General features: G+C 47.4%; 1 protein-coding gene, 1 non-coding gene and 1 pseudogene across 2 annotated transcripts; all 3 read right to left on the bottom strand.

Moving 5' to 3' along the window:
• Positions 1-39,685: 39,685 nt before the first annotated feature.
• LOC120969480 (uncharacterized) lies at positions 39,686-41,471 on the bottom strand. The gene is made up of 5 exons (XM_040396708.2): positions 41,179-41,471; positions 40,897-40,999; positions 40,556-40,788; positions 40,383-40,439; positions 39,686-40,129 (listed from the first exon to the last, which is right to left on the bottom strand). The coding sequence occupies exons 1-5, from the start codon at positions 41,281-41,283 to the stop codon at positions 39,983-39,985; spliced, it is 645 nt and encodes a 214-aa protein (XP_040252642.2). The 5' UTR covers positions 41,284-41,471; the 3' UTR covers positions 39,686-39,982.
• Positions 41,472-52,229: 10,758 nt separating this feature from the next.
• LOC109770343 (putative disease resistance protein RGA1) lies at positions 52,230-119,730 on the bottom strand (annotated as a pseudogene).
• Positions 111,008-111,146, bottom strand: LOC120970111 (small nucleolar RNA Z247). Its single transcript, XR_005764857.1, has one exon. It is a non-coding gene; the product is annotated as a small nucleolar RNA Z247 (small nucleolar RNA).
• Positions 119,731-144,179: the final 24,449 nt, after the last annotated feature.

Genomic DNA, 144,179 nt, shown 5'->3' with positions numbered 1-144,179 from the left:
ACAATAAATATATGGCAAGATATTTTAGCAACTAATCGGCCTTGGCATGCCATCTCAGCTAAGCAGATTGAGTGCAGAACAGGGCAAGGAAGCTTCTTAAGCAGAGCATATTGACAGTAAACTACTTCGGCAAACAGTGAGATTAACAGCTTCTATCAGCTAACATTCAGCGCTACACCGACATGAACGGGGCCTCAGTCTAGAATGCGTGTACCGTGGGAGACGCCGACCGCTGTGCGTCTCCACACGAACGTCGCCAGCGGTGGCGGCGCTGACCGCCGTGCGCCTCCACAATAACATAGCCAGAGGTGGCGGCGCGGCTAGAGGACGGCAGTCTACGAGAGCGTACTGTGGGAGTGAGAGGATCGCCGAACCGGGGCACCGACGTATCGGCGTGGCGAGGAGGGCAGCTTTGGCGGAGCAAATTGAGTGGAGGGGGACAGGGGGGAGGGGGTTTGGGGAATTTTATTGGCTAGTTGGCCGAAGGGCGGTTGAATCGGATTTGGGGGGAATTTTTGGGTGTGGGGGGGGGAGGATTTTCGCGCGGTGGGCAGGGGGAGTTTGGCGCATGGTCAGTTTCTCCAAGTGCAGTCCCACGTGTCAGTGAAGAGGCAAGCCAAAGCGCGTTCCGTTTGCATGAGCCATGTGCAGGACCGAACGTGTGTGGGGTGCAATGCGACCGCGACAGGAGTGTTGTGAGTGTACCGCCTTTTTTCCTTTTAAACTAGGTGCTTCGCCCCCTAAAAAAATTGTTGCTTCGTGCGATCCATCGGTACTACTACTAGTAATCTGGTAATCCCGACTAAAACGGCGCGGCCGGGTCTTTTCCCGCGCGATATGCTGGGAGGTTGGCTTAGTTGGGTTTTTTAGGACGAGTAATGCTACACCTACGTAATCCCAGTTACATAAGTAACGTAATGTGAAACATGTGAGCTGTTGATTGTATATTGGGGGGAGGGAGGGGCCCACCACCATGAAAATAAGGGGAGGAGAGAGAGAGGCAATTTACGTTAACCCTTTCGTAGGTTCCCGTAGATGTAGAAAGATGTGAAATGCGTGAATGTGTAGTGGACGTACTATTGGAGTGCCTAAGATAATTTGTGTATGTATAGACCCTATGTGTTTATTTTACTTCGCATGTTAGATTTGTCTCGGTTCAATAAAAAGCAGAGTTGGTGATGATGGTGTGCCTGTCATCCTGCAATATAGGCCGTCCGATCTATATCTAACGGATAGGAAGGAAACTATGACAATTTACCCGCACTCCTCTCCACATTTGCAGATAAGGCTTTCCCTCGTTCAGCCTTTTCTCCCACAAGATCTTGATCTTCCGTGCAACGCACGGGCATCTTGCTAGTACTCCTACAATATGTATATTATTGTGAAAGTTCATATACACCGGCCGAGATTAATGCAAACATGGCAGATTTTCATTGCATTTCGAACTTTTATAGGACAGAAAAATAAAAGAAACCCGACCCTAAACCTATTCTACGGCGGCGACCGATGTCCTCCATCTGCGATCTCTATGTACGGGGGCGGGGTTCAAGACCCGTGAAGTGAAGGTGCGGCCTCCGGGGAGGAAGAGTAGACCACGGGATACGGACCGGCCAGTTGGCACACCATGCCCTGCCGCCTCCCATGCCCTACTCATCCTCGGAGGAGTCCCCGACCTCGGCGGTGCCGGACGTTGGACGGCGGCAAGTAGGACGCATGGCTGACGGTGCTCCCGTCGTCGGCCGCCAGCGTGGCCACCGCTTGTGCAGTCGCGTCCGCGTCCGGCTACGCCACTATTGCGTCGCGAGAGGCGACTTGAGCGAGGGTGGCGACCTCGAGCTTCATCCCCGAAGACAAGCTCTCCCGCAGAGCGTTCGCACTTGCGGTCATGGCGGATGTGGTGCCAGGTAGGAGGACGATGCTCTATGGTGTGGAGGTTAGCTGGGCGTTGCCGCTTTAAGTAGTGCATTCCGGTGAGGCCAAGCGTCCGGGTGCGTCATTAAGTCGCCGGAGTTGGTTCCTCGGGCATCGAGCCTCTTAACGACGACATACGAACAGACGGCATGAATGCGGGCAGCTGGCGCCGGCTGGGAACGCACCGCGCGACGGCGCGAGGGACGAGGGTTTTGGTGTGCCAGGGTAGTCAGCTGCGGTCGTGGCAACGTTGGAGATGCCCTTTGCTCACATGCGATCCCCGCATGTCATTGAAAAAGCAAGACGACCCGGCATGGTCTCAGGTCCAAAGGATGCATTTGGCCGCGCTACACCACTCCGCGGACGCGTCGCGGCACCCCGTGCATCCTCGACGAGCCAGGTGTTGGGGTGTGTTTGGATTGTGGCCAAAGTGCACCTTACCAAAATTTTGGTTATGACCCAAAGATTGGTCTTTGTTTGGATGGTTGCCATTTTTTTGGCATGCCAATGAACTCTAGCCAACTCTAGTTCATTTTTCTTGCCAATGTCGGCCAAATCATGGGCAACCAATACCTCAACCAAAATTTTGGTCATGACCCAAAGATTGGTCTTTGTTTGGATGGTTGCCATTTCTTTGGCATGCCAATGAAATCTAGCCAACTCTAGTTCATTTTTCTTGCCAATGTCGGCCAAATCATGGGCAACCAATACCTCAACCAAAATTTTGGCTACCCAATGCTTTGATGGGGCAACCTTGGGCACAAACCAAACATATCGTTGGTCGTGCCACAGCACTAACGCCACCCTCGGCACACTGAAACCGACCGTGTCTAGCGATGATATGAGCATGTCACTCACCGCGGTCGCCATGTCCAGAGGCAGTGCTAGAGCTGCGCCCCGTTGTTGGCCCCAACGACCCACATGAACAGTTGTCTGTGGCGAGGAGGTCATGGGCCAGCTCCTCCATTGGACTAGTCTGCGCTACGTCGTCCCGACGGGTGTGCCCCACATGTCGGTTTCCCTGTTTTCCCGGCCATATTCGAGCGTCAGTGCTCCATGTTGCGCATTAGGCCTTTCACTATGTAGGCTAAGCGAGACAACTTATTGTTATTTGAGCCGGTCAAGTATAATCATGTGGCGTTTGCTTATTTCTCATTCCTCTCCAACCCTCTTCTCCATCGATCATGTCGCCCTCCAGTCGAGTCCATCCTCCCGCATGCCTCATTTGAACATTCCGCCGAGTATCATTCGCATGTACCCACCCTATTCCTCTTTCAATAGATCTCCGGACCCCGAGATGAAATCGAGAGGGAACGAGTGGGGGCACGTGATACCTAAGGCGGATTCAAAATTTTGAACCGGTGATCATAGCATCCGCAAATCATATATAAAGGGTATTCAATCTTCGTTTCATTTTTGAACGTACAATATACTCCCCCAATCCTTTCTAGTTTACATATAAGTTTTATGTGTAGTCAAAGTATCTCTACTTTGATCAAAAAGGTATCAACATTCAACAACGCCCAATCAATATTGTTAGATTCATACGTACTCCTAGATTTGTACTCGAGATGGTTTCCAATTTGACTATTGACAAGATTAATAGTACATGAGATGTATAATGTCAAAATTATATCATTGAAAACTCCTTTCACATACGAATTTGACCGTATGCTTTGTGTAAGTTGCATGTCATATATTATTACTCTAACATTTGGTCAAAGTTAGCCTCGAAAAACGCATTAGACCCTGTATGCTTTGTGTAAGTTGCATGTCATATATTATTACTCTAACATTTGTGTAAGTTGCATGTCTTATATTATTACTCTAACATTTGGTCAAAGTAGTATAGTGGAAGTGGATCCTCTGACGTAGGTATCCCTGCCTTACCCTCCCTTTCGGTCACTTACTGGCGGACCCCATGCTTGCTAGGCCCCGCATGTCAGTTACTCAATGGGTTCGGCCACGTCAGGGGATCCTCATCCGTAGTATACTCCCTCTGTTTTTATTTACTCCGCATAAAACGGAGGGAGTGGTGGTATAATAAATGACGCGGGCGGGGGAGGGGGAGGGACGTCGATTTGCTCTCAAGTGCGGTCCCACAAGCGAGCGAAAACGGAAGATGAAGCACGTTCCATTCGGTGAGCAACGTGGAGGGTCTAGCGTGCCGGGCTGCAACGCAAACGCGACAAGAGCGATGTACAGTCAAAACCGATTGACCGGTCGTCACCGGAACCACTATTCACACCAGAACCTTCGCTGCTCGGCCTACGCCAGCCACTGCCCTAAAACCACACCAAATCACCAGCCCATTCCCCCACCTTTCGATCCCCTAGCCCGCATCAAGTGTCCCCTAGTTCGCCGGAAAGCCAAGGTGCACCGCAAGATCACTTACTACAAGATGCTGATGCCGGAGCGCCGCGCAGAAATCGCGGCGGCGGTCGGTGCCACGGACCTCCGTTCCCGAGCGCGCTTTGCGGCGGGCCAATCCCCGAGTTCTCTGGAGCCAAACTACGAGGAGGAGGAAGCCGATCCAATGTTCATAGCGGAGGTCGTGGCGCAGAAGGTCCCCGATGGGTATGAGACGATGGACGTCGACTTCGTACCGGCGTCCGAGTCCCCCATGGTGCAGGCGGACCAGCGGTTCAACATGTCGGTACTAAAGGAGGACCGAGAGGCAGAGGCTCAACTCGACGCGGAGCACGCGCATGCCGCTGCCATCGAGGCTCTCCTGCAGGCGGAACCAGATGTCGTGGATGTGAACCGGGCGGCGGAGGCTCAACTTGAGGCGGAGCGCGCGGATGCCGCTACCATCGAGGCCCTCCTGCAGACGGAACTGGACGTCCTGGACTTGAACCAGGCGGCAGAGGCTCAACTCGACGCAGAGCGCGCGGATGCCGCTCTCATCGACGCCCTCCTGCAGGTGGAACCGGACGTCCTGGACTTGAACCGGGCGGCGGAGGCTCGACTCAACGCGGAGCGCGCGGATGCCGCTGCCATCGAGGCCCTCCTGCAGGCGGAACCGGACGTCCTCGACTTGAACCGGGCTGTGCTCTCGTCCGTGCAGAGCGCCCGCACGCTCTGCTTGAACGAGTAGCTGGAGGCCGAGGACAACCACGGTGCGGAGACACACATCGGCAGCGACGGCTGGTTCGCGCCGGCAGCCAAAGACGACGAGGCGGTCTCTTTCCGCGAGCAGTGATAGTTTTTCTTTATGTTGTTGTTTTTATGGATCTTTTGCTGTGTAAAAACATATATTTGTTATGCAAGTCGCCTGACTTGGGTCAGTCTACCATTTCAGGCGGTTGGATGAATATCCTACGTCTCCTACCCCTTCTTTCCTTCTTCCTCACCTCTTCTTCTTCCCCAACAGACCACCGCACGGGCCTTACGGATACTCCCCAACATGCGGTTGGATAAACATGCTCTATGAACGAAAATTATGTGTCAGCGATAGGATGGCTGAGTTTGGTTTGTTCACATGCGACAGCACGTGTCAGTGAGGGTGCGTTCCCTTGGTTGGGTTTGCGGCGTGCAGGAGCGACTGTGTGAGGGTGCGGTGCGACCGCGGCGTGCAGGAGCGACCGTGTGAGGGTGCGGTGCGACCGCGACAGCTGTGCACAAGTGTACCTCCTTCTCATTTTGAAAACTTTAGGCAAGATTGGCAAAAATGTTTGGCGAAGTTTGGCTATGCAAGGCCTAGACCCAAACAGGATAAGTACGTACGTACTAGGAGTACTAGTGTTAAAAAAGAAAGGCGGGGTTCTCCTTCGCGGGATTTAATCGATACAAATCCTCATTTCACGTGTCAATTAATGCGTATTTTTTTCTCCAAAGACCAAAGAGCTAACCATCTCACTCCTCATCGCTTGATTAATGCAGCGCCATGCAAACCAACCTTCTCACTTCCGCATGCATGCAGGGGATATTAATGTCCTTGGTTGCTAACCCCATCAATTTTGCCTCGATTAGTGTTAGTGGCCCTTTGCAAATTGTAGTTTTGATATACTGGCCTTGTGTACAAAAAATGGAGGTAGTAACTATATTTGACTTCCTTCCCCATTGCGGTGACATCGACGATATCATTTTTTTGGTGGTTTGGCGAAGTGCGTTCGACGGAGAACACCATTGAGGGAGACCATGGTAAGTCGTTCGCAAGTGCCGCCTGCAAGCCGAGACAAGCGCCTTATTTGCATACAGGAAGTCCTTTACTAGTACTACTAGGAGTACTAGTGCGGTGAGATGGTTTCTCGAAGAAGACGATGGAGAAGCGGAGTCAGCGAAGAGTGAAATGATGGTTGCTTCGTCCGTGCTTTTGTGATTTGACGCCTCACTGCTTTGTGATTTGTGATAGAAGGGACAGGGGAGTAGACTCTGTGCTCTAAACTGTACTACATGCGTCCAAGCATGGGAGAAAGAGGAGAGACGTTGCATTTTTCTATTCCTTCAATCAATCAATTAGGGAGCTTCGGTTCCATCTTTTTGGCTTTGGCAACACCGTCCACAATGGTTCCCATGATGCCAAAAGCTATTTTCACATTTGGCTACACATTGTGGATGCCCTTAACCGTACCACTTTGGTTTTGCTCCTGTGTGCTATCTATACAAATCTCAATTATATTGATCTAAAAAATTATAGAATCAAGATTAGTAAAAAGGAGGTGATTTTGCCGCGCGGATGGTGGGGGAGGTTTCTTATTTGAGCAATGCTACATCCACCTAATGGTTTACGTAAACTTACGAACTGATGTGATGTGGGACTATTTGATTGGATTAAAGGAGAGGATTAGGCCCACCCCACCTGAAAATCAGGGGGGCGTATATAGATTAGATGGAAAGTATATGTAGCAGCTACGTAGCCCTTTGTAAGTCTAGGATTAGGCTTCTTATTTTCGAAGGATGTTGTCCTGGCGGTTTGCTAACATGCGGTCCCACGTGTCAGTGCTTTACCAAGCCGATCCGCGTCCCACATGAGGCAGAACAACGGCAGAAGCAACACGTGGTTAAGTTGAAGAAGATGAGGGAGAAGCGGATTCAGCAATGAGTGAAATGATGTGATGGTTGCTTCGTCCCTCCAACTTAACTGCAGGAAAGGTGTAGCTTTGTGATTTGACGCCTCATTACTCATTACTACGCCGGCGCCATGACTGGGGTGCTTCACCCCGGCTGCTCTGCACTGTATTCCGGTATGGCACGTGGACCCGGTAGCTTGATGTCCCACATGTCAGCGAAAGGGACTAGAAGATTTATGAAAGCGAGCGCTCCACTCTTACGACGGAGGAGTAGACGACACGACGGCCCAGTGAACTGTCACTTGTAGTACTGTATAGTACTATAGTTTTGCAGTTTCGCACGATCCATCGATACAAACCCGATTAAACAGGAAAGGGCGGGATTTTTCCCGCGCGGTAGATGATACTGGCCATACATTTCAAAGGCAATTTTAATGTATGAAAACTGAATAATTATAAGTAACAATCTGATATCTAGTAAAACTAAAAACACATATGATTTATTGTGTTAGAGTGTAGTAGTAGTGCTGTATTGCATAGTTGTTAGATGTAACATGCGAGAACGTGTAGAGATGTAGTTTTGGAGGGCCTACAGAGAGAAAAGCGTAATACGGTCACCGAACTTCAGAATAAGCTGATTACGGTCACTATATACGTTTTGCGGTGATTATATGGTCACTTGCTCACAGTTCAGCATCGGATTGCACTCTGTTGACCGGCCAAATAGTCTGCGTGGCGCCATGTTGACTAGTTAAATTGACCACGTTCCTTGTGGGTCCCACCTGTCAGTTCGCATAGGCAAAAGGTCAGATAAACAAAAATTTACGCAGGCGCGACAAGGCTCCAACCCGTGCGCGGGAATCACCTGGTTGTGTATGTGTCTATCAGGGCCTGATGTGTGCGCATGCACGTGTAGGATGAGCACTTGAGCGTGAGAGTGTGTGTTGGTCGTGTGGTGTACTGGTGTGTGCATGCATGCGTGCGTGTGAGTTTTGCGTGCGTGCGTGTGAGTGTTGTGTGCGTGCGTGGCTGCGTGTGTACGTGTGAGTGTTGCGTGCGTGCGTGGGTGCATGTGTTTTGTGTGAGTGTTGCGTGGATGCAGTTCGTGTGCATGCGTGCGTGTGTGTGTATAATCACCACACCAGCTCCTGTGTGTTAAAACAGACGGCTCAGCATACCAATACAAGGCCACCTTGTCCGCTGTGCCCGCGGTCATGACTTCGAACCACCGTCCAAATATTTTTTTGTCGTTTGTTTTCATTCTTACTAGCAAGATGCACATGCGTTGCACGTAACATCAAGATGCATTTGTATGACTTGTTTATCTTGTGAGAGAAAAGGATGAACGAGGGAAGGCATTATTTGCAAATGTGGAGAGGTGTATGGGTACCTTTTTGCAAAATTGCCATAGTTTCTTTCCTATCCGTCAGATATAAATCGGACGGCCTATATTGCAGGATGGCAGGCACACCATCATCACAAACTCTGTTTTTTATAAGAGTGTATTTTATGTATTTTATAAGAGTGTAGATGTAGAGTAGATACAAGTCGACAGGTGGGTACGATGGTAGTGAGATAAATGTGATGCAACACTAGAGGTGCCACGTGGAGCGTTTAACTGGTCAACTAGTCATGTCATGAGCAAATACAGAGTTGTACGGTGAGCCCGTGACTGTATAATAACCACTAAACATAAATGGTGATCGTAATGAGTGGATTCTAAAGTCCAATGTACGTATAGTGCTTTCGCTTCTAATACAATGATCGTCATTGCATATATTGCGAGAGAAAGATGAAACATGCGTGAATTTTCTGGGGGCTTACTTTTAGAGGACTTGGAGATAGTTTTGTGTGCATACGTGAAAGGGGCGTACAGGGGGGGGTATGCGATGGAGAGAGAGATGCTCTTCGTTTCTCTTTATTATGACTAACTTTGTATATAGTATAAAAATATACAAATTCACAGTGTGGAATAATATCATTGTGGGCACCATGGAATGCAAATTAGCGTTCGTACTCCTCCATATAACTTTGTAATGTTGTATATATGTAGAAACTCTAAAATAATTTTTTGGCCACACTTTATTCAAAAGGAATGTTGTATGCGAAATAAACGTGAAGAGAGGGCTTTTTAGATCAATGGGGTACGTGATGTAACATGTGGGAATGTGTAGTTGATGCATTTGGCAGGGCCTAGAGAGGTATGTGTGTGTATTACGTATTCGAGAGAGGCATGGATAGAGGGGCCGACGGGGGGGCGTGGGAGAGATAGCATGAGAAATGAGAGTGGTCTAGAGAGAGAGAGACGAATATGACGTCACGACAAGAGATTCCATTCCCTTGAGTGTGTATATGCAAGGGGGGAGGGAATAGAGGCACCAGGAGAAATTTTCTGTGTGTGTGGTGTTTGTGTTGGTATGTGTGGGTGTGAGAAGATAATCAGACGTGGGGGCAGAGGGTGTATCACCGCGTGAGGTCCGGTGGGTCGAGGTGAGGCCCTTCGTTCGGTTCCGTCCTGCGCCACATTGGTCGGCCCGTGACGCATTTAGGAAGACCCATGGATGACTAGTCGTACAAGACAAAGATAGCAGAATTGTGAAGGACTCTGTGTCCACTGACAAAGCCGGCTAGGATTTGTAACCCTAGGTTCTCGGACTAAGGTAACCCCTTTATCTCTGATATTACTATTCATCCAACCTAACTTTAAGGGGCATCCTACAGAATGCTCTGCTAGAATCGTACTTGTCGATTAGGAAGAGAGGTGTGAGACAATGCGTGAGAGACAGGCATAAACATAATGTGCGTACATGAGACACGTAGGCAGGTCCATGTATATAGAAAGGGTCGATGAGGATTGTGCGTGTGTATGTTTGCGAGAGGAAGAGTGCTTGTGATAAAGGTTAGTGAAAACAGTTATAAATGGTTACGAGAGGGAGGGAGGGTTATATCTAGAGCATGTGTGCGAGAAAGACACCTCGGGAGAGAGTGTGTGAGCATGTGTGATAGACCACCGATGGAGAGTGAAACTACACGTAAAAGACTGCTCTACACATTGATTAAACATATAAATTGTATCCAAATATTAGGATGGGATCATGATATTTGTAATTCGCGTAAGGAGCGGTCATCGATCCATCAGACATCTAGATTCTATCGAATTTGAGCATGTCTATGTTATTATTCGACACAATTGATCAACATAGTTAGTATTTTGAACTCCAGACAATGCATCGCTTTAGCAATCGAATATAAACGTGAGTATAGTTCATGTTGTGTGTGTAAAGCACATTATACATACGAAAGTTACACAATGGACATTATAAATAGCTACCTATGAACTAGCATACATTTGAATTCAACTTAAGGTGGTTTAAATAAATCGAATTCAACATGAAGTCCATTCAATTATTTGAATTTGATATCATGGCATTTGTAAACCATACCTAAATTATGGGGGCACCAATCTTTGCTCTGATTTTGTACATAATAGCATATGTAGTTGTGTACAAAATAGATTCAAATTTAGCTCCTCCATTCCAAAATGATCGTAGTTATAGGATTTTCAAGTGTCAAAATTTCAAAACGACGCAGATAATTTAATGAGGTTTTCAAACATACAAGGTCAAATATAACGTTGTCTATTTAGGTCAATCCTCATAGTTCAAGAGTACTCTAAACGTGAATGCTTGTGTTTCAAAATTTCGAACGAAGCACCAAAAGAGCCTCTACTCGCCCGAAACCGCGTGAGACCAATGCTTGGTAGTACAAGGAAATTACTTTTCTAATAACTCTGACCCGTGAAACCTACCGGCCCGACGTCCAAAGGTCTAAACCGGGGTAGGTTTGTAGCCTCATCTAGACGCCACGCAACCGCATCCGAAAAACATTCATACACAATGGCCGCCTAAGCACACATGCGCATGGCCGAAATCGCTCCCGCCCACTATTTGGGACACCTGGGATTACCATCCTACCCCCGACCCGCAGTAGGTCCAAAATTTAAGAGGGGGGCAAAGTTTGTAATTTCCCAAATTTCAAACAAGCGCGTCCCAGACCGAAACATGGTTCCCCCCACCCGTCCGATTCCCCATTCGTACTTCGTGGGCGCCAAAACTGCCTCTCCACCAGCCGCGAAACCCCGGCGTCCTCCGTCCGCCACCCCATCCCACCCATCAACCGCCGCCCTCCTCCATCACTCCGGAGCCGATACCCCGACGTCGTCGTCCACCGCAACCTCAACCGCAACGCCCTCCACGGCTAGTAGTTGAAGCCGAGGCCGAGCCGTCCGTACCCGAGCCAGTTCAACCACGCCGTCCTGCGCCTCACCGCTGCCGCTCCAACTTCGCCACCCTCCACCGCACCGGAGATGTTCCTGCTACGCCGTCCTTCGCTGCCTCGAATCTGCTTCCCCTCCGCCGACATACAGCCACGACAACACAGTCAACAATTTGGCCATGGGTTCGTCCAAGCCTGCGCCCTCCAGAACATCGGTTTCCTTGGTAAAAAGAAGAAGATCGGCGCGACATGTGGAGGTGACCACACCGGCAACCAAAAAGGTACTCCTCTTCCCTTATTCGTGCAAATCTTACGTCTCTGCTTGCACGGTATTCATCCCACAGAAGACACTAGTTGACCGCTTCTTCTTGATACTAGATGTTCCTAGTAACTCGCGATGCACAAGGTTTCTCCTCATATACTATTTCAACTTAGCTAGAGGTCCGTCGCCCCCCTGAATTTCAATTTCTGGCCAGTTGATTCCCAATTAACGGAAGCATTCCCCGGCGTCACAGGCGCTAGTACATCTATTACGCCGGGGAAGCAGCGCCTTGGTGTTTATCTTAGGGGCGTGTGCAGCCTAGAGCTACTAGCGCCCGATCTGGAGGTCGGCCGTGATTAAAGGGATGGCCTAGGGGCGCTGCCAAGCACGGCGATGGTGTGAGGTCGATGGGAGGGCGGGGCGGCGGAGGCAGGGGTCTGGGCCGGTGGTCGCTAGCGGTTCGAGAAAGATCGTCAACAATGACTAGCGGGAGGTAGACGAAGGCCATCTGCCCGTTCCTTATAGATCGGACGGTTCATTAGAAAATCGACTGACCTATTTATTTTCAATCGACTGTTATCTTAGATACGACCACATGTGGTGGTGTGCTGGAGGAGTACCTGCATTTCCTGTGCTCATATATTACAAAATCATACAGAGTAGAATCTAATTTTGTTTGCCATGCAATGTTGTAGAGCTATCATATGTCTCCTGTCATTTTTTTCAGCCACCTGCTATCTGCTACTTTTACAGTGCACTAGTTCTGCACACACTTCACCCTTACTCTCACTATTGTGTTTCTATGCAAGGGTATTTCAGACTCTGCTGCCATGAGAGAAGCCAAAAAGAAAAGAGAGAAGTCACTCCAGCTTCGTATGCGGGTAGGCAAGACACGTTACAGCGCTATAAATGGTGCAGTGTCAGCAGATGGAGACGGTAAACGTAGCTCTGGAGTTGATGACCTCGCTCGCAATGAACCACCATCCCAGGTGCTTGCTTTAACTTCGCGGTGTCATATGTGGTTGCATGTTCCATATGGTGTCTAGCTTGTATTCGAAAGGCCGAAGTCGGTAAGATAAGGAAAGATATTTTTTACATGAACCACCATCCCGTGAGCACCAGAAGACAAATAGCTAGTCAGGGCACTGGCCGAGCCAGTGACAAGCCCAGCAAAGATAGGCATCACCTGGAAGCCAACTAAAAAGCTGTGATGGTGGCGAAGCAGCCCGCCTCCCACCAGGCTCTCAGGTCCTATATGATCATGCTCACCACTCTAGTCGGATGTCTAGCTTGTATTGGTTCCAATTTGGTTAAATTGCATCTGCTTAGCTTACACATTATACCTTTGAATATGACATACCTTTCTGTTTTTGGTACATACTAGTACATCTGTGTATTAACCATGTTCTTATATCAAACTAATGTTCTTGTGTATCCCTCATCAATCACTTATGATGAGGCAGGCAGGCAAGGGGACTACTCCTCATTTAAAGAATGCAGCGTCAGCCTCCCGACATGATTCTCAAGAAACAGAAATGCTAAATGAAGATAGTGAACGTAGCTCTGTAGTTGATTATAGCATTTCCCCAACACTAGCATCGCAGGTGCTTGCTCTAACTTGGCAGCGTGATATGTGGTTGCATGTTGCATATGGTGTCTAGATTGTAATTCTTCCAATCTGGTTAAACTGCATGTGCTAGTCTGCTTAGCTTATACATTATACCTATTAATGTGACATGCCTTCCTGTATTTAGTACATAGTACATCTGTCTATTAAGCATGTCCTTACATAAAACTATTGTTTTTTGTATCCCGCATCAATCAACACGATGAGACACCTTTAGTATATGCAGTGCGATATTAGTTGCATCTTTCATATGATTTATAGCATGCGCTGCTTCTAATTTGTTGAAATTCCATTTATGATGGGACGCTTTTAACTTGGCAGAGTCATATTGGTTGCATCTTTCATGTGGTGTCTAGCTTGCATTGCTTCTTATTTGCTGGACTGGTTTCTGCTTAGTTTACACAAACAGTTGTGAACATGCCATGCCGTCCTGTTTTTCGTACATATTCCATCCTAGTATCATGTGTTTGCCTTACATCAAAGTAGTGATTGTCAGTATCATGCATGAATGAGTTCTGAAGAGAGAATTTTATTGCTTTTTCTTGTCGGTTTACTTGACAATTCAAAATCAATAAAGCGGAAGGAAGTTAGCAAGGCAGCGGATAAAGGTGCTCCTTCCGAACGGAGGGCCTCTACAGTTTCTACTCCTCCACACCCCCAAGATGATTTCCAAGACAACACATGCATAGACACTCAACAAAGCTGTGTTTATGATGAGCACGTCTCCCCTAGTGCAGCATCACCGGTGCTCCCTCTAACTTGGCACTATTATATGTGGTTGCATGTTATGTGTGATTTCTAGCTTGTATTGCTTCTAATTTTGTTGAATTCCATCTGCTTACTTTACACATTATACTTGAATAAGACACGTGTTCCTGTTTCTAGAACATACAATATATGTCTATCACACCATGTTCTTACATCAAATTACTACTGTTGTGTAACCTGCAACAATCACTTATCATAAGACACGTTTGACTTCGGAGTGTGATATAGGTTACATCTCACATTCTTTTCTAGCTTGTACTACTAATTTGTTGAAATGGCACTTATGACGAGACAGTTTTAACTTGGTAGAGTGATATTCGTTGCATCTTTCATATGGTGTCTAGCTTTCATTGCTTCTAATTTGTTGAAATGCCTTCTCCTTAGTTTACACATCATAAGTTGTGAATATGCAATGCTATGAATATGCAATGGCACTAATGACGAGAGACCTCTAACATGGTAGTGTGATGTTGTTTGCATCTTGCATATGATTTATTTCTTGTACTGCTTCACATTTTTTTAAACGCCATTTATGATGAGACACTGTTAACTTGGCAGAGCGATATTTGTAGCATCTTTCATATGGTGTCTACCTTCCATTGCATTGCTTCTAATTTGGTGAAATGTCTTCTTCTTAGTTTACACATCATAGTTCTGGTTATCTCTTCTGTCCTGTTTTTCATACATATTACATCCTCCTATCATGTGCTTGTCTAACATCAAAGTTCAGTTCATCTGCATCACACATCAATTTGTTCTGAAGAACTGAATTGTTATTCATTTTTCTTGTCTGCTTGACTTAACATGGCACAGAGAAAGAGGAAGAAACACAGAATGGCAGGGAATGAGAAGCGGATGAATCCTGCAGATTCTGCTGGTACTGATGGTGCAATAGAAGGTCAAAGTCTAGCGGAAAATTCTACAAACACGGCATCCCATGCTACACGAGTTGCAAAAAAGCCAAACAGAAACAAATAGCTGCCACCAAACAAGCAGAGACAACCCTAGTTCTTGCAACACCTACCACAGTACTACCAGCTGCACGACTTACTCGTGCGTCAACTGAGCTAGCAGCACGTTCCCAAGCTCCCTTGCCACCTGACACTACTTCCCAAGCACACTTGACACAAGACAAGTTGGCAATATCAGATGAACCTTGTGAGCTTCAACAGCAAGAAGGTAGTTGCTGGAGTCAAGTTACAGTTGCATGCTTCTTTATATGTAGTCTCACAGTTTGATGTACACTAACACTTCCTATGTTCGTTGTTGGACTAGCACCTAGGCGCAAGAGGAAACAAACATCAGGGATAATGCTCGATAGGTTAACTAAATCTAGAGGAGGAAGAATGGAGATCCGTTTTGAGGCAGGTTTAAAAAGGCCACGTGATGCTACAGAGTCAGCCAAGTTAGTATCAGAGGCAGCGGTTGCCATTAGGTGTCATGTACGTATCCCCCCAACATGGATTCAGTACAGGAATGACAAAGACGAAACCCAGTTCAACACCTTCCTCGACCATTTATCTGTAACTATGGTTATGTATGGAAACTAGTAATATCGTCTTGCTCTGTCCCATACTTTCTAGGTTGCTAATAATGAGACTCCCATAATTTTCAACAGATGAGGTTCAAGTTGGATAGCCAAGATGATGCAACCAGACAAGCTTGCACCCATGTTTTCAAGTCTGCTCTGCGACAGTATCGGTATAACTTGAGGAAAACTCACTTTGAAGGCAAGGCTAACAGTGAACTTTCCCAAACATCTCCAGTGGAAAATATATCGGATGAAGACTGGAGGGGCCTTGTTAAACACTGGTCTGATCCGAAGTATCAGGTACATTATATATATGTGATCAAATAACATGTTGAAGTCCTATTTACGCATGTGCCACACAAATCTATCTTCTTGTAGGTGAACTGTTCAAAGAACAAGGCCAACCGTACGAAAGTGAAATTCCAACAGACGACAGGATCTCGTAGCTATATTGCACACTGCGAGGCTCTTGTAATTAGCTGTTGTTTCACTCTTTTCGTTGTACCATATTATCAAATCTATATTGACTTGTTCGAAATGCAGAGGAAAGCCCGCAAGGACCAAAAAGTACCTGAACCAAATGTTGTGGAAATCTTCAAGGACTGTCACGCCAGCAAGAAGAAGGGCATGACTACACCAGTCAAAGCCGCTGTTGTAAGTACTTAATCCTCATGCCTTTTAACTACTACTTACTCTGTGCCTTGAACTGCATGGTTTGCAGCCAATATCTATTACTCTTTTCAATTTTATACACAATTGTCTTAGCGTATCATTGCACCTTACAAGGTTTAAAAGAGAGGAGTGACGTTCCTTTGATCTTGACCCGTAATCTAGTTTCGTGCTGGACTTGCCCACACAACGTTACAATTGCATGTTTGTCTGTTCTCAGTTGTTTTGTGATATGAATGATGTCATACTATACTTACCGTATTATAAACTTCGTCTCTTTATCCTTAGCCCTCAATACAATGTGAAGAAATAGACAATACATTAGTGATGGTACATGGTCATATGTTTGGAACCTGGTTTTATTATGTACTTTGCAATAAAATACAACTAATATTTTACATGGGTTCACCAGAATAAGTTATGTATATAGACCAATGCTATTTTGTTTGGTTTTGCTGCCTCCTTAATATCTTCTGTTCTGGTACTACTAATGTAAAACCTCAACTTTTCAGCGAGCTATGGAAAAATGGTGGAACCGCCACCTTCTGAAGGTGGCGAGGCAACTATAACCGCAATGTCAGCTCTTGCTGCAGTGGGTCAGTACCTGTCCACTAACGGTGCTAAAAGCACGTTCCTGCGTAATACTGGGTTGGTTGTTAAGGCAATATCGTCCAAACTGCCTCATGATCAAGATATGCAAGCTCAAAGCAATGTTGTATCTGCACTCCAGACACAAGTCCATTCCCTAATAGAGACCCTTTGTGAAATAAGGAGAAACATTGCTCAATGTCGTCAAGATATGCATGGTTTTGAAACCAGACTATCAGACATTTGCTATGTTGTTCAGGAGCCTAGAGGAAATGAAGGCGAGGGTTATGGTGCTCCATCGGACAATACAGCATGAAAACGTAACAGTCAGGTCAAATGAACTGAGCTTCTGAACTTCTGGTGGTGCATTTATCTGCTAGACTGTTAAGTTTTATGCCAACCTTCCTTTTGTTATATAGTTGTAATTTGCTTTGGTGCGATATAAAATTTATTCTTAACGTGCAGCCACCGGCTGAAGAAAACAGCAAGCCATTTTTGTATAGTGTAGGGTGTTCCCTATATTTGCACTGGTGGCGATCCTTGATGCCGAGTGGATGTAATCTGTGCAATCGTCTTAATAGCCTAGCGTTAGTTTCGGCCTTATTTATTTCCTAGTCTTCTTTTTCCCTGGTTTGCTAGTGGCCGCAACTACCACGGGCCATATACGGGCCGTAGGATCCATGGGTCTCCTACGGGCCGTCAATAAATGGGCCTGTAATCGGTGGGCCTCGGGCCGTCGGATAAATGGGTCTACATGGGCCGTAATCGGGCGTAATTGGTATCGGCCCAGCACGGTAACAGGCCGTTAACAGGCCGCAGGACAGCAAAGGCTTAATTCTGTCACAGGCATAACGGGTTGTTAATGGGCCAGAATATAGGACGGGCTGGAAACGGCGCAACGGGTTAACAGGCCAGAAACGGGCCGACTCTTGCCATGGGCCGAATTTGGCCCATTAGGGTAACAGGCCAGTAACGGGCGGACTCTTGCCATGGGCCGAATTTGGCCCATTAGGGGAACAGGCTAGTAACGGGCCGACTCTTGCCATGTGCCGAATTTGGCCCATTAGGGGAACAGGCCAGTAACGGGCTGGAAGTAATCGAGGGCCAAAAAGGAGCCCAAGAACGTATGGGCCGTCAATAGGCCGAAAGCTAACACGGGCTGGAAACGGCCCATGTAAATCACGGGCCGTTAACGGGTTTAAAGAAAATTAATGTTCATTATGGGCTAGAGTCACCGTGGGCCTGTAAAGGGCCGAAAGATACGAAGGCCTCATCTGGGACGAAAGACGTCGTGGGCCATACATGGGCCGAAAGTGAAATGGGCTGGTGTTATATTCGACGGCCCACATGACATTGTTGGGCCGATTTCCTTTAGGGCCTAACGGGCCGTGAGTTAACGGGCCGTAAAATGGGCTATTTGCGAAGAGACCGTTAACAGGCCTTTCATGGGCCAGCCCGTTAACTTTTGACCAAGTCAAACGGGCCGGCTTTGTAAGCAAAATGGGCCAGTGGTGGGCCGTGGCACGTGTCGACATATCATAGGCGCCTATCTGACCCACTGACGAGCTGACACGTGTTTCGTCCGGCCAATAAGAATTTTACGCGTGGAAATTTCCCATTGGTCGGGGCTGTTAACGGGTTATCGGATCCAAAACCCGACCCGATAGCTTAACGGCGTTCCGTTACTGTGGATGCCACGTGTCGGTCACCCTTGACGAAAGCACTTCTGTGACGCGCGATTTACCGTCATCGAAGTGGACACTTCCGTGATGATAATTTTGGTAATGTCATGGAACACTTCTACGACAGCACACGTATGACTATCTTGATTCTGTCATAAAATCGTCATGGATGTACATGCAAGACAAAAAACGCGACCTACTGTGACAAACACGTATCATCACGGAAGTGTTTTTTTGTAGTGTACAAAACTACTACTGTTACTTTTGCCACTGTTACCGTTACTTCCATACTATTTTGCTACTAAATACTTTGTTGCAGGTATTAAGTTATGCAGGTGTGCTGAATTGACAACTCAATTGCTAATACTTGAGAATATTCTTTGGTTCCCCTTGTGTTGAATCAATAAATTTGGGTTGAATACTCTACCCTCGAAAACTGTTGCGATCCCCTATACTTGTGGGTTATCACGTTGCTCCATTGGTCGCTCGGGCCTCGCTGCCCGGGCGCCGGCGCTGCTTTGGCAGCCCAGGTGCTGACAAGCTCGTCTGCACGACGTCCCATGCCGTCCGTCGTCGCCGACCTCATCTCGGACTCCGCTGCCACCCCGCCTCCACCGAGCGGCGTCCCCTACCTTGCGCGCGATCGGCTTGATCACCTGCTCACCGCCGTGATCCGCCTCATCTACGCCACGCGGCCGACTTGGCCCGTCGGTTACACGCGCCTCCGCAGGTCCCGTGAAGATCGTCCCAGAGTTCAGCGCGCCCCTCCACCGATCGAGGAACGGGCTGCCGTTGCGTCGCCCCGACGGGCCATAGCGCCGCCGCCCCGTGGTTCTCCTTGCGGCTGCATCGACTCGTGCGTCGCGGCTGCGTTGCTCCTTCGGGTCATAGTGCCGCAATACGCGGTCCCCGCCGCTGCCCTGTGGCCGTCCCCGCGGTTGCACCGACCCGCGCTCCGCCGCTGCACCGGTCCCTTTAGACTGTAGCATCGCGGCCCGCGGTCCCCCCCCCCCCCCCCCCCGCCGCCCCGAGGTCTTCCTGCCGTTGCCCTGACCTGCCCGCCGCCGCTGCGTCGCCCCTTCGGACCGTAGCATCGCGGCCCGCGGTCTGCTCCGCCGTCACCGCGCGTCGACCTCCCGTGGTATGTGTCTCGCCGTCTTCCTTGGCGCGGGAACGCTATCGTCCGCGCCGGTCTTCGTCACGCTGTCAGGGTTCTTCGCCTACTTCGAGCACCGCCGCCGCACTCCTAACCTAGCCGTCGCGGCTCTTCTTTGGCCGCCGCCGCCGCTACCTTTGTAGCTGCCGTCGCCGCCCATCCACCCTGTTCGTCTTCGTCCAGCACCAGCCTGTCGCTAGCGTCGCCGTCATCTATCCCGACCACTTTGTCTACTCCAACCACCGTTGGTGACATCGGCCCCGGGCCGATGGACGCCGCAATCGTCGCCCAGTTCTTCTCTGCTGGCCCCTTCGACTTCGTCGACATGGCGTACATCTCGTGCAGGTCCCTCATCTATGCATGCCCGGTGCTGACAACACCGATGCGTGCCTTCGTCACGACGTGTTCCCGGGCTTGGCAAGCCTGGTGTGGCGCTTTGTCAATTTCGTCTTCGTCCGTCAAGGCATGCTCGGTGCTAGCAACATCGCCCGTGCCTTCGTCTACGACGTGCCCCCGGGTTTGGCACACCCGACGCGACGCATCGTCAACACCATTTTCTCCCCGGCGCAACACTACTTCGACACCACTGCGCCCATGCCTAACTCGGCGCCCCCTTGCGCCCGCAGCTCCACGGCAATTTCCTCGACACCGGCTACCCCGACTCGACATCGACCACGACATTCTTCGCCCGGCTACCTCGACCACGGCTATACCACCCACGCTCTCGGCTACATCGACAAACGGCACAAAGGGCTATCGCCTGCTTGAGCATCCTTGTCGGTTTCCACTCCAGCCACGACTCTGCGATGCATCGACCGTTACGACTGTGGGAGGGTGTGTCCGTCGGCTTGCCTTCGAATTCTTCTCCAGTCTCACCGTCTGCATCGCTACCGTTGTGACTGCGGGGGGTGTTGAGTATAAGGATTATTAGGAAGTATATGATAGATTAGGATTTATTCCACCTTGCCTTGTACTCCAAGATGACCTTGTACTCCTATATATATGCCCATAAGGCTCAAGCAATACAACAACTATTCCACCAATCCCTCTCTGCCTTCTAACACTCTTGTATGGTTGTATTTATACAGTATATGTTTTTTCCTTCACAAACTCTGCCACGCCTAAAAGCTATTTCTGCCTTTGCCACTGCAACATACAGTAGAACATTTGAGATGTAGACTCATTTCATAATTTAATTCACACCCGTGCAGGCCTCACACCCGTGTAGGATTCTTCCGGGAAGATACATCGACGACCCATGACGACAGAGAACCTTGTGAGCATGCGTGTGTGTGTTTGGAGATGTGGACTCACCTTAAATCAACGAGCTGCATCCACACATAAGCACGTGTATAGCCAAGAAAAAATATGATTAAGTAACACCAAGCACGAGAGGATTAGTTCAGTTCGTAATGCTGGGTTGCACGTGTGACGTGACACCAGTACGGCTCCTCATCTGCTTTTGAGTCTTTATTGATGTGACACAAGAGACAAGATCTAATTCTACAAGAATGTCTCCTGCATACCGAGTAATGAGCGAATCAGGGTGCGGTCCATGCAACATAGAACATTTGAGATGTGGACTCATTTCATAATTTCATTCCCTATACTAAACATCTACGGCCACACATATCAAATCCGACACCCTATATGTCCACGACACGCACGGATGTGTCTACGGATAGTGACCGGCCACATCTTAATTTTTTGCTTTCACATTCGCGTACCTCATATTCTGTGCCCTAAGTCTATACTACACATGCAACGTGAAACTAAACTATGTATATAATCAACGAAGAAGACGGACATTCAACGAAACGGACAAAGAAATCGACATGAAATGAACGTACAAAATCCATATAATCCACATACATCAACCGAAAGAGCCCATAGTTCAGCCGACAGACAAGTTCTAAACTAAAATTACTAAGAACGGAAATAAACGCAGAGAGGCCGAGTTTCACCACTTCCTCGTCGACCCTTTGCCCTTTCGGTCACCGGCGTTGCTGTGGGCGTTTGTATAGGCGTCGGAGGCAGGAGGAGGGTCGTCGAACCCGCCGGTGACGTCGGAGGAGCAGTAGGAGTCGATAAAGCCAGCCATCCTCTGGACGCCGCGGTCCTGTTGCCTCTTGAGCTTCGCCGCTCTCACTGCCTCTGCTGCCCTCTCCACCGCCTAGCAAGCCAACTTCTCCAAACCCAGTTGGAGCGCCTTTGCGTTTTCCTGACGGAGCCGGCAGGCATCCGTCTCCTCCGTCGTCAATGAACTGCGATAGACAGCTGCGAGGAGCTGCTGCTCCTCATCGGGCACCACCGGCAACCTGCGACAGGGGGGAAGGACTGTGTGGCTGCCTTCGATGCCATAACCCTCTGTCTAGCCCACTGCCTCTCGCAGTAGGCAGCGCGTGCCTCTGATTCGGGTGTGCGCGTCCACGGCGCTGACAGAGTGGGCACTAGAACCCGCCACTGCCCTTGAGGAGCAGCAACCGGGGGGTGGGAAGGGAGGCGGGCCAGCGGCACAAAGTAGATTGACCGCGTGGAGCTGTGCGCAGTGCAGGACGGGCTAGCTCCGGCGTTAGCGCTGCGACAGCGGGCGACAGGGGATGGAGCAGAATCGAAGCTTCCACTCGTGTCCACCCACGAGCGCTGCAACGATGCAGAGGGCCAGCTCCTCCTCATCGCCCTCTGCCTCACGGAGGAAGGCATCCCACTCATCGTCGGATCCTTCAGAGGGGTTGCCGGTGCTAGACATGGTGGACGGAGATCGAGACGGGAACATATTGGGAAGAGGGGTGAAAAGAGATGGAGAGCGGAGCGACAGTGAAGCGAGCTAGGGTTTGCTCTGGGTAGGGATTTCGTGGGGACAGAGTGGGGTCGTGGTGGGCCAACGTGGGCCGGGCTGATGTGGTGGACGCGCCCGGGCGTGCCCGGAACTCGCCATATTAGCTCTAGAATTTGGCTGGATAAGGGGTGCCGGACAACCCAGGCGTTTGGTGTCGGTTTGAGACACCCACTGTGTCGGCTTTTGTTGACCGATCAGTGACCGGTCTGTCCGCCGGGGCGTCTAGGGTTGGTATGAGATGCCCGGTTGTAGATGATGATACGTGTTGGTTATGTAAATAAAAATCTATAGCTATATTTTATTGTATATTTAATTCTTTTTGAAGAACAAACTATCCCATAACGCACAGCTACATGCATATATCTCAATTTTTATAACACAACACAACCCATGTCCTATTCTATAACATCTCCTCTCACTGAATACACGCCGCCAGAGAGCCCGAAATATAGTCAGGAAAATGCGAACAACAATGACACGTCTAGAACTTTAACTCTGATGGGCTGGGAATACCGTTGTCCTCCTAACCATCCAACCACACATTGGTTCGCTCTCCTGTTATTGGGGAACGTAGTAATTTCAAAAAAATTCCTACGCACACACAAGATCATGGTGATGCATAGCAACGAGAGGGGAGAGTGTCGTCCACGTACCCTCGTAGACCGTTAAGCGGAAGCGTTATGACAACGCGGTTGATGTAGTCGTACATCTTCACGATCGACCGATCCTCAGTACCGAACGTACGGCACCACCACGTTCAGCACACGTTCAGCTCGTGACGTCCCGCGAACTCACGATCCAGTAAAGCTCGAGGGAGAGTTTTGTCAGCATGACGGCGTGGTGACGATGTTGATGAAGCTACCGTCGCAGGGCTTCGCCTAAGCACCACTATGATATGACCGAGGTGGATTATGGTGGAGGGGGGCACCGCACACGGTTGGTAGAGATCAATGATCAACTTGTGTGTCTTGGGGTGCCCCCCCCCCGCCCCGTATATAAAGGAGATAGGGGGGAGGCGGCAGGCCAAGGAGGAGGGCGCGCCAAAGGGGGAGTCCTACTCCCACCGGGAGTAGGACTCCTCCTTTCCTAGTAGGAGTAGGAGAATGGGGAAGGAGGAGAGAGGGGGGAAGGAAAGGGGGGCGCCGCCCCCCCCCCCTCCTTGTCCAATTCGGACTAGAGGAGGAGGGGGCGCGCAGCCTGCCCTGGCCGCCCCTCCTCTTCTCCACTAAGGCCCAACAGGCCCATTACATTACCCGAGGGGTTCCGGTAATCCCCCGGTACTCCGGTATATGTCCGATACCTCCCAAAACACGTCCGGTGTCCGAACATAGTCGTCCATTATATCGATCTTTACATCTCGACCATTTCGAGACTCCTCGTCATGTCCGTGATCATATACGGGACTCCGAACTATCTTCGGTACATCAAAACACAAAAACTCATAATACTGATCGTCACAGAACTTTAAGCGTGCGGACCCTACGGGTTCGAGAACTAGGTAGACATGACCGAGACATGTCTCCGGTCAATAACCAATAGTGGAACCTGGATGCCCATATTGGTTCCTACATATTCTACGAAGATCTTTATCGGTCAAACCGCATAACAACTTACGTTGTTCCCTTTGTCATCGGTATGTTACTTGCTCGAGATTCTGTCGGTGGGAACGACACCTATGGGATCACTGGAATCCCTTCTACGGTCGGCGGGCGCGGGGTTGTGAGAAGAGCAAGTCCAGGAGCCAGCACAAGGATCGTTTACCCAGGTTCGGGCCGCGAGGATGCGTAAAACCCTAGTCTTGCTTTGGTGGATGTATTGAGTGTTCTTGAGCTTTCGAACTAGCTACGGTGGCTGTGTAGTTCCAAAAAGCCGAATCCCTCTCCCGGTCGCCTCGGGCCTCCTTTTATAGGAATAAGGGGTTGCCAAAGTGGCACACGGGAGGTGGAAAGGCCTACAGTGCGCGAGCTTATCGCACGGTATTATGGGACAAAGTGCATTAATTGCGCTACTTAGGTGTCCATTAGCTTTATCGGGGACGGGAACGAGGCCCGTCCCATCCGCCGCCGCTTCGCCTCACTTCGACATGTGCCCAGGCCAGCGATGCATGCAGCGCCATGTAGGCAGGCAGGCAGTTGAGGTGGCGTGGTGGTAGGGCCTTCATGAAGATCTGCATGCCACCACGCAGGTGCTTGCTGATTTGGCCTGGAAGCTGCATGTTGCCATGCAGGTGCCTGCACAGCTGGTGGGGCTGGCAGCTGCTTGTGAACGGCGGTGGAGCCTTGGCTGGTGCAGGATTGGCAGTGCCCTGCTGGCGCCCTCGGCAAGGCCCTTGCCGGGGGCCCGACAAGGGTCTTGCCGTGGTGTCGCAGTCATCCCTAGCAAGAGGCTTGCCGGGGGTCTTGTGGATTTCCTTGGCGAGGACCCCGCCGAGGGTTGTCGTCTTCTGATCCTCATTTGATCTCATATATCTATGGTCTTGACAAGATCTGCATGCCACCACGGAGGTGCCTCCCGAGCCCTGGTCCCAACGTAGTTGGTTGGGTTGGAACCCGTGGGCTCAAGGGTGGCTCGCTCTGTTGGTGTTGGACAAGTTTCCCCAGCAAGGCTCTTGCCAGGGCAGCGGAGGCCGCCCCGGCAAGGGTCCTGCCGGGGGAGTCCACCTTGCCCCATTTGCTCTTTGTGTTTCTGGCCTTGGCGTCGCCTCTGGTCGCCTTGTGCCTTCGGCTTCTCCCCGGCTTCCCTCCTTTGCCCAGCTAAGTGTGGCCGTTGCGCGCGGCTCTGACTGTCCGTGCATAAGTAAAGGGGTACAAAGGAGTGCCCCTACTTTAGTACACCGACAGGAGCCCCCGGGCCTGGGCCACACATAAGCGTGACACGTTGTTGGGCTAGGCCCATAACGGTGCGCGGGCAGTCGAGGCAAGATTTTACCGCAGTAATTTTTCGTCCGCTGCGCTTCCCCACGACCCGTGTTGATTGCGCGACGTGGAGGGGCGTGCGTGACGTGGGGGTCATGCGTGGGGCGGTTCCCGCATGCATGCGTCACATTGCAGTTAATGGGAAAAGAGGCGGCCCGCGCCTTCCCCGTAAAAAGGAATAACCGCGGGCACGCTGCTCATTTACCCTTCGTGCTTTCCCCAATCTCGGAACCGCCGTCCCCTTCTTCCTCCTTCTCAAGATCTTGCCTTCGCTCGCCGCCGCCGCGCCTTCGCCATGCTCCATTCCTCGCTTCCTGCAGCCGCCATGGCACCCAAAACCAGCAGAGGCAAGGGAGTGGCCAAGGACGCCGGGGAGAAGGAGCCGCCGGAGAGCGGGTTGGCGGTGCGGCGGACGCAGCACGCCTACTTCCCATCGACGGTTGACGCGGTCGAACTCCGGGACTACTTCAAGCACCTGTGGGGGTGCAAGACGGGAAGCGAGACGATGGGGCATCCGGCCACGCGCGTCATCCCCGCCGCCTTCGCTGAAGCCGGCCCGAATCGGTACCCGTTCTTCGTCGACTACTTTTCTTGCGGCCTCTGCCCCCCTTCTCTGATTTCTTCAGCGATATCATGCATACCTACGGCTTCCACCTTTTGGATTTCACTCCAAATGCCGTGGCGTGCATGGCTTTCTTTGTGCACCTCTGCGAGGGTTTCCCCGGGGTGCATCCCAACACAGCGCTCTTCCGCCACTATTTCTTCCCTCGCATCCAAAGGGGGGAGCCATTTCCGGTTGCGTCGCCTAGATCCCTAGGACCCAGGAGAAAGAGACGTATCCGGACGGCGGCCAGAAGGAGAGGTGGGAGGAGTGGCGAGGCTGATGGTGCTGGATTGAGGAGAAGGACCCACCAGCATTCTGCGAGGTTCGCCGGGCGCCGCCGGTCCGCAGAAGCGACTCGAGCGATGTCGATGTCAACGACAAGAAGCTCACGATCACCACCACCAGGATCCTTCGTCTCACCGAGGCCGGGCTCACCCTTGAGATGATCGGGGCGGATTTCATCCGCCGCTGAATCGCTCCGCTGAACAACAAGGGGAGGCCGGCCTGGCTCTTCACGAATGCCGCCGACATCATGATGCTCCGCCGCGGCCTGCACCACAACTTCACGGTGATGGGGCACGCCCACTTCTGCCAGCGGCTCTTTCAGCTCGACGTGAACCGCCATGGCGAGGTCGAGCGGTCCAGCAAGGCCACGAAGGCCGCTGCGAAGGCTGGCAAGGTCGCCAAGGGGCCCTTGTTCAAGCTGCCGGCGGGGGTGGTCCCGCTGTGCAACAATTCGCGTCGGAGCGACATCATCGCCATGATGCCGGAGTTCAACGCGCACGGCCTCATCCCAAATTACGACGAGCCACCGGAGGAGCAGGTGCAGGAGTTTCTCAACACCTAGGAGGAGAAGTACATCACCGCCGAGACGCGGCTCGTCCAGGACACCACCCAGGCGGAGCTGGAATACATCGCCGCCAGGGCGGTGGAGGTGGAGCTCACCAAGGAGGCCGGTAGCGCCGGCGGCGTGGAGGACAAGGCCGCGGCGGAAGCGGAGGAGAAGGAGCTCGCCCAGTGGGCGGAGGCCGCTGGGGAGGCCAACAGCGCCAGCACCGGGGCCCCTCATGTCGAAGATGTGGTCGACGAGTCGTCGGAGGAGGAGGCCGAGGCCGTCCACCCTCCGGCCATGGGGAGTGGGCGAGTCCTGCGGCGGGCCACCTCTGGCAAGCCGGTTCGGCCCGGTAGGGTTGTGCAGCCCCGGCAAGCCCAGGAGGCATCCGCGCGCCAAACGAGGGCCGCGGCTGCGAAGAAATCGGTGAGGACCGCGATGGCGATGAAGAAGGAAACTGCCTCTTCCTCGTCCAAGCGCCCTCGGACTCCATCGGCTTCCCCTCCTCCGGCAGATGTCGACACGGAGGTCTTCTTCGACTTCGGGTCCCTCAGCCCAAGGAGGAAGAGGAAGGCAGCAGAGGAGGAGGAGGAGGACGAGTAAGTATCTTGCTCCTTTTTGTCATCTCCGTCTCCTCAATCTCTGCCACTTGTCTTGACCAGTTCTTCTTCTTTGCAGGGATGCGGAGACACTGGCCCAGAGGGTGAAGAGGGCCAGGGCTTTTGGCGAGCGGCCAGCCCCCGGCCGATACTTCCGGCACACCGCTGGTGGTGTTGAGCAGCCCGGACAGCAGCCCCTGGCACAGCCCCCAGCGTAAGCTCATCACTCACCCCTCGTCGACGTGTGTTGGTGGTACGATCCTTCGGCGCTGACCTTGCCGTGGTTGCAGGAGGAGCCACAGAGGGCTACCCCCAACACGCTGCCCCCATCAACCACACCGCTCCAAGGGGCATCCCCGGAAAGGGCGCCAAGCACCGAGCCCATGCACACGGAGGAGGAGGAGGCGAACTCGGGCGCTGGTGGCTTCGCCTCGGCGCTAAATGTTGGCGGGGAGGGGACCTCTGCTTCTCAGCCCGGCACGGGTAAGTTACTCGCCTTCCGTCCCTGTTCTTTTTTCTGTTCTCTCTGAATCTTGATCTAGGCCTCGCCTCATCCCCTTCTCTGTATCTAGATTTCCCCTCGGTGGACCCAGAGGACATCGACACCGTCATCGAGGATGTCGCCAAGGATGCCGCGGCGGAGGCCAATAAGATTGCTGCCGAGGAGACCGCCAAGGGCGCTGCTGAGGACGCCGCCAAGGGGCCCGCCGGGGAGGCCGACAAGGCTACTGCCGAGGAGGCCGGCAAGGCCGCTGCCGAGGAGGAGGAGGTGGTTAATGACCAGCCTTCCTCCTCCGCTGCCTCTGGCTCCGGCAGGTATCTGAGGGTGGGTGACGACCTTTTCGTCCACCTTCCAGGGGCGTCGAGCTCCAGGGCGCCCGTCGAGGGAGAGGTGTTCGACGAGGAGGTGCTTGCCGCCGCCGGGCTCGAGGTTGTTGACGAGCTGAGCCTGGTGGCGACGGTTCTCAGGAAGAGCGGCTCCTCCAGGCGATGGGCGCCAATTTCCGGAAGCTCCAGGCGCTCCATCGCGCCCGCCTGGACAAGGCCAAATCCAGGATGGCAACGGTGGACAAGGCGGAGGCGGACCTCAAGGTGCGCATCGCCGAGACGCAGACTTGGTTCCGCCAGGCTTGTGAGGAGCTGAAGGTCGCCCAGGGTAAGCTGGCCAAGCGCGACGTGGAGCTCACCATGAAGCGGGCCGACATCGAGAAGGCCCAGGAGACGGCGGAGAGCTTGGCCGCCGCAGCCGAGGCCGCTCGGACTCACCACCAGGTCGCGCTAAACTCCCAGGAGGAGGACCTTGCCGCGCGTGAGGAGAAGCTTGCCGCAATGCTCCGCGGCAAGGATGAGGAGGTGGAGAAGCTCGTCGTGCAGCAGACCCAAGAGCTGGAGTAGAGGCACAAAGAGGCGCTCGATGCCTAGGCTCTGGTTCACGCCGGCAGGGTGAAGGAGCTGGAGGTGGAGCGGGACGAGCTGAAGGACCAGTCCCTGAAGTTGTCCACGGAGAAGGACACGCTCAACGGTGCCCTGACGGAGGCGCGGGGCACGGCCGTCAGCAGGGCCGGGGAGCTCTCCGAGGCCAACAACTCCATCAAAGACCTGAAGCTGAAGCTAGAGGGCCTTGAGGAGATGCTCTCAAAGGCCAGGGCTCGGGAGGAGACCCTGGCCAAGGATCTGGAGGCCGAGAAGCTGCAGCGGAAGAACGAAGCCGCCAACCACAAGGATTTGTGGATGACGAGAATCGCTGGATCGGCCACCTCGAGGACGTCGCCGGCAGGATCACCACGCAGCGGGCCACCATGGGTATGCCAAATGTGAGGTACGCCCCGGACCGCAGCACGACCTCCAATGCTAGGCTAACCCTATTCTTCGAGGGTGTCCTCGGGGCCCTGGAACAGCTCCATTCCAATCGGGCGGCCTCTCTGGCCGACGAGTCCCGGAGGCTTTGCCGGGGTGCCATGACCAAGGTCCTCACCAAGGTGGCGTACTGGAACCCCAACCTCGACTTCGACGCCGCGCTGGAGAGCTTGCCGGAGGGTGCTGACCTCACGGCGCTCAAGGAGCGTATCATGCCCATCGTCAGCTGCATCGACGGAATCGAGAGGGTGGAGGGCCAGCGCCGGGATTAGGCACCCCGTTCCTCATCACCGCTGCAGGTTCATGACCAAGACAATTTCTATCTTTAGTTAGAACCGCAGCAACAATGGATGTAATATAACTCTGCAGTACTTTTGATACGTCCACCCTACGTTAACCGGGTAGGCTTGCCGGCGCGTAAACCCAGGGCGACGTCTTGAGGACGGATCCCCAATGGCCTGCCGGGTGTGCTTGCCGCCGGGCGAACCACCTTGCCACCCCCAACGCGGCCGCTCGAACTGTCGAGCTTGACTCGAGTCAGAATCGAGAGCGTTGCCGATTGCGGAAGGCTACCCTGCCACTCTCGACGCTGCCGCTTGAGCTGTTGAGCGGACTCGAAACAGAACAAGGACGTTGCCAATCGCGGGAGGGCCCCTTTGCGTGCAGGTTTTCCATACAAAGAACAAGATCTCCGAGGGGAATAACCTTATATAAAAGGAAATATTTGAAGTTCGGCATGACTTAGCTTTCCTGTCGCCGTCGCTGTCCTACGTACTTGCAGGCGGCGCCATTCTCTTGGCCGTCTTCTCCTTTAGAACCCATGGCCACGAGGAACTGCTAAACTGGCTGCTAAATTAGATTCTCACAATCGCGCCAGGTAGATGTCGGTGGGAACGACACCTATGGGATCACTGGAATCCCTTCTACGGTCGGCGGGCGCGGGGTTGTGAGAAGAGCAGGTCCAGGAGCCAGCACAAGGATCGTTTACCCAGGTTCGGGCCGCAAGGATGCGTAAAACCCTAGTCCTGCTTTGCTGGATGTATTGAGTGTTCTTGAGCTTTCGAACTAGCTACGGTGGCTGTGTAGTTCCAAAAAGCCGAATCCCTCTCCCGGTCGCCTCGGGCCTCCTTTTATAGGAAAAAGGAGTTGCCACAGTGGCACACAGGAGGTGGAAAGGCCTACAGTGCGCGAGCTTATCGCACGGCATTACGGGACAAAGTGCATTAAATGCGCTACTTAGGTGTCCATTAGCTTTATCGAGGACGGGAACGAGGCCCGTCCCGTCCTTCGCCACTCCGCCTCGCTTCGACATGCGCCCAGGCCAGCGATGCATGCAGCGCCATGTAGGCAGGCAGGCAGCTGAGGTGGCGCGGTGGTAGGGCCTTCATGAAGATCTGCATGCCACCACACAGGTGCTTGCTGATTTGGCCTGGAAGCTGCATGTTGCCACGCAGGTGCCTGCCCAGCTGGTTGGGCTGGCAGCTGCATGCGAACGGCGGTGGAGCCTTGGCTGGTGCGGGATTGGCAGTGGCCCTGCTGGCGCCCTCGGCAAGGGCCTTGCCGGGGGCCCGGCAAGGGTCTTGCCGTGGTGTCGCAGTCGTCCCCGGAAAGAGGCTTGCCGGGGGTCTTGTGGATTTCCTTGGCGAGGACCCCGCCGAGGGTCATCGTCTTCTGATCCTCATCTGATCTCATATATCTATGGTCTTGACAAAGATCTGCATGCCACCACGGAGGTGCCTCCCGAGCCCTGGTCCCAACGTAGTTGGTTGGGTTGGAACCCGTGGGCTCAATGGTGGCTCGCTCTATTGGTGTTGGGCAAGTTGCCCCAGCAAGGCTCTTGTCGGGGCCGCGGAGGCCGCCCCGACAAGGGTCCTGTTGGGGGAGTCCACCTTGCCCCCTTTGCTCTTCGTGTTTCTGGCCTTGGCGTCGCCTCTGGTCGCCTTGTGCCTTCGGCTTCTCCCCGGCTTCCCTCCTTTGCCCAGCTAAGTGTGGCCATGGCGCGCGGCTCTGACTGTCCGTGCATAAGTAAAGAGGTACAAAGGAGGGCCCCTACTTTAGTACACCAACAGATTCGATCGTCGGTATCCCAATACCTAGCTCAATCTTGTTACCGGCAAGTCTCTTTACTCGTTCCGTAATGCATCATCCCGTAACTAACTCATTAGGCACATTGCTTGCAAGGCTTATAGTGATGTGCATTACCGAGAGGGCCCAGAGATACCTCTCCGACAAACGGAGTGACAAATCCGAATCTCGATCTATGCCAACTCAACAAGTACCATTGGAGACACCTGTAGAGCACCTTTATAATCACCCAATTACGTTGTGCCATTTGGTAGCAGACAAAGTGTTCCTCCGGTATTCGGGAGTTGCATAATCTCATAGTCATAGGAACATGTATAAGTCATGAAGAAAGCAATAGCAATATACTAAATGATCAAGTGCTAAGCTAACGGAATGGGTCAAGTCAATCACATCATTCTCTAATGATGTGATCCCATTAATCAAATGACAACTCATGTATATGGCTAGGAAACATAACCATCTTTGATTCAACGAGCTAGTCAAGTAGAGGCATACTAGTGACACTCTGTTTGTCTATGTATCCACACATGTACTAAGTTTCTGGTTAATACAATTCTAGCATGAATAATAAACATTTATCATGAAATAAGGAAATAAATAATAACTTTATTATTGCCTCTAGGGCATATTTCCTTCAGTCTCCCACTTGCACTAGAGTCAATAATCTAGTTCACATCACCATGTGATTTAACACCAATAGTTCACATCACCATGTGATTAACACCCATAGTTCACATCGCCATGTGACCAACACTCAAAGGGTTTACTAGAGTCAGTAATCTTAGTTCACATCGCCATGTGATTAACACCCAAAGAGTACTAAGGTGTGATCATGTTTTGCTTGTGAGAGAATTTTAGTCAACGGGTCTGCCACATTCAGAGCCGTATGTATTTTGCAAATTTCTATGTCAACAACGCTCTGCACGGAGCTACTCTAGCTAATTGCTCTCACTTTCAATATGTATCCAGATTGAGACTTAGAGTCATCTGGTTTAGTGTCAAAACTTGCATCGACGTAACCTTTTACGACGAACCTTTTGTCACCTCCATAATCGAGAAACATATCCTTATTCCACTAAGGATAATTTTGACCGCTGTCCAGTGATCTACTCCTAGATCACTATTGTACTCCCTTGCCAAACTCAGTGTAGGGTATACAATAAATCTGGTACACAGCATGGCATACTTTATAGAACCTATGGCTGAGACATAGGGAATGACTTTCATTCTCTTTCTATCTTCTGCCGTGGTCGGGCTTTGAGTCTTACTCAATTTCACACCTTACAGGCAAGAACTCCTTCTTTGACTATTCTATTATGAACTACTTCAAAAACTTGTCAAGATATGTACTCATTGAAAAAACTTATCAAGCGTCTTGATCTATCTCTATAGATCTTGATGCTCAATTTGTAAGCAACTTCACCGAGGTCTTTCTTTGAAAAACTCCTTTCAAATACCCCTTTATGCTTTCCAGAAAATTCTACATTATTTCCGATCAACAATATGTCATTCACATGTATTTATTAGAAATGCTGTAGTGCTCCCACTCACTTTGTTGTAAATACAGGCTTCACCGCAAGTCTGTATAAAACTATATGCTTTGATCAACTCATCAAAGCGTATATTCCAACTCCGAGATGCTTGAACCAGTCCATAGATGGATCGCTAGAGCTTGCTCATTTTGTTAGCACCTTTAGGATCGACAAAACCTTCTGGTTGCATCATATGCAACTCTTCTTTAAGAAATCTATTAAGGAATGTAGTTTTGACATCCATTTGCCAGATTTCATAAAATGTGGCATTTTGCTAACATGATTCGGACAGACTTAAGCATCGCTACGAGTGAGAAAATCTTATCGTAGTCAACACCTTGAACTTTGTCAAAACCTTTTTTGGACAAGTCTAGCTTTGTAGATAGTAACACTACTATCAGCGTCCGTCTTCCTCTTGAAGATCCATTTATTTTCTATGGATTGCCGATCATCGGGCAAGTCAATCAAAGTCCACACTTTGTTCTCATACATGGATCCCATCTCAGATTTCATGGCCTCAAGCCATTTCATGGAATCTGGGCTCATCATCGCTTCCTCATAGTTCGTAGGTTCGTCATGGTCAAGTAACATGAACTCTAGAATAGGATTACCATACCACTCTGGTACGGAACTTATTCTAGTTCACCTACCAGGTTCGGTAGTAACTTGATCCGAAGCTTCATGATCATCATCATTAACTTCCTCACTAATTGGTGTAAGCATCACTAGAACTGATTTCAGTGGTGAACTACTTTCAATTCAGGAGAAGGTACAATTACCATATCAAGTTCTACTTTCCTCCTACTCACTTCTTTCGAGAGAAACTCCTTTTCTAGAAAGGAGCCATTCTTAGCAACGAATATCTCCCTTCGGATCTGTGATAGAAGGTGTACCCAACAGTAACTTTTGGGTATCCTATGAAGACGCACTTCTCCGATTTGGGTTTGAGCTTATCAGGATGAAACTTTTCCACATAAGCATCGCAACCCCAAACTTTAAGAGACGACAGCTTAGGTTTGTTGCCAAACCATAGTTCATACGGTGTCATCTCAACGGATTTAGACGGTGCCCTATTTAACGTGAATGTAGCTGTCTCTAATGCATAACCCCAAAACGATAGTGGTAAATTGGTAACAGACATCATAAATTGCACTATATCCCATAAAGTACGGTTATGACGTTCGGACACACCATTACGCTGTGGTGTTCCAGGTGGCATGAGTTTGTGAAACTATTCCACATTGTTTTAATTGAAGACCAAACTCGTAACTCAAATATTCGCCTCTGCGATCAGATTGTAGAAACTTTATTTTCTTGTTACGATGATTTTCCACTTCACTCTGAAATTCTTTGAACTTTTCAAATGTTTCAGACTTATGTTTCTTCAAGTAGATATACCCATATCTGCTCAAATCACCTGTGAAGGTTAGAAAATAACGATGCCCGCCACGAGCCTCAACACTCATCGGACCTCATACATCAGTATGTATTATATCCAATAAGTCACTTGCTCGCTCCATTGTTCCGGAGATCAGAGTCTTAGTCATCTTTGCCCATGAGGCATGGTTCACAAGCATCAACTGATTCATAATCAAGTGATTCCAAAAGCCCATCAGCATGGATTTTCTTCATGCGCTTTACACAAATATGACCTAAACGGCAGTGCCACAAATAAGTTGCACTATCATTATTAACTTTGCATCTTTTGGCTTCAATATTATGAATATGTGTATCACTACGATCGAGATCCAACAAACCATTTTCATTGGGTGTATAACCATAGAAGGTTTTATTCATGTAAACAGAATAACAATTATTCTCTAACTTTAAATGAATAACCGTATTGCAATAAACATGATCAAATCATATTCTTGCTCAACGCAAACACCAAATAACATTTATTTAGGTTCAACACTAATCTCGAAAGTATAGGGAGTGTGCTATGATGATCATATCATTCTTGGAACTACTTCCAACACACATCGTCACTTCACCCTTAACTAGTATCTGTTCATTCTGGAACTTCCGTTTCAAGTTACTACTTTTAGCAACTGAACTAGTATCAAATACCGAGGAGTTGCTATAAACACTAGTAAAGTACACATCAATAACATGTATATCCAATATACCTTTGTTCACCTTGCCATCCTTCTTATCCGCCAAATACTTGGGGCAGTTCCGCTTCAAGTGACCAGTCACTTTGCAGTAGAAGCACTCAGTCTCAGGCTTAGGTCCAGACTTGGGTTTCTTCTCCTGAGCAGCAACTTGTTTGCTGTTCTTCTTGAAGTTCCCCTTCTTCTTCCCTTCACCCTTTTTCTTGAAACTGGTGGCCTTGTTGACCATCAACACTTGATGCTTTTCTTGATTTCTACCTTCGTCGATTTCAGCATCACGAAGAGCTTGGGAATTACTTTCGTCATCCCTTGCATATTATAGTTCATCACTAAGTTCTAGTAACTTGGTGACTAGAGAACTTTGTCAATTACTATCTTATCTGGAAGATTAACACCCACTTGATTCAAGCAATTGTAGTACTCAAACAATCTGAGCACATGCTCACTGGTTGAGCTATTCTCCTCCATCTTGTGGGCAAAGTATTGTCAGAGGTCTCATACCTCTAGACATGGGCATGAGTTTGAAATACCAATTTCAACTCTTGGAACATCTCATATGCTCTGTGGTGTTCAAAACATTTTTGAAGTCCCGGGTCTAAGCCGTAAAGTATGGTGCACTAAACTATCAAGTAGTCATCATATCGAGCTTTGCCAAACGTTCATAACGTCTGCATATGCTCCTGCAATAGGTCTGTCACCTAGCGGTGCATCAAGGACTTAATTCTTCTGTGTAGCAATGAGGATAATCCTCAGATCATGGACCAAGTCCGCATCATTGCTACTAACATTTTTCAACATAGTTTTTCTCTAGGAACATATCAAAATAAACTGGGAGCAACATCGCGAGCTATTGATCTACAACATAGTTATGCAAATACTATCAGGAATAAGTTCATGATAAATTAAAGTTCAATTTAATCATATTACTTAAGAACTCCCACTTAGATAGACATCCCTCTAGTCATCTAAATGATCACGTGATCCAAATCAACTAAACCATGTCCGATCATCACGTGAGATGGAGTAGTTTTCAATGGTGAACATCACTATGTTGATCATATCTACTATATGATTCACGTTCGACCTTTCGGTCTCAGTGTTCCGAGGCCATATCTGCATATGCTAGGCTCGTCAAGTTTAACCCGGGTACTCTGCGTGTGCAAAACTGGCTTACACCCATTGTATTTGAACGTAGAGCTTATCACACCCGATCATCACGTGGTGTCTCCGCACGAGGAACTTTCGCACGGTGCATACTCAGGAAGAACACTTATACCTTGAAATTTAGTGAGAGATCATCTTATAATGCTACCGTCAATCAAAGCAGAATAAGATGCATAAAGGATAAACATCACATGCAATCAATATAAGTGATATGATATGGCCATCATCATCTTGTGCCTTTGATCTCCATCTCCAAAGCACCTTCATGATCACCATTGTCACCGGCGCGACACCTTGATCTCCATCGTAGCATCATTGTCGACTCGCCAACTATTGCTTCTACGACAATTGCTACCGTTTAGTGATAAAGTAAAGAAATTACAGGGCGATTGCATTGCATACAATAAAGCGACAACCATATGGCTCCTGCGAGTTGCCGATAACTCTGTTACAAAACATGATCATCTCATACAATAAAATATAGCATCATGTCTTGACCATATCACATGACAACATGCCCTGCAAAAACAAGTTAGACGTCCTCTACTTTGTTGTTGCAAGTTTTATGTGGCTGCTACGGGCTGAGCAAGAACCGTTCTTACCTACGCATCAAAACCACAATGACAGTTCGTCAAGTTAGTGATGTTTTAACCTTCTCAAGGACCGGGCGTAGTCACACTCGGTTCAACTAAAGTTGGAGAAACTGACACCCGCCAGCCACCTGTGTGCAAAGCACGTCGGTAGAACCAGTCTCGCGTAAGCGTACGCGTAATGTCGGTCCGGGACGCTTCATCCAACAATACCATCGAACCAAAGTATGACATGCTGGTAAGCAGTATGACATGTATCGCCCACAACTCACTTATGTTCTACTCGTGCATATAGCATCTACGCATAAACCTGGCTTGGATGCCACTGTTGGGGAACGTAGTAATTTCAAAAAAATTCCTACGCACACACAAGATCATGGTGATGCATAGCAACAAGAGGGGAGAGTGTCGTCCACGTACCCTCGTAGACCGTTAAGCGGAAGCGTTATGACAACGCGGTTGATGTAGTCGTACGTCTTCACGATCGACCGATCCTCAGTACCGAACGTACGGCACCTCCGCGTTCAGCACACGTTCAGCTTGGTGATGTCCCGCGAACTCACGATCCAGTAGAGCTCGAGGGAGAGTTTTGTCAGCACGACGGCGTGGTGACGATGTTGATGAAGCTACCATCGCAGGGCTTCGCCTAAGCACCGCTACGATATGACCGAGGTGGATTATGGTGGAGGGGGCACCGCACACGGTTGGGAGAGATCAATGATCAACTTGTGTGTCTTGGGGTGCCCCCTGCCCCCGTATATAAAGGAGCTAGGGGGGAGGCGGCCGACCAAGGAGGAGGGTGCGCCAAGGGGGGAGTCCTACTCCCACCGGGAGTAGGACTCCTCCTTTCCTAGTAGGAGTAGGAGAAGGGGGAAGGGGGAGAGAGAGGGGAAGGAAAGGGGGGGCGCCGCCCCCCCCCTCCTTGTCCAATTCGGACTAGAGGGGGAGGGGCACGCGGCCTGCCCTGGCCGCTCCTCCTCTTCTCCACTAAGGCCCAACAGGCCCATTACATCCCCCGAGGGGTTCCGGTAACCCCCCCGGTACTCCGGTATATGTCTGATACCTCCCAAAACACTTCCGATGTCCGAACATAGTTGTCCAATATATCGATCTTTACGTCTCGACCATTTCGAGACTCCTCGTCATGTCCGTGATCATATCCGGGACTCCAAACTATCTTCGGTACATCAAAACACAAAAACTCATAATACCGATCGTCACAGAACTTTAAGCGTGCGGACCCTACGTGTTCGAGAACTATGTAGACATGACCGAGACATGTCTCCGGTCAATAACCAATAGCGGAACCTGGATGCTCATATTGGTTCCTACATATTCTACGAAGATCTTTATCGGTCAAACCGCATAACAACATACGTTGTTCCCTTTGTCATCGGTATGTTACTTGCCCGAGATTCGATCGTCGGTATCCCAATACCTAGCTCAATCTCGTTACCGGCAAGTCTCTTTACTCGTTCCGTAATGCATCATCCCGTAACTAACTCATTAGTCACATTGCTTGCAAGGCTTATAGTGATGTGCATTACCGAGAGGGCCCAGAGATACCTCTCCGACAAACGGAGTGACAAATCCTAATCTCGATCTATGCCAACTCAACAAGTACCATTGGAGACACCTGTAGAGCACCTTTATAATCACCCAGTTATGTTGTGACGTTTGGTAGTACATAAAGTGTTCCTCCAGTATTCGGGAGTTGCATAATCTCATAGTCATAGGAACATGTATAAGTCATGAAGAAAGCAATAGCAATATACTAAACGATCAATTGCTAAGCTAACAGAATGGGTCAAGTCAATCACATCATTCTCTAATGATGTGATCCCGTTAATCAAATGACAACTCATGTATATGGCTAGGAAACATAACCATCTTTGATTCAACGAGCTAGTCAAGTAGAGGCATACTAGTGACAATCTGTTTGTCTATGTATCCACATATGTACTAAGTTTCCGGTTAATACAATTCTAGCATGAATAATAAACATTTATCATGAAATAAGGAAATAAATATTATTGCCTCTAGGGCATATTTCCTTCATCTGTGACTATAAGGTTGAATCCAACTAACTATCTTTCCTCACCATGTAAACTTGCAACCTCATCGCAATTGAAATACAAGGTCCATGGACACCTCTTTTTTCTAGCTTCCCCTCATATTTGTGATGCGTTTTATCTACCTATTGTCTTATTCTATTGGTTTTGTCTTATAATGTAAATCTAGGGTTTATCTTTCCCTCCCTTATCCCTTGGTGGCTAGGGTAAACTTTCCCCTCCAGGCTTCGTCAGTGAGCCTATGGATTCGCTTCCCCTCTACCTGCCGCTCCGGCGGCTGGTGGCAGGGAGGGGAATCCAGGTGCCTCCACTCCGGTTAGTACTTTAGGTTAGGATTTTTAGTCCTCGCAGGTGCGGCGCTCAGGCGGATGGCGGCGCTTCTTCTTCGAGTTTATCTTCTGGGCTCCGATCCTCCTCGAGTTCGTCCATCTGGACGTAGTCGACGGAGCTCCGACATAGATTCCTCCCATCTTCTTGGGGCGGTGAGGTTAGCATATCTCGTCACACCGATTTGGTGTCAAGTGTTTCAGATCTATTCAAGGGTTCAACAACGATGACTGTGGCTCCAGGGAGCTGGTCCTTAGGGGCACGTGCATGTAGACTTCCCGTTCCCGGCTGTCATCGACAAGGGTCAAGCCGACTCTAGTAGGGGAGCGGCGACATCAGCACGGTGGCAGCTTGTTCTGTCAGTGGTTGTGGTCGTTCGGTGGTCTCAGAATCTCGATGTAATTTTATTATGTTTGGGATGCTTTGCACTTCAAGTGAACTTTGATAAAGAACTAGATCGTTTTTGCCAAAATAAATAAATTGTGACCATCATTCCTGTCCATAACATAAAACATTGGGAAATAGGAGTAACTTACAATAATTTCTGCATGTTGAACTTTCCTTTCTCTTTTTTTGTGTGGAGAAAAAATCTCTTTTGTTCTCACCTCAGAATGCCTATAAAAGGTCTCAAGGATTCTCAGTTTCTCACCCCAACGTGCGGGGGTATCTTCTAGTTTTCTTAGTAAGAAATCATTTACAAGGTGATCGTGTAACCTTTACAACAAGGTGAAGGAAAACTAAGAATGAAGCAGGAAGTTTGGAATCTGCTAGAGCACCGTCCACACAAAATTATTCAATACACAATTTCTACCTACGGTATATATGCAGGGACAAAGGCCAGGCCGGTTGCACATGCTTCTCTTGCTCTTCTTACATAATATATGCATATGCTTCCCAACTTCAAAAGAAATAACACATTCAGACGTTGCTAACTTAACTCATGTATACTTAATTACTTATTGACTCAACCATCATCTGGTTGTCATTTCCAGCCGGTTTGCTCCTTTCCCATGGTATTTCTTCATTTTGGACGTGAAAGCTGAATCGATAGCTAACCCTTGGACTTGTTGGATCAATTTTGTATCTAGGGGCAGGAACTTAGTCTTTTGTGCCTTTTCCTGCATCAAATTCAACACATGTGTGATGATCCAATATACTTGCAATTCGTCATGGAGCAACTATATAGAGAATACAACATAATTAATATTCCTTCCATTCCTAAATATAAGTCTTTATAGAAATTTCAATATGGACTACATACGGATTTATATAGACGTACTTTAGAGTGTAGAATTCATTCATTTTGCTCCGTATGTAGACCATATTAAAATCTCTAGAAAGACTTATATTTAGAAACGGAGGGAGTACAACCTTCCTTTTGGAGGTGCACGTGACTCCGCAAGCTCTCAAAAGATTCCTCCATTTGTCCTAAAACATGAAACACCATGTTATATGAATGAATATCTTCTTAGTCAACTTTGACATTCTCCTCCAACAACCTAATAAAAGCAATTTGAATACGTGTCCATAACATCCAAACATACCTTGAGATGTGTTGGGTCTCGGACTGACGATGAGAAGTAGTGACTCTTCATCACAGTCCATCGCCCAACACCATATGTCTCGACACCCTTAACCAGCTTCTTCACTTCTTCATGTGTCCAATGTTCGTTGTTTTTCCGACGGTGAAAATTTATGCCTCCGCTTCCTGAAGGAAATATCCTCCTCTTGCGAGGTCCTCGTGGGCCACGCCTCCAATTTTCCTTCACTGTGAGGTCTAAACACCAAATATGCGCACATTGGCTTGATTAGCTTGCCAATATACAAACTGAATCTATTCACATATGTAACTGGGACAGATAGGATGGAATAATTGACGTGGTACCTCCCAAGTATTGCCGGCGCCACTGCTCCCCTTCAGGCTCTTGTGCAAATTTGTTGATTTCCACGTCGTCAACGCCATACAGATAACTAAAATATTCTTCCACCTGTCATGAATAAAAACAAGTATATCTTGATTTCTATTTTTAGTGATGAGGATGCAGGATTGCAGATGGGTTGGACGGACGATGGGTTTAGTTAGTGCAATGTTCACTACTCTTGGTGTGTCTAGCATAAACATGTGAGAAGGGAACCAGCCGATCAAGAAAGGAAATGTGGGGAGTACCTGACTTGGAAGAGGAACAGTGACAGAAGATGCAGGCCAATCAAGAGGGTCGGCCAAGATGGGGGCCCAAATCTCCGCCTCGTCCGCGGGCTCCATTGCGTTCATGGCTCAGTGAGCAGCTGCCAGCCACAGGAGCCACCAGGAGCAATCTGCACCAGGACATGAGATGACCACAAAATCAGGAGCGAGGTCACTGTAATTAACCCTACTTACTCAGCAATGTACGGATGATTGTCACATCAATAATGGTTGGGTTCCACTTGGCTTTTGTTGGAGCTTTGACTCAAATCAAAGACGCAAAGTACGCACAACTTTTGAATCCAGTCTGCAGGCGAGACGGTCGCGGGTTTCAGAAATTATTTTGCGTTGCAAGTGGCCGTGTGTGTATATGCGCTAGTATAAAGATGAAGTGACTAGCTAGCTGATAGCCACGATTTTGTCTTGGAAATTGGAATGATCTACGTACATAGATCAGCTTTTCTTTCAATCGATTCCACGTCGCTATCACCTGTACAGATCGCGCCCGTGCTCTTTATTCGCGTCACTGTCGCCATTTATCCCGGCCGTCCTTTTGTTTCTAGCTTAGCTAGGATGATCTGACTTCATTTTCTGAAACAAGACTTTGACCATTGTGTTAAGATTAATTACGTACGTACATTCCAGTAGTGGTATTTATGTTTACGATTGATTTAGGTAGTCTGTGAAAAATCGATTGTACTTGCGTAAGAAGACGGTCATGACATGCACTCTAGCTGTATAATACAATAACACCTAAGGCTTAATTACTCGCAAAAAACACACCTAAGGCTTAATTACTAAAAATCGAAAGAAGTTTGGTACATTTTTTTTGTTATATAGAAGTATAACTAATACTTCTTTCGTCTCAAAATAAGTGTCTCAACTAGTTAAAAAAATTGATATTACCCTGCATAAGACGGAAGGAGTAATTTATTAGGTAAATTTATGATTCAAATTTGACTCAAAATACGAAAGAGTGTCACACAAGAAAGAAGGGAGGGAGTACTTATTTCATAACATACTTTAAAAACCCGGATAAAAGATGGACAAATGGGCAGCAAGGGAGTGAGCTGAGCTCTGCGTTTCACCTCTCCGTAGGTGGCCGAGACGGTGGCGGGACTCTGTAGCAAGTACTACTGCCAAGGAAGCGAAGTACAAGGCGGCGCCTTTGATCGAGCTTGCTGCTCTCCCAGCGCCTGCCAGCCCGATCAAGCGGGTGCCCTGCTGTTCAAGTGCTGAGGTAGCTATCTCTCCCGGCGAGCTCCTCCGGCGACCTACGGAGGCGGAAGGGTGAAACGGAGAGCTGTAAAATATCCATCGCCGGCGCAGCAGATATACACAGGCAATTAGCCTGCAGAACTGATCAAATAGCATGCATGCAGTATAAAATATAAATGTACGCGCCGCTGCTCTTTCATATGGTCGTTGATCGATCCAGCATTGTTGAGCCAGCTCCGATCAGTCGTCAACCCACGGCTCAGCTTGATCGCACAGAGAAGAACAGGGCAAGCTGCAGGGAGCGTATGAAGGAGGAGGTAGCCACACGCGGTTAGATGGAGGAGATGAAGAGTGTGTCAGCGGGGGCCCGGGCGGGTGCGTGCCTGTGCCTCTATATGCATGGTGCGCCCAAGCAACTTCCGGGAAGTATCCCCGTGTCCAAAATTGTGCCTATGCACAGTGGCTAGCTAGGAGCACTATGTCCGCCCTGAATCAGATATTACAGGACGACCTTTGTGTGCGTGTGTGTGGAGGACCTTTTCTGTGTGTGTGTGTGTGTGTGTGTGTGTGTGAGTGAATCATTTGGAAAAGTGTGTGTGTGTGTGTGAGACACACACACACACAAAATCTAATTCTACAAGAATATCTCCCACAGTACCAATGAGCGAGCCAACCATGCGGTCCATGCAACATAGAACGGCTGAGAACATGTACATCGGTCAAATATGAGCCCTCGTATGTCCGCGAACCCGCCCGGGCCCGCCCGATCACCCCTCACATTTTGTCCACCGCAACTATGTATCTCAGTCAACACCCACAAATCCATACAACTCATGCAGACACAAAATAACCAACATACTACTACGTACATAGATATGAACTACCCTACTAGTACTATTCGTCATTGGAGATGTAGACGGCGTCCATGCCAGTGGTGCCAAACGGACCGGCCTCCTACTTTTTGGCCGCCTCGTCCATGGCCGCAAAGTGTTCGTCGCGCCCCGCGGCCGTGTGGCAGAATAAGTGGCAGTTGGCCTCCACTTCGAGCTCCGACCAGATGGACTCAAGGATGGTGATGGGATTTGTTGCAAGAAAAACGAAACTTTCCTACGAGAGACATAATAAACCCAAGAATCAATCTACTAGATGCTAGCAACGACTGGGCAAAGATCTACATACCCTTGTAGAATATGCGCTTTTAATGATCTAAAGATCGTGGGTGTGATGTAATCATACTTTCGTCTGGTCAATCCGATGTAGCATGCCTTTGAATTGCACAACGTGCAGCTTGATGTCGTCTCCTCCTTCTTTGATCTAGCAAGCGAGGGGGGAGAGGTGCATGAGATCGACCTTGGCAGCACCACAGTGTGGTGGCGAAAGTATGCTGGAAATCCGGCAGAGATTCGCTAAGAACTGCGTGGATGAGTGGCATATGGAACGAGAGGGAGGCGGCCAGCAACCGGGTGTCAGGTCCTGCGGCGAGCCCCTCCTCTATTTATAGGCGTGGGGGATGAGGCTTGGCCCCTCCACCAAGCCTCTAGGGTCTGCGCACCAAAGGTGGAAAGAAATCTCCCCCTTCCTTCCCCATCGATCGTGATCCCTCATTTTAGGGATCTTGATCTTATCCCTTCGCACTAGTAGAAAACAGGGCTTTGGTTCGGCCAAAAAAGAGCATTAATCCCGGTTGCATTACGAACCGGGACTAATGTGAGCTAGTCCCGATTCGAGCGGCTAGGGCACCGTACATGCATTAGTCCCGGTTCAAATGGGACCTTTAGTCCCCGTTGGTGCCACGAACCGGGACTAAAGGGTGCGATGCCCATTAGTACCGGTTCGTGGCACCAACCGGTACTAAAGGTTAGACCTTTAGTCCCGGTTCGAGCCACCAACCGGTACTAATGGGGTTTGAGGCATTAGTACCGGTTCATGGCACGAACCGGTACTAAAGGTCCCATTTTCAAACTCTACCCCGCCCCCCGTGTGGATCGCCTTTTCAGTTTTGTAAAAAGCAAAAGGAAATGATAAAAATTTCAAAAAATTAAAATCCTTCCAGATGTAGTTATGTTACTACATGTACTAGTTACGAAAATTTAAAAACTTAAATTTGGACATGTTTTGCAAAAAGTGTAGGGAAAATGTAAAACGGCTATACCTTTTGCATACGATGTCAGAAAAAAAACGTATAATATATCAAAATGTTCCGCACGAAAATCCGCATCCGATTTGACCGCCTACGGCTTGTTTGCAAATTTTTAGAATCCTCAAATTCTAAAAGGAAAAAAAGTTATGCTCAATTTTTTTTTGAATTTTTGTTAAATCTGGTCAAACTACTTATTCAAGAAGTATTAGTGTTACTAAATAATTATTCAAGAATATTAGTGTTACTAAATAATTATTTCAGTTTTTTGAATTTTGGTCAAATCTAGTCAAACTGTGGTCAAACAATGGTCAAACTAATTATTCAAGAAATATTAGTGTTACTAAATAATTATTTCAGTTTTTTTGAATTTTGGTCAAATCTGGTCAAACTACTTATTCAAGAAATATTAGTGTTACTAAATAATTATTGTTTTTTAGAACAATAGTTTCAAACTCAAACAGTGAAATGTGTGACTTCATGCTCAAGCTAAATTCCTGAGGGTTAATAGGATTGACATCTTACTATTGTGAGGAAAACAACAAGTGCAGACTTGGAAACGAGGGAGAATAGAACCCGGAAGTTAAGCGTGCTTAGGCTGGAGTAGTGAGAGGATGGGTGACCGTCCGGGAAGTTAGATGATTTGGAATGATGAGGGGTGATTAGAGATTAGAGGTTAAATTGAGCAGTGATGAGGGGTGATTAGAGATTAGAGGTTAAAATAATTCAGAAATTTGAAATTCAAAAAAATTTCAAAAAAATCATAAAATTTCCTTTAATATCGGTTGGTGTACCAACCGAAACTAAAGGTGGACCTCCAGGCAGCGGCCACGTGGAGGGCCTTTAGTCCCGGTTCGTGTAAGAACCGGGACTAAAGGGGGAGGCTTTAGTAACGACCCTTTAGTACCGGTTCCAGAACCGGGACTAAAGGCCCTTTTTCTACTAGTGCCGGGATTTGATCCTATTCCTTTTAGGGGGAATTTTGGTGCACATGAACCAGAGGTGTGGCGTCTTGGTCCACCACCCACGTCCATGCGGGTCCCTCCACATAGGTGGGTCCCACTCCGGAACGTTTTAGAACCTTTCCGTTACAATACCAAAAAATCCAAACTTTTTCGGCAACCCTGAAAATACTTTCCATATATGTTTTCTTTGTCTCCGGACCATTCCGAAGCTCCTCGCGATGTCCGGGATCTCATCCGAGACTCCGAATCAAAATTTGACAACACCATCTTATTATCTCATCAAACCCTAGAGACACCAAACGTCAAGTGTGTGACCCTACGAGTTTGAGAATATGTGGACATGATCAAGACACCTCCCCGACCAATAACCAATAGTGGGACTATGGATGCCCATAGTGGTTCCCACATATTCCATGAAGATAGTTCATTGGTTGAACCACGATATCAAGGATTCAGAGAATCCCGTATACAATTCCCTTTATCTGGCAGTATGTTACTTGCCCGAAATTCGATCGTCGGTATCATCATACCCAGTTCAATCTCGTTACCAGCAAGTTCTCTTTACTCATTCTGTGATACAATTTTCCCGTGACCGGACACATTAGTCACATCCTTGCAAGCTACTTAGGATGTTGCATTACCGATAGGGCCCAGAGATATCTCTCTGTCACATGGAGTGACAAATCCCTTGATCCATGCAACCCAACTAGTACCTTCCAAGATACCTGAAGAGCACCTTTATGATCACCTAGTTACGAAGTGATGGTTGATGCCCACAAAGCATCCTTCCGGTACTAGGGAGTGGCATGATCTCATGGTCTAAGGAACAAATACTTGACATTAAGATAGTTGTAGCAATTTAAACTTAGTGACACGATCAAATGCTAAGCTTATGATTGAGTTTGTTCATCACATCATTCTCCTAATGATATGACCTCATTATTAAATGATAACTCATGTTCATGGTTAGGAAACTTTAACCAACTTTAATCAGCGAGCAAGTCGAGCGGAGGCTTACTAGGGACATAGTATTTGTTTCTGTATCCGCACATGTATTTGAGTTTTCGGTTCATACAAATATAACATAGAGAATAAACACTTATCAAGAATAAGGAAATATGATAGTAACAACTTTGTTATTGCCTCTAGGGCATATTTCCAACAGATGTGTTGTTGCTCAGCCGCCTCCTCCGCTTGGGCGACCTTGTACTCCGTCAACGCGTCGGCCATGGCGAATCCCGCAGCCAGAGACACCGGGCCCGCCTTGCCTGCGTCCTCCTCCTTCTCCGCATCTGGTGCCTGCTTCTGCGCCTCCTCCTCCTCTGACTCTAGCAATTTCGGAGGCAGCCCGGCTGCAAATGCGAGCTTTGCTCCTTTCCCGGATCTCCCCCAGCAGCTCCAACCGTTGCTCCGGGGTGAGCACGACATAAGTGGTTGGGTGTGTTTCGTACAATGACGTCCAATGGTTTCTCAAGGCAGTGCGGTTCTAGTCCTATTCAGTAGTCACAGTTGCCTCTTATTAGGTGTGGTGTCTCTTGTTTTTACGCTCGGTGTTGGATTGATAGCACTCGTGCCACTCGCTCGTATGCCCCTTTTTTTATCTGCTTGTATGAAGATTTTCTCGACACTTTGTATCGGTTCGTTTGTTTGGGCTTTATATACAAAGTTGGATGAAACCATGTTTCGGTAAATGAATGAACAATCCAAAACAATTTGGAAGTGTTCCAAGTTTTTCCTCCAGATACCATTTGGATGTGTGTGTCTCCACCTTGCTACGAGAACATGCAGATCAAATTTTGAATGCTCAACAGGAGAAAAAATATATAACTGAGACGGTGGAATCGATCATTCCCATAGCCAGAGCTCTTTGGTGCCGTTCCAACCCGTATGCTGCTTGCTTGCCATGGGTTAAACCAACTGTATTCATGCAATGTCCATGCACGGCCATTTGCATAATCAAAGCGTGAACAACATGTTACTAGGGTCTATAAATTGAGACATCAAGGCATGCATCGAGTACAGAGGACATGTTTGACGACACCTATGTGACGTTCATGTAGTAGTGCCAAAAGAAAAGAAATAAGTGTCTTATATGTGAGTTGAGACATTAGAGGAAAACTGATATGTTAAGTGAAACTCGACTGAGAGGTTAACCTTTGGCCTTCCAGGTTATGTGTGGACGATATCACCTCTGCTAACAAAAGTACCGATCTTCACTCTCTAAGGGCACCTACAACGCTAGGCGCTAATAGAAGGCGGCGCCAGTAAATACTTCCCGGTCAATCGGCAGTTGCGCTAGAAATCCCCGGCGTCAGGTGCCACAGGGACGCAATAGAAGAAATTCCATCGGCCGCTTGTTTATTCAAGCACAAGCCCAAGACAGGGAGCGGATGGCCTTCGTTGCCGATCGATAATTAGCGCCTCTAATTAGCCTCTGGCGTTGGAAGAGAAGGCGCTTAGATGACTTCTTTATTTTTTAATAATTATTTTTTCTTTCTAAGTGTCCATATAAGGGTCTTGCATTGTTGATGCTCTCATGTGTTTGATGTGATAAATGGGTTCTGGCAAGCGGAAGAGCAATGAGACAAGAATCAACATCAACAAGTTTATTAACATCCCTAAAAACAAGTTTATTAATATGTGATTGCCTTTAGCATTGGTAACTTCTAGTGAAAATCAAATTGTACAGAGCCACCACCTGTTCTCTTTTATGAAGATTTCGTTTCATTAACCTAGGCTATTGTCTCCCCATCATTAAGTTTTCAATTGGTCTCCACACTAGTCTGTCTCTATGCACACATCTTACGGCATCTCTAGGCCTCTATATGGTCTCTTATCTTTTAACTCCTCAAATTACTCCTCTAAATTTTAGCGGTTCCTAGCCGATCCCTTAAACTTAACTCCTTCAAAAAATGTAACACATATTCATGCAAATTTGATTCAAACTAGTAGAGTAAACTATATTAGTACAAAATTTTAAATGAAATCTAAACTAATTGCATAATTCTTTAAAAAAACTAGTCCTTCTCAACCATGATCTTCTTCCAATGCAGCTCGCCGTTGACGTCCTCGCCTTTGCAGCTGCCGTCAAATCCGAAGCCGTCGCTGGAGCAAAGGTCGATGACTGGCACACTGGATGACCCAGCTCTGTCGGTCTTCCCCAACTTGTACGGCTCGAACTGCCGGTGCTCCTCCTCGGCGTGCTCCGGATACAAGCAGTAGAGCTCCTCCATGTACTCCTTGTCGGCATGCTCTGCCTTGAGGCGCTCACGGGCCTCCCGGCCTTTCCACAACTCACGTGGGGAGGCCACTCGGTGGTCGATGGGGGACAAATCAGACACGGCGGCACCGAAGAGGAAGTTGAGCCGGGCCGACGCGCCATGGAGGCGCACCGGCTGGATGTCGTACGCCTGCTCTCCCTACGCTGCAAACCCGTAGAAGCCGATCCAGATGCGTGTGTGGGTTTCGAGGTCCGTGATGCCGGCCACCCACGTCCCTCACGACTGCTACCGCACGCCAAGGTACCTCCTCTATGACGTCGGCGGCGATGGCAGGCTGGGAACTGGGAGGAGGATGCGTCACTGCGGGAGGATCTGCCACGGCCTCGGGCTCTAGCGGTTGCATGTGGTGGTGTGGATCGACGCTTCTAATCGGTGGCGGGGACTTACGCCTCCCGCCACGGCCTCAGGCTCTAGACGGTTGCATGTGGTGGTGTGGATCGACGCTTCTAATCGGCAGCGGGGACTTACGCCGGCTGGATCCGGCCATATGGGCGACGGGACGACACCAGATTAGATGTATGGCGCGTTGACAGGATGCAGGGTGCTCAAGTAGGGATTGAGCAGCACCAGAATGGATCGAGCGGTGGGAGGGGAAACATTTTTAACTTAGAGGTGGGCGGCCGAGTATATTTAAGAGTTGGGGCGGACGCAGAGTAGAAATTTTACTCTTCTAATGCATATAAGAGACCGATTGGGTGCCGTTTAGAGGAGCAAAACCAGAATTTTACTTCTCTAATGCCTTGGGTATCGGTTAGAGATGCTTTTGGTCTAGTGAGCCGCGCCAAGGGTTTTCAAAGAGAAGGTGAATAGCATCCTAGTTTTCATTGAAAGTGATACAGTCCATGGCATTGGACTTCGATCAGATGTAGGTGATGGGGTCACACTACTAAAAAGGTGTTTGATTGGACTTTTATTTGGCTTTTGCACTTTGACTTAGAAGAAAAAAAACTTCTAAGTCAAAAGCCAAAGCCGAAAGCCCAACCAAAGACCCCCTAACTAAAGAAAGATAAATCATCCAATCATTTGGAGAGAGGAAGAACACAACCAAATACTCCATATTAGCGGCCCAAATCCGCCAAAGAATCACACCTGTACACAGATGCAAGAGAGAACAACTTCCCTAGATCTAGGTACCATAACCCAATGGCACAGGCGTCATTCGCCAACTTTAGTTACATTCAGATCAATGAGATCACCAGCAGAATCAGCCAGATGAATTGCTGATGGAAATTGTAAATAAAATTGCCAAACAGTATGTACGAAGTCGCTTAATATAATAAGAACTTAAGAAATGTACTTCATTTGATTTTGAAGAACCTGGAGAACATTTTCGAAGACCGTTGTAAATGTGTTGCTCTATCAACTTCCACAGAAACCAAATATAGAAGTTCCAGTCTTCTAGCAAATTCCTAGTCTCCTCGAAAAGATAGATATACACGCATAAAAGGATGACAGCTTGACAGTACACATCTGACAAAACCAGGGTGCGGTACTGTTGTCCTGTGTTGGAAAGCTATCGTTTCTGACTTGTGTTACGCCACTGAAGAAAAGAAAACGAGTGAGGAAAGTGATCGTCCACGGTGAAGTTGACGTCACCACGGAGAGAATGGACACTGCCGGCTCTACAATCCCCTTCTCTGAACACTATCTGCGCTTCTGAACCTGTGCGTGGTAAATCTGCAGCCCTATCAGCGCGTCGAGCTGAGAATTCCTCCAAATGTGTGCCTTGCCAACAACTGAAAACAGAGAATTTGCAGCGTAGATCGTGCCCATCCTCTTTGGGTTGACCTTCATGCTGGTCTTGTTCTTGGCTAGTAGAACCTGCAGAGGGACGGTTCGCCTAGAAGAAGCCCGGCTGTTTCCAGTGTAATGTGCCTGCATCCCAGCACCCCTCCATCAGCGACCGGTCCAAAAAGCTACACAAGTTGTAGCATAATAAAGTTATGAACATTCCACATAGTATAGGCTTTTTGGACTAAGAAGATCAGGTTTCTATCTATCATGAAAGTACAGCATATCAAATTTCAAAACCTTACAATGGTCTTTCTATATTTTACTTTTAGACTTTACAGGAGACACGTGTTTAACAATCTACAAATATCAAGTTCTATTTTCCATGACCCCACGAATCAGGTTCCACTATCTCATGGCATCGGCCACCTACTGCTGCTAACAGAGGCCAAATAAATGTGTGTAGCTTCCAGTGAGCGAAGTAACACCAAGAGGTAAAGAAACGAGAACCAAAAGAACATTACATGCTTACAACATTATTAAGTTGTTGGTTTCTTCTTTCTCGGCAATCGGGTTAGGTTTTCTTTTTGCAAGAAGAGGTGAGTTTCAGAGTTCAAACTCTTCGTTTATAAAGGTATATTCAACTAAGACATAACCATCTCGTTATTTTCTTGTTTCGTCTTGCGATTCCAAAAAGAAGATATCTACTACTAGCATCTAATAGCAAAATGTGCCACTAGGTAGTAAGTATTGAATTCATGCACCAGCCAACTCATCCAAAAGTCTGAACTGATGGTGGGAGGCGGGCAATATATTTCAACACTCCCCCTCACGTCTAGGCTATTTTAGTCCGTAGACGTGGGATCGATGTAGGCCGCAGAATCGTTTTATTTTAATACTGCGTTGGCAGGGTCTTGAACTCAAGACCTCTTGGCTCTAATACCATATTGAATTCATGCACCAGCCAACTCATCCAAAAGTCCGAACTGATGGAGGGAGGCGGGCAATATATTTCAACAGTAAGCATAACCATGAAATATATTAGCATTCACATATTAAGTAAGATATAAAAGAGAAAACATGCAGTGCAGCATTATATGTAAAAACTTCAGTAAAAGATGCATTGCTACTCAGCAAAGTTTGCATCTCCTAAAAGTGCAGTTTAGCATGGTTGTAATGTCATGTTGATTAGACGTTCAAACCAAAGTAGCGTGCATGATTGCACTTAGCTCACAGCCTTATCTAGGTTTACCATAGCTAGTTCAAATAAACAAAAATTTCTGTCCAATGATCCATGACAACCAGAAGTATCTATGACCAATGATTAAAATCGCGGGAGAAAGGATTTAGCGGAAGGCCTCCGATGCAGTGAAAGTGTAGCCTAATCAGCATGATCTACCACGATTCACAACGGCACTCAAATCACGGGGCAGATTCCCTGTAGAGGTCACACCGCCATCGCGCCCGTTGCGCATGTGATTTATAATTGTGGATATGACATAAGAAGTGAAACAAAACATAATTTCTACCTAAGGTATATACAGTTTTCATTTTTCTTCAAGTCCGCTTATGTAAAATTTAGGCTTTATCCAAACAAAAGCATCTGAGAAATTGGATTCGGGATAGTAAATGCCAACCGCTGAAGAATCACCACCTCACTTCTTTAATGGCCAACCTCTGAAGATTTACCACTTCACTTATTTAATGGTTCTCCCACTTGCATCCTGGAAGGGCGGCAAACTTATTATAATCTGGACCTTCCTTCCGCTGAAACTGCTCCTCCAGTGCTTGATGGCATCCAGAAAGGAAAAATGTTTCAAGTGATACAGGAAGACCACTCCGTGGCAGTGACATCAGCCTGGGGCACTGATCAATCGATAGACACCGAAGCGAATAAAAACCATCCAGATCAGGAAGCCACAATAAATTAGAACAATCAACAATCGACAGCTTCACAAGGGAAACAAGGTCACACAACTGTCGCAGAGATGATAGCCCGTCAAAAAAGCGTACTTCCAGCTCTTTCAGTGTTGTCTGATGGCCTGCTTTAGGCAGTTGCATAACTTGAGGGCACCCCAATAACTCTAGTTTCTGAAGACATGGCATGTCATCTAAATACGGCACGGATTTCAGCCCATAACAACAGAATATCTTCATCACTTCAAGGGACAATAGTGATTCTGATCCCTCAATGGATGATATCCAATGACAATTAGAAATGTTCAACTGTTTCAGCATCCTCAAGTGGTGCAGACTTACCGGTAGACCCGTTATCTCAAGAGAGCCACAGTCGAATAGACATATTCTTTCAAGAGATGAGAGGTTATTCAATAACTTGGAGAAAGAGGATGGTTGCAGGTAGCAATCCATTAGTACTAGGTCCTTAAGTGACAAAGTAAGCACAGGACATTCGTTCTCACCCAAGAGTGTGGTAATCACTAAGAAAGCATTCTGCTTATCAATGCCAAATATTTTCAACTTTTTGAGTGATTTCATATTGTGAAAGACTGTCGTGGGCATTTGTACCAAACTGGTAACATAGATGTCCATATATTCTATAGACACTAGGTGATGAGAGCGCAAGACATGGAAGGAGGTTGATACCACGTGACAAAATGATCTTGATAGTTCAAAACTGTCCATCTGAAGCTTAATATTGATTACTTCCTTGTCAAGTACAGCTATATGTCTGAGTGTACAAGGATGGGTGGGATATGCTCTTAACCGTGGACAGCCAGCTACAGAGAGATGTCTGAGATTCTGTAGCACTTTATCATCGTCCACAAGGCACCACTCCGGTTTGGGTAAGCGCTCTAGTAACAATGTTTGCAAAGAAGGGAATCCAGCATGGCCAAAGAACTCCTGACCGAGTGCTTTTATTTCTTCCATTCGCCGCACTTCAAGAGTACTGAGAAAGGGAAGGTCCCCTAAAGGTGGAAGGACCTCCCATCTATTGCAATCTCGCACACAGATCAACTTCAATCTTCTCAGCCAATCAGACTCTAGCCAAGAAGGAGACTTGACACCTGGGTACCCACTAATAGTTAGCTCGTGAAGATGGCGGTGTGGCTTTAATACATCAAGCACCTCAAAGCCCTTGTCCATATCATGAGCACCATCACATGATTCCCATTGTAGCTCCAACTTAGAGATGTGCTCCTTCAAGTCTAGACGAGACTTAGCAGCATCCTCGCTGCTTTTAACATTCTCCAGAAACCTAACAGAAAGCTCTCCCCCGATCTGGTTGAGATCCTTCAGTCGGACCAAACTTTGCTCTTCCTTGTCAACAAGGAATTCTACTGAACCCTCAACGCACAAAAGTTGACGTATACCTGATAACATGAGAGTGTAAGCCTTCTCTACATCGACATGCACCAAGTTAATGAGCCTGCTAATGCTTTCAGGAAGGCTGAAATGACCTCCAGTATTTTTCACTTCCCTCCTTGAATATTTCAGATGTGTCCTCTCGTTTGAGCAAGATATCCTCGCAGAGTAACATGAATGATACAACACAAACAAGGATTGTAGATGATGGAGTCTGGAGATTGTTGTGGGCAGTGGGGAATAAGTGCGTCGGATGGCTAGATAACGCAGGTGCCTCAGATGATTGACAGCTTCAGGCAAGCTTCCAAAGCAGCATCCGCTTACATCCAACACCCGGACACACTTGAGTTTATCGAGTATATCATGACTCAGAGAGTCTTTGGAGCAGAACCAAGAATCATTCAGAATTATAAATGTCCTCAATCTTCCAAGACCATCATATTTCACAAGATCTCCCAATTGTTCGGCAGACACAGACAAATGCGTAATATGATGTGGTAACACCCCAATGCTACCATGGTCAATCCTAAAGCATTCGCCATGGGAAACATGAAGTGCGAGGTCATTCATTGAATCATGCATAGTGTAATATGTTTGACCTCCGCAGCAAAGCACTTGGAAAAATGACCGAACTAACAGATCATTGAAATAGCTCCTTCCAATATCTTCCAATCTTCTACTGTTATTTCCTTCTGGATGAACAAGGCCCTGAGCTATCCACATCCAGATCAGTCTATTTGAATCAATACGATAACCTTTTTGGAATAAACTATAATATACAAAGCACTGCTCGAGGTGTTTCGGCAAACTATCATAACTTTGTGAGAAAGGTTGGGAACGTCGTGCCTTTTCCAGGGCCGATGGCTTCATGTTTATATGCAGGGTCGCGACCTCCCTGATAGCGTACAAGTTGTTGGGATTACAATCTTGGAGAACAAGAGATAGACTAGAGATAGATATCTAATTTAACAAGAATATAAACCATAACAGACTCCTAGTCTATCCTATGCTACAAGCTTCGGTCGTTGCATCCCTTGGCGCATACGATGAGGGTAGCTTCTGTCACGTTGTTTAACACCCTCCCTTAATCACAACTTCGCAAGTTGAGATTACGTTTGAACTCTTCAAGATTTCTTGTGGGTAAAGCCTTGGTGAAGCCATCTGCAACCTGGTCCCTTGAATGCACAAAACGAATTTCCAACTGTTTGTTAGAAACACGTTCTCTTACAAAATGGAAATCTATCTCAATGTGTTTTGTCCTTGCGTGAAAGACCGTATTAGCAGACAGATAGGTAGCACCAAGATTATCACACCATAAACATGGAGCCTGAATATGTTTCATACCAAGCTCTTTTAGCATGGACCGAACCCAAATGATTTCTGCTGTGGCATTTGCCAATGCCTTATACTCAGCCTCTGTACTTGACCTTGATACAGTTGCTTGTTTCCTTGCACACCATGATATAAGGTTGGGTCCAAAGAATACTGCAAACCCACCAGTAGAGCGTCTGTCATCTAGACAGCCTGCCCAGTCTGAGTCAGAGAAAGCACTAACAAGTGTAGATGAGGACTTGCTGAAAGTGAGACTAAGATTCAAAGTGTGCTTTTACATATCTTACAATACGCTTTGCAGCAGTCCAATGAACTGTGGTAGGTGCATGAAGAAACTGGCATACTTTGTTAACAGTAAAGGAAATATCAGGTCTTGTCAGAGTGAGATATTGAAGTGCTCCTATTAAGCTTCTATACCTGGTACTGTCCTCTTGATTCAAGGGATCTCCTTCTGTAAGAGACAGTTTTTCTGTACTAGACAGGGGAGTTGGTACAGGCTTACACCCTTGCAAACCAACCCTTCTTACCAAATCATTAGCATATTTTTCTTGGGAGAGGTGAAGACCATCCTCAAGGTTTCTTACTTCAATTCCTAGGAAGAAGTGCAAATCACCCAAATCCTTGAGAGCAAACTTAGCACTCAGATCCTTCAACAATCCTGCCACTGCCTCATCAGATGAACTAGTGACAATAATATCATCAACATAGATAAGCACAAATATAGATGTATTTGCCATTCTATAAATAAACAGTGAGGTATCTGATTTTGATGGAACAAAGACAAGTGCTTGTAATTTTGACTGAGACGTGAGTACCATGCTCGGGGTGCCTGCTTCGGTCCATAAAGAGCTTTATCAAGTTTACAAACTTGAGAGGGTTAGTTTTTATCGACGAACCTGGGAGGTTGTTTCATGTATACTTCCTCTTCCAGAACACCATGAAGGAACGCGTTCTGTACATCTAGATGTCTAAGACTCCAGCCCCTGGAAACAGCAATAGATAGCACAAGACGAATAGTAGCAGCCTTGACAACAGGGCTAAAGGTATCTTCATAGCCGATGCCATATCACTGTTTGTAACCCTTAGCCACAAGTCTGGCCTTATACCGATCTATGGTTCCATCAGATTTCCTTTTAATTCTGTAGACCCACTTGCAGTCAACTAAGTTTTTACCTCGTGGTGGGGGAACCAAATGCCACGTTTTGTTCTTCTGAAGTGCCACGTGTTCTTCTTCCATAGCTTTTCTCCACCGTGCATCTCCGAGGGCCTCATCCAGGGTGCGTGGTGTTGGAAATATGCCCTAGAGGCAATAATAAATGGTTATTTATTATATTTCTTTGTTCATGATAATTGTCTATTGTTCATGCTATAATTGTGTTATCCGGAAATCGTAATACATGTGTGAATACATAGACCACAACGTGTCCCTAGTAAGCCTCTAGTTGACTAGCTCGTTGATCAACAGATAGTCATGGTTTCCTGACTATGGACATTGGATGTCATTGATAACAGGATCACATCATTAGGAGAATGATGTGATGGACAAGACCCAATCCTAAGCATAGCTCAAAGATCGTGTAGTTCGTTTGCTAGAGTTTTTCCAATGTCAAGTATCTTTTCCTTAGACCATGAGATCGTGCAACTCCCGGATACCGTAGGAGTGCTTTGGGTGTGCCAAACGTCACAACGTAACTGGGTGACTATAAAGGTACACTACGGGTATCTCCGAAAGTGTCTGTTGAGTTGGCACGGATCGAGACTGGGATTTGTCACTCCGTATGACGGAGAGGTATCTCTGGGCCCACTCGGTAATGCATCATCATAATGAGCTCAATGTGACTAAGGAGTTAGCCACGGGATCATGCATTAAGGTACGAGTAAAGAGACTTGCCGGTAATGAGATTGAACAAGGTATTGGGATACCGACGATCGAATCTCGGGCAAGTAACATACCGATTGACAAAGGAAATTGTATACGGGATTGATTGAATCCTCGACATCGTGGTTCATCCGATGAGATCATCGTGGAACATGTGGGAGCCAACATGGGTATCCAGATCCCGCTGTTGGTACTTGACCGGAGAGGCGTCTCGGTCATGTCTGCATGTCTCCCGAACCCGTAGGGTCTACACACTTAAGGTTCGGTGACGCTAGGGTTGTAGAGATATTAGTATGCGGAAACCTGAAAGTTGTTCGGAGTCCCGGATGAGATCCCGGACGTCACGAGGAGTTCCGGAATGGTCCGGAGGTGAAGAATTATATATAGGAAGTCCAGTTTCGGCCACCGGGAAAGTTTCGGGGGTTATCGGTATTGTACCGGGACCACCGGAAGGGTCCCGGGGGTCCACCCGGTGGGGCCACCTATCCCGGGGGGCCCCATGGGCTGAAGTGGGAAGGGAACCAGCCCTTAGTGGGCTGGGGTGCCCCCCCATGGGCCTCCCCCTGCGCCTAAGGTTGGAAACCCTGGGGGTGGGGGGCGCCCCACTTGGCTTGGGGGGGAAGCCACCCCCCCTTCCCCCTTGGCCGCCGCCCCCCCCCCCATGTAGATGGGTTCCATGGCCGGCGCCCCCCCCTCCAGGGGGCCTATATATAGTGGGGGGAGGGAGGGCAGCAACACCACAGCCCCTGGCGCCTCCCTCTCCCCCTGCAACACCTCTCCCTCTCGCAGAAGCTTGGCGAAGCCCTGCCGAGATCCCGCTACTTCCACCACCACGCTGTCATGCTGCTGGATCTCCATCAACCTCTCCTTTCCCCTTGCTGGATCAAGAAGGAGGAGAAGTCGCTGCTCTGTACGTGTGTTGAACGCGGAGGTGCCGTCCGTTCGGCACTCGGTCATCGATGATTTGGATCACGGCGAGTACGACTCCATCAACCCTGTTCATTGGAACGCTTCCGCTCGCGATCTACAAGGGTATGTAGATGCACTCCTTTCCCCTCGTTGCTAGTATACTCCATAGATGGATCTTGGTGATGCGTAGGAAATTTTAAAATTCTCCTACGATCCCCAACAGTGGTATCAGAGCCAGGTTTATGCGTAGTTACTATGCACGAGTAGAACACAAAGCAGTTGTGGGCGTAGATGTTGCCAATTCTTCTTGCCGCTACTAGTCTTATCTTGTTTCGGCGGTACTGTGGGATGAAGCGGCCCGGACCAACCTTACACGTACGCTTACGTGAGACAGGTTCCACCGACTGACATGCACTAGTTGCATAAGGTGGCTAGCGGGTGTCTGTCTCTCCCACTTTAGTCAGAACGTGTTGAGGATATAACCCTTAGAGTCACCCGCCGGGAGAGACCAGGTTACTCATAATGGTCATCACGCGAAGCCCAGTACCGAGCTTGAAGACGGCGGGTCAATGATGGGCCTAAGACCCGGAGATGGCTTAAGGCCCGTAGTGATAAACCGCCGTATGGCAAGACTTGTAGTGTAAGGCAAGAATAGATGAGAGTTCGAGCCGGACACTCTTATGAGCTGGCCGGGACTCTGAGAGCCGCTGGGCGTCAACCTCTCTATATAAAGGGACGACCCGGCGGCGGTTTAAGGACAAGGAAGATCTCGTCGAGAGCCAGGCATAGCAATCAAGCTCCCTGGTCATCGAAACCATAATCAATACCACCTCAACTGGACGTAGGCTTTTACCTTCACCGTAAGGGGCCGAACCAGTATAAACCCCTGTGTTCCTTGTCCCGTTTAACCCCTTTAAGCTTCCTAGCTACGATGGCTCCACGACTAAGTCCTAGCTCGAGGACATCTGCCGTGACAATTCCACGACAGTTGGCGCCCACCGTGGGGCCAGCGCACGATGGATTTGAGTTCTTGAAGGGCAGCTTCGAAGGGCTCAAGGGATACGCTGTGGGCTGGATGACCAAGAGTCGTCGCAGCAAGCTCTACATCGACGATGCAAACTGGGGCCCCGACGCCGGCTCAATTGAGTACGGGTACCGGGTCCCCTTCGGCGGAATTCATGTCTTCATTGGCAAGGTTGGTGAGCCGGGCCCTGAGCCGGATCTCTGCGCCGGTCTCATCGAGACGACTCAGCGCGCACGACCCGCCCGGGCTCTACCTGCCTTGAAGCATGTTTTTGTGGGATGTGTTCATGGAGGACTCTCTGAAGGGTCTGGATCTGGTGATGAGACGGCCGCCGGCTCTGACGGCGAGTCGTCTACGGATGAGTCAAACTCGTTGTATCAACTTCAAGATCGCAGGCTCAGGGGTTGTTCCGATGGCGACAGCATTCCGGACCCCTTTGAACCGCCGAGCCGGGTTGGAATCTTCATGGCCGGCGCGCAACCTGTTCAAAACCCCGCCTCCAGGTCAGGAAGCCCGGTGCCTTCGCCGGCTCAGGTGCTGATGGATTTTACAGATAAGATGACGGTCCTGTTGACCGCTACGGTAGCTCCGGCGGATCAAGTTCAACATGACGCGGAGGTGGCACAGTTAAAACTGGATCTAGCAAAGGCCAAGGAGGATCTGGCGGCGGAGGGGATCAGGATGGCTGCGGAGAGGGCGGCTCTCGACGCCCAGACTCAGCTGATTCAGGCACAGTCCTTCCGGCTCACGATGGATCAAAACGCATCCAATGAGGTCATGAGAAGGAGGCATCAAAAGACCCAATCTCGACTCCCTCCGGTTTATGATCCTCGAAACCTCTTCAACACGCCAGGTGCAGGGTCTAGTAACCCGCCGGAGATCATAGTGCCTGGGGCTGGGACACCAATTCAGCCCCAAGTAATGGGACCGCCCCGGGCGAACCCTGCCCCGCCTCAGTATGTGCCAATACCACCGGGTCATTATGCCAACCCGTTGGAAAACATGGTCGCCGCGGCGGCACGGCTGGCGGCTCTCCCAATTGATGGCGACTCTCCAACTGCGGTCGAAACCCGTCGGGTCAGGGAGCTCCTTCAGACAGCTCTGGCGCAGCAAGAGGCGTACTCTTACAGCCGGGACAGGATCCATTCAACCCCTCGTCCAGGCCGGAGCCTGAGCTATAGCAGACACATGGTTTCAGCGACCGGCTCAAGTAATGTCCGACGCCATGACGTGCCACCTGGCCATGGCCCGGCTCATAACGGAGCCTTTCACACAGCAGACCAAGACAGAGCACGGCAAGAGGCGGAGCAGGTGCCTCAGTTGACGGCTTACCAGACACCCCCGGCTTATCCGACGGCTTCCGTCGACGTGGGTATCCCTACGAGGACTGGAGGTGTCCCTTGTTTAGTGCCGGCTCTCCGCGACGAACGTCTACCCAAGGACTTCAAAGGGCCTAGGAAGGTGCCTAATTACACGGCTGATTTACAACCCGGAGCCTGGATCGAGAGTTACGAGATGGCCATGGAATTGCTGGAGGTCAGTGAAGCGGCGATGGCCAAGTACTTCACCATGATGTTAGATGGGACTGCCCGCATTTGGTTGAAAGGGCTGCCGCCGAATTCTATCGGGTCTTGGGCTGAGCTGAAAGCCCGGTTCATACAAAACTTCAAGGATACCTGTAGGCAGTCTATGTCAATTGTGGATTTGACTAACTGTAAACAGCAGGAGGGTGAGTCTACGACACATTGGGTTCGCCGGGTCAAGGAGATAATACATTCATCTGATAAGATGGATGCCGGCTCTGCAGTCTTAATGTTGGAGCAGAATTGTCGCTTCCTGCCCCTGAAGATGAAACTCGGGCGGCTCAAACGCGACTGCAATGATATGGGTACGCTGATGGCGGCTCTCGTCAAGTACGCCGACTCTGATAGTACCAAGGACCCCGCTTCAGATGATGAAAGGACAGGGAAGGGAAGGAAGAATGGCAATGGCAAGGGTCCTCAGCATAACCCGGCAAACCAAGGAGGTAACAAGCGTAAGGCTGATGGCAACATGGAGTTTGTGGCCAATGCCAACTCACAGGGAACAGCCAGCGACGTAAAGGGAGGCCACCTCCCCGAGCTGGCGGGTCAGGCCCGACGCTCGAGCAGTTGTTGAGCGAGCCTTGTCCGAGGCATTGATCTAGGGAGAAGCCAGCTACTCATCTATGGAAAGATTGCGCAATCATGAAGGCCCTTAAGAATTCCAATGCCTTTAATGGCAACAATGGCCCGGGTGGCGGCTCAGGCGCTGGCGGTTTTCATGGCTCGGGCGGCGGCTCAAATCTTAATCCTCAGAATGGTCAAGGGGGCTTTAATCAGCAGTCCGGCCAGGGTCATCAACAGCAGCAGGGGGGTTACCAGACCAATCCAAAGCAGCTTAACGGTGGACAGTATCACGTGTTTACCACCAGTCTGTGTAAGAGAGATCAGAAGCTTCATAAGAGGGCTGTGAATGATGTTGAGCCGGCGGTTCCACGCTATTTAAGATGGTCTGAGCAGCCTATTGTGTGGAGTAGGGAGGATCACCCTCCCCGGATTGACAATCCGGGTCACTTGGCCCTGGTGGTGGCTTCTCAGGTGGGAGGATATAAGTTCACTAAGGTGCTCATGGATGGAGGCAACAGCATCAACATCCTCTATTATGAGACCTTCCGTCGTATGGGGTTGATTGATAAGAACCTCAGCCAGTCCAATACTGTTTTCCATGGCGTGGTGCCTGGTAAGTCGGCTTATCTAGTTGGTAAGATCGAATTGGAAGTGGCCTTTGGAGATGAGTACAACTACAGGGTGGAAAAATTGACCTTTGAGGTGGTCAAGATAAGAAGTCTGTATCATGCCATATTTGGGCGGCCGGCTTACGCCAAGTTCATGGCACGGCCGTGTTACATATACCTACAGCTCAAGATGCCGGGTCACAATGGGACCATTACGGTTCATGGTAGCCGAAAGGTAGCCTTGGAATGTGAGGAAGGCGACGCGGCTTATGCAGAGTCTGTTTGTGCAACAGAGGAGCTGAAGTTCTACAAGGATAATGTTGACCCAACAGATATGACATCTCTGAAAAAGCCGACCACGGAGCATGAGCCGGCAATGAAATTTAAGTCAGCTGATGAGACCAAGCTTGTTGATTTCGTTCCAGGTGACTCATCTCAGCAGTTTAGCATCAGTGCCAATTTGGATCCAAAATAGGAAGGCGCGCTCATCGAGTTCATCCGTGAGCACATGGACATCTTTGCATCGAAACCTTCTGACATGCCAGGTGTACCTAGAGAACTCGCTGAGCACACTCTCAATATTGATCCGAAATTTAAGCCGGTCAGGCAATTCCTTCGGCGGTTTAATGAAGAGAGGCGGAAGGCCATTGGTGAAGAGGTGGCCCGGCTCTTGGCGGCCGGGTTTATTGTTGAAGTCTTTCATCCAGAATGGTTAGCTAACCCGGTGCTCGTGCTCAAGAAGAATGGCACCTGGCGGATGTGCGTGGACTACACGGACTTAAACAAGGCGTGTCCGGCTGATCCTTTTGCCCTTCCCCGTATTGATCAAATCATTGATGCTACGGCGGGTTGCGAGCGCTTGAGTTTCTTGGATGCTTATTCTGGATACCATCGGATTAAAATGGCAGTTAAGGACCAGGTGAAGACGGCGTTCATCACTCCCTTTGGAGCCTTCTGTTATGTGTCTATGCCTTTTGGACTCAAGAGTGCACAGGCGACTTACCAGCGTTGTGTGCAGAATTGTCTTCATAACCAGATTGGGCGCAATGTTCACGCCTATGTGGATGATATCGTGGTTAAGTCCAGGGAGAAGGAGACCCTGGTAGATGACCTTAGAGAGACCTTTGATAATCTCCGGGTTTACAAGATGATGGTTAACCCGGCCAAGTGTGTTTTTGGTGTTCCTGCAGGCAAGCTCTTGGGTTTCCTGTTTCTAACAGAGGCATTGAAGCTAACCCGGAAAAAGTCAAGGCAATCACCTCTCTGGCTAAGCCGGTGTGTATAAACGACGTCCAGCGCCTGGCGGGTCGTATCGCTGCTTTAAGCCGGTTTATAAGCCGTTTGGGTGAGAAGGCCATGCCGTTGTACCAGTTGATGAAGAAAACTGATGACTTTATCTGGAATGATGCTGCTAATGCTGCTTTTGAGGATTTGAAGAGACAGCTGGCCGAGCCCCCAGTCCTCGCTGCTCCGGTTGACAAGGAGCCCTTATTACTGTATGTAGCTGCCAACACACGAGCCGTCAGTGTGGCTGTGGTGGTGGAGCGCAAGGAGGAGGGTAAGGAATATCCGGTTCAACGGCCAGTTTATTACGTCAGTGAAGTGCTCATCGAGTCCAAACAGCGGTATCCACATTGGCAAAAGCTTGTTTATGGTGTGTTCATGGCAAGCCGGAAGCTTAAGCACTATTTTCAGGGTCACCCCATTATGGTGGTTAGTTCTCCTCCCCTTGGAGATATCATCCAAAACAGAGAAGCCACAGGGAGAGTGGCTAAGTGGGCTATAGAGCTTGGGCCTCATGGTCTGAAATATGTACCACGCACTGCTATTAAATCTCAAGCTTTGGTGGATTTCATCAACGATTGGACAGAGCTGCAGGTGCCTGAAGAAAAGCCAAATAATACATATTGGACTATTCACTTTGATGGGTCTAGGCAATTGGAAGGCTCGGGGGCTGGAGTTGTATTGGCTTCCCCTAAAGGTGACAAGTTTCATTATGTGCTACGGTTGATGTTTCCTTGTACTAACAATGCGGCTGAGTACGAGGCCTTGCTCCATGGTCTTCGGATGGCTAAGGAGATGAGCTTGAGCCGGGTAAGGTGCTTCGGCGACTCAGATCTAGTGGCTCAACAAGTATCAGGCAAGTGGGACTCCAAGGACCCTCTCATGGCGGCTTATCGCCGTGAAGTGGATGCCATTGCTGGACACTTTCAGGGTTACCAAGTAGAGCACATCGATCGCAGGAAGAACGAGGCGGCTGATGCATTAAGCCGGCTGGGCTCTCAGCAAAAGCCGGTGCCGCCTAATATTTTCTTGGACATCCTGCATAACCCTTCGGTCAAGGTACCTACAGAAGGAGACTCAGCTGTCCCTAACCCGGAGGCACAGTTGGTGGCGGCTCTCCACATCACCCCAGACTGGACAGTACCATATTTGGCATACATGACCCGGGGAGATTTGCCTGAGGATGAAACTTTGGCCAGAAAAATAACCCGGCGGTCTAAGTCAATGGTTGTTATCAATGGTGAGCTGCATCGCCGCAGTGTCACGGGAGCGTTCCAGCGTTGTGTCTCCCCTGAGGAAGGTCAAGAAATCTTGCGTGAGATTCACGAAGGGGATTGTGGCCATCATGCCGGCTCAAAATCCCTTGTGGCCAAGGCTTTTCGTCATGGTTTTTATTGGCTGACGGCTCATGCTGATGCGGAGGACTTGGTCAGTAAATGTGATGGTTGCCAGAGGTTCTTGCGACGGGCTCATGTGCCGGCTCAGGAGCTGAGGATGATACCAATCACTTGGCCATTTGCGGTCTCGGGGCTTGATATGGTTGGGCCTTTTAAAAGGTCCAAGGATAAGAAGACTGACCTGTTGGTGGCAGTTGACAAATTTACAAAGTGGGTTGAAGCAGAGCCAGTTAGCAAGTGTGACGCAGCCACGGCGGTTCAGTTCATGAAAAGGGTGATATTTCGCTTTGGCTTTCCACACAGCATTATAACTGACAATGGTACCAATCTGTCTAAAGGCACCATGGAGGAGTTTTGTCAACGAGAGCATATTCGGCTTGATGTTTCATCAGTGGCTCATCCTCAATCCAATGGTCAAGCGGAGAGAGCTAATCAGGAGATCTTGAAGGGCATTAAGCCCCGGCTTTTGGTCCCTTTACAACGGACGCCGGGTTGTTGGGTGGAGGAGCTACCCTCCGTGTTATGGAGCATCAATACTACTCCTAACAGGTCTACGGGTTACACGCCTTTCTTCATGGTTTATGGAGCGGAAGAAGTCCTCCCTAGTGACATCCGTCATGACTCGCCTCGAGTGGCGGCTTATGTTGAGGCGGATAATGAACAGGCGCGCCAAGATGCTCTTGACTTGTTGGACGAACAGCGTGACGTGGCAGCAGCTCGTTCAGCGATTTACCAACAAGACCTGCGCCGTTGTAACACCCCGAGAATCATGCTACAGTAACTCTCTGTGATTAAGCTAATCATGTTGCTAAACAGGGCTTGATCACATTGGAATCACATTTCTTTTCAAACTCCTAATCCAAACTTCAATTAAATTTAAAGTGGAAAATAAAAGTTTTCAAAAATTTAAACAAAAATGTTCGGGCCATGTCAATTATTGCATCGGTAATTATGGTGAAGTAATCACATTTTTATAAAATGCCTAAATGCTTTTAAATGAATTAAAATAGAAAAGAAAATAAATAAATAAAGAGAAAACAGATCAAAAAGAAAAAGAAAACAAACAAGAAAAGGAACCCCCTTCCCCCACTGGACCCTGGCCCAACAGCCCCCCCCTGCTGGACCGCGGCCCAGCTGGCCATTGGGCCAACCAGGTCGGCCCCCACCCCTCTCACCTTATCTCCTCACCCCCCCCACTCTCCACCGACAGCCACCCCCCCACTCCCCCCGAAATATCTCCTCTGCCTCCCCCGATCAGGATCGAGGAGGAGGCGCTCGACCCCGCTGCCACTGGACCTCTCCGCCGCCGCCCGAAGCTTGCCGTCGCCGGAGCACCCCCCCCCCCCCCCCGCCGGCCTGCTTCCCCTCCTCCCCTGCGTCGCGTCGTCCCCGACCCCCTCCACGAGCCCCGCTGCCTCGTCCCTACACCCACGGTGAGGCCACGGCCTCGTCCTCCTCTCTCCCTCGCCCCGCGCTCGCCGTGGCCCTCGCGCCCGTTGGCCGCGCCGGGGCTCGCCCTGGTCACGCCCCGACCGCACACCCGCGCGCCCGCACGGCCATCGCCCGCGCGCGCCCCGACCGCGCGCCCGCGTTGGCCACGCCCCGCCTGCCCCCCCCCCCTCGTCGTCGCGCTAACCTCGCCGTCGCGTGCAGGCCCATGGCCTCGACCGCCCCCCCTCGCTGCTTCTTCCCCCACGCCCGACCGCACAGACGCGCGCCCGCACGGCCATCGCCGTCGTTTGCCTCACCTCCGCCGATCTCCGCCCCGTCGCCACGGTGGCCTCGCCCCTCTGCACCACCTCCGGCGGCTGGCCCCGCACCACCGCGGCCTCGCCCCGCTCCGGCCATGGCCGGCGCCGTGCCCCGCCGTGGCCGCCAGCGCCCACGCCCGCGTGCCCCTGGGCGTGCGCCCGAACGGGGCGCGCCCGTAACCCGCACCCGCATCGCCCCCTCTGGGCCACTGCCAGGTGGGCCTCGCCCCACCTGAGCCACTGCCCCATGGGCCTATGACAAACGGGGCCCAGCCCAGAGAACATGTTAAAAAAAATGAAATAGAAAAAAATAAAAAAAAATAAATACATAATAATAATAAAAATAGTAATAATAATAATAATAATAAAACAATAAACTAATAAATAAATAAATAAATAAAAATAAAATTAATAATAGAACAAATAATAAAAATAAATTTAATTAATTAATTAATTAATTAAGTTAATTAATCCTGTTTGAATTAATCTAATTAGATAATTAATTTAATTAAACAGTAATTATTTAGCTAAACCCTAATTAACCTAAACAAAGAATGACAGGTGGGTCCCACTGGACCCACATGTCAGTTTGACTTAGTCAACCCCTGTTGACTGCTGATGTCAGCATGACATCATGCTGATGTCATAAATCCAAATTTCGAATTAAATTAAATAATTAATTAAATTCCAGAAATTAATAAAATCTTTAGAAAATCATATCTTTTAATCCGTAACTCGGATTAAAATATTTTCAACATGAAAGTTGCTCAGAACGACGAGACGAATCCGAATACGCAGTCCGTTCGTCCACCACACCTCCCTAACCTATCGAACTAGCAACTTTCCCCCTCCGGTCCGTCTGTCCGAAAACGCGAAACATCGGGAATACTTCCCGGATGTTCCCCCCTTCGCCGGTACCACCTACTGTCGCGTTAGGACACACCTAGCACCGCTCATTGTCATGTCACGCATCGTCATGCTTATGTTTGCATTGTATTTACTGTTTCTTCCCCCCTCTTCTCTCCGGTAGACTACGAGACCGACACTGCTGCTGCCCAGTTCGACTACGGAGTCGACGACCCCTCCTACTTGCCAGAGCAACCAGGCAAGCCCCCCCCCTTGATCACCAGATATCGCCTATTCTTCTCTATACTGCTTGCATTAGAGTAGTGTAGCATGTTACTGCTTTTCGATATCCTATCCTGATGCATAGCCTATCCTTGCTACTACTGTTGATACCTTTACCTGCAATCCTACATGCTTAGTATAGGATGCTAGTTTTCCATCAGTGGCCCTACATTCTTGTCCGTCTGCTGTGCTATGCTATCGAGCCGTGATCACCTGGGCGGTGATCACGGGTATATACTATATACACTATATACATGACACATGTGATGACTAAAGTCGGGTCGGCTCGTAGGAGTACCCGCGAGTGGATCTTTGTGGCGGAGCGACAGGGCAGGTTGAGACCGCCTAGGTGAGAGGTGGGCCTGGCCCTGGTCGGCGTTCGCGGTTACTTAACACGCTTAACGAGATCTTGGTATTTGATCTGAGTCTGGCCATTTGGTCTATACGCACTAACCATCTACGTGGGAGTAGTTATCGGTATCCCGACGTCGTGGTATCAGCCGAAGCTCTTTTGACGTCAGCAACTGAGTGGCGCGCGCCGCATTGGACCGTAAGCTCGCGCTTGTATTAAGGGGGCTAGGTCTGCTTCTGGCCGCGTACGCAACGTGCAGGTGTGCATAGGGCGATGGGTTCAGACCCCTGCGCGCATAGGTTTAGACCGGCGTGCTGACCTCTCTGTTGAGCCTAGGTGGGGCTGCGACGTGTTGATCTTACGAGGCCGGGCATGACCCAGAAAAATGTGTCCGGCCAAATGGGATCGAGCGTGTTGGGTTATGTGGTGCACCCCTGCAGGGAAGTTTATCTATTCGAATAGTCGTGTCCCTCGGTAAAAGGACGACCCGGAGTTGTACCTTGACCTTATGACAACTAGAACTAGATACTGAATAAAATACACCCTTCCAAGTGCCAAATACAACCCGGTGATCGCTCTCTAACAGGGCGACGAGGAGGGGATCGCCGGGTAGGATTATGCTATGCGATGCTACTTGGAGGACTTCAATCTACTCTCTTCTACATGCTGCAAGATGGAGATGGCCAGAAGCGTAGTCTTCGACAGGACTAGCTATCCCCCTTTTATTCTGGCATTCTGTAGTTCAGTCCACTGATATGCCCCTTTACACATATACCCATGCATATGTAGTATAGCTCCTTGCTTGCGAGTACTTTGGATGAGTACTCACGGTTGCTTCTCTCCCTCTTTTCCCCCTTTCCTTTCTATCTGGTTGTCGCAACCAGATGTTGGAGTCCAGGAGCCAGACGCCACCGTCGACGACGACACCTACGACACTGGAGGTGCCTACTACTACGTGCAGGCCGCTGACGACGACCAGGAGTAGTTAGGAGGATCCCAGGCAGGAGGCCTACGCCTCGTTCGATCTGTATCCTAGTTTGTGCTAGCCTTCTTAAGGCAAACTTGTTTAACTTATGTCTGTACTCAGATATTGTTGCTTCCGCTGACTCGTCTGTGATTGAGCACTTGTATTCGAGCCCTCGAGGCCCCTGGCTTGTATTATGATGCTTGTATGACTTATTTATGTTGTAGAGTTGTGTTGTGATATCTTCCCGTGAGTCCCTGACCTTGATCATGCACATTTGCGTGCATGATTAGTGTACGGTCAAATCGGGGGCGTCACAAGTTGGTATCAGAGCCGACTGCCTGTAGGAATCCCCCTTTCCACACTCCTTGGCCGAAGTCGAGTCTAGACATTACAAAAACTTTTACTAACATGGCTGTGTGTCTTACGGGCCCACGTCGCCATTGGGTGGTACTAGGATCTTTTACTCCTCGACCTTTACTCTGGGACTCTGAACTCTCTTCTACTGGGGTCAAACGAATTTACTAACTTTAACACTAGGATCCCGTGACCGCATTCACCCCAAAGTTGGATAAGCCATAGTTGTTTCTTAGAATAGTATTTTGAACAATTCACACACTGTCATTTGACTCCTTTGAAACGTCTTTGCTTTCAGATGGAACCCACGAGGCAGGTCGTTCGCCACACGACGGCCATTGGTGCCTCGGGATCACCTGCGGTGCTAGCTGAGATGATGACCTATCTGGGTTATCGCTGGCACCCTGAGTACACCGTCTACGAGGAGTACCAGAACTTTAACCAGGAGCAGAACCGTGCCATCGTCCACCTCTACTCGCGGGAGTATGACTCCACTACTGTGCTGCACACCGCACATGGTGTTGGTGTGACCATCGATATGGCTGTCCACGATGCTGCCTATGCTGCTCTGACATGTCTTCGTGGAGAGTATCGGGAGTTGGACACCTCCCCTTTCAGGCATATTGCTATCGCATCTGATGTTGGTGCGGAGGGATACTATACTGCTGCCTACTCCACTGTCACCCGAGAGCCCTTCTACCATCAGAACCTGGTTCTGCATGCTGATGGGCTGGATCGAGCTAACCGAGCTCTTCGCCACGAGATGTACACCACCCGTCAGCACCTTTACCGTGCCCTGACGCTGCTGCACCCCTTTGTCCGATCTGGACAGGTACCGCGTACTGCGATCTACCCAGCCAGGACCGTGATGCCCCACGGTGTCGGTTGGCCAGAGGTGGGAGGCTACTCCCCCGCACTTGGTCCTCTTCTGCCACCTGAGCGTCGGGCTCTACACCTGAGTATCCGAGGCCCCCAGTCTGCTGACGTGGAGGGCTATCCGTTGCCTCACTACCAGCTGTCGGGCTACGATTACCTCCACAGTACCTCTTGGGACTGATGTAGGCTTGCTTGTAGTGTTAGATGCATTCGCTGTGAGCCTGTGTGCCGCCTATGTTGTTTTAGTCTATGTACTGAACTCTGTGTACTGAACTCTATGCATGACCCCTTTGTAAGTTATGCCGACTACTATGTAGTAGCTATCGTGCTCCTTTCATTATGCATGTTTCATCATGAATGATTCTTGTCTTTGCAAATTTCTCAATGCTGAACTACCCCTGTTATATATTAGCAGGATGGTTAGACCAGGTGGTCATGGTCGTGGTGGCGATGCCCCACCACCACCTGAGTACATGGCTGGTATGATCCAACAGTTTGAACTGAACCGCCAGTTCATGGAAAATATGATGGCTCAGTTTCCTCGCCCCAATATGAACCAGCAGCCAGCCCAAGTGACTCTTCAAGATTTCATACGCCTCAACCCAACCATCTACCGCAGCTCAACTCAGCCTTTGGATGCTGATGACTGGCTCCGTGACATCACCTATGAGATGGAGTCTGCTGATGTAGCCCTTGCCAGCTATGTCACCTTTGCTTCCTTCTTCTTGAAGGGACCCGCAGCTCAATGGTGGGACAGCCACAGGCGTACTATGCCAGCTGGAACAATCATCACATGGCCAGACTTCCAAGCAGCTTTCCGTGCCCGCTTCATTCCTCAGGGGAGTCATGGACCGGAAGAAGCGTGAGTTCCGCAACCTCACCCAAGGCAACAAAACTGTTGAAGCTTATCAGCGGGAGTTTCTGGACTTGTCCCGCTATGCTGAAGAGGACATTGCAACTGATGCACGCAGACAGGAGAAGTTCCGTGATGGCCTTCAAGCTGACATCAACCTCGCACTTCTAGTGCATGACTTTGCTGATTTCGCCACCTTGGTGAACAAGGCCATCAATGTCGAAACTGGTCTGCAGGAATACCAGAGCTCTCACAGGCGCAACCGTGACACGGGCTCATCTTCGGGCTCGCCCGCACAGAAGCGTAAGATATGGATCCCGAACAGCATGTACCGTCCAAATGCATCTGCCCCAAGGCAGACATATGCTGCACCTCGTCTGCCTCCACCACCATCTAGGCAGTCAAGACTTCCAGCTCCACCGTCCCAAGCCCCTGTTCCCACTCCCAATAATGGTCTGTGCTACAAGTGTGGACAACCTGGTCACCGTGCCAGGGACTGCAATCAGAATCAGAATCAACTGGCCCTTCCAGCAACGGGCCGTGGTAACAACCAACCCCGCAACAACAATGCTAAGCCTTATGGTCGTGCTCATGCCAACCAAGTTGATCTCAACGAAGCTCAAGACCAGCCTGCTACTGTGATGGGTACACTCCTCGTAAATTCAGTACCAGCATCCGTTTTATTTGATACAGGTGCATCGGATTCATTCATGTCAGAAGATTTTGCATACAAGCACGACGTTAAATGTGAGGAGATGAACACCTCTGTATTGGTCAAAACTCCCGTGGGACAGTGTCAAACCTCCCTGGTTGGCATCGACGTCCCCGTGGAAATCGAAGGGCTGGAATTCTATGCCTCTCCCATTATCCTGAAGTCGTCTAACATCGACCTCATTTTGGGTATGGATTGGTTGAAAGCGCATACTGCTTCTATAGTTTGCGCCACTAAGACCGTCCATCTGCTACACCCTTCAGATGAGATAGTTACTTACCAAGCCCATCTGGTGCAAAACGCCGAGGCAAGGCTCTATGCATTGAATGCATTGAATGCTGCACCACTAGAGGGCATTGAAAACATTCCCGTTGTGCGTGAATTCCTCGACGTCTTTCCTGAAGAACTTCCAGGGATTCCCCCTGCTAGAGCTGTCGAATTCATCATCGACTTGAAACCAGGCACCACTCCTATAGCCAAGCGACCCTACAAAATGCCGCCGCATGAACTCCTTGAGCTTAAGGAGGAAATCGACAAATCTCTTCGCAAAGGATTCATTCGCCCAAGTTGCTCTCCTTGGGGAGCACCTTCCCTCTTTGTCAAGAAGAAGGATGGGACAAACCGGTTAGTTCAAGACTACCGTCCTATAAACCAAGCTACCATTCAGAATAAATACCCCCTTCCTCGGATCAATGATCTGTATGATCAACTGGCGGGTTCGTCAGTGTTCTCTAAGCTCGACTTGAGGTTGGGCTACCACCAGATCCGTGTTCGCGAAGAGGATATCCCAAAGACCGTCTTCGTGACTCGCTATGGTTCATACGAGTACACCGTCATGTCTTTCGGTTTAACCAATGCTCCAGCCACCTTCTCTCGTCTGATGAACTATATATTCATGGATTACCTCGACAAGTTCGTCGTGGTTTATCTGGATGATATCCTGGTATTTTCCAAGAACGAAGAAGAACATGCTGAACATCTTCGACTTGTGCTGGAAAAGCTACGAGAGCATCAACTATATGCCAAGTTCTCCAAATGTGAATTCTGGCTACCGGAAGTAACCTATCTTGGGCATGTCATCTCTAAGGATGGTATTGCCGTCAACCCCGAGCGAGTTCAGTCTATTCTTGATTGGACTCCTCCCAAGAACGTTAAGCAAGTCAGAAGTTTTCTCGGTCTCGCCAGCTATTGCCGTCGATTCGTCGAGAACTTCTCCAAGATCGCCAGGCCTCTGACTAACTTGTTACATAAGGGCGTCAAGTTCCAATGGACAGACAAATGTCAGGAAAGTTTCCAGGCACTCAAAGATAAGTTGACTTCTGCTCCAGTTCTAGCTCCACCTGATACTAAGAAGGACTTTGTCATTTACTGCGACGCTTCCCGTCAAGGATTAGGCTGTGTCCTAATGCAAGACCGCAAAGTGATTGCTTATGCCTCTCGGCAATTGCGCCCTCACGAAGAGAACTACCCAGTTCACGACCTCGAACTTGCTGCTGTCATACATGCGCTGAAGCAGTGGCGACATTACCTTCTCGGTAATCGTTGCGAGATCTTCACTGACCACCAAAGTCTGAAGTATCTGTTTACTCAGCCAGACTTGAACCTCCGTCAGCAGAGATGGATGGAGCTTGTTGCAGACTTTGACTTGGGTATTTCCTATACGCCAGGCAAGGCTAATGTAATGGCTGATGCCTTGAGCCGCAAGTCTTACTGCAACCACCTCCAGGTTCACAAAGTTCAGCCCTCGCTTGTTGAAGAATTCAGGAAGCTGAACCTCCATATTGTTCCTCCGGGTGCACTCGCCCCCCCCTCCTAAGGAGTTTCGCAAGATGAACCTCCGTGTTGTTCCCCAGGGTTCCCTCAATACCCTGGCCGTCGAACCAGATCTCTTGGACTCCATCAAGAGAATACAGGGATATGACTCTGAAGCCCACAAGATTAAACGCTACCTCGCAGAAGGAAAGCCCTCATTCTTCACCATTGCTGAAGATGGCACCTTATACTTCAAGGGCCGCCTAGTGGTGCCATGTGCAGAGAAAAACCTGGATATGACACAGGAAGTTATGAAAGAAGCTCATGATACGCCTCTATGTATCCATCCTGGTAGTACGAAGATGTACCAAGACATCCGTCAAAGATTCTGGTGGTCTAATATGAAGCAAGACATTGCTCGTTATGTTGCTGAATGTGACGTTTGCCGTCGTATCAAAGCAGAACATCAAAGGCCTGCTGGAACTCTGCAACCTATCTCTATTCCTAAATGGAAATGGGACCATGTTGAGATGGACTTCGTCACTGGATTTCCCAAATCACAGAAAGGTAATGATGCTATTCTTGTCGTCATTGACCGGCTTTCCAAAGTTGCACATTTTCTGGCAGTCAAAGAAACGATCACTGCTAGCCAGTTGGCAACGCTCTATATGTCCAGGATTGTTTCACTCCACGGTATTCCATTGGTTATCAGCTCAGACCGTGGCAGCTTATTCACTTCAAGATTCTGGGCAAGTTTCCAAGAAGCCATGGGAACTCATCTGTCATTCAGTACTGCATTTCATCCTCAGTCGCAAGGGCAGGTTGAACGCGTCAACCAAGTTCTCGAAGACATGCTTCGAGCTTGTGTTATTTCCTTCGGCAAGAAATGGGAGGAATCTCTCCCGTATGCTGAGTTCTCTTATAATAATAGCTATCAAGCTAGTCTGAAGATGGCCCCCTTCGAAGTGTTATATGGACGAAAGTGCCGAACCCCTCTGAACTGGTCAGAAACTTGGGAACGTCCACTCTTCGGTCCGGATATTATCCAAGATGCCGAAGAACAAGTCCGCATTATCCGTGAGAATCTCAAGACTGCTCAGTCACGTCAGAAGAGTCAGTATGACCGTCATCATAAAGACATGGTCTATCAACCTGGCGAAAAGGCTTATCTTCGAGTCACACCTATGAAGGGTGCTCACCGCTTCGGGATCAAGGGCAAACTAGCTCCTCGCTATATTGGCCCATTCACTATTCTCGAAAGGCGTGGAAAAGTGGCATACCAACTGGAGCTACCGCCGAACCTTTCTCAGGTTCACGATGTGTTCCATGTGTCACAGCTCCGCCGTTGCTTCAAGGACCCAATCCGAGCTGTGGATCATGAAGTGCTCGAATTGCAGCAAGACCTCTCCTATAAGGAGCATCCGGTCCGCATTCTCGACCAAGCTGAACGCCGCACACGTCAGAAGGCGATCAAGTTTCTCAAAGTCCAGTGGTCGCACCATTCTGAAGATGAGGCCACTTGGGAACGAGAGGATCGTCTGCGCGAAGAATACCCCGCACTGTTTCCTTATACCTCCTAAATCTCGGGACGAGATTTCTCGTAGTGGAGGAGATTTGTAACACCCCGAGAATCATGCTACAGTAACTCTCTGTGATTAAGCTAATCATGTTGCTAAACAGGGCTTGATCACATTGGAATCACATTTCTTTTCAAACTCCTAATCCAAACTTCAATTAAATTTAAAGTGGAAAATAAAAGTTTTCAAAAATTTAAACAAAAATGTTCGGGCCATGTTAATTATTGCATCGGTAATTATGGTGAAGTAATCATATTTTTATAAAATGCCTAAATGCTTTTAAATGAATTAAAATAGAAAAGAAAATAAATAAATAAAGAGAAAACAGATCAAAAAGAAAAAGAAAACAAACAAGAAAAGGAAACCCCCCCCCTTCCCCCACTGGACCCTGGCCCAACAGCCCCCCCTGCTGGACCGCGGCCCAGCTGGCCATTGGGCCAACCAGGCCGGCCCAGGTCGGCCCCCACCCCTCTCACCTTATCCCCTCACACCCCCCACTCTCCACCGACAGCCACCCCCCCACTCCCCCCGAAATATCTCCTCTGCCTCCCCCGATCGGGATCGAGGAGGAGGCGCTCGACCCCGCCGCCACTGGACCTCTCCGCCGCCGCCCGGAGCTCGCCGTCGCCGGAGCACCCCCCCCGCCGGCCTGCTTCCCCTCCTCCCCTGCGTCGCGTCGGCCCCGACCCCTTCCACGAGCCCCGCTGCCTCGTCCCTACACCCACGGTGAGGCCACGGCCTCGTCCTCCTCTCTCCCTCGCCCCCGCGCTCGCCGTGGCCCTCGCGCCCGTTGGCTGCGCCGGGGCTCGCCCTGGTCACGCCCCGACCGCACACCCGCGCGCCCGCACGGCCATCGCCCGCGCGCGCCCCGACCGCGCGCCCGCGTCGGCCACGCCCCGCCTGCCCCCCTCGTCGTCGCGCTAACCTCGCCGTCGCGTGCATGCCCATGGCCTCGACCGCGCCCCCCCTCGCTGCTTCTTCCCCCACGCCCGACCGCACAGACGCGCGCCCGCACGGCCATCGCCGTCGTTTGCCTCACCTCCGCCGATCTCCGCCCCGTCGCCACGGTGGCTGGCCCCGCACCACCGCGGCCTCGCCCCGCTCCGGCCATGGCCGGCGCCGTGCCCCGCCGTGGCCGCCAGCGCCCACGCCCGCGTGCCCCTGGGCGTGCGCCCGAACGGGGCGCGCCCGTAACCCGCACCCGCATCGCCCCCTCTGGGCCACTGCCAGGTGGCCCTCGCCCCACCTGAGCCACTGCCCCATGGGCCTATGACAAACGGGGCCCAGCCCAGAGAACATGTTAAAAAATGAAATAGAAAAAAAATACATAATAATAATAAAAATAGTAATAATAATAATAATAATAAAACAATAAACTAATTAATTAATAAATAAATAAATAAAAATAAAATTAATAATAAAACAAATAATAAAAATAAATTTAATTAATTAATTAAGTTAATTAATCCTGTTTGAATTAATCTAATTAGATAATTAATTTAATTAAACAGTAATTATTTAGCTAAACCCTAATTAACCTAAACAGAGAATGACAGGTGGGTCCCACTGGACCCACATGTCAGTTTGACTTAGTCAACCCCTGTTGACTGCTGATGTCAGCATGACATCATGCTGATGTCATAAATCCAAATTTCGAATTAAATTAAATAATTAATTAAATTCCAGAAATTAATAAAATCTTTAGAAAATCATATCTTTTAATCCGTAACTCGGATTAAAATATTTTCAACATGAAAGTTGCTCAGAACGACGAGACGAATCCGAATACGCAGTCCGTTCGTCCACCACACCTCCCTAACCTATCGAACTAGCAACTTTCCCCCTCCGGTCCGTCTGTCAGAAAACGCGAAACATCGGGAATACTTCCCGGATTTTCCCCCCCTTCGCCGGTACCACCTACTGTCGCGTTAGGACACACCTAGCACCGCTCATTGTCATGTCACGCATCGTCATGCTTATGTTAGCATTGTATTTACTGTTTCTTCCCCCCTCTTCTCTCCGGTAGACTACGAGACCGACACTGCTGCTGCCCAGTTCGACTACGGAGTCGACGACCCCTCCTACTTGCCAGAGCAACCAGGCAAGCCCCCCCCCCCTTGATCACCAGATATCGCCTATTCTTCTCTATACTGCTTGCATTAGAGTAGTGTAGCATGTTACTGCTTTTCGATATCCTATCCTGATGCATAGCCTATCCTTGCTACTACTGTTGATACCTTTACCTGCAATCCTACATGCTTAGTATAGGATGCTAGTTTTCCATCAGTGGCCCTACATTCTTGTCCGTCTGCTGTGCTATGCTATCGGGCCGTGATCACCTGGGCGGTGATCACGGGTATATACTATATACACTATATACATGACACATGTGATGACTAAAGTCGGGTCGGCTCGTAGGAGTACCCGCGAGTGGATCTTTGTGGCGGAGCGACAGGGCAGGTTGAGACCGCCTAGGTGAGAGGTGGGCCTGGCCCTGGTCGGCGTTCGCGGTTACTTAACACGCTTAACGAGATCTTGGTATTTGATCTGAGTCTGGCCATTTGGTCTATACGCACTAACCATCTACGTGGGAGTAGTTATGGGTATCCCGACGTCGTGGTATCAGCCGAAGCTCTTTTGACGTCAGCAACTGAGTGGCGCGCGCCGCATTGGACCGTAAGCTCGCGCTTGTATTAAGGGGGCTAGGTCTGCTTCCGGCCGCGTACGCAACGTGCAGGTGTGCATAGGGCGATGGGCCCAGACCCCTGCGCGCATAGGTTTAGACCGGCGTGCTGACCTCTCTGTTGAGCCTAGGTGGGGTTGCGACGTGTTGATCTTACGAGGCCGGGCATGACCCAGAAAAGTGTGTCCGGCCAAATGGGATCGAGCGTGTTGGGTTATGTGGTGCACCCCTGTAGGGAAGTTTATCTATTCGAATAGCCGTGTCCCTCGGTAAAAGGACGACCCGGAGTTGTACCTTGACCTTATGACAACTAGAACTGGATACTGAATAAAATACACCCTTCAAAGTGCCAGATACAACCCGGTGATCGCTCTCTAACAGGGCGACGAGGAGGGGATCGCCGGGTAGGATTATGCTATGCGATGCTACTTGGAGGACTTCAATCTACTCTCTTCTACATGCTGCAAGATGGAGATGGCCAGAAGCGTAGTCTTCAACAGGACTAGCTATCCCCCTTTTATTCTGGCATTCTGCAGTTCAGTCCACTGATATGCCCCTTTACACATATACCCATGCATATGTAGTATAGCTCCTTGCTTGCGAGTACTTTGGATGAGTACTCACGGTTGCTTCTCTCCCTCTTTTCCCCCTTTCCTTTCTATCTGGTTGTCGCAACCAGATGTTGGAGTCCAAGAGCCAGACGCCACCGTCGACGACGACACCTACGACGCTGGAGGTGCCTACTACTACGTGCAGGCCGCTGACGACGACCAGGAGTAGTTAGGAGGATCCCAGGCAGGAGGCCTACGCCTCGTTCGATCTGTATCCCAGTTTGTGCTAGCCTTCTTAAGGCAAACTTGTTTAACTTATGTCTGTACTCAGATATTGTTGCTTCCGCTGACTCGTCTGTGATCGAGCACTTGTATTCGAGCCCTCGAGGCCCCTGGCTTGTATTATGATGCTTGTATGACTTATTTATGTTGTAGAGTTGTGTTGTGATATCTTCCCGTGAGTCCCTGACCTTGATCGTACACATTTGCGTGCATGATTAGTGTACGGTCAAATCGGGGGCATCACAGCCGTTATCACGGTCGCCGGGTTAAGTCCCGGGTCTTCCAGGAAGGTGATCTGGTGCTCCGGCTCATCCAAGATCAAACAGATGCACACAAGCTATCCCCGCCTTGGGAAGGGCCATTTGTGGTCAGCAAGAACTTGCACAACGGGTCATACTACCTTATTGACGTTCGGGAGCATAAAGATTCACGCAAGTCGTAGGAAGAGACCCGTCGGCCGTGGAACATAGCTCAGCTTTGGCCTTATTACACTTGAGCCACCGGCTCTCATCATGTACATATTTCTATGGCCATGTATATATTAAGTTAAATAATAAAGCAAGACCTCTGTCCTTTTCTCCTCCAAAGGTAAAAGTGTTGTTTCCATTACACCATCACATGGTCACTTGGAGGTGGATCCGGCTTATGATCGTATTCGAATCTAGCCGTATGCAATAGAATCACCTGGGGGCTTCCTGTTCAAACATAGGTCGTATTCGAACCAAAGAGAACATAGCTGTCGATACCCACTTGATTGGCAAAGTGCCGAGCTCATTGGGGAGTTTTCTTTGATCATATTTGAATCATAGCTCAACCCCCTTTGGGAACCGACGTGGATCGTATTCGAACCAGCGTCGTTAAACAACTCTTAAGGTCATTTGGGGGCTTCCTGTTCAAACATGGGTCATATTCGAACCAAAGAGAACATAGCTGTCAGTACCCTCTTGATTGGCATCGCCAAAGCCACTGGGGGCTATATGATCGCATTCGAATCTTAGCTTAACCCCTTTGGGACGGTTCTCTGGTCGTATTGGAACCGGAAGCCCTTAAGTTTTTGATTTTCTGACTTACAACAAGTTCTGTTGGTCACATCAGCAGTGTGCAAGCGCGGCTTTTCCTTTTGCCGACTTAATTTTGATTCACAATGCTGATAACATATAGTAAGTATTCTTGACGCTGGTAAACCGGAGTTGAGGTCTTCATCTCATCATTCGGGTTACATAAGCCAGAACTCTACTTGAAGGCCCGTAAGTATGCCATTATGGTTACATCAAAGAGGTAATGGAGGGCCAGTCTTTGAGGATTGTTAATTCCTATTCCGGGTTATGTATGCAAGGTCTATGGTTCTCAGTGCGGTAAGCCGCCTCGAGACTTGTGACTTGTTTTTCTATGCAGGATGGTTAAAGACAGCTATTCGAGCTTAAGGACAATAAATGATCAATTATGACCCGGAGGAATATAAGGAAGCAACTTTAACGGAGCTAAGCATTCAACATGTGCACGATGGCACGACAAGATTAACATGTTTGTCCTACTCTATTACAAGACTCCCCGAGTCCAAAAGGTGAGGCATTGCTCTAAGGTGCAACCATAAACCGTCTAAAGATCAAGGTGCTTGTGGAGTCGAAGCTTCCGGCTCATCCCTCTCCGCTCCTTCGGTTGTTCCCATGACCTGGAAGGTGGACGATTTCCAGTCAATGCCGCTCAAAGCTTCAAATTGAGCCTCCTCGTCAATTAACCCAGTCGGGTCAATTTCTGGGGCAAAGGTGTGCTTACGAGTCGGCGGGACCAAGCTGATGGCTTCATAACGCGGAGTGGGGATCCTCTGATTCTCTGCGTCGTAGACCGGCTGGTACTTGGTAAGGTCGGTGTCATTCCCGATCAGGGTGGCCACCGGGCGCACGATCTTCACACAGGCAGCAAAGTCTTTTTGGTCCAAGGGGGTGCCATCTTCCTTTAGGCTGGGGTATCCAAGTGCGATGTCAGCCGGGTCTAGCTCTGGAAGGAAAGCCTTGGCCCGGCTCAGAGCAGCTATGGCTCCGGCTCTTGCAGAGGCCCGTCGCAGCTCTTGGAAACGCTGAGGAAGAACGTCAAGCTGGCGAAGTACGTCCGCCAGGTGAGTCGGAACCTCATTGGACAGGGCCACAACGGCCAAGGCGCGCTGTGACCTGGTGTAGAGTTGTTCCACCAGAGTGTACACGGCCTTCAGCTTGGTCAGCACATTTTGATTGAGGTTGGCGCTTCTGGGACCTGTTTAACAAAGTAAGATAAGCCGCTAGCAATGATGGGAGTTATGAGACATATAGACTGTAAACTTGTTGAAAGCCTGCAGAATGACTTACCAAAGATTGCGGCGACCATCTGTGACACATGGCGTTTTAAGCCGGAGAGTTCGGCGGTTCTCTCCGTCAGAGCCGTTTCCGCCTGTTCGGCCCGGCTGACAAGAGCAGCCTTCTCTTCGGCCCAAGTCTTCCTTTCAGTTTCAAACTACTTTTTCAGCTTCTCTTGAGCAGCAACACTGGATTCAAATTTAGCGTTGGCCTTCTGGGTTTCAGTTTCCTGAGTCTTCAGGCAGTTCTTCAGCTCAGAGATATCAGCCTCAAATTTTTTGCAAGCAGCCTGTACAATTTCTGGGTTATAGTATGAATAATTATTATACAACTTTAAAGTCCCAAGCACTTTCCAAGCAAAGACACTTGGCACTTGGGGGCTAATGTATGCTGAAAGGTTCTATCAACGAATTGCCGGTTCATGAAAGTAAGCCGGAAGTTAAGTCTACAACGTATTCTATCATAAGTAGTAGACTTGGGGGCTAGTATGGTAAAGATGACTATGCAGTAAGCAAGAGAGTGGTACCTCAGATTTCTGCTGTATCTGCTTCACCATGTCAATCTCCAGATCCCGGCTGCTGTGCACCTGATTGACATAGCCGGAGATGATATCTCCAATGCTCAAGTTAGCGTAGTTGGTGATGTCCAGCTTGGCCCTGCGGCGCTCTAGCAATTCTTCCTTGGCAGAGCACTTAGCCAGCGCAGTGGGTCTCCCCGGCTCGACAAACTCCGTCCGGGTGATTACCACGTCCGGATCATTGGCCGGCTGAGCCGGGCTGGAGATGTCCGGATTGGTAGAAGTCTCTATGACTGGCTCGTCGGTTGGAGCGGTGGCTTTAGGAAGAGATGCAGCTGGCGGCTCTTGAGCTGAAACCTCCGGCTCAGTCAAGACCGGCTCTTCGACCGGTTTGTTCTTCTTCTCCCTCTTGCTGAGCTTTGCCTGGGCACTGAAAGGACAAGAGGTTAGTACAAAAGCATGAGTAAAGATAAGCACAACAAGAGATGATCATCATTACCCGGGTGAGGTCTTGAAAGCCGGCAGGTTCGATTGCATAGAGTAACCAGAGGAAGGTGAAGTTTCCTGATAATTTGAATCAGAAGAATTGAGCGGTTGACGTATAACGCCCGCCAAAGGATGAAAAGGATATAAGTTGGAGATAACCTCAGTCCAGCGCTTCCTTGACGCTTCAGGTAAGCCGGAGGAGAGGTCTGCATCCTTGTTGGTCCGGGTGTGCCGCCGGCTCTCATGAATCTGTTGCTTCAAAAGAAATTGAGGACCTTGATAAGCTAAAGGATGTGAAAATCTTACTTTCCGGGTTACTCTTCGGACTTTCGGCCTTGGCAAGGGCTCCGAGTCGGAGGAAAGTATCGTTACCTCTTCAGTCACCGGGTTACTTGTTCCGGTGTCATCCTGCTGATGATCAGTATCGATAAGGTGGATAGGAATAAGCAAGAAACAAAACAAGAGCCTACAGATTCAGGGGTTACCTCTGACTCTGAGCTGTCACTTAGCTGAAGCAGCTCTGAGGCAGTAGGCCTGCTTCCCTTCTTGCGGGGAGCGGCTCTCCTGGCGGCTTTCTTAGCCTTCCTGGCTTTTTTGGCCGCTTCATGGTCATATTTGACCTTCCAGAACTTGTCATTAGCCTGAAACATACAGCAAAGATTTCTTAAGGTTCAGATGGAAACTATTAAAAAGAAAACCAAGGTGTTCAGGTCAGTGGCTTACCGCCGGAGCCGGGTTAGCTTGGCAGAAGGGGTTCAGGCCGGTTCTCCCACAGTCGGCTAAGCTCTCATTCAGGAGAGACTTGGTCATGTCGTCCACAATGTCCTCAGGAAGATCGTTGGGGCTGTGCCGCAGAGGGTCATCCTTCCTGCCCGTGTAAGCACACATTAGGCCGGCCGGCGGCTCAAGGGGATCACCCGCCAAGAGATCCAAACCCGGACCAGATCAATGACGTTGAGGCCGTTTCCTAGGAGAGCCTTGATCTTATTGATGGTGGGGATTAGAGGTTGACGCTCAGCTTGAGAGAGTTTGTCTGGCAGAGGGTGATTTGGCTCCAGACGCAGGGCACGAAAGCCAGGCAGAGGGCTCTCGTCAGCCGGAGAAGTGTCCTGGCAATAAAACCACATCTGGTTCCAGTCCTTTGGATGGCTTGGCGGCTCAGCATAAGGAAAGAGGCAGTCTCTCCGGCGTTGAATGGAGATTCCACCAAGTTCCAGGCTTGGCCCGTTGGCGCACTCATTCTGGCGGTTCCGATAAAATAGCTCTCTAAAGAGCAGCAGGCTGGGCTCTTCTCCAAGATAGACTTCGCAGAATACTTGGAAGTTGCATATATTTGACACGGAATTGGGTCCTATGTCTTGCGGCCGCAGATCGAAGAAGTTCAGAACATCCCTAAAGAATTTTGAGCCGGGCGGTGCGAAGCCCCGGCTCATGTGATCAGCAAATAACACCACCTCACCATCTCTAGGTTGAGGTCTCTCCTCCGACGGGTCAGGGGCACGATAAGACATGATTTCCTTCTTGGGCAAGTAACCCGTCTTTACGAAATCAGCTAAAGTGTCGTCGGTGACATTGGATCTCATCCAGTTGCACGTGATGGGTGCCTTGGGAGCTTTAGGAGGCATTGTGAAAGATGAAGCCTATGACAAAAGGAAAATGTCCGGTTCAATTATAAGCCGGCAGACGTCTACAGTTTAATACTTAATGGCGGCTTATGAGAGGGGCCTAATGACATATGGTTAAGTGCATCGGGTTATCTAAGCCGTTGAAGATATCGTGAGTAATTCAAATTGTCTACAGCTTTATCATAAATGAGCCGGAAATTTTACAGCGCGTGGCTTCTTTTAAGCCAGAAATGTGAGCCGCCATAGCTCAGCAGATGCAATTTTTGACTAAGTGTGGTGAGAGCAAGTTTCACAGATCGCAGTAATTATTTTGGATCAAACGGTTGGCTAAAAGGAAAAATTTCTAGACCTAGAACTGACGCAGAAGAAGTTCATGGATTCAGAGTGGGATCTTATTTCAAACAAAGGGGATCTACTAGTGGAAAAATGGATGTGCAACAACTACCGCAGGAGCTCTGTACTACTCTTGGATCAAACATGACTATAGTGGCAGAACTACAGATAATTCGAGAAGAACAGCGAAGAACAGAGGAAGAACAGTGGAACCCTAATGCGGATCTATGGTGGAGAGGTGCAGGGACTTACAGGTGCGGAGTTATGGCGGGGGTTCGTCGCGTTTCTCTGGTCACGTCAGGTTGATGCAGCGGCCTGAGTTGGTGAAGACAAGGAAACCCGCGGCGGTGGCGGCGGAGCTCGGGTGGCAGCACAGTGGCGAGAGGAGGAAGAAGATGGAGGCGACGAGTGACTGGAGGCTCATGGGCCGGGCTATTTATAAAGTGAGGCTCATAAGTGGGCGCGAGAAACGAGGAGGCCACGGCGTGATTATCTCACCACAAAAACGCCTCGATTTTTGGGATGGCCTTTAAAGATAAGATCCGTTGAGGATATGGTGGGATAAAAAAATGGACTTAATGGAAGATGACGTCATGGCGGGTTACCAGGAATCCAGAAGATGACGTCACGGCGGGTTATAATCTTCACACGACCATAAGCCGGAAGATCTTTTCTCTCAAAAGAATTGAAGATTGACATGAACCGGTTCAAATCAATCTGGGGCCTAATGTTGAGGATATAACCCTTAGAGTCAGCCGCCAGGAGGGGCCGGGTTACTCATAATGGTCATCACGCGAAGCCCAGTACCGAGCTTGAAGACGGCGGGTCAATGATGGGCCTAAGACCCGGAGATGGCTTAAGGCCCGTAGTGATAAACCGCCGTATGGCAAGACTTGTAGTGTAAGGCAAGAATAGTTGAGAGTCCGAGCCGGACACTCTTATGAGCCGGCCGGGACTCTGAGAGCCGCTCGGCGTCAACCTCTCTATATAAAGGGACGACCCGGCGGCGGTTTAAGGACAAGGAAGATCTCGTCGAGAGCCAGGCATAGCAATCAAGCTCCGTGGTCATCGAAACCATAATCAATACCACCTCAACTGGACGTAGGCTTTTACCTTCACCGTAAGGGGCTGAACCAGTATAAAATCCCGTGTTCCTTGTCCCGTTTAACACCTTTAAGCTTCCTAGCTGCGATGGCTCCACGACTAAGTCCTAGCTCGAGGACATCTGCCGTGACAATTCCACGACAGAACGGATTCAATGAAAAGGGTCCTTATGAAGGGTAAATAGAAATTGGCATATCACGTTGTGGTTTTACGTAGGTAAGAAACGTTCTTGCTAGAAACCTATACAAGCCACGTAAAAACTTGCAACAACAATTAGAGGACGTCTAACTTGTTTTTGCAGCATGTGCTATGTGATGTGATATGGCCAGAAGATGTGATGAATGATATATGTGATGTATGAGATTGATCATATTCTTGTAATAGGAATCACGACTTGCATTCGATGAGTATGACAACCGGCAGGAGCCATAGGAGTTGTCTTTATTTTTTGTATGACCTGCGTGTCATTGAATAACGCCATGTAAATTACTTTACTTTGTTGCTAAACGCGTTAGCCATAGAAGTAGAAGTAATCATTGGCGTGACAACTTCATGAAGACACAATGATGGAGATCATGGTGTCATGCCGGTGACGAAGATGATCATGGTGCCCCGAAGATGGAGATCAAAGGAGCAAAATGATATTGGCCATATCATGTCACTATTTGATTGCATGTGATGTTTATCATGTTTTGCATCTTATTTGCTTAGAATGACGGTAGTAAGTAAGATGATCCCATATAATAATTTCAAGAAAGTGTTCCCCCTAACTGTGCACCGTTGCGAAGGTTCGTTGTTTCGAAGCACCACGTGATGATCGGGTGTGATAGATTCTAACGTTCGCATACAACGGGTGTTGACGAGCCTAGCATGTACAGACATGGCCTCGGAACACACGCAATACACTTAGGTTGACTTGACGAGCCTAGCATGTACAGACATGGCCTCGGAACACGGAGGACCGAAAGGTCGAGCATGAGTCGTATAGAAGATACGATCAACATGGAGATGTTCACCGATCTTGACTAGTCCGTCTCACATGATGATCGGACATGGCCTAGTTAACTCGGATCATGTTTCACTTAGATGACTAGAGGGATGTCTATCTGAGTGGGAGTTCATTGAGTAATTTTATTAGATGAACTTAATTATCATGAACTTAGTCTAAAATCTTTACAATATGTCTTGTAGATCAAATGGCCCACATTGTCCTCAACTTCAACGCGTTCCTAGATAAAACCAAGCTGAAAGATGATGGCAGCAACTATACGGACTGGGTCCGGAACCTGCGGATCATCCTCATAGCTGCCAAGAAAGATTATGTCCGAGAAGCACCGCTAGGTGAAGCACCAATCCCAGAGAACCAAGATGTTATGAACGCTTGGCAATCACGTGCTGATGATTACTCCCTCGTTCAGTGCGGCATGCTTTACAGCTTAGAACCGGGTCTCCAAAAGCGTTTTGAGAAACATGGAGCATATGAGATGTTCGAAGAGCTGAAAATGGTTTTCCAAGCTCATGCCCGGGTCGAGAGATATGAAGTCTCCGACAAGTTCTTCAGCTGTAAAATGGAGGAAAATAGTTCTGTTAGTGAGCACATACTCAGAATGTTTGGGTTACACAACCGCTTGTCTCAGCTGGGAGTTAATCTCCCGGATGACGCGGTCATTGACAGAATCCTTAAGTCGCTTCCACCGAGCTACAAGAGCTTTGTGATGAACTTCAATATGCAGGGGATGGAAAAGACCATTCCTGAGGTATATTCAATGCTGAAATCAGCGGAGGTGGAGATCAGAAAGGAACATCAAGTGTTGATGGTGAATAAAACCACTAAGTTCAAGAAAGGCAAGGGCAAGAAGAACTTCAAGAAGGACGGCAAGGGAGTTGCCGCGCCCGGTAAGCCAGTTACTGGGAAGAAGTCGAAGAATGGACCCAAGCCTGAGACTGAGTGCTTTTATTGCAAGGGAAGTGGTCACTGGAAGCGGAACTACCCCAAATACTTAGCGGACAAGAAGGTCGGCAACACCAAAGGTATATGTGATATACATGTAATTGATGTGTACCTTACCAGTACTCGTAGTAGCTCCTGGGTATTTGATACCGGTGCGGTTGCTCATATTTGTAACTCAAAACAGGAACTGCGGAATAAGCGGAGACTGGCGAAGGACGAGGTGACGATGCGCGTCGGGAATGGTTCCAAGGTCGATGTGATCGCCGTCGGCACACTACCTCTGCATCTACCTACGGGATTAGTTTTAAACTTCAATAATTGTTATTTAGTGCCAGCTTTGAGCATGAACATTGTATCTGGATCTCGTTTAATTCGAGATGGCTACTCATTTAAATCCGAGAATAATGGTTGTTCTATTTATATGAGAGATATGTTTTATGGTCATGCCCCACTGGCCAATGGTTTATTCTTGATGAATCTCGAACGTGATGTTACACATATTCATAGTGTGAATACCAAAAGATGTAAAGTTGATAACGATAGTCCCACATACTTGTGGCACTGCCGCCTTGGTCACATTGGTGTCAAGCGCATGAAGAAGCTCCATGCAGATGAACTTTTGGAGTCTCTTGATTACGAATCATTTGACACGTGCGAACCATGCCTCATGGGTAAGATGACCAAGACTCCGTTCTCCGGAACAATGGAGCGAGCAACCAACTTATTGGAAATCATACATACCGATGTGTGCGGTCCAATGAGTGTTGAGGCTCGCGGAGGATATCGTTATGTTCTCACTCTCACTGATGACTTAAGTAGATATGGGTATGTCTACCTAATGAAACACAAGTCTGAAACCTTTGAAAAGTTCAAGGAATTTCAGAGTGAGGTTGAGAATCAACGTGACAGGAAAATAAAGTTCTTACGATCAGATCGTGGTGGAGAATATTTAAGTCACGAATTTGGTGCACACTTAAAGAAATGTGGAATCGTTTCACAACTCACGCCGCCTGGAACACCTCAGCGAAATGGTGTGTCCGAACGTCGTAATCGCACTCTATTGGATATGGTGCGATCTATGATGTCTCTTACCGATCTACCGCTCTCATTTTGGGGCTATGCTTTAGAGACTGCCGCATTCACTTTAAATAGGGCTCCATCGAAATCCGTTGAGACGACACCGTATGAATTATGGTTTGGGAAGAAACCTAAGCTGTCGTTTCTAAAAGTTTGGGGATGTGATGCTTATGTCAAGAAACTTCAAACTGAAAAGCTCGAACCCAAGTCGGAAAAATGCATCTTCATAGGATACCCTAAGGAAACCATTGGGTATACCTTCTACCTCAGATCCGAAGGCAAGATCTTTGTTGCCAAGAATGGGTCCTTTCTGGAGAAAGAGTTTCTCTCGAAAGAATTAAGTGGGAGGAAAGTGGAACTTGATGAGGTGATAGTCACCCCTTCCGAACCGGAAAGTAGCGCAGCGCGGGAAGATGATCATGTGGTGCCTACAGCGACTGGGGAGGAAGTTAATGATGATGATCATGAAGCTTCGGATCAAGTTACTGCTGAACTTCGTAGGTCCACAAGGACACGTTCCGCACCAGAGTGGTATGGCAACCCTATCCTGGAAATCATGTTGTTAGACAACGGTGAACCTTCGAACTATGAAGAAGCGATGGCGGGCCCGGATTCCAACAAATGGCTAGAAGCCATGAAATCCGAGATAGGATCCATGTATGAGAACGAAGTATGGACTTTGACTGACTTGCCCGATGATCAGCGAGCCATAGAAAATAAATGGATCTTTAATAAGAAGACAGACGCGGATGGTAATGTGACCATCTATAAGGCTCGACTTGTCCCTAAGGGTTATCGACAAGTTCAAGGGGTTGACTACGATGAGACTTTCTCACCCGTAGCGAAGCTGAAGTCCGTCCGAATCATGTTAGCAATTGCCGCATACTATGATTATGAGATATGGTAGATGGACGTCAAAACGGCATTCCTTGACGGCTTTCTTGAGGAAGAATTGTATATGATGCAGCCGGAAGGTTTTGTCGATCCTAAGAATGCTAACAAAGTATGCAAGCTCCAGCGCTCCATCTATGGACTGGTGCAAGCATCTCGGAGTTGGAACATTCGTTTTGATGAGATAATCAAAGCGTTTGGGTTTACACAGACTTATGGAGAAGCCTGTGTTTACAAGAAAGTGAGTGGGAGCTCTGTAGCATTTCTCTTATTATATGTGGATGACATACTATTGATGGGAAATGATATAGAATTCTTGGAAAGTATAAAGGCCTATTTGAATAAGTGTTTTTCAATGAAGGACCTTGGAGAAGCTGCTTATATATTAGGCATCAAGATCTATAGAGATAGATCAAGACGCCTCATTGGTCTTTCACAGAGTACGTACCTTGACAAGATATTGAAGAAGTTCAATATGGATCAGTCCAAGAACGGGTTCTTGCCTGTATTGCAAGGTGTGCAATTGAGCGCGGCTCAATGCCCGACCACGGCAGAAGATAGAGAAAAGATGAGTGTCATCCCCTATGCCTCGGCCATAGGGTCTATTATGTATGCCATGCTGTGTACCAGACCTGATGTAAACCTTGCCGTAAGTTTGGTAGGAAGGTACCAAAGTAATCCCGGCATGGAACACTGGACAGCGGTCAAGAATATCCTGAAGTACCTGAAGAGGACTAAGGATATGTTTCTCGTTTATGGAGGTGACGAAGAGCTCGTCGTAAAGGGTTACGTCGATGCCAGCTTCGACACAGATCTATATGACTCGAAGTCACAAACCGGATACGTGTATATTTTGAATGGAGGGGCAGTAAGCTGGTGCAGTTGCAAGCAAAGCGTCGTGGCGGGATCTACATGTGAAGCGGAGTACATGGCAGCCTCGGAGGCAGCGCAAGAAGCAATCTGGATGAAGGAGTTCATTACCGACCTAGGGGTGATTCCCAATGCGTCGGGCCCGATGACTCTCTTCTGTGACAACGCTAGAGCTATTGCCCTTGCCAAGGAGCCCAGGTTTCACAGGAAGACCAGGCATATCAAGCGTCGCTTCAACTCCATTCGTGAAAGTGTTCAAAATGGAGACATAGATATTTGTAAAGTACATACGGACCTGAATTTAGCAGATCTGTTGACTAAACCTCTCCCTAGAGCAAAACATGATCAACACCAGGACGCTATGGGTGTTCGATTCATCACAATGTAACTAGATTATTGAGTCTAGTGCAAGTGGGAGACTCTTGGAAATATGCCCTAGAGGCAATAATAAATGGTTATTATTATATTTCTTTGTTCATGATAATTGTCTATTGTTCATGCTATAATTGTGTTATCCGGAAATCGTAATACATGTGTGAATACATAGACCACAACGTGTCCCTAGTAAGCCTCTAGTTGACTAGCTCGTTGATCAACAGATAGTCATGGTTTCCTGACTATGGACATTGGATGTCATTGATAACGGGATCACATCATTAGGAGAATGATGTGATGGACAAGACCCAATCCTAAGCATAGCTCAAAGATCGTTTAGTTCGTTTGCTAGAGTTTTTCCAATGTCAAGTATCTTTTCCTTAGACCATGAGATCGTGCAACTCCCGGATACCGTAGGAGTGCTTTGGGTGTGCCAAACGTCACAACGTAACTGGGTGACTATAAAGGTACACTACGGGTATCTCCGAAAGTGTCTGTTGAGTTGGCACGGATCGAGACTGGGATTTATCACTCCGTATGACGGAGAGGTATCTCTGGGCCCACTCGGTAATGCATCATCATAATGAGCTCAATGTGACTAAGGAGTTAGCCACGGGATCATGCATTAAGGTACGAGTAAAGAGACTTGCCGGTAACGAGATTGAACAAGGTATTGGGATACCGACGATCGAATCTCGGGCAAGTAACATACCGATTGACAAAGGGAATTGTATACGGGATTGATTGAATCCTCGACATCGTGGTTCATCCGATGAGATCATCGTGGAACATGTGGGAGCCAACATGGGTATCCAGATCCCGTTGTTGGTTATTGACCGGAGAGGCGTCTCGGTCATGTCTGCATGTCTCCCGAACCCGTAGGGTCTACACACTTAAGGTTCGGTGACGCTAGGGTTGTAGAGATATTAGTATGCGGAAACCCGAAAGTTGTTCGGAGTCCTGGATGAGATCCCGGACGTCACGATGAGTTCCGGAATGGTCTGGAGGTGAAGAATTATATATAGGAAGTCCAATTTCGGCCACCGGGAAAGTTTCGGGGGTTATCGGTATTGTACCGGGACCACCGGAAGGGTCCCGGGGGTCCACCGGGTGGGGCCACCTATCCCGGGGGGGCCCATGGGCTGAAGTGGGAAGGGAACCAGCCCTTAGTGGGCTGGGGCGCCCCGCCATGGGCCTCCCCCTGCGCCTAGGGTTGGAAACCCTAGGGGTGGGGGCGCCCACTTGGCTTGGGGGGGAAGCCACCCCCCCTTCCCCCTTGGCCGCCCCCCCACATGTAGATGGGTTCCAGGGCCGGCGCCCCCCCTCGAGGGGGCCTATATATAGTGGGGGGGAGGGAGGGCAGCAACACCACAGCCCCTGGCGCCTCCCTCTCCCCCTGCAACACCTCTCCCCCTCGCAGAAGCTTGGCGAAGCCCTGCCGAGATCCCGCTACTTCCACCACCACGCCGTCGTGCTGTTGGATCTCCATCAACCTCTCCTTTCCCCTTGATGGATCAAGAAGGAGGAGATGCCGCTGCTCCGTACGTGTGTTGAACGCGGAGGTGCCGTCCGTTCGGCACTCGGTCATCGGTGATTTGGATCACGGCGAGTACGACTCCATCAACCCCGTTCATTGGAACGCTTCCGCTCGCGATCTACAAGGGTATGTAGATGCACTCCTTTCCCCTCGTTGCTAGTATACTCCATAGATGGATCTTGGTGATGCATAGGAAATTTTAAAATTCTGCTACGATCCCCAACACGTGGTTCACCTGTGTAACATGCAAAACCAAAATTGGTTTTATAATTTATAGGCTGAAGCACTCCCTTTTGTAGATGCGTGCGTGGAAGGCGCGGAGAAGAAACGGGCACAGAGGATCCAGGCAAATCTGCACCAACCGATCCCGAGGCAGATTCTTCTGGCGTTGCAGTCGCACCAGTCTCAGCAGGATCTTCTACGGCTGCTATAGACGACAGAGCGGGCGCAGGCGGCGCAGAAGATCCCGCGCCGGCCCCTGTTGCCGCGACAGGATCTGCCCTGGATCGCGCGCCCGGGCCCCTGGCTGAATCAGCGCCGAGTCTTGTGCTGGTTTGCTCGCGGCACGCGTAGCAGCGAGGCCTACTCGCGGGCCAGCAGCCCTCGGCCTGCCGCGTGGGGGAGCCAGGTTGGCGCGGGCCTGCTGGAGCGTCTGGGCCGGTCGGTGGCGACTATGATGTCTACTACACAACCTTCTTCTTGTAGATGTTGTTGGGCCTCCAAGTGCAGAGGTTTGTAGGACAGTAGCAAATTTCCCTCAAGTGGATGACCTAAGGTTTATCAATCCGTGGGAGGCGTAGGATGAAGATGGTATCTCTCAAACAACCCTGAAACCAAATAACAAAGAGTCTCTTGTGTCCCCAACACAACCAATACAATGGTAAATTGTATAGGTGCACTAGTTCGGCGAAGAGATGGTGATACAAGTGCAATATGGATGGTAGATATAGGTTTTTGTAATCTGAAAATATCAAAACAGCAAGGTAACTAATGATAAAAGTGAGCACAAACGGTATTGCAATGCGTTGAAACAAGGCCTAGGGTTCATACTTTCACTAGTGCAAGTTCTCTCAACAATAATAACATAATTGGATCATATAACTATCCCTCAACATGCAACAAAGAGTCACTCCAAAGTCACTAATAGTGGAGAACAAACGAACATATTATGGTAGGGTACGAAACCACCTCAAAGTTATTCTTTCGGATCGATCTATTCAAGAGTCCGTAGTAAAATAACACGAAGCTATTCTTCCTGTTCAATCTATCCTAGAGTTCGTACTAGAATAACACCTTAAGACACAAATCAACCAAAACCCTAATTTCACCTAGATACTCCAATGTCACCTCAAGTATCCGTGGGTATGATCATACGATATGCATCACACAATCTCAGATTCATCTATTCAACCAACACAAAGAACTTCAAAGAGTGCCCCAAAGTTTCTACCGGAGACTCAAGACGAAAACGTGTGCCAACCCCTATGCATAAGTTCACAAGGTCACTGAACCCACAAGTTGATCATCAAAACATACATCAAGTGAATCACATGATATCCCATTGTCACCACAGATAAGCACATGCAAGACATACATCAAGTGTTCTCAAATCCTTAAAGACTCAATCCGATAATATAACTTCAAAGGGAAAACTCAATCCATTACAAGAGAGTAGAGGGGGAGAAACATCATAAGATCTAACTATAATAGCAAAGCTCACGATACATCAAGATCGTGCCAAATCAAGAACACGAGAGAGAGAGGGATAGAGAGAGAGAGAGATCAAACACATAGCTACACATACCCTCAGCCCCGAGGGTGAACTACTCCCTCCTCGTCATGGAGAGCGCCCGGATGATGAAGATGGCCACCGGTGAGGGATCCCCCCTTCCGGCAGGGTGCCAGAACAGGGTCCCGATTGGTTTTTGGTGGCTACAGAGGCTTGCGGCGGCAGAACTCCCGATCTAGGTTATGTTCTGGAGGTTTCTGTATATATAAGACGTTTTCGCGTCGAGAATAAGTCAGGGGGGTCTCCGGGCTGTCCACGAGGTAGGGACTCTTCTGGCCCATCTCTTTTGCTCCATGGCCTTCTTCTGGTCCAAAAATAAGTTCTGTGAAGTTTCAGGTCAATTGGACTCCGTTTGGTTTTCATTTTCTGCGATACTCAAAAACAAGGAAAAAACAAAAACTGGCACTGGGCTCTAGGTTAATAGGTTAGTCCCAAAAATCATATAAAATAGCATATAAATGCATATAAAACATCCAAGATAGATAATATAATAGCATGGAACAATCAAAAATTATAGATACGTTGGAGACGTATCAAGCATCCCCAAGCTTAATTCCTTCTCGTCCTCGAGTAGGTAAATGATGAAAACAGAATTTTTGATGTGGAATGCTACCTAACATATTTTCAATCTAATTCTCTTTATTGTGGCAAGAATATTCAGATCCATAAGATTCAAGACAAAAGTTTAATATTGACATAAAAATAATAATACTTCAAGCATACTAACCAAGCAATTATGTCTTCTCAAAATAACATAGCCAAAGAAAGCTCATCCCTACAAAATCATATAGTTTGGCCATGCTTCATTTTAGTCACACAAGATGCTCCCGTCATGCACAACCCCGATGACAAGCCAAGCAATTGTTTCATACTTTAGCAATCTCAAACTTTTTCAACTTTCACGCAATACATGAGCGTGAGCCATGGATATAGCACTATGGGTGGAATAGAATATAATGATGGGGGTTATGTAGAGAAGACAAAAAAGGAGAAAGTCTCACATTGACGCGGCTAATCAACGGGCTAGGGAGATGCCCATCAATTGATGTCAATGCAAGGAGTAGGGATTGCCATGCAACAGATGCACTAGAGCTATAAATATATGACATCTCAACAAAAGAAACTAAGTGGGTGTGCATCCAACTTGCTTGCTCATGAAGACCTAGGGCATTTTGAGGAAGCCCATTGTTGGAATATACAAGCCAAGTTCTATAATGAAAAATTCCCACTAGTATATGAAAGTGACAATATAAGAGACTCTCTATCATGAAGATCATGGTGCTACTTTGAAGCACAAGTGTGGAAAAAGGATAGTAGCATTGTCCCTTTTTATTTCTCTTCCTTTTTTGGGGCCTTTTTTTTGCCTTTCTCTTTTTTTTGGCCTTTCCCTTTTTTTATTTGGCCTTTCTTTTTTTTCTTTTTTTCGGGACAATGCTCTATTAATGATGATCATCACACTTCTATTTATTTACAACTCAATGATTACAACTCGATACTAGAACAAAATATGACTCTATATGAATGCCTCCGGCGATGTACCGGGATGGGCAATGAATCAAGAGTGACATGTATGATAAATTATGCGTGGTGGCTTTGCCACAAATATGATGTCAACTACATGATCATGCAAGGAAAATATGACAATGATGAAGCGTGTCATAGTAAACAGAACGGTGGAAAGTTGCATGGCAATATATCTCGGAATGGCTATGGAAATGCCATAATAGGTAGGTATGGTGGCTGTTTTGGGGAAGATATAAGGAGGCTTATGTGTGATAGAGCGTATCATATCACGGGGTTTGGATGCACCGGCGAAGTTTGCACCAACTCTCGAGGTGAGAAAGGGCAATGCACGGTACCGAAGAGGCTAGCAATGATGGAAGGGTGAGAGTGCATAAAATCCATGGACTCAACATTAGTCATAAAGAACTCACATACTTACTGCAAAAATCTACAAGTCATCAAAAACCAAGCACTACGCGCATGCTCAAAGGGGGATAGATTAGTAGGAAAACACCATCGCTCGTCCCCGACCGCCACTCATAAGGAAGACAATCAAAGAACACCTCATGTTTCAAATTTGTTACACAATGTTTACCATACGTGCATGCTACGGGACTTGAAAACTTCAACACAAGTATTTCTCAAATTCACAACTACTCAACTAGCACAACTTTAATATCACCATATTCATATCTCAAAACAATCATAAGGAATCAAACTTCTCATAGTATTCAATGCACTTTATATGAAAGTTTTTATTATATCCCTCTTGGATGCCCATCATATTAGGACTAAATTCATAACCAAAGCAAATTACCATGCTGTTTAAGACTCTCAAAATAATATAAGTGAAGCATGAGAGTTCATCTATTTCTTCAAAACAAAACTGCCGTCGTGCTCTAAAAAGATATAAGTGAAGCACTAGAGCAAATGACAAACTACTCCAAAAGATATAAGTGAAGATCAATGAGTAGTTGAATAATTATGTAACTATGTGAAGACTCTCTAACATTTAATAATTTCAGATCTTGATATTTTATTCAAACAGAAAGCAAAACAAAATAAAATAACATGATGCTCCAAGCAAAACACATATCATGTGGTGAATAAAAATATAGCTCCAAGTAAAGTTACCGATGAACGAAGACGAAAGAGAGGATGCCATCCGGGGCATCCCCAAGCTTAGGCTCTTGGTTGTCCTTGAATATTACCTTGGGGTGCCTTGGGCATCCCCAAGCTTAGGCTCTTGCCACTCCTTATTCCATAGTCCATCGAATCTTTACCCAAAACTTGAAAACTTTACAACACAAAACTCAACAGAAAACTCGTAAGCTCCGTTAGTATAAGAAAATAAATCACCACTTAGGTACTGATGTGAAATAATTATAAATTCATATTGTTGTAATATCTACTTTATTCCAACTTCTCTATTTTTCATACCCTCCGATACTACTCATAGATTCATCAAAATAAGCAAACAACACAATGAAAACAGAATCTGTCAAAAACAGAACAGTCTGTAGTAATCTGTATCAAACGTATACTTATGTAACTCCAAAAATTATGAAATAAATTGGTGGACCTGAGGAATTTGTCTATTAATCTTCTGCAAAAAGAATCAACCTAATATCACTCTCCAGTAAAAAAGTTGTAGCTAATCTCGTGAGCTCTAAAGTTTCTGTTTTTTACAGCAAGATCACAAAGACTTCACCCAAGTCTTCCCAAAGGTTCTACTTGGTACAAACACTAATTAAAACAATTAAACTGCATCTAAATAGAGGCTATATGAATTATCTATAACTAAACATGAGCAAAAATCAAGGAACAAAAATAAAATTGGGTTGCCTCCCAACAAGCGCTATCGTTTAACGCCCCTAGCTAGGCATGATGATTTCAATGATGCTCACATAAAAGATAACAACTGAAACATAAAGAGAGCATCATGAAGAATATGACTAGCACATTTAAGTCTAACCCTCTTCCTATGCATAGAGATTTTGTGAGGAAACAACTTATGGGAACAATAATCAACTAGCATAAGAAGGCAAAACAAGCATAACTTCAAAACTTTAAGCACATATAGAGGAAACTTGATATTATTGCAATTCCTACAAGCATATATTCCTCCCTCATAATAATTTTCAGTAGCATCATGAATTAATTCAACAATATAACCAGAACCTAAAGCATTCTTTTCATGATCTACAAGCATAGAAAATTTACTGCTCTCTACATAAGCAAAATTCTTCTCAATCGGAATAGTGGGAGTATCATAAGAAACTTGAATACTATAAATTGTTTCCACATTGAAAGAATAAAGTTCAGAAAAAGGGTAATCATAATCATGACAAGTTTTATAAATATAATCATCACTACTTTTTATAGCATATGTATCATCACAATAATTATCATAAGTAACAACTTTGTTCTCATCATAATCGATTGAAACCTCTTCCAAGATAGTGGAATCCTCACTAAATAAAGTCATGACCTCTCCAAATCCACTTTCATATTTATCACAATAAGATTCAACATCCTCCAAAATAGTGGGATCATTACTTCCTAAAGTTGACACTCTTCCAAACCCACTTTCATCAATATAATCATCGTAAGTAGGAGGCATGCTATCATCATAATAAATTTGCTCATCAAAACTTGGGAAGCTAAAAATATCATCTTCATTAAACATAGCATCCCCAAGCTTGGGACAAACATTAATTGCAGCAAATATATTCTCAAACATGTCATTCTCATCAAATATAGCATCCCCAAGCTTGGGCCTTTTCATATCATAAGCATAATCACTCTCATCATTAATAGTATGGATAGCACCAATAGTATAGCAATTATCATCATCATGAGTAATAGGAGCAACATCATTTGGGAGGGATACCTTTTCACCTTTTCTTCTCCGTCTTTTCTTTTTCTTCTTCACATTATGTGTGGTTTAATCCTCTTTTTGGAGCTCCTTATTATTGAGATTGGTTGAATAGAAAGCTCCTCCTCGTTACCTGATTCATCATAAGAAAGAATAGGAGGATATTGGGAAATCTCTTCCCTTTCATTAGTATTATCTTCTTCTTCTGTTTGTTTTCTTGTCTTTATGTAATTGGCAATATAAGGATTTTCAATGCAATTCACCGCACAATACATATAAATTTCCTCTAGATCAAAATCAAGAACTTTATCAAGGACAAATTCTGGTATATCCTTAGTTATACGTTTCATTTCTTCATAACCCACAAGCAAACTAAGTTCATTATGATGCGCACGGGAAATCAAGTCATCACAATTTTTGGACACGATACAATTATGAAACAATTTGCATTGGGGATTTAAATGATCACGTTCATTTTAAAGTTCACAAGGATGACAAAGAAATTTTAAATTTTCCACACAAGCATCTAGCCTTTCTTGCAACCATTTAGTTTATAAGTACTTATGCCTCTTGCAAAATCTATCTTCCCTATTTGGTGTGTACTTGCAAACTCTATGCACTCCACAAATATTGACATGCTTATAAGAGACATTTTCGTCATGACTAGTGCAATCATCATTAGTACTATGGATATTCAAAGAGTTCATACTAATAACATTGCAATCATGCTCATCATTCAAAGATTTAGTGCCAAACATTCTAATGCATTCTTCCTCTAGCAATTGAGCACAATTATCGGAATCCTTATTTTCACGGAAGACATTAAAAAGATGAAGCATATGAGGCACCCTCAATTCCATTTTTTTGTAGTTTTCTTTTATAAACTAAACTAGTGATAAAACAAGAAACTAAAAGATTCGATTGCAAGACCTAAAGATATACCTTCAAGCACTAACCTCCCCGGCAACGGCGCCAGAAACTGCTTGATGTCTACTACACAACCTTCTTCTTGTAGACGTTGTTGGGCCTCCAAGTGCAGAGGTTTGTAGGACAGTAGCAAATTTCTCTCAAGTGGATGACCTAAGGTTTATCAATCCGTGGGAGGCGTAGGATGAAGATGGTCTCTCTCAAACAACCCTGCAACCAAATAACAAAGAGTCTCTTGTCTCCCCAACACACCCAATACAATGGTAAATTGTATAGGTGCATTAGTTCGGCGAAGAGATGGTGATACAAGTGCAATATGGATGGTAGATATAAGTTTTTGTAATCTGAAAATATAAAAACAGCAAGGTAACTAATGATAAAAGTGAGCACAAACGGTATTGCAATGCGTTGAAACAAGGCCTAGGATTCATACTTTCACTAGTGCAAGTTCTCTCAACAATAATAACATAATTGGATCATATAACTATCCCTCAACATGCAACAAAGAGTCACTCCAAAGTCACAAATAGTGGAGAACAAACGAAGAAATTATGGTAGGGTACGAAACCACCTCAAAGTTATTCTTTCAGATCGATCTATTCAAGAGTCCGTAGTAAAAGAACACGAAGCTATTCTTCCTGTTCAATCTATCCTAGAGTTCGTACTAGAATAACACCTTAAGACACAAATCAACCAAAACCCTAATTTCACCTAGATACTCCAATGTCACCTCAAGTATCCGTGGGTATGATTATACGATATGCATCACACAATCTCAGATTCATCTATTCAACCAACACAAAGAACTTCAAAGAGTGCCCCAAAGTTTCTACCGGAGACTCAAGACGAAAACGTGTGCCAACCCCTATGCATAAGTTCACAAGGTCACTGAACCCGCAAGTTGATCACCAAAACATACATCAAGTGAATCACGTGATATCCCATTGTCACCGCAGATAAGCACATGCAAGACATACATCAAGTGTTCTCAAATCCTTAAAGACTCAATTCGATAAGATAACTTCAAAGGGAAAACTCAATCCATTACAAGAGAGTAGAGGGGGAGAAACATCATAAGATCCAACTATAATAGCAAAGCTCGCGATACATCAAGATCGTGCCAAATCAAGAACACGAGAGAGAGAGAGAGAGAGAGAGATCAAACACATAGCTACTGGTACATACCCTCAGCCCCGAGGGTGAACTACTCCCTCCTCGTCATGGAGAGCGCCCGGATGATGAAGATGGCCACCGGTGAGGGATCCCCCCTTCCGGTAGGGTGCCGGAACAGGGTCCCAATTGGTTTTTGGTGGCTACAGAGGCTTGCGGTGGCAGAACTCCTGATCTAGGTTATTTTCATGAGGTTTCTGTATATATAAGAGGTTTTGGCATCGAGAACAAGTCAGGGGAGTCTCCGGGCTGTCCATGTGGTTGGGCGGGGGGTGGGCGTGCCCCCCACCCTCGTGGGCAGCCCGGGACTCTTCTAGCCCATCTCTTTTTCTCCATGGCCTTCTTCTGGTCCAAAAATAAGTTCCGTGAAGTTTCAGGTCAATTGGACTCCGTTTGGTTTTCCTTTTCTGCGATACTCAAAAAAAGGAAAAAGCATAAACTGGCACTGGGCTCTAGGTTAATAGGTTAGTCCCAAAAATCATATAAAATAGCATATAAATGCATATAAAGCATCCAAGATAGATAATATAATAGCATGGAACAATCAAAAATTATAGATACGTTGGAGACGTATCAGACCGCGTGGCGGCTGCGGAGTTGTTGCCGTGGCTCCTTGTAGGTGTGCATGCGGGCGACGCGTTTTCTGAGTTGCCGCCGCTGTCGGGAATCGTAGCATAATTTTAAACTTTTCCTACGCTCACCAAGATGCATCTATGGAGTATACTAGCAATGAGGGGAAAGGAGTGCATCTACATACCCTTGTAGATCGCGAGCGGAAGCGTTCCAATGAACGTGGATGACGGAGTCGTACTCGCCGTGATTCAAATCACCGATGACCAAGTGCCGAACGGATGGCACCTCCGCGTTCAACACACGTACGGTGCAGCGACATCTCCTCCTTCTTGATCCAGCAAGGGGAAGGAGAGGTTGATGGAGATCCAGCAGCACGACGGCGTGGTGGTGGATGTAGCGGGTCTCGGCAGGGCTTCGCCGAGCTTCTACGAGAGGGAGAGGTGTAGCAGGGGAGGAGGGAGGCGCCCAAGGCTGTAATACTACTGCCCTCCCTCCCCCCCCTTTATATAGGCCCCCTGGGAGGGGGGCGCCGGCCAAGCCCCATCTAGATGGGGGGCGGCGGCCAAGGGGGGTGGCTTGCCCCCCAAGGCAAGTGGGGAGCCCCCCAGCCTAGGGTTTCCAACCCTAGGCGCAAGGGGGAGGCCCATGGGGGGGCGCCCAGCCCACTAGGGGCTGGTTCCCTTCCCACTTCAGCCCACGGGGCCCTCCGGGATAGGTGGCCCCACCCGATGGACCCCCGGGACCCTTCCGGTGGTCCCGGTACAATACCGGTAACCCCCGAAACTTTCCCGGTGGCCAAAACTTGACTTCCTATATATAATTCTTCACCTCCGGACCATTCCGGAACTCCTCGTGACGTCTGGGATCTCATCCGGGACTCCGAACAACTTTCGGGTTTCCGCATACACATATCTCTACAACCCTAGCGTCACCGAACCTTAAGTGTGTAGACCCTACGGGTTCGGCAGACATGCAGACATGACCGAGACGCCTCTCCGGTCAATAACCAACAGCGGGATCTGGATACCCATGTTGGTTCCCACATGTTCCACGATGATCTCATCGGATGAACCACGATGTCGAGGATTCAATCAATCCCGTATATAATTCCCTTTGTCTATCGGTATGTTACTTGCCCGAGATTCGATCGTCGGTATCCCAATACCTTGTTCAATCTCGTTACCGGCAAGTCTCTTTACTCGTACCGCAATGCATGATCCCGTGACTAATGCCTTAGTCACATTGAGCTCATTATGATGATGCATTACCGAGTGGGCCCAGAGATACCTCTCCGTCACACGGAGTGACAAATCCCAGTCTCGATCCGTGCCAACCCAACAGACACTTTCGGAGATACCCGTAGTGCACCTTTATAGTCACCCAGTTACGTTGTGACGTTTGGCACACCCAAAGCACTCCTACGGTATCCGGGAGTTGCCCGATGTCATGGTCTAAGGAAAAGATACTTGACATTGGAAAAGCTCTAGCAAACGAAACACCACGGTCTTTTATGCTATGCTTAGGATTGGGTCCTGTCCATCACATCATTCTCCTAATGATGTGATCCCGTTATCAATGACATCCAATGTCCATAGTCAGGAAACCATGACTATCTGTTGATCAACAAGCTAGTCAACTAGAGGCTTACTAGGGACACGTTGTGGTCTATGTATTCACACATGTATTACGATTTCCGGACAATACAATTATAGCATGAACAATAGACAATTACCATGAACAAAGAAAAATAATAATAACCATTTATTATTGCCTCTAGGGCATATTTCCAACAGTCTCCCACTTGCACTAGACTCAATAATCTAGTTACATTGTGATGAATCAAACACCCATTGCGTCCTGGTGTTGATCATGTTTTGCTCTAGGGAGAGGTTTAGTCAACGGATCTGCTACATTCAGGTCCGTATGTACTTTACAAATATCTATATCTCCATTTTGAACACTTTCACGAATGGAGTTGAAGCGACGCTTGATATGCCTGGTCTTCCTGTGAAACCTGGGCTCCTTCGCAAGAGCAATAGCTCCAGTGTTGTCACAGAAGAGAGTCATCGGGCCCGACGCATTGGGAATCACCCCTAGGTCGGTAATGAACTCCTTCATCCAGACTGCTTCCTGCACTGCCTCCGAGGCTGCCATGTACTCCGCTTCACATGTAGATCCCGCCACGACGCTTTGCTTGCAACTGTAGCAGCTTACTGCTCCTCCATTCAAAATATACACGTATCCGGTTTGTGACTTCGAGTCATCCAGATCTGTGTCGAAGCTAGCATCGACGTAACCCTTTACGACGAGCTCTTCGTCACCTCCATAAACGAGAAACATATCCTTAGTCCTTTTCAGGTACTTTAGGATATTCTTGACCGTTGTCCAGTGTTCCATGCTGGGATTACTTTGGTACCTTCCTACCAAACTTACGGCAAGGTTTACATCAGGTCTGGTACACAGCATGGCATACATAATAGACCCTATGGCCGAGGCATAGGGGATGACACTCATCTTTTCTATATCTTCTGCCGTGGTCGGGCATTGAGCCATGCTCAATTGCACACCTTGCAATACAGGCAAGAACCCCTTCTTGGACTGATCCATATTGAACTTCTTCAATATCTTGTCAAGGTATGTACTCTGTGAAAGACCAATGAGGCATCTTGATCTATCTCTATAGATCTTGATGCCTAATATATAAGCAGCTTCTCCAAGGTCCTTCATTGAAAAACACTTATTCAAATAGGCCTTTATACTTTCCAAGAATTCTATATCATTTCCCATCAATAGTATGTCATCCACATATAATAAGAGAAATGCTACAGAGCTCCCACTCACTTTCTTGTAAACACAGGCTTCTCCATAAGTCTGTGTAAACCCAAACGCTTTGATCATCTCAACAAAGCGAATGTTCCAACTCCGAGATGCTTGCACCAGCCCATAGATTGAGCGCTGGAGCTTGCATACTTTGTTAGCATTCTTAGGATCGACAAAACCTTCCGGCTGCATCATATACAACTCTTCCTTAAGGAAGCCGTTAAGGAATGCCGTTTTGACGTCCATCTGCCATATCTCATAATCATAGTATGCGGCAATTGCTAACATGATTCGGACGGACTTCAGCTTCGCTACGGGTGAGAAGGTCTCATCGTAGTCAACCCCTTGAACTTGTCGATAACCCTTAGCGACAAGTCGAGCCTTATAGATGGTCACATTACCATCCGCGTCTGTCTTCTTCTTAAAGATCCATTTGTTTTCTATGGCTCGCCGATCATGGGGCAAGTCAGCCAAAGTCCATACTTCGTTTTCATACATGGATCCTATCTCGGATTTCATGGCTTCTAGCCATTTGTCGGAATCCGGGCCCGCCATCTCTTCTTCATAGTTCGAAGGTTCACCGTTGTCTAACAACATGATTTCCAGGACAGGGTTGCCGTACCACTCTGGTGCGGAACGTGTCCTTGTGGACCTACGAAGTTCAGTAGTAACTTGATCCGAAGCTTCATGATCATCATCATTAACTTCCTCCCCAGTCGGTGTAGGCACCACAGGAACATTTTCCCGTGTTGCGCTACTTTCCGGTTCGGAAGGGGTGACTATCACCTCATCAAGTTCTCCTTTCCTCCCACTCAATTCTTTCGAGAGAAACTCCTTCTCTAGAAAGGACCCGTTCTTGGCAACGAAGATCTTGCCTTCGGATCTGAGGTAGAAGGTATACCCAATGGTTTCCTTAGGGTATCCTATGAAGACGCATTTCTCCGACTTGGATTCGAGCTTTTTAGGTTGAAGTTTCTTGACATAAGCATCGCATCCCCAAACTTTTAGAAACGACAGCTTAGGTTTCTTCCCAAACCATAATTCATACGGTGTCGTCTCAACGGATTTCGACGGAGCCCTATTTAAAGTGAATGCGGCAGTCTCTAAAGCATAGCCCCAAAATGAGAGCGGTAAATCGGTAAGAGACATCATAGATCGCACCATATCCAATAGAGTGTGATTACGACGTTCGGACACACCATTTCTCTGAGGTGTTCCAGGCGGCGTGAGTTGCGAAACTATTCCACATTTCCTTAAGTGTGCACCAAATTCGTAACTTAAATATTCTCCACCACGATCTGATCGTAAGAATTTTATTCTCCTGTCACGTTGATTCTCAACCTCACTCTGAAATTCCTTGAACTTTTCAAAGGTTTCAGACTTGTGTTTCATTAGGTAGACATACCCATATCTACTTAAGTCATCAGTGAGAGTGAGAACATAACGATATCCTCCGCGAGCCTCAACACTCATTGGACCGCACACATCGGTATGTATGATTTCCAATAAGTTGGTTGCTCGCTCCATTGTTCCGGAGAACGGAGTCTTGGTCATCTTACCCATGAGGCATGGTTCGCACGTGTCAAATGATTCGTAATCAAGAGACTCCAAAAGTCCATCTGCATGGAGCTTCTTCATGCGCTTGACACCAATGTGACCAAGGCGGTAGTGCCACAAGTATGTGGGACTATCGTTATCAACTTTACATCTTTTGGTATTCACACTATGAATATGTGTAATATCACGTTCGAGATTCATCAAAAATAAACCATTGACCACGGGGCATGACCATAAAACATATCTCTCAAATAAATAGAACAACCATTATTCTCGGATTTAAATGAGTAGCCATCTCGAATTAAACGAGATCCAGATACAATGTTCATGCTCAAAGCTGGCACTAAATAACAATTATTGAGGTTTAAAACTAATCCCGTAGGTAGATGCAGAGGTAGCGTGCCGACGGCGATCACATCGACCTTGGAACCATTCCCGACGCGCATCGTCACCTCGTCCTTCGCCAGTCTCCGTTTATTCCGTAGTTCCTGTTTTGAGTTACAAATATGAGCAACCGCACCGGTATCAAATACCCAGGAGCTACTACGAGTACTGGTAAGGTACACATCAATTACATGTATATCACATATACCTTTGGTGTTGCCGGCCTTCTTGTCCGCTAGTATTTGGGGCAATTCCGCTTCCAGTGACCATTTCCCTTGCAATAAAAGCACTCTGTCTCAGGCTTGGGTCCATTCTTCGACTTCTTCCCAGTAACTGGCTTACCGGGCGCAGCAACTCCCTTGCCGTCCTTCTTGAAGTTCTTCTTACCCTTGCCCTTCTTGAACTTAGTGGTTTTATTCACCATCAACACTTGATGTTCTTTTTTGATCTCCACCTCCGCTGATTTCAGCATTGAATATACCTCAGGAATGGTCTTTTCCATCCCCTGCATATTGAAGTTCATCACAAAGCTCTTGTAGCTTGGTGGAAGCGACTGGAGGATTCTGTCAATGACCGCGTCATCCAGGAGATTAACTCCCAGCTGAGTCAAGCGGTTGTGCAACCCAGACATTCTGAGTATGTGCTCACTAACAGAACTATTCTCCTCCATTTTACAGCTGAAGAACTTGTCGGAGACATCATATCTCTCGACCCGGGCATGAGCTTGGAAAACCATTTTCAGCTCCTCGAACATCTCATATGCTCCATGTTTCTCAAAACGCTTTTGGAGACCCGGTTCTAAGCTGTAAAGCATGCCGCACTGAACGAGGGAGTAATCATCAGCACGTGATTGCCAAGCGTTCATAACGTCTTGGTTCTCTGGGATTGGTGCTTCACCTAGCGGTGCTTCTAAGACATAATCTTTCTTGGCTACTATGAGGATGATCCTCAGGTTCCGGACCCAGTCCGTATAGTTGCTGCCATCATCTTTCAGCTTGGTTTTCTCTAGGAACGCGTTGAAATTGAGGACAACGTTGGCCATTTGATCTACAAGACATAGTGTAAAGATTTTAGACTAAGTTCATGATAATTAAGTTCATATAATCAAATTATTTAATGAACTCCCACTCAGATAGACATCCCTCTAGTCGTCTAAGTGAAACATGATCCGAGTTAACTTGGCCGTGTCCGATCATCATGTGAGACGGACTAGTCAAGATCGGTGAACATCTCCATGTTGATCGTATCTTCTATATGACTCATGCTCGACCTTTCGGTCCTCCGTGTTCTGAGGCCATGTCTGTACATGCTAGGCTCGTCAAGTCAACCTAAGTGTATTGCGTGTGTTCCGAGGCCATGTCTGTACATGCTAGGCTCGTCAACACCCGTTGTATGCGAACGTTAGAATCTATCACACCCGATCATCACGTGGTGCTTTGAAACAACGAACCTTCGCAACGGTGCACAGTTAGGGTGAACACTTTCTTGAAATTATTATAAGGGATCATCTTACTTACTACCGTCATTCTAAGCAAATAAGATGCAAAAACATGATAAACATCACATGCAATCAAATAGTGACATGATATGGCCAATATCATTATGCTCCTTTGATCTCCATCTTCGGGGCACCATGATCATCTTCGTCACCGGCATGACACCATGATCTCCATCATCATGATCTCCATCATTGTGTCTTCATGAAGTCGTCACGCCAACGATTACTTCTACTTCTATGGCTAACGCGTTTAGCAACAAAGTAAAGTAATTTACATGGCGTTATTCAATGACACATAGATCATACAAAATAATAAAGACAACTCCTATGGCTCCTGCCGGTTGTCATACTCATCGACATGCAAGTCGTGATTCCTATTACAAGAATATGATCAATCTCATACATCACATATATCATTCATCACATCTTCTGGCCATATCACATCACATAGCACTTGCTGCAAAAACAAGTTAGACGTCCTCTAATTGTTGTTGCAAGTTTTTACGTGGTTTGTAGGTTTCTAGCAAGAACGTTTCTTACCTACGTATGACCACAACGTGATTTGCCAATTTCTATTTACCCTTCATAAGGACCCTTTTCATCGAATCCGTTCCGACTAAAGTAGGAGAGACAGACACCCGCTAGCCACCTTATGCAACTAGTGCATGTCAGTCGGTGGAACCTGTCTCACGTAAGCGTACGTGTAAGGTCGGTCCGGGCCGCTTCATCCTACAATGCCGCCGAAACAAGAAACGACTAGTAGCGGCAAGAAGAATTGACAACATCAACGCCCACAACTTCTTTGTGTTCTACTCGTGCATAGTAACTACGCATAGGCCTGGCTCATGATGCCACTGTCGGGAATCGTAGCATAATTTTAAAATTTTCCTACGCTCACCAAGATGCATCTATGGAGTATACTAGCAACGAGGGGAAAGGAGTGCATCTACATACCCTTGTAGATCGCGAGCGGAAGCGTTCCAATGAACGTGGATGACGGAGTCGTACTCGCCGTGATTCAAATCACCGATGACCAAGTGCCGAACGGACGGCACCTCCGCGTTCAACACACGTACGGTGCAGCGACGTCTCCTCCTTCTTGATCCAGCAAGGGGAAGGAGAGGTTGATGGAGATCCAGCAGCACGACGGCGTGGTGGTGGATGTAGCGGGTCTCGGCAGGGCTTCGCCGAGCTTCTGCGAGAGGGAGAGGTGTAGCAGGGGAGGAGGGAGGCGCCCAAGGCTGTAATACTACTGCCCTCCCTCCCCCCCTTTATATAGGCCCCCTGGGAGGGGGGGCGTCCAAGCCCCATCTAGATGGGGGGCGGCGGCCAAGGGGGTGGCTTGCCCCCCAAGGCAAGTGGGGCGCCCCCCAGCCTAGGGTTTCCAACCCTAGGCGCAAGGGGGAGGCCCATGGGGGGCGCACAGCCCACTAGGGGCTGGTTCCCTTCCCACTTCAGCCCACGGGGCCCTTCGGGATAGGTGGCCCCACCCGGTGGACCCCCGGGACCCTTCCGGTGGTCCCGGTACAATACCGGTAACCCCCGAAACTTTCCCGGTGGCCGAAACTTGACTTCCTATATATAATTCTTCACCTCCGGACCATTCCGGAACTCCTCGTGACGTCCGGGATCTCATCCGGGACTCCGAACAACTTTCGGGTTTCCGCATACACATATCTCTACAACCCTAGCGTCACCGAACCTTAAGTGTGTAGACCCTACGGGTTCGGCAGACATGCAGACATGACCGAGACGCCTCTCCGGTCAATAACCAACAGCGGGATCTGGATACCCATGTTGGTTCCCACATGTTCCACGATGATCTCATCGGATGAACCACGATGTCGAGGATTCAATCAATCCCGTATATAATTCCCTTTGTCTATCGGTATGTTACTTGCCCGAGATTCGATCGTCGGTATCCCAATACCTTGTTCAATCTCGTTACCGGCAAGTCTCTTTACTCGTACCGCAATGCATGATCCCGTGACTAACGCCTTAGTCACATTGAGCTCATTATGATGATGCATTACCGAGTGGGCCCAGAGATACCTCTCCGTCACACGGAGTGACAAATCCCAGTCTCGATCCGTGCCAACCCAACACACTTTCGGAGATACCCGTAGTGCACCTTTATAGTCACCCAGTTACGTTGTGACGTTTGGCACACCCAAAGCACTCCTACGGTATCCGGGAGTTGCACGATCTCATGGTCTAAGGAAAAGATACTTGACATTGGAAAAGCTCTAGCAAACGAAACTACACGATCTTTTATGCTATGCTTAGGATTGGGTCCTGTCCATCACATCATTCTCCTAATGATGTGATCCCGTTATCAATGACATCCAATGTCCATAGTCAGGAAACCATGACTATCTGTTGATCAACGAGCTAGTCAACTAGAGGCTTACTAGGGACACGTTGTGGTCTATGTATTCACACATGTATTACGATTTCCGGACAATACAATTATAGCATGAACAATAGACAATTACCATAAACAAAGAAATATAATAATAACCATTTATTATTGCCTCTAGGGCATATTTCCAACAGCCGCCCTGCTGCCACACGGATCCCGGGGCTGATCCGCTGCCAAACTGCTGCTACTCCGATCCCGAGGAGGATATGTCTCCCAGGGTTTGACACATAAAATGTTGTCTATTTGGGTTGATTTCTGCATCATTTTCAACGATTTCTTCACCGTTTGCTTCGCCATTTGCTGTTGTATCTGCATCATCATAGGACTCATGCACAGGGTTATGAGGATTAGTCAACGTATGATCATCTCCATTATTTTCCCCCCATGATCAATACCGGAAAGATGCAATGTTAGTAGAAGAATTTATTTCCTAAGGAGTGCGCCGACGTTGGGATGAAGATCAGCAAAAGGGAATTTGGTTTCATCAAACACGACATCGCGTGGACGCGGCCGGTGGAGACATCGAGGCACTTGACTCCTTTGTGTTGTGCACTGTATCCGATAAAGACACACTGTTTTGATCGATACATGAGCTTGCGGTTGTTGTATGGTCTAAGATTGGGCCAACAAGCGCAGCCAAACATGCGAAGAGAATTGTAATCTGGCTTGATATGAAGGAGTCTTTCAGTAGGAGTGTCATTATTAATGACACGACTAGGCAACACGTTTATGAGGTGAACTGCCGTAAGGAACACTTTGTCCCAAAACTTAAGCGGCATGGATGCTCTTGCCAAGATAGCAAGGCCAACCTCTACGATGTGCCTGTGTTTGCGTTCGGCAGACCAATTCTGTTGATGGGCATGCGGACACGACATGTGATGAGATATGCCAAGGTTTTGGAAAAATGAGTTGAGCTTCTCATATTCGCCTCCCCAATCAGATTGGAGAGCGATGATTTTGGTGTCAAATTTTCGTTCTACAAGAGCTTGGAAGTTAAGAAAAACTTGAAACAGGGTCGGATCTTTTCTTGAGAAGATAGATCCAAGAGAATTTGCTAAAGTCATCGATGAAACTCACGTAGTATGTATGTCTACCAACAGAAGTAGGGGCATGTACCCAAACATCAGAAAAAATGAGTTGTAGTGGTTTGGTAGAAATACTAGTAGAAATTGGATACAGTAACTGATGACTTTTAGCTTTCTGACATGAATCACAAATTGTTTCGACATCACGCTCTCCAACATATGAGAGTTTATTCTTCCTAAGCAAACGTTCAACTAAAGGAAAAGCTGCATGCCCTAATCGATCGTGCCACCGTGTTGAAGATAGCTTGGTGGCACTAAAAACTTGTTTATTGAATCTTCTAATCTCCGGAATCAAAGGGTAAAGCCCACGAACGCATCTACCTCGATAGAGCACCTTCTTCGTTGCCTGATCCTTGATCAAAAAATTAAAGGGGTGAAACTCAAGGAAGATATGATTATCAATAGCAATACGATGAACGGAGAGAAGATTTTTGTAAGCACTAGGGACATGCAAAAAATTTCGAAGCTGAATTTTCCTATGAGGGGTATTAATAATTGAGTGACCAACGTGACGAATCTTCATACCTTCTCCACTGGCAGTGTGGATGTGGTCTTTGTCGCGGTATTTCTCACGCATGGTCACCTTCTCGAGTTCACCGGTGATGTGGTTGGTTGCACCGCTGTCCACATACTAGTTTGTGTCCACTCCATATGAGCCATCAGCAGCCCCGACCACCTTCTCATTCGAGGACGAGTCACCGTCATCATCAAACCTGTACCAACAGTCTTTTGCTGTGTGGCCGGGTTTACCACAGATCTGGCATCATACGCCATCAGGACGCTTGTTGGAGGAGTTACGGCGGCCGCCCCTGTTGTTGGTGTAGGAGGGCCGACCACCATTGCCACGAGAGTCGCCGCAGTCACCGCGGTCGCCGTAATCACCGTGGTCGCCACGGGTGTTGTTGCTGTTGTTTCCCTTGCCGCGGGTTGGCCCGCGGTAGTGTGAGCCACCACCTCGACCGCGCATGGCGGCGTTGGCAGAAGACTTGAAGCCACCACCACCGGAGTTTGTGCCCTGGAACAGCACCCTCCTTTGATCGAAGTTGCTCATCTGAGCATACAGTTCGTCAAGGGTGACGGGCTGAGTGCGGGCGTCAAGGGCGGAAACGAGGGGTTGATACTCCATGTCGAGGCCGGCCGTGATGTAGGAGATGAGCTCGTCGTCGTCGAGTGGCTTGCCTGCAGCAGCAAGCTCGTCGGCGAGGGAGCGCATGTGCGCGAAGAAGGCCGCAACGGACTGGTTTCCCTTCTGTGCGTTCGCAAGAGCGACGCGGATGTTGTTGATGCGAGACAGCGACTGGGACGAAAACATGTTCGCCAGCACTATCCAGAGCTCATGTGCATGGCAGATCGAGGTCACTTGCACGAGCACCTCCTTGGAAAGATTGTTCAGAAGATAACCAAGTAGATGAAGGGGGTTTGGTGTGGCCGTCTCCTTCCCGTCCTTTTCCTTGGTGATGACGGTCTTAGCTGGTTCCGGCATGGTGCCGTCAACATAGCCATAGACGCCCGCGCCTCTGAGCTGTGGCGTGATCTGTGTGTGCCAGAGGATGAACTTTGTGCGGGTGAGCTTCTCGGTAATTTGGCCGGTGAGGGTGGAGTTGGATGAGCTGGAGGATGCCATGGCGGAAGCTTGTGCGATGGAAGGCTAGGGCTAGATGAATGGAAGAGTTAGGCTCTGATTACCATGTGAGAAAGGCTGGGAACGTCGTGCCTTTTCCAGGGCCGATGGCTTCGTGTTTATATGCAGGGTCGCGACCTCCCTGATAGCGTACAAGTTGTTGGGATTACAATCTTGGAGAACAAGAGATAGACTAGAGATAGATATCTAAGTTAACAAGAATATAAACCATAACGGACTCCTAGTCTATCCTACGCTACAAGCTTCGGTCGTTGCATCCCTTGGCGCATATGATGAGGGTGGCTTCTGTCACGTTGTTTAACAAACTTAAGCGTAAGATCGTCAAAATATCATTTGGATTGAGGACATATTTTTGAAGAACATCCTCCCACTCTGCATCACTGTATTTTCCATTTAAATGTCCTCCAATAACCTTTAATGCTAGAGGTGAGCCTTTAAGTTTTTGAACAATTTGGTATCCTAACCGCTTCAACTCTGGATAACCTTCTGGCTTACTGCTGCCAAATGCGCACCGCCTGAACAGTAACCAACTATCATCTCTTTCCAAACCTTGTAAAGTGAACAAGCTTCTAGAGTCCAGCATTTTTGCAACCAATTATGTTCGTGTTGTCACTATAATATTATTTCCAGACGTTGCATAACTTTCCTTAATAGGTGCTATTATTTCCATCCACATTTGTTTGTTGATGTGTTCTCCATGTTTCTCATTGTACCACACATCATCCAACACTCAGAGAAACCTCTTGGAATAAAGTCTCTCATTAAGTTCTTCCTGGAGCCTGCTGAAATTAAACTTATCCAATTCAGCACTCTCACCATCAGTTATGTTTTCTATGATCTCTTTGATAACTCTAGTTTTGTCGAAGTTACTGGAAACACTAACCCACACTCTGACATCAAAAAAATCCACGATGCGCTCATCATTATAGATCAGCAGAGCCAGAGTGGTCTTGCCGATCCCCCCAACACCAACAATAGCGTGCACCTCAGTCCTAAACTTTTCCTCATTGTTCAATGAACATTCATCAGATCTATACACGAGCTGACCCACGAGCTCATGTATCTCCCTTTCTCGCCCAAAAGTCACATCTTCATGCAAAAAGGACCCGGTGGTTCTTGCTGGGACACACTGAAGAGACTGACTGGGGTTATAGCTCTCCAGTGTCATCACTTGGACAAACATCTTTGCAGAAGTTCTAACTCTCTCCAAGCTTTTGAGGACCTTCCGCAGCTCTGATCTAGACTTGTCACTATTGACCAAACGCTTGCCAAAGGAGAGGGAAGAGGAGGCTATGCGGCTGCGCAGGTCATTTTTCTCAGCCTTCTCTTTTAAAAGCATATAATCAAACTCATCCAAGACATCGTCTGCATCAGAGACTGCGTCTTTCATTTGTTGCAATAACAATATCTGATTGGTGTCTACTACATGTTGCCTTTCAGCTGCTCCAACTACGAGGAGTATATCCATTAAAGTGGCCTCCAAATTCTTGAGATCAGATGATATCCCAGATTTCCAATTATACTGGCTTGACATATAGGACAGCACCAAAGAAAGCATCCTTGTAATAATAGGAGAAACAACCCATCCTACAACACTGACTGCTAATACTGTTGCCATGTAATCAAGGAATATCCCTGTACAACATAACAGTTAAATGTTTTAAGTCGTGAATAGATAACACAAAGCAAAGTACACACAACTACAGAATGTTCAGAAACATGTCTACAGCTGAGGATCGAGTAAGTTGAAGCTCGACATGTCCAATACAAACTATTACCGTATAAAATTAACCAAAAAAACTTCCATATATGACAGAAGTTTTGGAATGAGCTCAAACAATTGATACTACTTTAACGAGTTTGCTCATATTGTGAATACGCTTTTGAGAGCTAGTCTATGATCTCCCCCCCCCCCCCCCCCCCCCCCCGGGTTGATAAATGGATACATGTTAGAAAATTGCAGTTTTGGCAAATCGTCCTAAAACTGCCCTCTTTTTCGAACCCATTAAACTAGATGGCTCTGTTGCGACATTTCACCGAACCGTAGAAACATCACAGTACTTCATAAACATTTACAGTGATTGAAATACCCAAGTTTCAAGATCCAACCTCACTAAGGAGAATGCAAACAAAACAGACAATTGTTGACCGGATTTCCCCAATCAGATCGCATATTACACCTACTAAAACAAGGATTGAAAATCTCGACGGCTTAAATACCGGAGTAGAAAGAAAGCATGAACCGGATCGATGATTTAGTCAGTGCAAACCTGCATCAGGACAACGAACTCTTGCATCTGGATGAACATTGACTCCAAGATAGCAGGCCAAGCCAAACACAGCTAGTGAATTGTATGTGGCAGAATAGCGAGATAATTGCATCTATAGTCCTTGTACTCGCCGGCGACGTCCAACTCAGTCCTGGAACTTGCGTATTGCTTCAATACGGTCCCGGTACATGAAAATACGTGATCAATACAGTCCTTGAGGTTGAAACGTCAGTCCTGGCTCTACGCGTTGCACACGTACTGTTGTATTCCGCCGTATGCCACGTCAGATTGGCCCCGCTCGTCAGGTTGAACCCATATGTCAGTGGGATATTGAAAAAAAAAGGAAAAAATGCGCCAGGCACTGGTGTTCGAACCCGCAACATGTGGGCCAGGGAAGCGCGCGCTAAGCACTAGACCAAGAGTGTAGACGTGATACGTACGGAGATGCACATCCTATATATGTAGAGCTCCTTATAAGAAATCTATTTAGTTTTTTTTAGTGAAAAGAAATATAATTAGGTGTTCACACTCTTTTTTTGGGCTGTACGGGCCTGTTTCTTTTGTTTTTATAGTTACGGCCCAGTTGTCTTCTGCGTGTTCTGTTTTTTTTTGTTCGTGTTCATTTCTTTGGCAGTCTCCTATTTGGCGCAAGCAAACCCTAAAAAACAATGGCACGAGCAACCTGGTGCGTACCCCACTGAGCCCACTGCATACAGAAATTATGAAATTGCGCATATTTTTTAATTCATGTTTTTTTCTCAAATTGGTCAACATTTTTAAAAATTGGGCTCAACATTTTTCGAATTTAAAACTTCTTCTTAGAATTGAAAAAATGTTCACCAAATTTTTTAAGTTGCGAAATTTTTCATTCATGAAATTTTTACAAATTCGTCAATACTTATTGAAATGGCATACATGTTTTTTGGAGCTCGTCAAGAAGTTTTTTTTGCATAGGTGAATATTTTTTCGTTCATGAATTTCTTTTGAAATTCATAAACATTTTGTTTGTGATAAACATTTTGAATTCATCAATATTTTTTTGAATCTGTGAACATTTTCTCAAAATTTAGGAAATATATTTTTCTAAACCCGAAGCATTTTCTTGAATATTTTCATAAATTCAAGGACATTTTTTGCATACACAAACTTTTACTTTTCAATCATGATCATTTTTCTAATCGAGGAACATAAAAAAATCAATTCATGAATACCAAGTGTGTGTATGTGTGTGTGTGTGCGCGCGCGCGAACGCGATATGTGAGGAGATGCACTCCCTATATATATAGTCTTCTGTATAAGTTGCGCAAAATTTCTAAGTTGCGAACATTATTTTTTGGAATTTTCTAAGTTGCACTCACTATATGTATGTAAGGAGATGCACTCCCAAAATGTTCACCATATTTTTGAAGTTGCGGAAATTTTCTAAATTCATGAACTTTTCCAATTTAGTGAATATTTTCTGAATTAACAAATAATTTTTGAAACTGCGTACATGTTTTTTGGAACTCGTCAACAAGTTGTTTTTGCAGAGGCAAATATTTCTTAAAATACGTGAAAAACTTTTGAAATTCAGAAACATTTTTTTTATGACGAACATTTTTTAATACATCAATACATTTTTGAATCAGAGAACATTTTTGAAATATTTTGTCAATATTTTTAAAAATTCACAGACATTTGTTGTAGACACCACGTTTTACTTTTTAATCATGAACATTTTGTGAATCGATGTACTTTTTTGCTTTCAAAAAAACTCATGAATATCTTAAAATTCATGTATATTTTTAAAGAGACACGGATATGCTTATAATACATAGTGCATCCCCATGTTAAACACGATCACACACTCGGCCTGGTGGACCGCTCGGTCAGTTGTTGGGCAGAGCTTGTGGGTTCGAATCCCCCCGGCGTTTTTTTCATTTTTTTTTGGCCCACTGACATATGGGCCGCATACGAACGTGGCCTCTACTACAGAAATACGAGATACGTATGTGACGTGTACAACCAGGACTGATGTTTCAACCTCAGGGACCGTATTGACCACGTATTTTCATGTACTGGTACCGTATTGAAGCAGTACGCAAGTTCCAGGACTGAGTTGGACGTCGCCTGCGAGTACGAGGACTATAGATGCAATTATCTCCAGAATAGCAATACCTGATACTCTTGATAGGTGGGATCAGAAATCTTATACAGAGAAACTCTTGATTTAGCCAGTCAACTGTGTGGAGAGGACAAGGGAGGACCGGCAGGGCAGGACGGGCAGAGCTGAGGGGAAATGGGGGAGAAGTTTGGGAAATGGGAGACGTGAGGAGGGAGTAGTTGACTTCCAGCTTCCACGCGGAAAAAACAGCGGGTGGCACGCATCCGCAAGCCGGGCCTTGGGAAGGAGGGGGGGTTGAGGGTGGCCAGGCCAGCCTCGATGTCCTGCACACCAGCACATCAGGTCCGGCAAAAGATGGAATGCGAGATCCAAGTTTTTCATGTGCCAAAGTAAGCTTGATAAGTAAAGCTTGGGATCAACTAAAAAAAAGTAAAGCTTGGGAACCCTAAAAAAGTAAGCTTTGGTTCCGCCTGAAGCTCGCGTTTTTGGTATACATATATATGATTAACATTTTCTTTAAATATATATTTTGATGTATATTGTTTTCATACACATTGTACATTTTGAGAGAATTCCTTATTTGGCCCTTTCTTAAAATTTGCTTCCCTTTTTGGCCCTCAAAAATATATTTTTTCCTTTTTGACACTCAATTTTCATTTTGTTCCCTTCATGACACTTCCTTCAGTTTTGGCACTTCACAATGTTAAGTCTTACGTGAAAAATACCGTTTTACCCCTGGTGTATTATGTGACCAAAATTATTTACAAGTCAAAAGCAGTGGTAATGTGATATGTTCTGTCTTGACTACATGAGCAAATGAAAAAAAATCTACAATTTTACCACCGCGTAATGGATATGAATCAAATCATGCTCGAGTTCATATATCACATCTTCGGATCCCTCGGCGTGGAAGACACCAGGGAGCAGTGCCAAACGCGGACTCTGTCTTGGCAGCCGCTGGCCATGCCGCCACTGCGCCACCATGGCCGTCGAGGCCGAGAACGCACGACCCTTCTCCGCTGCGCTACCATGGCCGTCTATGGCTGCTGCAGGTCCGTGGCCCTGCATGGCCGCCCGACGCCGATACCGTATGGCCCAAGGCCGCTGCCCCGCCATGACCCTCCTCCACCTTTCCACCATGGCCGCCCGACGACGCGCTGCATAGGCCGCCGTTTGCCGTCAATCCGCGGCAACAGCATCGGTCTTGCACTCCGATATATCGCACCATCACTCTCCCAGCCTCGCGCCGCCGCCGTTTGCCTCATACAACTACCACACCGTAGTCGAGAGAGAAGATGCGTTGGAGATTTTTTTTACCAATGAGCTAAAGCAGGGGCGAAAACGACCTTTCATGTTGCACTTCACGGTGTTGGTGGTCAAAACTGACAGAAGTGTCATGAAGAGAACAAAACAAAATTTAAGTGTCAAAAAGGGAAAAATATATTTTTGAGGGCCAAAAAGGGAAGCAAATTTTAAGAAAGGGCCAAATAAGGAATTCTCTCGTACATTTTTGGTATACATCTAAAACATATTTTATACAGGTTTAATATTTTTCATATACATGATTAATATTTTCCAAATATATATTTTAATTTTTACTTTGTGTCATATAGGTATACATTCTTAATATACATGTGAAGAATTTTTAATACACGTTTATTTTTTTTGAAATGTGTGAACATTTATTTCATGTTACAAACATTCGAAATATATCAACATTTCTTGTAAGTTATGCTAACAAAAAATTACACAACATTAACGTTTTTCATATTATCAATTTTAATTTTCAAGAAGTAAAATATGTTTTGGAATATACTTATTGAAAGTATATTCGAAAATATAAAAAATTTAAAGTGAATGAAGAAACGTTAAAAAAAACTAACCTGAAAGTTGAGACGGACAATACTTATGGCTGGGAATACTAGGCCGGCTCACCAGTGCATCCTTTACGCTCTTAAAGAATGGATCAGCTCCTAGCGAAAAAGTCCAAGGTCTGAATACCAAGAGCGGTCAAACACAGTGATCGGTCCCGGTCAATGGGTAGAAAAGCCCGCCCTATAATCTGAAGTAGTCTTCGACTAGGTATATAAAATGGATAAAAAGAAAGAAGGGGAGGAGAGGAGATAGATGCATTTCACTAGGCGTATATGATATTGGAAAGAATGGAATCGAGTAAGCTTAGGCCAACCGATAAGTCATCTTTGTGTAACTTCCCATATGCCTACTTCTAAGCTAAAGTAAGGAAATAGGAAGCATACGCTAGATCCCGCTATTAGCAAGACATAGTCGCGCCCGTCCTCTAGCAAACGCACGTGGCAAGCTTTGTGGCCCGGTGGCCCATCTCGGATGTCTTCCTTTTCTTCAGCAAGCACCTTTCAGCTATGTGACGCCCGAATAATTAGGCTACAGTAACTCCACGTTAATGATGCCACGTCACCTCAGATTACTGTTGATAATCTCGCGTTAGTTCGAAACGATTCATATTCAAAAATTAAATTTAAGTTAAACAATTAAAGTTTTCAAAAGTCAAAACTAAATTGTTCCTAATGTGTCAAATAATCCTTAGTAAATGTTGGTGGATAAATTATCTTTTAATATAATATTTAAATGCACTAAAGTAATAGAAATGACAGCAAAAACAATTAATTAGACGCCTTTTTTATAAAGTTATAATAATAAAACTAAATTAGTAGTCTGCCAAAATAATTGTGGCAGTGGACTGATTAGCAATACTAATTTAGGTGTTCACTGGGTATTTTATAAAACTAAAATAAAAAAACTTTAAATGAGAACAGTAAAGGGAAAATAAATAAAAAGAAAAAAATACAAAACAAAACAGGAAAAAGGAACCCCCCTCCCCACTAGGCCAGTCGGCCCAGCTGCTAGCCAGGCCGGCCGAAACCGGCCCAGGCCGCCCCCTCACTCCACCATAATCCCCACCCCGGTCAAACCCTAACCCGTGACCCGCACCCACTCCCCCCACTCCCTCTCGATCTCTCTCGCCCTTCCCCGATCTGGATCGGGGCAACCCCCCGATCCCATCGCCCCATCGCCGCTTCGACGTCGCCGCCACCCCCCCTCGCGGAGCCGGCCCCTCCCGTCGCCCCACCGGCGCCCTGCCGCCCGTCAACGTCCACGCTGTCACGGGACCCCGCCCGGAGCTACCTCGACCCCGCCGCACGAGGACCGCACCGCCGGAGCCCCTCACCATCTTCTCCGAATCGCCGTCGCCCCGTCGTCCTCTTCTCCACTCCGTCGTCGCCGTCGTCCACGACCTCCTCCCCGCGCCCCACTGCCACTCCCCTACATCGGGGGTGAGACCCCGTGCCCCGACTCCTCCTCTCCTCCTCTGTCGCACGTGCACCACCGCGTCGGCCACGCCGATGCCCCCTTGCCGCTCCTGGCCTTGCCCCGTCGCGGGCTGCAACAGCTGCTGCTGTGCTGCGGCGCTACCGCCACCACCACTCCGGCCTCCTACCCGCGTTCCGCTCCGGCCGGCGCCCCATGGCCCCGTGCCTCGGCACGCTTCGTCTCCCCTCTCTCCTCCTCCCGTGGCCGCGCCACCGCGCCGCACGCGCGCCAATGGCCGCACCGGTGCCACCCCTCGCCTCTGCCCGCCGTGTCCCCTGCTGGCCGCGCCGGCGTGCCCCGCCGTCGGTGCCCTATCGGCCTGGTCCCGCCCTGCGGGCGAGTGCTCGCTCCGGTGCGCCCGCACCCGCTGGACCAAACCCGCATAGGCCATTGGGCCACTGCCAAACGGGGCCCACTGCCCAGAACGTTTTTAATAAAAAAGAATTAAAAAATATAATAACAATAATAAAAATATTAATTAATTAATTAATTAAAGAATTAATTAACTTAATTAATCATAATTAGTATAACCTAATCACTAGTTACTTAATTAAACCCTGTTTAGCCTAATCTGTCAATGACACGGGGGCCCCACCCCCTGTTGACCAGTCAAACATTGACTGGTCAACTGGGTCCCCCTGGCCCACATGTCAGCCCCTGTGTAAACTGCTGTGTACATAGGTCTGGGTACATTTAGCAATTTCTCTTTTATTTTCGAATTAAAATAAATCCTGGAAATTTAGAAAATCATTTAAACTTATAAAAATCATATAAAATAATCCATAACTCGGATGAAAATACTTTCTACATGAAAGTTGCTTAGAACGACGAGACGAATCCGTATACGTAGCCCGTTCGTCCGCCACACATCCCTAACATATCGAACTCGCAACTTTCCCCCTCCGGTTCATTTGTCCGAAAACGCGAAACACCGGGAATACTTTCCCGGATGTTTCCCCCTTCGCCGGTATCACCTACTACCGCGTTTGGGCACACCTAACATCACGCTTTGTCATGTCATGCATCTATTTGCATTGTATTCATTGTTTCTTCCCCCTCTTCTCTCCGGTAGACTACGAGACCGACGCCGCTGCTGGTGCCCCGACCGACTACGTAGTTGACGACCCCTCCTTGCTGGAGCAACCAGGCAAGCCCCACCCCCTTGATCACCAGATATCGCCTATTCTTCTCTATACTGCTTGCATTAGAGTAGTGTAGCATGTTACTGCTTTCAGTTAATCCTATCCTGATGCATAGCCTGTCATTGTTGCTACAGTTGTTACCCTTACCTGCTATCCTACTGCTTAGTATAGGATGCTAGTGTTCCATTAGTGGCCCTACACTCTTGTCCGTCCGCCATGCTATACTACTGGGCCGTGATCACTTCGGGAGGTGATCACGGGTATATACTATATACTTTATATACATGACACATGTGGTGACTAAAGTCGGGTCGGCTCGTTGAGTACCCGCAAGTGATTCTGATGAGGGGGCTGAAAGGACAGGTGGCTCCATCCCGGTAGAGGTGGTCCTGGGTTCCTGACGGCCCTCGACTGTTACTTTGTGGCGGAGCGACAGGGCAGGTTGAGTCCACCTAGGAGAGAGGTGGGCCTGGCCCTGGTCGGCGTTCGCGGATACTTAACACGCTTAACGAGATCTTGGTATTTGATCTGAGTCTGGCCATTTGGTCTATACGCACTAACCAACTACGTGGGAACAGTTATGGGCACTCGATGTCGTGGTATCAGCCGAAGCTCTTCTTGACGTCAGCGACGGAGCGGCGCGCGCCGGGTTGGACTGGAACGCCTGCTAGGCTAGGTCTGCTTCCGGCCGTGTACGCAACGTGCAGGTGTGCAATGGGCGATGGGCCCAGACCCCTGCGCGCATAGGATTTAGACCAGCGTGCTGACCTCTCTGTTGAGCCTAGGTGGGGCTGCGACGTGTTGATCTTCCGCGGCCGGGCATGACCCAGAAAAGTGTGTCCGACCAAATGGGATCGAGCGTGTTGGGTTATGTGGTGCACCCCTACAGGGAAGTTTATCTATTCGAATAGCCGTGTCCCTCGGTAGAAGGACGATCCGGAGTTGTACCTTGACCTTATGACAACTAGAACTGGATACTTAATAAAACACACCCTTCCAAGTGCCAGATATAACCCGGTGATCGCTCTCTAACAGGGAGACTAGGAGGGGATAGCCGGGAAGGATTATGCTATGCGATGCTACTTGGTGAAGTTACCATCTACTCTCTTCTACATGCTGCAAGATGGAGGAGGCCAGAAGCGTAGTCTTCGATAGGATTAGCTATCCCCCTCTTATTCTGGCATTCTGCAGTTCAGTCCACCGATATGGCCCTTTACACATATACCCATGCATATGTAGTGTAGCTCCTTGCTTGTGAGTACTTTGGATGAGTACTCACGGTTGCTTTACTCCCTCTTTTCCCCTTTCTATACCTGGTTGTCGCAACCAGATGCTGGAGTCCAGGAGCTAGAGATCCCGAGGATGATTCTACATGGAGTTCGGCTTCGAGGAGTAGTTAGGAGGCGTCACAAGTTGGTATCAGAGCCGACTGCCTGTAGGAATCCCCTTTCCAAACTCCTTGGCCGAAGTCGAGTCTAGACATTACAAAACTTTTACTAACATGGTTGTGCGCCTTACGGGCCCACGTCGCCATTGGGTGGTATTAGGATCTTTTATTCCTCGTCTATACTCTGGGACTCTGATCTCTCTTCTATTCGGGTTAAATGATTTTGCTGAAAACAAAACTAACTTTAGGTTCTCGAAAATACTTTCTCCCGGAGAGGCCTCACTTCCGATGGTCGCTTGCTGCACCAGAAGATTCCGAAGATACTCTCTAAAGTTCTATCGAGACTTTGTGCCCACTTCTTTTGCAATTCCCTACCACCGAAATATCCCTATGGATAAATACATACACCTGTTGTTCTTATTTTTGTTCTCAATTGATCTTGTTATTACAAGATACCCCGAAATTATCTCTATTTGATCTGAGAATACTTTGTACCTACTGCATTGCAGTTCTTGCCACATGAATACCCTCTACGGATAATTCCTCGCACTTACAGAGTATCCGCTCTTCCCCCGTTGTTCATATGATTCACAAGACACCTTGAAATACTATCTGATCTTTTGATAAATCTCTGCCCGCTATTACTCTGCAAATACTTGTCTGCTTGCATTATGGTTGCGTTCCATATGACTAGCAATATTCATTAGCATCATTTGTCATTATCATTTCGAGTCCCTTGATTCGATATGTTGTGAATGCTCGCAATCCTCAATCAGATCCTAGAATTCATCCTTCCGGCTCAGACGTCATATTAAACATGAGCTGGATCTCAACCAATCAAATTGCCATCGATTGTACCCCTAAGCCTACTCAACTTCTCCATCCTTGATCAGAGTGTTTTGCTTCTGATCCCTTGATTTGAAGTTCATAATTCCTTTGCATTTCAGCTTTGAATTAGTCAGTTGTTTCTATAGTCTGATCTCCTTGCATCCTTTCTTCCTCTGGTTGAGTACCGATGCTCACATCAGATCCGTTGAAGACCACCAGATCCTTTGTTGAATTTTATCCGACAATATCCTTCATATTCAAAAACCTTGTGAGCATTTCCATGGGTATATAATGCCTTTGGTAATTTGTATCCTCTGCTTTGATAATCATACTCTACTTTCGAGCTTGTATTATTTACTCCGAAGTTTGTGGTATATATTCCTAGATGCCCCGATGGGTTGAACCATTACCTTCCCTAATCGGTGCGAACCCGAAAGATTTCACGGGTCATACTTATCTGGTATTGTACCAGGTAAAACGTTCAATAACTAATGTCATTTTCGAAATACGAGAGGTGAATGGAAGGTTATGCATTGAGGAAGTGGGAGTCGACCTTGAACCTTTGTGTTCATGACCATGGACACGATGTAGATCCTATCATGGGAACTTCTTGTAATAATAGCTATTTCCTTGATATAATATCCTTTGGTATCGGAGAATTGATCCTTTGCAATAGTGGTTCCGACCATATGTTCTTCTTTGATCCCATTTCTCGGGCAAGTTTAAGCACTTGTCTTCTGTGGATCAATACACCAGTCCAACCTTTACTTTGATCTTTCGTCGAGTATTACACCCTGGTATCTCGAGATTATCTTGGAACTGCATAACTTCTTATGAGTTCTTCATCAAGTACTACATTCTCATTGATTACAGTTTTTCATGGGCTCTGAGTTAATAAACACTCAAAGACACCGATAACTGAACCGAGTCTGCGCTACGGTTCAACAACTCTTGATAATCCTCTTTAAGTACGAGTTTGTACCCGATCATGCCATTCCTAGCCTGATTGGCTATATCATTATCATACTAAATTTTAACTGTGCTACCGGGTCCTTCTTCCCGGATCACAAATTTTGGCGATGAGCTAAGCTTACGCCGATCTTCCTTGTCTTATCATTTCACCTCGAACAGCAAGCTTGATTCCGAGTTGGTGTCGTATCCGTGGTTCCAATAATGTTTCTCTGCATTAGTCATGATGCTTGAGGTAGCCACTGTTCAATTGCTCCTTCATGGAGCCTCTCGACAAAATTTATCATGATCATCATCAGCATTCCGAGCTCTTCCAGGATATCAATTGAAGTCTTGATGAGAAATACCATCCTTGCCCCTCGATGATTTGTTTTATCATCGACCATTTTATTGCCTTCTGTTCAACACAAACTTGTTCGTGTTTTGTGTTATACCTTGAGTTCCTTGCTATCCAACCTTTGTTCTTCTTTACCTTTGAGTATTACCATCTTTTATGTCAAGAATGTCGTGAGAATTTCACCACCTCTTAAGAATTCTTGGTATAGTGATGCTTCTCACCACCATCATTCTTTCTTGTTCCCCGTGTTGTTTCTAACCGGAATACACACAAGTGAACTCTGATGTGTGACTTTGTTATTTCTAGCAACCATATTGCTTTGAAGTTAAGGGTCGATAGTTCATCCTTCGACTATTGGTTATTGTATCACCATACTAACCTTGATTGGGTTGCTCAATCCATATTTCCAGGTGCATTTTCGAGCAATGTTCAATTGTGGATGTTCCCTCGAGCATACATCAGTATATCATTTGATCTGACAAATGTTATCTCCTTGTTCACATAACTGTGGAAATCCATCTTCTTGGACATCTCGATGAATTTTTGCTGAGTCCATCAACCACCCCGTCATTCTCTCCTTGGCTCAATGATGAACTGTTGTTCGGAAATCGCTTCCATAGTCCAATTCCTGAGAATCTTACAACGTCATTTCATCGATTTGTGTTGCACCTTTTCTTCTCGGACATCCTGAGTCTAAGGTATCCTGGCACTAATTAGATCCGAATCTCGGTCAGATATGATGGTTGGAACATATTTCCAAGAGTTATACCAATGGTCTTTATGTGACCCGGTAAGGTGATGTCGTGCCTAGCACACCTGGCCGGAGGCCCTATGGTTATAGATTCCTTTTCAGCAAGGTTATCCATTCTTCCATGAGGAAATTGTAAGACTTATCCTATAAGTTGTTTCCGATGAATCCTTTGTGTATCCAAAGTCTGATCTTTAGCTGATGACCATGTCAATACTATCTTGAAGCATGTCTGTGGTACTCCGATCTTCAATAAGGGCATTTGAAGCACAATGCCAAATTATCTTTATCAATTATCCAAACACCGTTGCATGGGTAATGTCATGAAATTTCTCTCCCTTACCTAAAGGGTTTTCTACATTATATCCTGTCATGGATATGATGCTCTACTTGTCCTTGGGAAGGATATACCCCTGAAATGTGTATTTAAACACATTTTCCTTTCCATTGTTTTGTTTAACCTTTCTTGTGATCTATATGATCTAAGCAGTAATAAATTACTGCTTATGTAAACACCTCGATGTACAACTCTGTCAGTAAGACCGTGTTACTATTGTTGATGACATTTCGGTAACCACCGATGGACGGGAACTTTGCCTATTGGTCCGCCTCGTTTCAACGAGCAGGAAAATGGTTCTCTTCGTCCCTCGCCCTTGGTACCAACGATGCTGCCAACATAACTGACTGGTTATTCTCTGACATGCCTTGCTTACATGATCGTGCAAGACGTCACCCCTCTTCCTACTTTTAACCCACATGGTGGGCCCATAACCCACAGTTCCATAGGATCGAAAACTGACTCTCCTGGACACCCCCTGTTCCCGAAGTTATTCCTCGCGTGTGGCCTCATATGTAATTCACGAGCCACCGTCTGAGAGTTCATCAATTCTGATATCAGACACAATACTTATTCCCATTGCTTTGAACCCCTTTCACGCCCTGATTCAGGAATCGAACGATTGCCTGCCCGCTCGAAACTTCCCATGAATACCCCCTTGCTTTGCTCTCGATATTTTCTTAAGTTTCAATTCAAGAGTACTTTTCGCCACCTTCCCCGATGTTATCGACCAGATAGTCAACCTTGCAGAGGTCCGTTCTCTCGGAATACCCACCCTCTATTCTTTCGTAAGTACGATGGAGTTCCCGAAGAAAGGACGACAACTTCATAATGATGGCCTGAAGCACTAGAATGAAGACATCAATGTAATGGATCGATCTCTTCAAGAAGAGCAACCAAGACCGAGAAGAATCGTTAGAATTTCGTAACCAAACTTTCCCCCTTACTCTACCTCTTAAATTTCAGGACGAGATTTCTTGTAGTGGAGGAGAATTGTGACGCCCGGATAATTAGGCTACAGTAACCCCACGCTAACGATGCCACGTCACCTCAGATTACTGTTGATAATCTCGCGTTAGTTCGAAACGATTCATATTCAAAAATTGAATTTAAGTTAAACAATTAAAGTTATCAAAAGTCAAAACTAAATTGTTCCTAATGTGTCAAATAATCCTTAGTAAATGTTGGTGGATAAATTATCTTTTAATAAAATATTTAAATGCACTAAAGTAATAGAAATGACAGCAAAAACAATTAATTAGACGCCTTTTTTATAAAGTTATAATAATAAAACTAAATTAGTAGTGTGCCAAAATAATTGTGGCAGTGGACTGATTAGCAATACTAATTTAGGTGTTCACCGGGTATTTTATAAAACTAAAATAAAATAAACTTTAAATGAAAACAGTAAAGGGAAAATAAATAAAAAGAAAAGAAAATACAAAACAAAACAGGAAAAAGGAACCCCCCCCTCCCCACTGGGCCAGTCGGCCCAGTTGCTAGCCAGGCCGGCCCAAACCGGCCCAGGCCGCCCCCTCACTCCACCATAACCCCCACCCTGGTCAAACCCTAACCCGTGACCCGCACCCACTCCCCCACTCCCTCTCGATCTCTCTCGCCCTTCCCCGATCTGGATCGGGGCAACCCCCCGATCCCATCACCCCATCGCCGCTTCGACGTCGCCGCCACCCCCCCTCGTGGAGCCGGCCCCTCCCGTCGCCCCACCGGCGCCCTGCCGCCCGTCCACGTCCACGCTGTCACGGGACCCCGCCCGGAGCTACCTCGACCCCGCCGCACGAGGACCGCACCGCCGGAGCCCCTCACCGTCTTCTCCGAATCGCCGTCGCCCCGTCGTCCTCTTCTCCACTCCGTCGTCGCCGTCGTCCACGACCTCCTCCCCGCGCCCCACTGCCACTCCCCTACATCGGGGGTGAGACCCCGTGCCCCGACTCCTCCTCTCCTCCTCTGTCGCACGTGCACCACCGCGTCGGCCATGCCGACGCCCCCTTGCCGCTCCTGGCCTTGCCCCGTCGCGGGCTGCAACAGCTGCTGCTGTGCTGCGGCGCTACCGCCACCACCACTCCGGCCTCCTACCCGCGTCCCGCTCCGGCCGGCGCCCCATGGCCCCGTGCCTCGGCGCGCCTCGTCTCCGCTCTCTCCTCCTCCCGTGGCCGCGCCACCGCGCCGCCCGCGCACCAATGGCCGCACCGGCGCCACCCCTCGCCTCCGCCCGCTGTGTCCCCTGCTGGCCGCGCCGGCGTGCCCCGCCGTCGGTGCCCTGGCAGCCTCGTCCCGCCCTGCGGGCGAGTGCTCGCTCCGGTGCGCCCGCACCCGCTGGACCAAACCCGCATAGGCCTCTGGGCCACTGCCAAACGGGGCCCACTGCCCAGAACGTTTTTAATAAAAAAAGAATTAAAAAATATAATAACAATAATAAAAATATTAATTAATTAATTAAAGAATTAATTAATCATAATTAGTATAACCTAATCACTAGTTAACTTCATTAAACCCTATTTAGCCTAATCTGTCAATGACACGGGGGCCCCACCCCCTCTTGACCACTCAAACATTGACTGGTCAACTGGGTCCCCCTGGCCCACATGTCAGCCCCTGTGTAAACTGCTGTGTACACAGGGCTGGGTACATTTAGCAATTTCTCTTTTATTTTCGAATTAAAATAAATCCTGGAAATTTAGAAAATCATTTAAACTTATAAAAATCATATAAAATAATCCGTAACTCGGATGAAAATACTTTCTACATGAAAGTTGCTCAGAACGACGAGACGAATCCGGATACGTAGCCCGTTCGTCCGCCACACGTCCCTAACATATCGAACTCGCAACTTTCCCCCTCCAGTTCATCTGTCCGAAAACGCGAAACACCGGGAATACTTTCCCGCATGTTTCCCCCCTTCGCCGGTATCACCTACTACCGCGTTTGGGCACACCTAACATCACGCTTTGTCATGTCATGCATCGATATGCATGTGTTTGCATTGTATTCATTGTTTCTTCCCCCTCTTCTCTCCGGTAGACTACGAGACCGACGCCGCTGCTGGTGCCCCGACCGACTACGCAGTTGACGACCCCTCCTTCTTGCCAGAGCAACCAGGCAAGCCCCCCCCCCTTGATCACCAGATATCGCCTATTCTTCTCTATACTGCTTGCATTAGAGTAGTGTAGCATGTTACTGCTTTCCGTTAATCCTATCCTGATGCATAGCCTGTCATTGTTGCTACAGTTGTTACCCTTACCTGCTATCCTACTGCTTAGTATAGGATGCTAGTGTTCCATTAGTGGCCCTACACTCTTGTCCGTCCGCCATGCTATACTACTGGGCTGTGATCACTTCGGGAGGTGATCACGGGTATATACTATATACTTTATATACATGACACATGTGGTGACTAAAGTCGGGTCGGCTCGTTGAGTACCCGCAAGTGATTCTGATGAGGGGGCTGAAAGGACAGGTGGCTCCATCCCGGTAGAGGTGGGCCTGGGTTCCTGACGGCCCCCGACTGTTACTTTGTGGCAGAGCGACAGGGCGGGTTGAGACCACCTAGGAGAGAGGTGGGCCTGGCCCTGGTCGGCGTTCGCGGATACTTAACACGCTTAACGAGATCTTGGTATTTGATCTGAGTCTGGCCATTTGGTCTATACGCACTAACCAACTACGCGGGAACAGTTATGGGCACTCGATGTCGTGGTATCAGCCGAAGCTCTTCTTGACGTCAGCGACGGAGCGGCGCGCGCCGGATTGGACTGGAACGCCTGCTAGGCTAGGTCTGCTTCCGGCCGCTACGTGCAGGTGTGCAATGGGCGATGGGCCCATACCCCTGCGCGCATAGGATTTAGACCGGCGTGCTGACCTCTCTGTTGAGCCTAGGTGGGGCTGCGACGTGTTGATCTTCCGCGGCCGGGCATGACCCAAAAAAGTGTGTCCGGCCAAATGGGATCGAGCGTGTTGGGTTATGTGGTGCACCCCTACAGGGAAGTTTATCTATTCGAATAGCCGTGTCCCTCAGTAAAAGGACGACCCGGAGTTGTACCTTGACCTTATGACAACTAGAACTGGATACTTAATAAAACACACCCTTCCAAGTGCCAGATATAACCCAGTGATCGCTCTCTAACAGGGAGACGAGGAGGGGATCGCCGGGTAGGATTATGCTATGCGATGCTACTTGGTGAACTTACCATCTACTCTCTTCTACATGCTGCAAGATGGAGGAGGCCAGAAGCGTAGTCTTCGACAGGATTAGCTATCCCCCTCTTATTCTGGCATTCTGCAGTTTAGTCCACCGATATGGCCCTTTACACATATACCCATGCATATGTAGTGTAGCTCCTTGCTTGCGAGTACTTTGGATGAGTACTCACGGTTGCTTTACTCCCTCTTTTCCCCTTTCTATACCTGGTTGTCGCAACCAGATGCTGGAGTCCAGGATCTAGAGATCCCGAGGATGATTCTACATGGAGTTCGGCTTCGAGGAGTAGTTAGGAGGTCCCAGGCAGGAGGCCTTGCCTTTTCGATCGTTGCTACTTTTGTGCTAGCCTTCTTAAGGCAAACTTGTTTAACTTATGTCTGTACTCAGATATTGTTGCTTCCGCTGACTCGTCTATGATCGAGCACATGTATTCGAGCCCTCGAGGCCCCTGGCTTGTATTATGATGCTTGTATGACTTATTTATGTTGTAGAATTGTGTTGTGACATCTTCCCGTGAGTCCCTGATCTTGATCGTACACATTTGCGTGCATGATTAGTGTACGATTGAATTGGGGGCGTTACAAGCTATTTTTTATGTACACGGGTGAAAGAGCCGCCTGCAACCTTCTCAAACGTCCAAGCTCTCCCTTTGAAGCCAAGGTCCACCATTCCGCCAACGTCAAGTCCTCTATTTTCATTATGGGAATGAAAATGAAGTATGTGATGCATCACACCATCCATTTAAGTAGCAATAACATCAGCACATAAATCTTTTCCTGCTACATATAGAACTTCATCGAAATATGCCTGCATGGCGCCGTGTGGTGCTGCGCACAACATTGCTAGTGCAATCTAAAGTCGTCACTGTCCAGCTGCAGTAGTGTGTAGAGCTAGGCTCAGACTAGCAAGATTTTTTTCAACAGAGAGAGGGGCCTCAGTGACCCTGCAATTCATTTAGTAGGAAAAAAAATACTAGTACAAGATAACTGGCAACAAGACAGAAAAGAAACAGAAAATTACAAGCCGCTCCTTGACTTTTCTAGAAAGGACCCCAAAATGCTGATGGAAATCACAACCGGGTCCCTAGAATCTCCCCCAACACAACGAGATTCCGTTTGGATCTTTGGGGTAACTACTCGCTCGCAGCCGCAGTCACGTGCTGCTCATCTGAAGCCGACCCTACATCAAGTCTGTATGTATGCATAGCATGAGAAAAGAAATCAGTTGACCTGAAGGACACACAAACTAGCTGCTTGCTTCATGTAAAAACTGATTTTACGCATGCAATCTTCATGCTTGGTCATTTGCATAATGAAAGCGTGAATAGCTCATTTACTGGGCCCTATAAATTGAGTCGTTGTCCAGTCACAGTCCAGATATAAGCTTCCTCTTCATGTAGTCATATACAAAATGACTAGTTTTATCTGTGCCATCTTTGTGTTAGGATATTAGAGGACAACTGATATGTTACACCCCGCCACTCGTACATCTTAACCCTACAACTACTCCATTGGGTTGCTGTTGTCATGGGTGTTTCTAGGTCAGCGCTGAAACCGACCAACAAGCCGACAAAGAGGTGGCCCGTGGTGTTGACGCTATGATCGGCGTCTTACGTGACGTGTGCACAACTAACATAGTCCTAACCATCTCGCAACCTAACTTAGACCGAACACGAGTACCTATGGTACATAACTTCATCGCCGGATGACCAACCAAAGCGCCAAAACAACTAGAAAGAGCAGCCATCATGGCCATGATCCATACGTTTTCGTTATGTGTCTCTTGCTCATCCCCCTGTCTGAATCGAGCCCACACGAGGGGTCTTGCATGACCGTGAGATGTCATACGGGAGGACAGGGCCGTACCGGGGAAATCGGAGGCCCTGTGCAAATCAAAATTAGGCCCTATGTGTGAAAGAAAAACAATTATGTTTTTGTCAACCGATGTAGTTTTCCACAAGAAGTTTACACCAGTTGGAAGCAGAAGGTTTAAAGGCATGTAGATAGCACGTACTTAATCTACTTTTTTTAGTTGTACCATGATGTTTTGGAAGAGCTGTGAGATTGAGAGAGAGCTGAGAGGAAATGATGGATCGTGATTAGAGAGATGCGTGGGGTGGGATGGTGTAAAATATTTCAAACAGTTCATTACTCTAGTACCTAATGCTTTAGTTAACACGTTGATTAGCAAAAAAAAGGGGGCCCCTCAGGTGCTGGGGGCCCTATTCGGACGCTCCTGTTGCACATGCCCATATACGGCCCTGGGGGAGGAGGTGCTGGTGGAAGCGGCATCAAGGTTAGCTGGATGTAATTAGTACTCCCTTTGTTTATGTGTATTGGGTTTACACGCTAGTTATAAATCAGCAATATAATTAATTAAACATGTACTATTATATGCAATGTAAATTGCTATAATTATTAACTTTTTGATGTAATTTGTACAATTTGTATTGCGGGAGCAGCTTAGCAGGCTATCGCCGGTGAGACGCTTGCTTCATGAGCTTTCAATACGGCCAAGCAATACACTTTGGACTAAGTGTAGGATCGAAAGTATGTATAGAGGGGGGTTGATTAGACTACTTGACCAAATAAAAATCTAGCATTTTCCCAATTTTAAGTCTTGGCAGATTTTGGCAACTTTGCACAAGTCAAGCAATCAACGTACACATGCAATTCTAAGAGTATAGCAGCGGAATGTAAAACATTGCACATGAAGGTAAAGGAAGGAGTTTGAGGGAGCAAACGCAATATAGACACGGAGATTTTTTATCCGTGGTTCCGATAGGTGGTGCTATCGTACATCCACGTTGATGGAGACTTCAACCCACGAAGGGTAACGGCTGCGCGAGTCCACGGAGGGCTCCGCCCACGAAGGGTCCACAAAGAAGCAACATTGTCTATCTCACCATGGTCATCGCCCACGAAGGACTTGCCTCACTAGAGTAGATCTTCACGAAGTAGGCGATCTCCTTGCCCGTACAAACTCCTTGGTTCAACTCCACAATCTTGACGGAGGCTCCCAAGTGACACCTAACCAATCTAGGAGACACCACTCTCCAAAAGGTAATAGATGGTGTGTTGATGATGAACTCCTTGCTCTTGTGCTTCAAATGATAGTCTCACCAATACTCAACTCTCTCTCATAGGATTGGATTTGGTGGAAAGATGATTTCAGTGGAAAGCAACTTGGGGAAGGCTAGAGATCAAGATTTATGTGGTTGGAATGGAATATCTTGGTCTCAACACATGAGTAGGTGGTTCTCTCTCAGAAAATGAATGTTGGAAGTGTAGGCATGTTTTGATCGCTTTCTCCACGAATGAAGAGTGGGTGGAGGGGTATATATAGCCTCCACACAAAATCTAACCGTTACATACAATTTACCAAACTCGGTGGACCGAATCATGAAACTCGGTCGGACCGATTTAGTTCATAATGTGAGCGTTAGGCATTTCAGTGGGACCGACATGTCAACTCGGTGGGACCGGTTTCATTAGGGTTAAGGCATAACGTAATCTCGGTGAGACCGATTACACAAACTCGGTAGGACCGATTTTGGTAATAAGCTAACCAGAGAGTTGGTCAGGCAAACTCGGTGGGACCGATCCGCTCATCTCGGTTGAACCGAAACGTTACGAAAGGGAAACAGAGAGTTTGCATTGTGAACTCGGTGGGACCGATCGCATCACGGTTAGACCGAAACGTTACAAAGGGAAACAGAGAGTTTGCAATCCCATCCCGATGAGACTGAAGTGACTAGGGTTTCTGGCAGTGGCTATGTCAAATGAACTCGGTGGCGCCGGATAGATCAAATCGGTGGGGCCGAGTTTGACTTTTGGTTTGGGACATATGTGGATATAAGAAAGTGGTTGAGGGCTTTGGAGCATATCACTAAGCATTTTGAGCAAGCAACCCATTAAGCGACACCTTATCCCCTTTTAATAGTATTGGCTTTTCCTATGGACTCAATGTGATCTTGGATCACTAAAATGAAAATGTAGAGTCTTGAGCTTTAGAACTTGAGCCAATCTTTTGTCCGTAGCATTTTGAGAGGTCCACATTTCTAATCCATGCCATGCCAATTATTGAACTTTAATGAAATATTTATATTAAAATGACATTAGTTCAATGAGCTATATGTTGTTAGTAATTACCAAAACCACCCAGGAATGGTTGCACTTTCACTAAGATCCCGTACCCGTATGGATCATCGGTGCAACTGGCTAAGTGCTCGGATTCCTATAGTCACCGGCTCGCGGACAGAGATCAGGTGGCAAGTCACGCTGCAACATGTGGCCATGTATCAGCCGTCCAAACAACATCCAACGCACAACAGTGACTCGAAACAAAAGAGGCCTCCACAGTTACGCTTGAGCATCCATCCATCACAGCAAAATAAAGGAAATGCTCCAGACTCTATTCAGCCACTAGACAATACAAGGAGCAGTCTTCACTCAGTTAACAATACAAACATCTTATATACATATTTTGGACCCGAGGGAGTACGTGTACATAAGTTGACGTTAACAATACTGATCGAAGGGATCCAACTTATAGCCTTGTGCAGTAGTACTGAATAAAGCAACATGGCAGAGATATGCTAATAGATTTTTTGCAGAGATAAGCTGCAGTTTTTTTTACAGAGAATGAATGAAAAGAAGTAGCAGAGATAAGCTACAGTTTTTGCAGAATAAAGCTTCAGTTTTTTTCAGAGAATGAAACTACTTAGAAGAGAGAATACGTCTCTCTTGTACTTGTACAGAAATTAGCAGAGATAAGCTACGATTTTTCTTTCACCTTCTATACTTCTCACTCCCACACGGTACAGAAATTAACAAAAATTAGCAGAGATAAACAACATGTGACTATCTGCTGGTACAGAAATTAGCAGAGATAAGCAGCAGTTTTTTTACAGAAAATTACAGAGAAGCAGCAAACAATATTGCCATCCTTCCACGCAGTACATTTTTCTTCAGATTTCTTACGAGACAACAAACCACTTGTCATTAAAATTAAGAAGCTCTTGTACAATTTCAAATGTAGAAATTTGGCCTCATCGGCATGCTCTCGGTGCGCGGAGTGAATTGCAAAAAACCACCACATTTGAAGTTGAAGCATCCAATTGCCACCACATTTCTAGCGCGTCCCAAAAATCCACCACTTTACTTGTAAATTTTCTCAATAAAAACAAATGACCGGTTTGCCGCAGTTAACACGATTTCTGACAGGGCTGGCCCACCCGTCAGGTGCCACGTGGGCGAGGCCAGACGGCGAGTGGGTTGACGGCCGTTAGGGCACGCGCGTGGTCAAAGCGCTCGCGGCTCTGACTGCTTGGCCCATTCTCCCTTCTTTCCCCCGTCTCTCTCTCTGTCCTGCGATGGCGGCGGCGGCTAAACCTAGCGGCGGCGGCGGCGAGTCAGCAAGCAGCGGAGGGACTGGAGGCGATGGTGATGGGTTCTCGGAGGTGGACAACTGGTTCGGCAGCAGTAGCTTGCCGACGCAGCGGGCTCCTTCACCGGAGCGATCCCCTTCGCCCCCCTCGCTGCCGGAGTGGGACATAGAGCGCCGTGCGGCGGCGGGCCTAGCACGCAAGATCAGGGCTTCAGGCATGGGAGAAGGCCATCAGTGGGCTTCAGGGTTCGGCGGCGTGTGGTAAGATTTCTTCCCCCTCCACCCCTCTCTTCATTGGATTCACTGGAAATTTTAGGGTTGTTAGATTGCATATAAACCTATCATGTTACAGTAGGGTAGTTAATGGGCTGTTAGATTTTAGGAAATTTTAGGGTTGTTAGATTTTAGGAGATTTTAGGGCAGTTTGATTTTAGGGCTTTGTTTACTGAAGATTATTGTTTGTTTACTCAAGTGTTGTAGCTGATATAGTTAATATCTTTTCTGTATAACATGTTTCAGTAGGAAATATAGCTCTGGGTTTATGGTTTTATGCATGAATGCTTTGTTTAGTCCTTATTGACAGTGAAGATAGTGCTAATATCTTGTCTGAATAACATGTTACATTATTAAAACAGAATCAATCAAGCACTAATTCTCCTCAATTTTCTGTAGTTTGGATGATGAGATATGGGAAATAAGGTACAATTTTCAAGGGAGAGACAACTTGGAGAGGACCATTTCTCTGTCAGAAATTACTTATATTAACATGTTAGCACCGCTAGAGACTGAAGAGGGATATACTGAAGCTGACTACATGTTCTATATGAAAGAAGAAGGAAAGGGGGCAGCAGGAATGCAGGTTATTGACAGTGAAGATAGTGTGGAAGAGATGCTAGACTATTATGCTGAGTAGAAGGTGCTCAACATAACTATAATTAAGGCTAATGAGCCTAATCCAGGAGAGTTTAACAGGTCAAATATTGTGGAGGAACAAGTGCCTATAAGTAATGTGGGGGATTCCAACATTATTTCTATAGATGAGGCAGGAGTATTGTTCCCTATTGCTGTTGAAGACACAGTTGAAGAGCTCTATGCTGTACCTATTGCTGTTGTAGAGCCAGGTGAAGAGTCTGCATATATTAACACACAACAGAGCATGAATTTGAAGAAAGCAAAGGGCAAAGAGAAATTACAGGAAGATGTTGGCCCCTCTGATGATGAAGTGTTTGTTGATTTGAACTGCTGTGAGGAGGAAGATGAAATCATTGAGAAGGAAGATGAAATCATTGAGGAGGAAGAGCATGACATAGGTAATGAGGAGGAAGATGAAATCATTGAGAAGCTGAAGCAGAAAAGGAAACAGAGAGAGGATCCTATGCATCACTTTGAAGGAGACACAGAAGTGGAAGAGATGTGTCCAGAGGCAGAGGACTCAGACATAGAACCTGAGACACCTCTTCCTCAAACATTCAAGAAAGTAGGCAAAGCAGGCCCCACTACAAGATCACACCATGAAGCTGACATTGAGGTAATTCCTGATTTCATTCCATCTGATGATTCTGCTTGTTTCCCTGGGGACTATGGCATTAGTGATTCAGATGATGAGTCAGGTCTACCACTGCCTTGTGGAAGGAAGAGTCAAGCCAAGAGGGCTAGGACTAGGATCTGGTATGATGAGAGCAAGCCAGATGCTCATGACCAACTTTGCTTGAGTATGTGCTTCACTGATGTGTATCAGTTTAGAAGAGCACTTAGGAATTTTCATATCAGAATCCTTAGAAATTTTCAGTACCATAGGAACTGCAAGGATAGGATCATTGTGCATTGCAAAGAAAGGGATAATCGGTGTCCTTTTTTCATGACTGCATCCACAATTGCTCATGAGAAGACATTCTGCATCAAGAAGATGAAGTTGTTGCACACTTGTGGTGCACATGGAGAAAAAACCAAAGTGACAGTTGACTGGATGGCCAGAACATGTGAGCAGCAACTGAGAGATAATCCAAGGGCTGGTGTTGATGCAATTTTAAAAAGAACAAAGACTAAGTATGGGCTGGAAGTGCCAAAGACCAAGGCCTACAGGGCAAGGTCATTGGCCATTGAAGTGGTGGAAGGTGACATGAAGGGACAATACACAAGGTTTAGGGATTATCTTCAAGCTGTGCTTGATACCAACCCTGGGAGCAGATGCATTGTGACTACCAGGGAGCTTGAGCTCCATCCTAGCCCAAATCCTAGGTTCCACTACATGTTCTACTGTCTGAATGCTTCAAAAGAAGGTTTCTTGAATGGGTGTAGGCCCTTTATAGGTATTATATGCATTCTAAATTACTCCAATTCATTGCCCATATCTTGTACTTAATAATGCACTCATTTCACTACCCAATGCTTTAATACAGGTTTAGATGGTTGCTTTATCAAGCTTTCTACTGGGCAACAGATACTTGCTGCCACTGGTAGGGATGGGAATAACAACATATTCCCTATTGCAATTGGTATTGTTGATAAGGAGGACAAGGAAAGTTGGACTTGGTTTCTTAGCCAATTAAGAGCTTGCATTGGAGAGGGGAACAAGTGGCGCACATACACAATCATCTCTGATAGATAGAAGGTATATTTTTCATTTCACAATTGAATGAGCAATTTCTAGAAATAATAATTTGTTATACTTGCTGCCATTATGAAGTTATATGATTAATACTTGCTGCCATTATGAAGTTATATGATTAATACTTGCTGCCATCTATATAATGACTTAAACAGGGGCTGTTGAATGCAATTCAAGCTGTGTTCCCACACTCACCTCAAAGATATTGTCTTAGACATATCTATGCAAATTTCCAGTCAGCTGGCTTCAGGAGTGAGGAGTTGAAGAAGCATATGGACAATGCTGCATATTCATACACCAAGAATGGTTTTGAGGTTGCAATGAATGAACTGAGAAAGGAGGATGAAGATGCTTGGAAGTGGCTTTGTGATATCCCTAAAGAGAGTTGGGCAAGGCATGCTATGGATCACACATGCAAGACAGACCTAGTAGTTAACAATCTTAGTGAAGTATTTAACAAGATGATACTAGATGTGAGGAACAAGCCAATAAGGAGCTGTGTAGATGGATTCAGAACCAAGTTGATGGTTAAGTACCAAGCAGTTAGAGAGAAGACAGAGAAGAGTACGTGTGAGATAACACCCACTTATATGGAGAAGTTGGAGGAGTCAAAGAAGTACTCAAGGCAATGCACTGCATACATGGCAGGTCCTGGTATTTGGCAAGTCACTAGTGGGGAGTCTACCTACTGTGTGAACCTTGATAAGTGGACCTGTGACTGCAAGAAATGGGACCTATGTGGTTGGCCATGTAACCATGCAGTTTCTGCCATTACAAGAGTGAAGGGGCAGCCAGAAGACTATGTGCATGAGTTCTTCAAAAAAATATTGTATAAGGAAACATACAAGCACATCATCTACCCTGTACCAGGGCCTGACTGTTGGCCTAGGACACCAACTGCTGACATAGATCCACCAGTGTTCAAAGAGAAGAAGGGTAGAAAGCAAACAACTAGGAGGAAGGGGGCAATTTGAGGTCCCAACAAAGAAGGATACATCAAGGATGGCAACTATCACCTGTAGCAACTGCAAGATGCAGAAACATAGGTACACCTACTGCCCTCAGCCCCTGAAGCCTCATCTGCAGGCAAGAAAGGACAAGCACAAGGTATGGAATATGCACACTGTTGTCATTGTTTTCAACTTATTACCATGAAACTGGCACAAACAACTAGCCTCACCAGTTTTCATTGTTTTAATCATTTGATTCATCCTAATTGTTGGGCTATGATGTGTGCTTTCTTAGACAACCAGAACTCACTACCATGGAGCTGGGGGAAGTTCTACTGCTACTGCACAGCCTGCAACCAGTGCACCACCTGCTGCAACTACTAGGGTTAGAAGAACAACTGCTACTGGTGTTGGAAATATGCCCTAGAGGCAATAATAAATGGTTATTATTATATTTCTTTGTTCATGGTTATTGTCTATTATTCATGCTATAATTGTATTGTCCGGAAATCGTAATACATGTGTGAATACATAGACCACAAAGTGTCCCTAGTAAGCCTCTCGTTGACTAGCTCGTTGATCAACAGATAGTCATGGTTTCCTAACTATGGACATTGGATGTCATTGATAACGGGATCACATCATTAGGAGAATGATGTGATGGACAAGACCCAATCCTAAGCATAGCATAAAAGATCGTGTAGTTTCGTTTGCTAGAGCTTTTTCAATGTCAAGTATCTTTTCCTTAGACCATGAGATCGTGCAACTCCCGGATACCGTAGGAGTGCTTTGGGTGTGCCAAACGTCACAACGTAACTGGGTGACTATAAAGGTGCATTACGGGTATCTCCGAAAGTGTCTGTTGGGTTGGCACGGATCGAGACTGGGATTTGTCACTCCGTGTGACGGAGAGGTATCTCTGGGCCCACTCGGTAAAGCATCATCATAATGAGCTCAATGTGACTAAGGCGTTAGTCACGGGATCATGCATTGCGGTACGAGTAAAGAGACTTGCCGGTAACGAGATTGAACAAGGTATTGGGATACCGACGATCGAATCTCGGGCAAGTAACATACCGATTGACAAAGGGAATTGCATACGGATTGATTGAATCCTCGACACCGTGGTTCATCCGATGAGATCATCATGGAACATTTGGGGGCCAACATGGGTATCCAGATCCCGCTGTTGGTTATTGACCGGAGAGGCGTCTCGGTCATGTCTGCATGTCTCCCGAACCCGTAGGGTCTACACACTTAAGATCCGGTGACGCTAGGGTTGTAGAGATATATGTGTGCGGAAACCCAAAAGTTGTTCGGAGTCCCGTATGAGATCCCGAACGTCACGAGAGGTTCCGGAATGGTCCGGAGGTGAAGAATTATATATAGGAAGTCAAGTTTCGGCCACCGGGAAAGTTTCGGGGGTTACCGGTATTGTACCGGGACCACCGGAAGGGTCCCGGGGGTCCACCGGGTGGGGCCACCTATCCCGGAGGGCCCCGTGGGCTGAAAGTGGAAGGGAACCAGCCCTTAGTGGGTTGGGGCGCCCCCCTTGGGCCTGCCCCCATGCGCCTAGGGTTGGGAACCCTAGGGGGGAGCTTCCCCCTTGCCTTGGGGGGCAAGGCACCCCTTCCCCCCCACTTGGCCGCCGCCCCCCTTGGAGATCTGATCTCCCAAGGGCTGGCGCCCCCCCAGGGGTCCTATAAATAGTGGGGGGAGGGAGGGCAGCAAACTACAGCCTTGGGCGCCTCCCTCCTCCCCTGCAACACCTCTCTCTCTCACAGAAGCTTGGCGAAGCCCTGCCGAGACCCGCTACATCCACCACCACGCCGTCGTGCTGCTGGATCTCCATCAACCTCTCCTTCCCCCTTGCTGGATCAAGAAGGAGGAGACGTCGCTGCACCGTACGTGTGTTGAACGCGGAGGTGCCGTCCGTTCGGCACTCGGTCATCGGTGATTTGGATCACGGCGAGTCTGACTCCGTCATCCACGTTCATTGGAACGCTTCCGCTCGCGATCTACAAGGGTATGTAGATGCACTCCTTTCCCCTCGTTGCTCGTACATTCCATAGATGCATCTTGGTGAGCGTAGGAAAATTTTAAATTATGCTACGATTCCCAACAGTGGCATCATGAGCTAGGTCTATGCGTAGTTACTATGCACGAGTAGAACACAAAGCAGTTGTGGGCGTTGAGTTTGCCAATTCTTCTTGCCGCTACTAGTCTTTTCTTGTTTCGGCGGCATTGTAGGATGAAGCGGCCCGGACCGACCTTACACGTACACTTACGTGAGACAGGTTCCACCGACTGACATGCACTAGATGCATAAGGTGGCTAGCGGGTGTCTGTCTCTCCTACTTTAGTCGGAACGGATTCGATGAAAAGGGTCCTTATGAAGGGTAAATAGAAATTGGCAAATCACGTTGTGGTCATACGTAGGTAAGAAAACGTTCTTGCTAGAAACCTACAAACCACGTAAAAACTTGCAACAACAATTAGAGGACGTCTAACTTGTTTTTGCAGCAAGTGCTATGTGATGTGATATGGCCAGAAGATGTGATGAATGATATATGTGATGTATGAGATTGATCATATTCTTGTAATAGGAATCACGACTTGTATGTCGATGAGTATGACAACCGGCAGGAGCCATAGGAGTTGTCTTTATTATTTTGTATGACCTGTGTGTCATTGAATAACGCCATGTAAATTACTTTACTTTGTTGCTAAACGAGTTAGCCATAGAAGTAGAAGTAATCGTTAGCGTGACGACTTCATGAAGACACAATGATGGAGATCATGATGATGGAGATCATGGTGTCATGCCGGTGACGAAGATGATCATGGCGCCCCGAAGATGGAGATCAAAGGAGCATAATGATATTGGCCATATCATGTCACTATTTGATTGCATGTGATGTTTATCATGTTTTTGCATCTTATTTGCTTAGTACGACGGTAGTAAGTAAGATGATCCCTTATAATAATTTCAAGAAAGTGTTCACCCTAACTGTGCACCGTTGCGAAGGTTCGTTGTTTCGAAGCACCACGTGATGATCGGGTGTGATAGATTCTAACGTTCGAATACAACGGGTGTTGAGGAGCCTAGCATGTACAGACATGGCCTCGGAACACACGCAATACACTTAGGTTGACTTGACGAGCCTAGCATGTACAGACATGGCCTCGGAACACGGAGGACCGAAAGGTCGAGCATGAGTCGTATAGAAGATACGATCAACATGGAGATGTTCACCGATCTTGACTAGTCCGTCTCACGTGATGATCGGACACGGCCTAGTTAAACTCGGATCATGTTTCACTTAGATGACTAGAGGGATGTCTATCTGAGTGGGAGTTCATAATCATATGAACTTCATTAACATGAACATAGTCAAAAGGTATTTGCAAATTATGTCATAGCTTGCGCTTTAGTTCTACTAGTTAAGATATGTTCCTAGAGAAAATTTAGTTGAAAGTTGGTAGTAGCAATTATGCGGACTGAGTCCGTAAACTGAGGATTGTCCTCATTGTTGCACAGAAGGCTTATGTCCTTAATGCACCGCTCGGTGTGCTGAACCTCAGCGTCGTCTGTAGATGTTGCGAAACATCTGACATACGCGTTTTGATGACTACGTGATAGTTCAGTACGGTTTAGAATTGTGGCACCAAAGACGTTTTTTGAAACGTCGCAGAACATGTGAGATGTTCCGAAGACTGAAATTGGGATTTCAGACTAGTGCCCACGTCAAGAGGTATGAGACCTCTGACAAGTTTCTTAAGCCTGCAAACTAAGGGAGAAAAGCTCAATCGTTGAGCGTGTGCTCAGATTGTCTGAGTGCCACAATCACTTGAATCGAGTGGGAGTTAATCTCCCAGATGAGATAGTGATAGTTCTCCATAGTCACTGCCACCAAGCTAGTAGAGCTTCGTGATGAACTATAACATATCAAGGATAATTATAATGATCCTTGAGCTATTCGCGATGTTTGACACCGCGAGAGTAGAAATCAAGAAGGAGCATCAATTGTTGATGGTTAGTAAAACCACTAGTTTAAGAAGGGCAAGGGCAAAAGGGATACTTCATGAAACAGCAAGTCGTTTGCTGCTCTAGTGAAGAATCCCAAGGTTGAACCCAAACCCGAGACTAAGTGCTTCTGTAATGAGAGGAACGGTCACTGAAGCAGTACTACCCTAGATACTTGGTAGATGAGAAGGCAGGCAAGGTCGACAGAAGTATATTGGATATACGTTATATGAATGTGTACTCTACTAGTACTCCTAGCAACACCAGGGTATTAGATACTGGTTCGGTTGCTAAGTGTTAGTAACTCGAAATAAAAGCTGCGGAATAAATGGAGACTAGCTAAAGGTGAGATGACGATATGTGTTGCAAGTGTTTCCAAGGTTGATGTGATCAAGCATCGCATGCTCCCTCTACCATCGAGATTTGGTGTTTGCGTTGAACATGATTGGATTATGTTTACCGCAAAACGGTTATTCATTTAAGGAGAATAATGGTTACTCTGTTTATTTGAATAATACCTTCAATGGTCTTGCACCTAAAATGAATCTCGATCGTAGTGATACACATGTTCATGCCAAAAAGATATAAGATAGTAATGATAGTACCACATACTTGTGGCACTGCCACTTAAGTCATATTGGTGTAGAACACATGAAGAAGCTCCATGTAGGTGGATCTTTGGACTCACTCATTTTTGAAAAGATTGAGACATGCGAACCATGTCTATTGGTATATATGTATATATGCATGAAGAAACTCCATACAGATGGATCGTTTGGACTCACTTGATTATGAATCACTTGAGACATGCAAATCATACCACATGGGCAAAATGACTGAAAGTCCTCATTTTCAGTGAGATGGAACAAGAGAGCAACTTATTGGAAGTAATACATTTTGATGTACGCAGTCCAATGAGTGCTGAGGCATGCAGTGGATATCGTTATGTTCTTACTTCACAGATGATTTGAGTAGATGCTGAGTGTATTTACTTGATGAAACACTAGTCTGAATTATTGAAAGGTTCAAGTAATTTCAGAGTGAAGTTGAAGATCGTCGTGACAAGAGGATAAAATGTCTGTGATATGATCATAGAGATGAGTATCTGAGATACGAGTTTGGCACACAATTGAGACATTGTGGAAAGTGTTTCACAATTAATACCGCCTGGAACACCATAGTGTGATGGTGTGTCCGAACATCATAACTGCACCCTATTGGATATGGTGCATACCATGATGTTTCTTATCAAATTACCACTATCATTTATGGGTTAGGCATTAGAGACAACCACATTCACTTTAAAAGGGGCACCACGCAATTCCGTTGAGACGACACCGTTTATAGAAACCTAAGTTGTCGTTTCTTAAAAGTTTGGGGCTGCGATGCTTATGTGAAAAAGTTTCAGGCTGATAAGCTCGAACCCAAAGCGGATAAATGCATCTTCATAGAATACCCAAAAATAGTTGGTATACCTCCTATTTCAGATCTGGAAGCAAAAATTGCTTCTAGAAACGAGTCCTTTCTCGAGGAAAAGTTTCTCTCGAAAGAATTGAGTGGGAGGATGGTGGAGACTTGATAAGGTTATTGAACCGTCGCTTCAACTAGTGTGTAGCAGGGCACAGGAAGTTGTTCCTGTGGCACCTACACCAATTGAAGTGGAAGCTTATGATAGTGATCATGAAACTTCGGATCAAGTCACTACCAAACCTCGTAGGACGACGAGGATGCGCACTACTTCAGAGTAATGCATGATCCTGTCTTGGAAGTCATGTTGCTAGACAACAATGAACCTACGAGCTATGGAGAAGCGATGGTGGGCCCATATTCCGACGAATGGCTCGAGGCCATGAAATCCGAGATAGAATCCATGTATCAGAACAAAGCATGGACTTTGGTGAACTTG

Source organism: Aegilops tauschii, chromosome 7 (genome assembly GCF_002575655.3).
Source record: "Aegilops tauschii subsp. strangulata cultivar AL8/78 chromosome 7, Aet v6.0, whole genome shotgun sequence".
In the NCBI taxonomy this organism is placed as follows: domain Eukaryota; kingdom Viridiplantae; phylum Streptophyta; class Magnoliopsida; order Poales; family Poaceae; genus Aegilops; species Aegilops tauschii.
Note: the sequence above shows the minus strand (reverse complement) of the source record. Positions and strands in the feature narration are given on the sequence as shown.

Bases quoted from the DNA above. Each gene is read 5' to 3' on its own strand.
- LOC120969480 (XM_040396708.2), bottom strand. From the start codon at position 41,283: ATGAACGCAATGGAGCCCGCGGACGAGGCGGAGATTTGGGCCCCCATC. The intron at 41,000-41,178 runs GTACTCCCCACA...TATTCATGACAG, and splicing joins CTGTTCCTCTTCCAAGTCAG to GTGGAAGAATATTTTAGTTA. The intron at 40,789-40,896 runs GTACCACGTCAA...TTTGGTGTTTAG, and splicing joins GCGCCGGCAATACTTGGGAG to ACCTCACAGTGAAGGAAAAT.